General features: G+C 43.0%; 1 protein-coding gene and 1 pseudogene across 2 annotated transcripts; one reads left to right on the top strand and one right to left on the bottom strand.

Annotated features, from left to right (window-relative positions):
* Nucleotides 1-3076: 3076 nt before the first annotated feature.
* On the bottom strand, nt 3077-18967 carry LOC139551684 (uncharacterized; annotated as a pseudogene).
* Nucleotides 18968-33075: 14108 nt separating this feature from the next.
* On the top strand, nt 33076-89555 carry LOC139552063 (noelin-like). Of its 2 annotated transcripts, none has more exons than XM_071363436.1 (6): nt 33076-33553; nt 67008-67157; nt 70828-70983; nt 72883-73102; nt 78951-79057; nt 87185-89555. In XM_071363436.1, the coding sequence occupies exons 1-6, from the start codon at nt 33488-33490 to the stop codon at nt 87857-87859; spliced, it is 1374 nt and encodes a 457-aa protein (XP_071219537.1). In that variant the 5' UTR covers nt 33076-33487; the 3' UTR covers nt 87860-89555. The 2 variants fall into 2 exon arrangements, with proteins under 2 accessions (XP_071219537.1, XP_071219535.1); XM_071363434.1 differs by lacking the exon at nt 33076-33553 and adding an exon at nt 61392-61966.
* The last annotated feature ends 32341 nt before the right edge of the window (nt 89556-121896 follow it).

Genomic DNA, 121896 nt, shown 5'->3' with positions numbered 1-121896 from the left:
TGTGTGTGTGTGTGTGTGTGTGTGTGTGTGTGTGTGTGTGTGTGTGTGTGTGTGTGTGTGTGTGTGTGTGTGTGTGTGTGTGTGTGTGTGTGTGTGTGTGTGTGTGTGTGTGTGTGCGCGTGTGTGTGTGCCTGAATCTATCATACCATTTAAGAAACAGAGCCCGAAACTGAGAGGCCCCATCATCATTAAGGCAACAGTCAAGTAATGAATTAAAACTGTGCTCCTTCATTTCTCTACCCCTCTCTCCTCTTCTCCTTTCATTTCCTTCCTGTCCCTCGTCCCTGGTAATAAAACATAGGCAGTTGCATCTGTGTGTCTGTGTGTCGCTGGGGCTCTCCTCTCTCCCTGTGTCACCGTCTCCTCCTGTCACTCAGAGCACAGCCTCGCTTTTTCTCCTTCATTATCTCTGCACACAGTCACTCTTTCTCCCTTTCTGCCTGTCCCCGCTTTTCTCTCCCACACACCCGTCCCTCCCTCCCACTCAACCTGTCCTTCTCTCCACCTCTCAATCTTCCACTCTCCAGCTGTCCGTCTCTCATCAATACCACTCTCTGCCCCCTTCTCTCCCACTGTCCCTGTCCCTCTTTGCCCTCTCTCCTCCTATCTCCCTGTCCCTCTCCTCTACCTCCTCTGTTCTCCCTGTCCTTCACCTGTCTGCCCCATATCTACTCTCTGCTCATCCACCACACCACACTTTTTCCCCCTGCTCCATCTCTTATTCTGCCTGTCTTTCATTTACATCTTTCATCTTTTTTTCTTCCTCAGTCAGTAAGGCTTGAATAATTGTTCCTGCAGTGTTTCTCTGTTCTCTGCTCCCCTGACATCATGGGTAAATAAGCTGACAGAGTTCTTCCAGCTACGTCTCTATAAACAGAGCACAGACCCGCCAGTCATTCTGCTAATGATGTTATAATGAGACCATGGCCTATGGGGTGAGAGGAGAGAGGAGGGGGGAGACGGAGCGAGACAGACAGGAAGGGAGAGACAGTGTCAGGGGGTGAAGGGGGGAGACAGAGTGAGAGGAGGGGAAAGACAGGGAGACAGGGAGGGAGGGAGACAGGGATACAGGGAGAGACAGAGGGTCAGGGGGTGAGGAAAACAAAAAGAGAGAGTTTCAGGGAGAGAAAGAAGGTGAGATGAGGGGTAGAGGGGAGGGACAGTGAGGTATTACACTCAAAAACACGCACAGCCTAATTAGCTTGACTAGGGGCGAGAGGTGGGGGTAGACAGTGCACCGTAGTAGACAGACACACACATTCACCCCTATATTCACCTTATTTAAGAGCACGGAAACAAAACAATGTCCGAACGTTCTGTTTTGTGTAGTTTTTTTCCATTTTGCAAACGTTAGCTAGCTAGCTCAAAATGTTGTGGGATCATACCAAGAAAACCTTTCAAAGTCGAATGGCAAGTCTGTGCCACATCCGCGGATTTATTCAAGAGTGGGAGGACGATATGAAAAATATGGCCACATATCACCTACGAAGGCCATCTTAAATCATTTCGTCTCGTCTCTGGGGGGATGGGTCAGAGATGAGGCGCTACAAAAGCCCAGAGGCATATCAAAACCTCCACAGTGACAAAGTTGGGCGAGTGCTGATTCACTTGTTCCTCAAAGCAGATGTGCAGCCCAGTCAGAGCAAAACACACCATCATTCTGCCTGGATTCTTGTATTATCTGTCGGCACGGTAGAGACTGCGGGGTGTTCTTGTGTTGCAGGGCAGGGGAAATCTGGCAGTCATGCAGATGCAATACTATGAAAGGAAGCTAGTTCGCTGGCTTTTTGTGTATCATAACTTGCCCTTTCTGTGACTGATACGTTTGATCTAAGCTAGTTCCTTAACTAGCTAGCTACTTGTGATGCTACCTGCGGTTTTAGTCTGGAGAGTAACTGTTAGCGGCACGGTAGTGAGTGTCAAGGAGCTGTGGCTTTCTGCAAGCCCAGATGGAGTGTTAAACTCTCAAGAACTTCTAGAACTAAAAATGTCCTGTTCTGAGTAAGACGTGTGAGTCTCTGACTGTTTTCTGGCAAACTCACCGATGTGAATGGATGGTGTTCCTCAGCCCGTGGGTACTACATGCAGGTGCAAATGGGCATGTTCTCCACAGGACTGGAGAGATGCTAACTGCTTGTCTGGACTCCATCCGAGCAGGTTATTGATGTGCCTTTTGATGTGAACTTCTGTGCTGATGTTATCCCTAAACTGTAGGCATTCTATTTCACACATATGCTGCCAAGGATAGTAGATGAGTTCTAGTCAGGCAGACTAACTCTGTGCTCCAAATATGTTCAACTATGTGGCATCTAAGGGCCTAACACTTCTGTGTTTTTAAATAGTTTTTCTATTTTTCATCTCGTAAAAGCTCTGTCATCTCTACCTTATTATCTAAGCATAACTCTTGATTGGTGTTTTTTGTTGTTGTTGTCCTGCACGGTTCTCTTCATATGCGCATTTACCTGATTATGTTTGCACAATTATTGGTGTTTTTTTACATCTTGCCTCATACATGCTTATCTAATACTTAAGGATAACTCCTTATGATTTATGAATATTTGTATGGCTCTTTCTTTTTTCATATGGCACTTCATGAACTTATCTCAGCATACTGTAAATCATCTTGCACTTGGCAAATTATGGTGTTAATAAAAAAACACTATGAAATTGAACTTTGTTGACATTTTCTTTGATACTTAACATTTTGGAAGGTTGCAGGCATGTCTAAGGCTGTCAAATGTGTTCTCAGTTTGATTCTGGGTTTGGTTTTCCAGGGGCACAAACTAAGAAAACAGTGTGGCACTTGATAAACTGTCGTCTTCCCTCTTGGTCTGTTAGAGACATTTTGGTTTTTGAAGAAAATGCATTTTTAATAGATTTAAGAAGGCATGATAACAGCACCTAGTGGATGCCTGTAATGATCAGGAACAGGCAAAGTGACAGTACATTTCTAATGTAGGAAGATAAAAATTTATTCCGATGAAATAGGAAACTATATATACACGTAGTATCTCATGTGGATGAAATGATAGTGTATAAAGTTACATTTCAGATGTATGAACATTCTCATTGCTCACTAGGCATCCTTATGGAGGATCTCACCCTGCATGTTAACAAGTGCTGCACATATTCTGAGGACTTTGTCCATTTTGTGCATCAGGTTGATGGGAACAGTCTGGGCGATGATTTTGAACACCTTGAGTCGTCTGATAACTCTCTCAACGTGTATACGCACATTAGCTAGCCTTCTCGTGCTTGTGACATCCTCATCAGACAGCTGGTCTCCTTTCTGAGTGAAGGCCGGTATGGCAAAGTTGACCTTCCTCTCATACAGGAGATCTCGGATGGTGAGGCCCCTGTCTGCCATAACTTCATCGAACAGGCCTAAGGTATTCCAGGAAGCCAGAGTTTTGGGTGATGAACTTGTCACTGCATCTGCCTCCATATGCAGGAGAAATGAACATAACGAGTCCACATGGAGCAATGGCAACCAAATACTTGAGAGTATTGTTGGAATAATAGTCGCTGTATGACTTCCCTCTGGAATGGAGATTGTGTGCTTTCTGAAGAGTGGTTTCAGAGCAGTCGATGACGCAAGTGGTGTTGGGGAACATCTCTTTAAAGCACCGAGACTGTGTTCTGGGTTGTCTCCCTCGGCAGCCATGGAATGTAGATGCTCAGGTGCTCCTCCATTGTGTCAATCCAGCAGGAAAGGATTCTGCTCACTACTCCCTGGGACACAGCAACGCGTGTAGCAAGTTCACCCTGGAGTAGATTCAGCTTCAGCTTCATCAGTATTTCATCAGTGATATGCATTTTGAAGTTAGCCGTGTAGAATTTCTGCAGAAACGCTACATGGTCAGAGTAAACACTAAGAGGAAGGCCAGTATACAACATTAGACAGCATCACACAATTGAATTTTGCTCTAGGCCTACTCTAATACAAATAATACATTGTATTTGTAGAGCGCAGTTCATTTACAGACAGAAATCACAAAGCTCTAGTCTATACCCAGACACAGATGACATGGATGTTGTGTTATGGGAGCTGATGTTGAGTGAGTTGTCATGGCAGACCAAGTGTCTGTGTGTGTGTGTGTGTGTGTGTGTGTGTGTGTGTGTGTGTGTGTGTGTGTGTGTGTGTGTGTGTGTGTGTGTGTGTGTGCGTGTGTGTGTGTATGACTGCATGTGTGTGTGCTACACTGTCAGAGGTGTCGGTCTGAGATGAGACTTTGATGAGACATTCACAGATGAAATTACACCTTTGGAGAGAAAAATGTTACTGATTGGGGTGAAAAACGTCATTGTGACTCCTCCTTTCTATGACTACCACCATGTTATTTTGGGTGAGAGATTGTTATCTTTCCTTTCTCTGCAAAAGAAGACACTTGCAGACAGCCTGGCTAGGTCAAAAGATCCAAAAGACGGCTAACGTTGGTCAATGTCATGTAAATGAGTTATTCACTGCTGAAGCAACTCTTACTCTGCTATACCTGGTAGAAATTCGCACGCTAATGATATTTGGATTGAATTCTCTAACTGGCATTAGAACTCCAATTAATTTGCAAATACTAGATTATCTTCTTTTCAAAGACCCTTCGCCACTAAATCAAACAATCAAACAAAAATGATGCCCATTGAAGCCCTGAAATCGCATGAGACATTCCATCGCTAAATGAGCAGCCAAGCTACGACGGTCGCCTCAGACCACCTCAGTTGCCATCACGCTGGCAATTTACCTCCTCCGCCAATTTGGAGGAGCTGCGAGCAGAGACCACCGTGACAGCTTCAGTCAGAGGGCCATTGTCAGAGAGGATTTGAATAATTTGACAGCGAGTAGGCATCATGCTGCAGTTTCTCTGGTGCATTTGCATATGAAATGTTCAGAATCACATTGACTTGTTACTGGATTCAGTTTCCGCTGAAAAAAGCATGGTCTTTAATAAAAATTGCCTAGCCACCTAGTTAGAATTTGTAACATATAATGTGTTCTGAATTATTTTAACGTATGTTTTGCAGATTCGTAACTTAATTGGGATAGGTGGGGCGCTAGTGTCCCACCTCAACAACATCCGGTGAAATTGCAGAGCGCGAAATTCAAAATACAAAAATCGTCATATTAAACATTCATGAACATACAAGTGTCTTACATCGTTTAAAAGCATAACTTCTTGTTAATCCAACCGCGTTGTCAGATTTCAAAAAGGCTTTACGGCGAAAGCATACAATGCGATTATCTGAGGACAGCGCCCACACACAAAGTATTAAAAACATTTTCCAACCCAGCAGAGGCGTCACAAAAGTCAGAAACGACAAATTCTAGCTCATTTTTCAAAAAACAAGCCTGAAACCCTTTCTAAAGACTGTTGACATCTAGTGTAAGCCATATGAACTGCAATCTGGGAGGATTTAAATGGTGGTCACCTCAACAAACAAAAAAATCTGGATGGATTCTCCTCGGGTTTTTGCCTGCCATATCAGTTCTGTTATACTCACAGACATTATTTTACCAGTTTCAGAAGCCTCTGAGTGTTTTCTATCCAATAATACAACTTATATGCATATCCTAGCTTCTGGGCCTGAGTAACAAGCGGTTTACTTTGGGCATGTCAGTCATCTGAACTTCCGAATACTGCCCCCTATCCCTAAGAAGTTAAAATAAAGTGGTGATATATATATTTTTTTATTTAACCTTTATTTAACTAGGCAAGTAAATTAAATTAACCCTAACTCCCCTAACTCGGACAACGTGTGGCCAATTGTGTGCCATCCTATGGGACTCCCAATCACAGCCAGTTGTGATACAGCCCAGGATTGAACCACGGTCTGTAGTGACATCTCTAGCACTGAGATGCAGTGCCTTGGACCGCTGCGCCATTCGGGAGCCATTTTGATGTACTCAAAGGACCACTATTATTATGTTTAAACCACTCCTATAAAAATTGTAAACTATCAGGGAGGCCTCTTCACTTCAATGTTGTGATGCAAAAATCCTAGCAAATGGCATAGCGCATAGAATTAAATAGGTATTTTCAGATATTATTCATCGTGATCAGACAGGTTTTTTACTTGGATGATGCATTGGAGATAATATAAGACAAGTACTTGAAACATTAGAACACTATGAAAAATCTAGAAAATCAGATGAGGTATTTATAGAAGATTTTGAAACGGCTATTGATAAAGTACAGCTAGAATTTATATATAAATGCCTGGACTTATTTTCAGAGAATCACTTATACAATGGGTTAAAGTTATATATAGTAACCCTAGGTGTAAAATAATAAATTCTCAGAAATTATTAAACTGTCAAGAGGAGGAAAACAAGGTTGTCCACTGTCGGCATATCTATTTATTATAGCCATCGAAATGTTAGCTATTCAAATCAGACCCAACATTAATATAGAGGGGCTAGAAATGCAGGGCTTAAAAACAATGGTGTCATTGTACGCTGATGACAAATTTTTGTACGCTGAAGTTTCCTCTTAAATCCGCTATCAGGATCCCTGCATAGAGGATCTAGATAATTTTTTGAACGTCTCTGGATTACAACCGAAATGAAGATGTACCATGTTACGTATTGGTTCACAAAAAAATACAAGTTTTACATTACCATGTACTTTACCCAAAAAAATTCCTGGTGAAGTGGACACACTCCGTATTCATATCCCTACAGAAATAAAGAAACTTACTACACAGAGATTCAACAGAAAGTTAGCAAAAATAGATAAGGTCTTGCTGCCATGGAAAGGTAAAATCACACTAATAAAGTATTTAGTCATATCCCAGTTTACCCATTTACTTATGGCCCTGCCTGCGCTGAACAACTTGTCTTTTAAATTATTTGAGCAAAAAATATTTCACTTCATTTGAAACGGCAAGCTAGACAAAATGCAACGTGCATATTTCTATAATTAATGTGACTTTGGGGGGCTAAAATTATTTAATATTAAAGCATTAAACCTCTCACTAAAAGCATCAATCATACAAAAGCTATACTTAAACCCACACTGGTTCTCCAGTAGATTAGTAAGAATGGTTCACCCCTTGTTTAAAAATGACCCTTCTCCCTTTATCCAGATTACAACCCTTCACTTTCAGTTAATTGAAAATGGAACCATTTTTTAAATATCGCCCTTTCTAAAACAAAACATTGAAAAAGGAAATATCTTTGTTAATAATATTATGAATAGGAAAGGTGGAGTTACGTCACAGGACTTCAACAGAAGGCTTCTTCACCTGTGAGATCGTCTGAGACCAGCAACCCGGACAGCTGATGAAACTGATCGTTTGCACAACTGAAGAATTTCTGCACAAACTGTCAGAAACCGTCTCAGGGAAGCTCATCTGCGTGCTCATCGTCCTCACCGATTTCAGCGGCAAGATGCTCGACACTGGCACCCTGCTGGAGTTAAGTGCTCTTCACGAATGAATCCTGGTTTCAACTCTACCGGGCAGATGGCAGACAGCATGTGGGCGAGAGGTTTGATGATGTCAACATTGTGAACAGAGTGCCCCATGGTGGCGGTGGAGTTATAGTATGGGCAGGCATAAGCTATGGACAATGAACACAATTGCATTTTATCGATGGCAATTTGAATGCACAGAGATACAGTGAGATCCTGAGGCCCATTGTCATGCCATTCATCCGCCGCCATCACCTGATGTTTCAGCATGATGAACATGGCCCCATGTCACAAGGATCTGTACGCAATTCCTGAAAGCTGAAAAGGTCCCAGTTCTTCCATGGCCAGCATACTCACCAGACATGTCCTCTATTTAGCATGTTTGGGATGCTCTGGGTCGACAGCGTGTTCCAGATCGCACCAAAATCCAGCAACTTCACACAGCCATTGAAGAGGAGTGGGACAATATTCCACAGGCCACAATCAACAGCTTGATCAACTCTATGCATAGGAGATGTGTCGCAAATGGTGGTCACACCAGATTTGGACTGGTTTTCTGATCCACTCCCCTACCTGTGACCAACAGATGCACATTTGTATTCCCAGTCATGTGAAATCGAGAGATTAGGGCCTGGTGAATTCATTTAAATTGACTGATTTCATTATATGAACTGCAACTCAGTAAAATATTTTGAAATTGTTGCATGTTGCATTAAATGTTTTGTTCAGTGTACATGTGAAAAAATATATATGTTTCCTGATCTTTCTTATATGTCTCAGATACAGAACAGGCACTTCAGGACGAACTTCCAAAATATTTGTTGGGGGGGGGACTATCTGTTTTTCCATGTAGTGAATCTGTTATTCAATGCATTTGGATGTGCTAATAGCAATAAGGCCCAACACAATTTTTTACACTTCAAAAATCTTACAATTCAAAATCAAATAGCAAAATAATACTTTGTATGACCTTCTTAAAACAATTCCATATAACTTAGTATAACCCCCCTCCCTCTCTTGGTATGAACTTCGAAAAATAATTTAGCTTAGTTTAGTAGAACCCCCCCGGCTTAGACCAGGCTCATACTCTTATGGGTTAAAGACATCTGTCTGTGTCCAATGGCCACCTGCACATCAACTGTCACGCCCTGACCTGTTTCACCTGTCCTTGTGATTGTCTCCACCCCCTCCAGGTGTCGCTTGTTTTCCCCAGTGTATTTATCCCTGTGTTTCCTGTCTCTTTGTGCCAGTTTGTCTTGTATGTTCCAAGTCAACCAGCGGTTTTTCCGTACTCCTGCCTTTGCTATTCTCATTTTTCTAGTCCTCCCGGTTTTGATCCTTGCCTGTTTCTGGACTTTGTACCCGCCTGCCTGACCATTCTGCCTGCCTTGACCTCGAGCCTGTCCGCCACTCTGTACCTCCTGGACTCTGAACTGGTTTGACCTTTTGCCTGTCCACGACCATTCTCTTATTAAACATCTTCAACTCCAACCATCTGCCTCCTGTGTCTGCATCTGGCTCTCGCCTTGTGTCATGATATAAACAAGTCCTTATATTTTGAGGTTTCTCTGTGACTGTCAACACAAAGCTGTCACACACCAATGCTCTTTTCCCAGACACTGATATAATATATGTCGACTATACCCACAATTTCCTCCCTCCTCAAAATTAATATAATAGATATTGACAGGTGAAAATGTGCGGTGTGACAGACTGTGATGTAGTTTGTGCAGCCAGCTGAAATAACATCAACTTATGGAGCAGAGGATGATATGGCACTGTGCCATGCGTACATAGCAGTTGATCTTTCGGTGTAACATTTCTAGTGTTGATTCAGGAGTTAAATTCACACTACTAGAGTGAAATTTACATTCAGTAGTGTAAATAACACCAGTGTTGGTCTTAAAACCTAATCTCAGGCTAGGGTCCTTTTCTCTCAATTTCCGCCTGACTGACATGCCCAAAGTAAACTGCCTGTTACTCAGGCCCTGAAGCCAGGATATGCATATAATTGGTACCATTGGAAAGAAAACACGTTGAAGTTTGTAGAAATGTAGGAGACTATAACACAATAGATATGGTAGGAGAAAATCCAAAGAAAAACCAACCAGAATTTCTTTTCTTTTGAGAGCCTTACAATGGAAAGTATAGGGTAATAATGAAATCTAGCTCCCAGTGTGCAATTCCTATGGCATCCACATGGTGTCAGCACTCTATGTTTAAGGTTTCAGGCTTGTTTCTTCCAATACGAGTAAGAAATAGTAGTTTTAGTATTGGGATTCACTATTGGAAATTCGCGTTTGTGCGCTCGATGAAGACAAGACACACCTGCTAATTTTGGTTTCCTATTGAACATACTTCTTTCTGTATGAAATATTATAGTTTGATTACATTTTAGGGTATCTGAGGAGTCAATAGAAACGTATTTTGACTTGTTTTAACAAAGTTTAGCGGTAGATTTTTGGATTCCTTTCACTGCATGTTGAACGAGTGGATTACTCAAATCGATGGCGCCAACTAAACAGACCTTTTGGAATATAAAGAAGGATTTTATCTAACAAAACGAGATTACATGTTATAGCTGGGACACTTTGGATGACAAATCAAAGGAAGATTTTCAAAAAGTAAGTGAATATTTAATCGCTATTTGTGAATTGCACAAAGATAAATAGCATTAATTTTTAACTAATCCAATCAGTTAGTTGGACCCGTTACTGAAATGGTTGTTCCAGTTTACCTTATCAGAGTTCCTAACCCTTGTAGTTATTCTGAATGCATGTTGCGGGTGAATAAAATGATGTCTGGATTTCGAAAATAATTACACATCACTTCACCAGCCAGTATAATGTGACTTGAAGGCCTGATGTGTAACACCACTGTATTACTGACTCAGCCATGCCTCCTTTCCCATCCACCATTTCCTCATCTCCCACCCCTTCTAATGTGACTATCCCTGATGCTTCTCTTTCTTTTTCCCCCTGCCCCGCTACAAAGTTTCTACCTGCAGGAAGTCACCGAGTCCGAGGTGCTAGAGGAGCTCCTGAAACTTGACCCCCAAAAAACATCTGGGTCAGATGGTTTAGACCCTTTCTTCTTTAAGGTTGCTGCCCCTATCATCGCCGAGCCTATCTCCGACCTTTTTAACCCGTCTCTCCTTTCTGGGGAGGTTCCCATTGCTTGGAAGGCAGCCACGGTTTGTCCTTTATTTAAAGGGGAGATCAAGCTGATCCTAACTGTTATAGGCCTATTTCTATTTTGCCCTGTTTATCAAAAGTGTTGGAAAAACTTGTCAATAATCAACTGACTGGCTTTCTTGATGTCTATAGTATTCTCTCGGGTATGCAGTCTGGTTTCCGCTCAGGTTATTTATCAGATCATCAAGAATTTCAAGGAGAGCGGTTCAATTGTTGTGAAGAAGGCTTCAGGGTGCCCAAAGAAAGTCCAGCAAGCACCAGGACCGTCTCCTAAGTTGATTCAGCTGCGGGATCGGGGCACCACCAGTACAGAGCTTGCTCAGGAATGGCAGCAAGCAGGTGTGAGTGCATCTGCACACACAGTGAGGCGAAGGCTTTTGGAGGATGGCCTGGTGTCAAGAAGGGCAGCAAAGAAGCCACTTCTCTCCAGGAAAAACATCAGGGACAGACAGATATTCTGAAAAAGATACAGGGATTGGACTGCTGAGGACTGGGGTAAAGTCATTTTCTCTGATGAATCCCCTTTCCGATTGTTTGGGGCATCCGGAAAAAAGCTTGTCTGGAGAAGACAAAGTGAGCGCTACCATCAGTCCTGTGTCATGCCAACAGTAAAGCATCCTGAGACCATTCATGTGTGTGTGGGGTTGCTTCTTAGCCAAGGGAGTGGGCTCACTCACAATTTTGCCAAAGAACACAGCCATGAGTAAAGAATGGTACCAACACATCCTCCAAGAGCAACTTCTCCCAACCATCCAGGAACAGTTTGGTGACGAACAATGCCTTTTCCAGCATGATGGAGCACCTTGCCATAAGGCAAAAGTGATAACTAAGTGGCTTGGGGAACAAAACATTGATATTTTGGGTCCATGGCCAGGAAACTCCCCAGACCTTAATCCCATTGAGAACTTTTGGTCAATCCTCAAGAGGCGGGTGGACAAACAAAAACCCACACATTCTGACAAACTCCAAGCATTGATTATGCAAGAATGGGCTGCCATCAGTCAGGATGTGGCCCAGAAGTTAATTAACAGCACGCCAGGGCTGATTGCAGAGGTCTTGAAAAAGAAGGGTCAACACTGCAAATATTCATGTAATTGTCAATAAAAGCCTTTGACACTTATGAAATGCTTGTAATTATACTTCAGTATTCCATAGGAACATCTGACAAAAATATCTAAAGACACTGAAGCAGCAAACTTTGTGGAAATTATTATTTGTGTCATTCTCAAAACTTTTGGCCACGACTGTATGTCAGCTTGTGTATCTGTGTTTTCGCCAGGGTGTGTGTATGTGCGTGCATCCCTGCCTATCTAGTATGGGTATGCTTCACGGTATATATGTGTGTGTATGCACATGCCTGCCTGTCTGTAGGCTACATGTTATATGTGTGTGTCAGTGAGATGGATGCTTGGTGCTCCAGAGGTATAATTGGATTCTGTAGGTGCCTCTGGGTTGGTCATTGATCTCTCCCCTGCAGCAGACAGTCCTCTGTACTGTGGGGCTATGGGGAGGAGGCTGAGAGCTGAGTGACTTTATTGATTTTACCCGTGGCCCATCAGGAGAGGATGGACACGTGATCAACACTAATCCCTGTGGTCGGCTAAAGCTGGGTGCTGGACTATAAAGGCCGACCATCTACTCTTCTCTATTTCACCCACGTCATGTGTAGGTAAGAAGTATAGTGTCGCAGCTGCCTCACAATCCGACCAAGGTCGATGTGTAACGGAGGGGATATAGACAACCCAACCTCCAGCTCAAAACGAATCCAGGGCATATTTTTACAGCTGAGAGATAAAGTCCTGTCTGCGTCTGCGATGAACAACCTTGCACTTGAATACTTGTGTTATCTCCCCAAGCGTATGCATGGGCTTCAGTTCAGTGGGCTAACAAAGTCTTGTAGCGCCGGAGTCCTGTGTTCAAGCCATAGTCAGCCACATATGAGAGCCAAACTGGATATTTTTATTCAGTTAACCATGGAGAGCAATGGAAGTTCAATGTCATTTTATTCTTTGTCAGACAAAAACTCATAGGCCTATTGGATATTGCAACTTTCATTCTCCTTCTTCACCGAATATGCGTTCTCTACAGAGTGAAATACTGAACAGCGACTGTCTTAGCTGCCGCATACATCTAATGGTAAGATAAGTAAAAAAGGAAGCAAAAAGGCTGAGGTGTGAATGAAATAGAAGATAAATCAACAATCTTTAGGGTATAGAAAATGTACAGGAGCCACTGTGCTATAAAATAACAAACAACCAAACTGCAAGGTCATTGTTCAGACTTCAAAGGGGAAAGTTCATTGGAGGAATACATTGTTTCGCCACCCAATAGCAGAGGTGGGACCATGTCACTATTATTCGAGTCACGAGCAAGTCTCAAGTCACAAGGTTCGAGTCTCAAGTCGAGCACCAAGTAGAATGGGTCAAGACTAGAGTCAAGTCCAAGTGGTGCGTTCTAAGAGCAAGTCACGAGTTTTGTAAAAAATAAAAAAAAATCTGTACATGCAAATCTTTGCCTATTTATCGAGGCTAAGAAATTGTTGGCTATAAAATGAAAATGTATCGTAGGCCGATCAAACATGAAACAGAAATGTCTATGTGTTGCAATAAATGGTACGGGATGGAAGGATGAAACGCTCGCAATTGTTGTAGTATTATATGGAATATAGATTTACCACATAGGGCCTATGCATTTAAATGTGTGACAATAACAGCAAATATTTCAACAAGAGAAAAAGAGCACTCTCCACTGGCGGGAGTTTGGAGAGTGCAAGTGAACAGCCACAGTACTATTTGTTTTTAACAACAAATTCTAAATGAATGCCAGCGTCATAAGTAAATTATAAATATCAAGCAATTGTTACATACCAAAAATACCAGTAGACCTATGCTAGTAATTGTTACCCCAATGCTGGTTAGCTTGCAAAGTAAACAGTTAATATTCTTGATCATCAAACAATTTTTGGAACTACATAATACTTTATTGTGCCAATCCTCTCTCCCTACAATTTGATGTTTACACTGCACCCGATCATATAACTGTACAGCAAAATCAGAAATCTGTTCGCTAGCTCACTCAACCTGTGTTGATTGACAGTTTGCTGGTCCAATCAGAGTGTTGAGTGTGCGTTTCACTTGCCAATCTGTTGCAGATTTCTTTTGCAAGGGCGATGCTGCGGCTACTGTCTGGCTGTGTGTAAATGAATCCACGTAGACTCTGGTCCACAAAATGAGTGACGTAACATTACAAAACCTGGCCAGATCATTTCAAGTCATCAGTCTCAAGTCAAAGTCAAGTCCCAAGGCATCAAATTTTTATATTTTTGTTTCAAGCCTAGCCCAAAAATATAAAAAACGACTTTCCAAAAACAGATGCTTACACCCATCCCCATCCAGAACACCCTAGCAAAACGTAAACCTACTTAAAGGTAAAAGCTCTCAATGTTGCCCTTAGAGGCCAGTTTCCACGTCATTGCCCGACGTCCTCAGACATCGATGGACGTCGAATGCTAAATTGTATCGTGGTTGACCCTTGGGCTTGTGCAGTGGAGGAGATCTTCATGGGCTATACTCAGCCTTGTCTCAGGGTAGTAAGTTGGTGGTCTGCTGATATCCCTCTAGTTGAGTGGGGGTTGTGCTTTGGTAAAGTGGGTGGGGATATATCCTGCCTGGTTGGCCCTGTCCGGGGGTATCCTCCCCCTGTCTCAGCCTCCAGTATCTATGCTGCAAATGTCTATGTGCTGGGAGGCTAGGGTCAGTCTGTCCTATCTTGTGAAATTCTCCTGTCTTATCTGGTGTCCTGTGTGAACTTAACTATGCTCCCATCTCTCCCTCTCTCTCCCTCTCTACCGCACCTGCTGTCTTGACCTCTGAATGATCAGCTATGAAAAGCCAACTGACATTTACTACTGAGGTGCTGACCTGTTGCACCCTCTACAACCCCTGTGATTATTATTTGACCCTGGTCATCTATAAACATTTGAACATCTTGCGGAACGATCTGGCCTTAATGGACATGTACTCTTATAATCTCCACCTGGCACAGCCAGAAGAGGACTGGCCATCCCTCAGAGCCTGGTTCCTCTCTAGGTTTCTTCCTAGGTTTCTGCCATTCTAGGGAGTTTTTCTTAGCCACCGTGCTCCTACATCTGCATTGGTTGCTGTTTGGGGTTTTAGACTGGGTTTCTGTATAAGCACTTTGTGACATCTGCTGATGTAAAAAGGGCATCATAAATACATTTGATTTGATTTGACTAACAGAGCTAGCACCAATCCAAGGACGGGACTGCCCTGCCTGGGGCATCCACAAAACACACACAGATTTCAAAAGGCATTGTTATCATCCTCTGGTGCAAGGAAAGAATTATGTCATTTATTATGTGTTATGTGGGGGTGTAGAGGGTGTGGCACAAGAAAGATGGGCCACAACAATGCATGAGGATTTTCATTTTGTTTTGGTTCAGAGATTTGTGTGAGTGCATGTCTGTGTTTCTTTGTGCCTTGTGTGGTTGTCTTGAGCACGTGTGTGTGCGTGATGTGTGTGTGTGTATATGTGCGTGGCCCTCTAAAGATGCATGATATTCCTGTGGAAATTTCATTTGGATTTGGTCCATGTGTGTTTGTATGTTTGTTTCTCAGTCAAAAGGAAGAGCATGAGACTGAAGATCATTTCTTGAGGATACGCTGTAGATTTGTCTCAAGTTTAATATCGTCACCTGCACAAGTACAGTGAAATTTCTTTCTTGCAACCTCTTTCCCAACAATGCAGTACTCAGTATCAGTAGTATGTCACATGAAGTAAAGTAGAACAGAAACATACAAGAAATAGAATAAGAAGAACACGAGAAAGTAAGAAGCTCTATACAGGGTCAGTGCCTATATCATATTTCCAATGTGCAGGGATACTAGAATGGTAGGGGTAGATATGTATAGAAGTAAGGTGACTAAGCATCAGGATATAGGATAAATAGAGTAGCAGCAGCGAATATGATGATTTTATGTGAGTGTGTCTGTGTGTGTGAGTATGTGTGTGTTGGATTGTCAGTGTGCGTGTGCGTGAGTGTGCATAGTCAGTGCAAAAATACAATAGAAGGGTCAATGTAGATGGTCCGTGTAGCCATTTTTTGGCTATTAAAAAAATAAAAAAATAATAATTTCACCTTTATTTAACCAGGTAGGCTAGTTGAGAACAAGTTCTCATTTGCAACTGCGACCTGGCCAAGATAAAGCATAGCAATTCGACACATACAACAACACAGAGTTACACATGGAATAAACAAAACATACAGTCAATAATACAGTAGAAAAATAAGTATATATACAATGTGAGCAAATGAGGTGAGATAAGGGAGGTAGCAATAAATAGGCCATGGTGGCGAAGTAAATACAATATAGCAATTAAAAACACTGGAATGGTAGATTTGCAGTGGAAGAATGTGCAAAGTAGAAATAGAAATAATGGGGTGCAAAGGAGCAAAATAAATAAATAAATACAGTAGGGGAAGAGGTAGTTGTTTGGGCTAAATTATAGATAGGCTATGTACAGGTGCAGTAATCTGTGAGCTGCTCTGACAGCTGGTGCTTAAAGCTAGTGAGGGAGATAAGTGTTTCCAACTTCAGAGATTTTTGCAGTTCGTTCCAGTCATTAGCAGCAGAGAACTGGAAGGAAAGACGACCAAAGGAGGAATTGGCTTTGGGGGTGACCAGTGAGATATACCTGCTGGAGCGCATGCTACGAGTGGGTGCTGCTATGGTGACCAATGAGCTGAGATAAGGCGGGGCTTTACCTAGCAGATACTTGTAGATAACCTGTAGCCAGTGGGTTTGGCGACGAGTATGAAGCGAGGGCCAACCAACGAGAGCGTACAGGTCGCAATGGTGTGTAGTGTATGGGGCTTTGGTGACAAAACGGATGGCACTGTGATAGACTGCATCCAGTTTGTTGAGTAGAGTGTTGGAGGATATTTTATAGATGACATCACCGAAGTCGAGGATCGGTAGGATGGTCAGTTTTACGAGGGTATGTTTGGCAGCATGAGTGAAGGATGCTTTGTTGCGATATAGGAAGCCGATTCTAGATTTAATTTTGGATTGGAGATGCTTAATGTGAGTCTGGAAGGAGAGTTTACAGTCTAACCAGACACCTAGGTATTTGTAGTTGTCCACGTATTCTAAGTCAGAGCTGTCCAGAGTAGAGATGCTGGACGGGCGAGCAGGTGCGGGCAGTGATCGGTTGAATAGCATGCATTTAGATTTACTTGCGTTTAAGAGCAGTTGGAGGCCACGGAAGGAGAGTTGTATGGCATTGAAGCTCGTCTGGAGGTTAGTTAACACAGTGTCCAAAGAGCGGCCAGAAGTATACAGAATGGTGTCGTCTACGTAGAGGTGTATCAGATAATCACCAGCAGCAAGAGCAACATCATTGATGTATACAGAGAAGAGAGTCGGCCCGAGGATTGAACCCTGTGGCACCCCCATAGAGACTGCCAGAGGTCCGGACAACAAGCCCTCCGATTTGACACAACGAACTTTATCAGAGAAGTAGTTGGTAAACCAGGCGAGGCAATCATTTGAGAAACCAAGGCTGTCGATTCTGCCAATAAGAATGTGGTGATTGACAGAGTCGAAAGCCTTGGCCAGGTCGATGAATACGGCTGCGCAGTAATGTCTCTAATCGATGGCGGTTATGATGTCGTTTAGGACCTTGAGCGTGGCTGAGGTGCACCCATGACCAGCTCTGAAACCAGATTGCATAGCGGAGAAGGTACGGTGGGAATCGAAATGGTCGGTAATCTGTTTGTTAACTTGGCTTTCGAAGACCTTAGAAAGACAGGGTAGGATAGATATAGGTCTGTAGCAGTTTGGGTCTAGAGTGTCACCCCCTTTGAAGAGGGGGATGACCGCGGCAGCTTTCCAATCTTTGGGAATCTCAGACGATACGAAAGAGAGGTTGAACAGGCTAGTAATAGGGGTTGCAACAATTTCGGCAGATCATTTTAGAAAGAGAGGGTCCAGATTGTCTAGCCCGGCTGGTTTGTAGGGGTCCAGGTTTTGCAGCTCTTTTAGAACATCAGCTATCTGGATTTGGGTGAAGGAGAAATGGTGGGGGCTTTGGCGGGTTGCTGTGGAGGGTGCCGGGCTGTTGACCGGGGTAGGGGTAGCCAGGTGGAAAGCATGGCCAGCCGTAGGGAAATGCTTATTGAAATTCTCAATTATAGTGGATTTATCGGTGGTGACAGTGTTTCCTAGCCTCAGAGCAGTGGGCAGCTGGGAGGAGGTGCTCTTATTCTCCATGGACTTTACAGTGTCCCAGAACTTTTTTGAGTTAGTACTACAGGATGCAAATATCTGTTTGAAAAAACTAGCTTTTGCTTTCCTAACTGCCTGTGTATATTTGTTCCTAACTTCCCTGAAAAGTTGCATATCACGGGGGGTATTCGATGCTAATGCAGAACGCCACAGGATGTTTTTGTGCTGGTCAAGGGCAGACAGGTCTGGAGTGAACCAAGGACTATATCTATCCCTAGTTCTAAATTTTGTGAATGGGGCATGCTTATTTAAGATGGTGAGGAAGGCACTTTTAAAGAATAGCCAGGCATCATCTACTGACGGGATGAGGTCAATGTCATTCCAGGATACCCCGGCCAGGTCGATTAGAAAGGCCTGCTCACAGAAGTGTTTTAGGGAGCGTTTGACAGTGATGAGGGGTGGTCGTTTGGTCGCAGACCCATTACGGATGCAGGCAATGAGGCAGTGATCTCTGAGATCTTGATTGAAAACAGCAGAGGTGTATTTGGAGGGCGAGCTAGGAGTGCTATCATCTAGCTAGGAGTGTTATGGATTGGGGATAGAAGCTGTTCAAGAGCCTGTTGGTTTCAGAATTGTTGCTCCGTTATTGAAAATGTGAAAGTTTCCCCCCCCCATTTACTGTAGTCCAAGATCAACTCTTTGGTCTTACTGACGTTGAGGTTGTTGTCATGGCACCACACTGCCAGGGCACTGACCTCCTCACTGTAGGCTGTCTCATCATCGCCGGTGATCAGGCCTACCACCGTTGTGTCGTCAGAAAACTTGATGATGATGTTTGAGTTGGAGCACACACCTCTATGGGGCCCCCGTGTTGAGGGTCAGCATGACAGAGGGGATGATGCCTACCCTCATCATCTGGGTTCGACGTACTCATGGCGGCCTCGGCGAGCGAGATCACCCAGTACTCTGGGTCGGCGGGGGCCCTCATGCACAGATAGATGTTGTTTTTGTCGAAGCATGCATAAAATGCATTGAGTTCCTCTGGTAGAGAGGTGTCATTGGGCAGATCACTGCTGTGTCTTGGTTTGTAATCCGTAATGGACTGTAGCCCCTGCCACATGCGGCGGTGTATGTATGCAGGTGTGTGTGTGCTCTTAGGATGGAAAACATGGAGCAATTTAATATTGTTCTACTTGTATGTGTGCGTGATTTTGTGTGGTGCTTGCAAAAGGCTCCGTTAGTAAATCACATTAGATTCGCTTTAGCTATAGATTCTGATGTGTGTGTGTGCCTGTATGGGTGTGCTTGTGTGGGTTTGTGTGTGTGTGTGCACAATTTTACTCACATAATTTGAGACGCATCTCTTTGGCTTGGGTGGTCACACATTTTGAACAGCCGGCTCTTACCTTGGAGTTCCTACAGGTTCTGTTCTGATTTCCTGCTTTTCAATTATGCTCTTTTGACCGACTGCACAAGTTGCCTATGGCAAATGCAGCGGAAATATTTTAATCATAATGAATATAGAAAAAAAGCAATACAGAGGTTTTAACAAGGTCTTCTACACGCTGTATTAGTGTGATTAATTCTTCCATCTGGCTAGCCTCCAGACACAGCACTGTGAAACAGGCTGAGAGAGAGAGAGAGAGAGAGAGAGAGAGAGAGAGAGAGAGAGAGAGAGAGAGAGAGAGAGAGAGAGAGAGAGAGAGAGAGAGAGAGAGAGAGAAAGAGAGAGAGAGGGAGACCGACAGAGAGGGAGAGAGAGAGATGAGTGTGAGGTAGAGAGAGAGATGAGTGTGAGGTAGACAGAGATGATGTGTGAGGTAGGGGAGACAAAGCTGGAGTCATGGTAATATAATCATACAGTAAATAGACAGGCACTCGTGGCTTATGGAGAATGTACTTGTTCTGAGAAGAGGATGTCTATTTACCTAGAATTCACTTTTAATGAACTCGTCTTTGTACATGACTCTGGTGTTTAAATTAATTGGATTAAAGTTAGACTGTGCCCAAACCAAAATGCGGAACTACAAATAATAATTTGCACTAGGCTTTGTTTCAATTTGTCAGTTTCAAAATTGTTTTCTAACAAGTTTTATTTTCTATTTGCCGTTTTAATTGAGGTGTGTTCCGCCTCCTCATTAATTCACACAAGAAGTAGCCCACTTCACTGTTGCGGATAATTTATTTTTGAGCCGGACTAACTTCTCTCTTCAACGGGAGCTGAAGCACTTCCTCAGTGTTTCCCCAGATCAAGTATGCAGACATTTTCTTATCTCTTGTCAGAACAGGCCTTGCACAAACGTTTTACCCCTGGCACTTTTTCTGGCTGGCGCCCTTCATTATTCTTTTCCTTACAAATAATAACTGTGGACATGTGTGTGTGTTCCTTTCAAAGTAACTGCCTCATTTTCTGTATATCGTATTGTCGTTTCTACTGTAGCATAGCTGCTGTTAGCTTAGCTGACACGCTTCTCTTTTCTAAATAAAATTACATTTCTACCTTGTGCTCACCAGAGATATGGTACATTGTAAACAAGTCTAGCTGTTAGGCCGCTAACTTATGTTTAGTTTTTTTGTCAGCGCAACCTGTTATTTACACTGGTTTATGGATTGAGTTTGGCTCTGGAGGTGTTCCGTTTGATGCTTGGATGATGAAATTAGCATTTATCTTTTACAATAAAGGTGACATTGAGGAATAGAGTTGTGAAACCTTTATTTCCCATCAGTACAATACATTTTTAGTTGCTTTTCAGACAACAATGCGCTTTAGACACGCTTGTTGCATCATACGTTCTGTTGCTACTGTTCCAATCACATATTTGCGATGGTACGCTTCAGGGACCACTCAACAATGATCACAAATATGTGATCGTACACGTCAAAGGGCTAGAAAATACTCTATAACTGTTTTATACTTTGATATGTTGTGCTGCAGGAAGAGCCTGTCAAACTGATTTGGATCTTTGGTCTAGGTATAATTCCTTCCGTGTCTTCAGACAGCAACACAGAATGTGTCCCAAATAGCACCATATTCATGGGGCACTACATTTGACCAGAGCCCTATGGGCCCTGGCCCAAAAGTCGTTCACTACATGGGTCATAGGATGCCATTTGGGAAGGAGCCACAGTAAAGCGATAAATTAATCAGAAATAAACTGAGCTCTCACTTTGATGTACTGTATAACTGAACTCCAGAGCGCCGCTGTAATGTGCTGCGCTGGAAATCATGGGCTGCATTCAAATCACCACCTAACTGAACAGAGGAGGCAATTTTAACTGGCATAAACAACGCAGGCCCATTTTACCTGATAAATCATCAGAAGAGGTGTATGCGTGCGTGTGCGTGCGCGTGTGTGCGTGCGCGCTCTGGACCAACTTTCAACACCAACCAAGATGGAGGTGTTACCATCCTAACAAGCCTTTATATCCCCATGCACCACGCAAGCTACGATTTAGTAACGGTGTGATGTGCTGTATAGACTACTGATAATGCAACAGCCTAACAAGACCAATTCCATCCCCACCCACCGCTGATCACAACTGATTGAGGGAATGATTTGTTTGTCATGAGAAGTAGTGATTTATCTGATGTGTGGAAGTGGCAGCCTGGTATTGTGTACAGGCAAGAAGGGGGAGTATAAGGCAACCCATAAAATAGAAGACACAGAGGATCTTGCTAATGAGTTTGGCAACCCATCAGAAGTAGCACATTATCGCTGTCTGATGAAAACCTCTTATCTTTAAAAAAAAAAAAAAAAAAAAGGAAATTGAAAATATATTCCCATTAACGAACATACAATTATGAAACTTCAGTATGACATTTTGAATACATTTTCTTGGTCCTAGAGTCATGAAATGGTCAGAACACACTGAGTTACTGCTTTAAATAAATGTTTTTTTTTTAAATACGTTTTTCTTTAGACAGTGAAGACGTACTCAAATAGCGCGACGGACAGCAAACAAGACTTCACCAACCAAGTCTGCAAGTAATTCCTAACCCATTCATACCCATGGAGAGCACCCCATACTACACCAACACATTAACTGGAACACAGTTAGTTCTATCATGAGAGTGACGTCTGTGTCCTGTGCTATACTAGAAGTAATTAAGAGATCTGAGAATCTGGCAACCCAATGGGTTGAGGAGGAAATGCAGGCAGAGGGGAAGAGCTCGGAGCTTATGGGTCATAATTAGGAAATGTGCAAATCTGGCAACTCAGCAGGGAAAGGCGATTTGCATAGAAAGAGCAGCTCTAGCCTCTAACTGATAATGAGTTCTCACAACCACAGACATAGATAAAGTGCATTCGGATAGTATTCAAGCCCCTTCACTTATTCCACATTTTGTTACGTTACAGCCTTATTCTAAAATTGATAACATTTAAAAAAAATCCTATTCAATCTACACACAATACCCCATAATGACAAAGCGAAAACAGGTTTTAAGACATTTTTGCAAAAGTATTAAAAAAAAAAAATTATATAATTATTCAGATCCTTTGCTATGAGACTCAAAATTGAGCTCAGGTCAAATCAAATCAAAGTTTATTTGTCACGTGCGCCGAATGAAACAGGTGTAGACCTTACAGTGAAATGCTTACTTGCAGGCTCTAACCAATAGTGCATCCTGTTTCCAATGATCATCCTTGAGAAGTTTCTACAACTTGATTGGAGTCCACCTGTGGTATATTCAATTGATTGGACATGAGATTGGAAAGGCACACACCTGTCTGTATAGGGTCCCACAGTTGACAGTGCACGTCAGAGCAAAAACCAAGTCATGAGGTCGAAGGAATTGGCCGTAGAGTTCCGAGATAGAATTGTGTCGAGGCACAGATCTGGGGAAGGTTATCAAGAAATTGCGGGATTGTAGGTCCCCAAGAACACAGTGGCACAAGTTTGGAACCACCAAGACTCTTCCTAGAGCTGGTCGCCAGGCCAAGCTGAGCAATCGGGGAAGAAGGGCCTTAGTCAGGGATGTGAACAAGTACCCGATGGTCACTCTGACAGAGCTCCAGAGTTTCTCTGTGGAGATGGTAGAACCTTCCAGAAGGACAACCATCTCTGCAGCATTCCACCAATCAGGCCTTTATGGTAGAGTGGCCAGACGGAAGCCACTCCTCAGTAAAAGGCACATTAATGCCCGCTTGGAGTTTTCCAAAAAAACAAGATTCTCTGGTCTGATGAAACCAAGATTGAACTCTGGCCTGAATGCCAAGCGTCACATCTGTAGGAAATCTGGCACCATCCCTACGGTGAGGCATAGCGATGGCAGCATCATGCTGTGGGGATGTTTTTCAGTGGCAGGGTCTGGGAACCTAGTCATGATCGAGGGAAAGATTAATGGAGCAAAGTACAGAGAGATACTTGATGAAAACCTGCTCCAGAGCTCTCAGGACCTCAGACTGGTGTGAAGGTTCACCTTCCAACAGGACAATGACCCTAAGCACACAGCCAAGACAACCCAGGAGTGGCTTCGGGACAAGTCTCTGAATGTCCTTAGAGTGGCCCAACCAGAGCCCGGACTTGAACCAGATCGAACATCTCTGTAGAGACCTGAACATAGCTGTGCAGTGACACTCCCCATCCAACCTGACATAGCTTAAGACGATCTGCAGAGAAACTTCCCAAATACAGGTGTTCAAGTTTAGTCATACGCAAGAAGAATCAAGGCTGTAATCGTTGCCAAAGGTGCTTCAACAAAGTACTGAGTAAAGGGTCTGAATACTTATGTAAGTGTGATATTTCAGTTTTGTATATTTTATAGATTTGCAAATATGTCTAAACCTGTTTTTCCTTCATCATTATGCAGCATTGTAGGTAAAAACAGTTTTATAATTAGGGTGTAATGTAACAAAATGTGACTCACCACCTGGATTCGGTCTTACGTAGCAAAATTTGAATTTCTGTTTTTTTAAATTGGATAAAAGTAGAGATACAGAACTACAACATGGTATATCATACACTGCATTTGAGGAAGCAATGGGAAAGTAATTCTGCTTTGAAAATTGATCAACCTGTAAACTCACATTTGAGAAAACCCTCTTTCAATGTTTTGGCACCATCTTTGGAGAGCCCTTTGTCTACACCCATTCAACATTGTTCACACCCTCTTGAGCCTTAGCCCCACCCATCTCTTTAAGGGTTGATCCGAGCGTTCTGTACTAACTTGCCAGCTACTTCTAGACATCTAAGAGAGAGAGAAAAGCTCACTGAACATTAGTCGCCCTAGCAGAGCTGGTTAGGCTGTTATGTTATCCAGAGCGTGGCGGCTGCAACTGTGCTGTCAGATTTTTCGTTTGTAAATTCAGACCTCCGTCCCAGTCTCAAATCTCTTGAAGACTGAAACAAGTTTCCCTAAAGAATTTCCCTGTGTGTAGCGCTATCCATCATTCCTTCAATTCTGACCACTTTCCCAGTCCCTGCAGATGAAAAAACATCCCCACAGCATGATGCTGCCATGCTGGGATGATGTTCTCGGGTGATGAGAGGTGTTGGGTTTGCACCAGACATACCATTTTCCTTGATGGCCAAAAAGCTACATTTTAGTCTCATCTGACCAGAGTACCTTCTTCTATATGTTTGGGGAGTCTCCCACATGCCTTTTGGCGAACACCAAACGTACTTCCTTATTTTTTTCTTTAAGCAATGGCTCTTTCTAGCCTACTCTTTCGTAAAGCCCAGCTCTGTGGAGTGTACGGCTTAAAGTGATCCTATGGACAGATACTCCAATCTCTGCTGTGGAGCTTTGCAGCTCCTTCAGGGTTATCTTTGGTCTCTTTGTTGCCTCTCTGATTAATGCCCTCAATGCCTGGTCTGTGAGTTTTGGTGGGCAGCTGTCTCTTGTCAGGTTTTGTTGTGGTGACATATCCTTTACATTTTTTAATAATGGATTTAATGGTGCTCCTTGGGATGTTCAAAGTTTCTGATATTTTTTTATAACCCAAACCTGATCCACAACTCTGTCCCTGATCTGTTTGGAGAGCTCCTTGGTCTTCATGGAGCCGCTTGCTTGGTGGTGCCCATTGCTTAGTGGTGTTGCAGACTCTGGGACCTTTTGGAACAGGTGTGTATATGCTGAGATCAGGTGACAGATCATGTGACACTTGCACACAGGTGGACTTTATTTAACTAATTATGTGACTTCTGAAGGTAACTGGTTGCACCAGATGTTATTTAGGCGCTTCATAGCAAAGGGGGTGAATACCTACTCCACTTTTCCGGTTTTTATTTTTTGTGATTTTTAAATTTCACTTCACCAATTTGGACTATTTTGTGTATGTCCATTACTTAAAATAAAAATAAAAATCATTTTAAATTACAGGTTGTAATGCAACAAAATAGGAAAAATGCCAAGGGGGATGAATTATTTTGCAAGGCACTGTAACTGTGCTGCTGGCAACAATTGAATTACGCTTTGTTGCCAACGTTTACTGACTATGGACATATTCAACGGTTTTGAGCGTTCAAAAATGAATCAGTTATTCTGCACTCTGGCACACTAAGATGAGTATTTTGTTAATAAATGTAGCTAGATATCTAGCTAGGTAAACAATGAATCCCAACGCATGACAAAATGTTAGTTAGCGAGCCAGCCAGCTAACGTTAGCTAGCTAGCTAACAGTACACTTTAACTTCTTAGGGCTGCAATACCGGGATCGATATGACAACAGCCAGTGAAAGTGCAGGGCGTAACTCGAAATGAAAATACTTTGTGAAAATTAGAAAAGCGTAATATCTGATATTGTAGCTAGCTAGACTATCTTACCCATGGTCTGAAATCGGAGTAGAAAGCCAGAGCAAATTTATGAGCTAGTACGTCTATCAACAGTTGCAGTGACATTCTATTGAAATGGATACTTGCATAGTGGGGTCTTTTGTTAAGACATGTAGCTAACTAGCTAAACAATGGCCCATAATCACAACTCATGACGTTACTACACTGCATGAATCTGCATATAGCTAACCATATAGGTTATATGGCTATAACTAGTCAAGCAAATGTGTCTGAGATACAAAGAATAAGATCATACACATAACGTTAGCTAGCGACCCAGCCAGCTAACGTTAGCTAGCTAACAGTACACTTGAAATGAAACCACTTTCTGTCAAAATTACAAACGTGTATTATCTGAAAATGTAGCTAGCTAGACTATCTTACCCATATACATCATGCTTGGATGTGTCTCCTGTCTGATGCCATGCATGGTTGACCTTGGTTTGAAGATGCAATCCAGACTGGTGTTTTCCCCATCTCCTTAGCTATTATACTCGAATTCCACTGATTTCAAAACTTCAGAAAGTGGAGAGCATGCACATAATGTTAGCTAGCGAGCCAACCAGCTAACGTTAGCTGGCTAACAGTACACTTTAATTTGACATTAGGTTCATGCAGTGTTACTACGTGATAAAAAAAAATGTAAAAGCTGCTTTCAACACAATTACCTAAACACACTGACCAGCTCCAATAGACAGACCACGGCTATATGGCAGACCAATCCAAACTCATCTCTTGGCATGTCCAGCCCACTCATTATCTCAGCCAATCATGGCTAGCGGGAAGGTTGCTCCCTTCCTCTGGGGCTAAACCAACTAGGCTCGTAATTTAACCATTTTATTCGTATTTACAGATGGCATACAAGTTTGATATTAAGGCACATGAAAGTTTACATGTTCGAGAAGGCATTTCTGGCCCAAAAACGCATTTTAATCAAACGGCTCTCCTGTGAAGTCGTGACTTGCCACATACACCTAGTTTCCTGAATCGGGTCACAAATGTGTTAAAAGTGAAGGGGTCTGAGTACTTTTTGAATGCAATCGTCTATGACACGAGAGTGAGAGTGAGAGAGAGAGATCAAACGGATTGCACCGCAACGACGCTCATGATCCAACATGGCCTCCCTAAACCTTTCTCTCACTCTCTCCCACCTTACTTTCCCCTACTCTCTTTCCTCAGTCTATTCCTCTCTTTCTCTCTATCAGTAGGCGATCACTCTCTTTTTTGTTTCCTGCATCATACTATTCTGACCAAAATAAACCCAGTTTATACAATATTGCATATATCTGGATGTGAGGGACGTCCACTAGCTACCCACTGCAGCCTGCATGTGCACTCATACACACACACACACACACACACACACACACACACACACACACACACACACACACACACACACACACACACACACACACACACACACACACACACACACACACACACACACGAGAGAGAGAGGGAGGGAGAAATGCACAAATACTATGCATATACACACATAACAAACACAGACACATATCCCCATTCATTAACACAAGCCCGGAAGCAAATTCATACATGCACAGTACGTCTCACCCATACAAAAACACACACAAATCGACCCTTCAAACACAGAGAGAGGAGTATAAAAAATGGCCAAGGAAGTAGAGAGAGAGAGAGAGAGAGAGAGCGAGAGAGCGAGAGAGCGAGAGAGAGAGAGAGCGAGAGAGAGAGAGAGCGAGAGAGCGAGAGAGAGCGAGAGAGAGCGAGAGAGAGCGAGAGAGAGAGAGAGAGAGAGAGAGAGAGAGAGAGAGAGAGAGAGAGAGAGAGAGAGAGAGAGAGAGAGAGAGAGAGAGAGAGAGAGAGAGAGAGAGAGAGAGAGAGAGAGAGAGAGAGAGAGAGAGAGAGAGAGAGAGAGAGAGAGAGAGAGAGAGAGAGAGACCAAATTAACAACCCAGCGCTGGATCACTTAGTTGGGTAATTGAGTTATGATCCACCGGGTCAGAGCCGGTGAGAGTATATTTCATTCCGGTTCATCTGTTGTGCTGAGTTGTCGACACATGCTAGGGTTCAGCATTGACACATTTGTAGCCCATTGAGACTTACGCAAGTTGACCACGGCAAGTTCCTATGTGTATGTTGGGGTAGTTACAACTGTGTTATGATATTTAAATATTGATTGTACATATAAATATGCAATGTGCAAAAATACTGAGGGGAAGTGGACAGGAATGACATAGAGCCATGACTACATGGAACTTTATTTCACACCAAGTAACTCATGCCAGCAGTAAAATTAGAATTAAAAAACAGACAAAAAACACCTTATGGAACAGCGGGGACTGTGAAGCAACACAAACATTGGCACAGACACATGCATACAGACACACACACACAATTACATACACATGGATTTAGTACTGTAGATATGTGGTGGAGTAGGGGTCTGAGGGCACAGTGTGTTGTGAAATCTGTGAATGTATTGTAATGTTTTTAAAATGGTATAAACTGCCTTAATTTTGCTGGACCCCAGGAAGAGTAGCTGCTGCGTTGGCAGCAGCTAATGGGGATCCATAATAAATACAAATTACATTTATTCGAATGGTTGGCCAAGGAGACCCATCGGCAATCCACGGCCACAATTGGCCATGCTTCCTGAAAATAACCTATGGATTACATTAACAAAAGACCCATCTGCCGGGTCAACCCAGCATGAAGGTAAATAGAAACCCAACTGATGATAATTAGTGACGTTACATTTGATACCAAGGAATTTGTTAATAAAGTGTACTTCGAAGCAGTATGCCGATGCCTGTATCACTTTATCAAAAGCACGTGATCGTCGATGTCCAACGTTTCGTTTTGTCGAACTACGTTTGGTATTAGTTTGGTAGCAGACAAAAAAGGCTACGCTGTGCACGCGCTACGGGGTTTGGGACGTTATCTATAATCATTTTACCAGGTGGTGCCATTACTGTGCACTGTGTTGATCAAAGCCTTGTGTAATGAACCTATTTTACGACACAATTGGCTGGAAAACCTCAATACTTCAGAAAGCTTTGTTTCCCCATCAGTGCTATATACAACTTTTTTGAATGGCTCTTCATGGAACCTTGGGTAACTTGTCTTTATAGCACCATACAGGTTCCCTATAGAACCTTATGAGCATGGTTCCATATAGCACCAAAAAAGACTTCCGCTATGGTTACAAACCAAAGAACCCTTATTTGGCACAACATAGAACCATTTCCTTTTAGAGTGCACACAGAGTAACCCCCAAAAAAACAGTATTGCTTTCAGTGTCGATGCCTGCTAGGTGTGTGTGTGTGTGTGTGTGTGTGTGTGAGAGAGAGAATGCTTCTGTCTGAGAGTAAATGCCTTTGTTTCATTTTGAGTGTGACCACAACCCTAACAGCCCATAAAAAATCCCCATAAACATCCCCTATAATTAACAGCTTTATCGTCTGCCTGAGTGGCTTCGCGATGCTATCATTCCCCCCCAATGTCCTGTATGTGTGAAAATTAAACCATCAAAGTAGACAGAAAAATAGAGACAAGCCAAAAACAAAGACATAACCCTGTAATTTCCCCTTTCCCTTCCCTTCTTCCTTCTTTACTTCTTCCTCTCTCGCAGGAGAGTCTGGAGCCCAACTGAAATGAGAATAATTAGCGGACTCGTTAGTACTTAGTCATATGATGCTGCCTGCCCCACTCTTCCCCTCTGGGCCTTCCGTCCGGTCCCGCTGTTCAATCAGACTTTTATGGAGCTCTCTCTCTCGCTCTCCCTTTGTCTCTGTCTGTCACACACATTCTCTGTCTCTCTTTCCCCCCTCCTCTCTCTCTCTCTCTCTCTCTCTCTGCCAGGCCCGGATTGATCGTGACCCAAAGCAATGGGCTGCATCAGTGGCTGCACAGCAGCCAATTTGAATGAATGGGACATCTCAGAGGCATAAAAGGGATGAGAATCATATTTTTTTTTATATCTGCCGCTGTGTCTCCATGGAGGGGGCTGATAAGCACTGAGAGGTGGTGATGATGGCTGGGGAGTGTAATGGCCGACTGCCTGGAGAAAGGGACGTGAATTCTATTTGGACAGAAATGTCACAGACTAAAACTCTCCCTCTGTCTTTCTCTCTTAATCGTCTCGCTCTCTCGCCGTGACTCCAGCTCTGTCTCCAAAGTTAATACAGAATGTAATGTATCTATCCTTCTGTCTCTCCTCCTCTATCTCTCCCGCTCACCCTTTATTCACACTCTTCTCTTCTCTTCTCTTTCTCATTCTCTCTCTCACGCTCTCTCTTTCTCACTCTTTATTAGCTCAATAGGAAAGGATAAGAGGAGTGACAGAGAAAATTATATGCATTCATTAAAGGCCCAGTGCAGTCAAAAAGGGAGAATTTCATGGCCTACACTGTAGGCCACAACATGGTGATATATAATTCAAGTCCCATGATAATGGAGGCTCCATAAAATGTGTTTAGACTGTAGGCATATTGTATTACTGTTTTCAAGACTGAGAGTAGAGCAGCTCAACCACTCTAAACAGACAGTGCGTTCATCCCAAATGGCACCCTATTCACTATATAGAGCATTACTTTTGACAACAGCGATATTGGCCCAGGTCAAAAGTAGTGCACTATATAGGAAATAGGGTGCCATTTGGGACTTAGGCGGTAATGCTCTGCTGGTTCTGAACAACAATAGCTTTTAGGCTACATGCAGTCAAGCTTTTCCCCATTAACCTCTCAGCTAATTTGAGAGCACCTACTGTAGCTAGCTTTTCCTTTCAAAAGCCCACCTGTATAAAACACTATTTTGTGCACAAAGCAATAGAGGGTAAAAGTGTAATAGGATGTTTACCCGACTTCACTATCTTAAGGAAAAATAGTTAGTAAAACTAACAACTAGTAGTCTATGCAGCATGTTACGCAGCATGTTCTCCACATTACATTACCCCACAGTATCTCTCTGGATTCATCCCGTGGCACCCTATTCCCTATTTTAGTGCACTACTTCTGACCAGAGCCGTAGGCAGGCTCTGGTCAGAAGTAGTGCACTATAAAAGGGAATAGGGTGCCATTCGGGACATACACTATGTACATACGCTCAGTCCTTTGGTAGCCAGAGTAGATGTAAGTGAACACATTTAGCCAGCTACAGCTAGCTGGGTCCCTCTGTAAGCTGTTTAACAAATTAAGGCGTGTGTGTCTGATGCTACATGCCTTTAAGCTGTTAGTGTATGATACAATTCCACCGAGACGCAGGCAGCCTGGCGGCCATGGAATCGCATCAAAGACTTCTGGGGCAAGCAATTGACAGAGGAATTACTTTTGGTTTGCATCTGAGAGAAAAGAGGCCATTACTGAGGCACACAATGAAATGAGCTCAGCACAGAGGGAGAATGCTAAATAGACCACTAAAGTGACAAAGCACATAGGCTTACACACAGCGGGCCAGCACTGTGGGCTACTGCCTACACAAACAAGACCCCCTGTGCACTAATATACCCAATCCAAATAGTTAGATTCTCTCCATGCATAATATTGTAGCATAGAAAGTCAGTCACACACACTTACCTGTGGCTCGCCCCCCCCCCCCCCCCCCCCCACACACATACACACACCCCCACACACACGTACCCCCTCTAGACACACACATACACACAGACACACACACCACCAACATTTTGTCACTTTAGTTTGAGGGAGGACATGAGCCAGCTTCCAGTGACAGTCTATAAAAGTCTATAAAACCCTCGTCAAGCTGACACACAGCACGTTGTACATCCCATGTGGCTACGAGAGGAAGGCATTCGGATGAAAAGTGTTGAACTGCACTTTCAATTCCATGAACTGCGATATCCCCAGCGTGCAGCTGGGTAAAGCATATCAAGAACAGGCTGTAGTTGCAGCCGACCACACAGTATGAACACGGTTAAAATGAAGTGCTTCGTAACACCAAAACAAGTGGCAACTGAGCTATAACCAATGCGAAGGAGCCCGAAACCTTAACTTTGCTGGAGTATTGAAACACATTATCCTGAGATGTTTTGAAACATTACTTGGTGTGTTTTAACACCACTTAGTCAAGTGTTCTGCAACACCTATTTTGGTGTTTCGAGTTCGGTTAGATACTGCCTCTTTTGGTGTTGTTTCCTCTCCCTGAAACTCCTAAACATTATTATGGTGTTTCAAATCCTGTCTAGTACATAATTAGATCACTTCTTTTGGAGTATTTTAATGTTTAACATTGATTTATGTATCTGATCATTTGCCCGTTTAACCCATTTTGGCAGGCACAGTTGAGCACAGTTCTCGATCCCCCCCCAGTAGTAACTGCAGGTTTTCCAGAAACATTGCAGGATACAGTATTAGCCTCCAATATTACAAGCTAGAAATGTGGGAATGGGTCGTCTCATCGCTGAACTTCATTTTGCCTGACTGTTTTCAAATCTGTTCATCATGAGCAATTACGCCTCATGGCACAACAAGCTGCTTAATACTAATATAGAGGTATATTTTTCTGTCTTCAAACATGCATACAACATTGTGTAAAATAATAATGAAGTCTGAACATTTTTAATTACCTACAGTCCTCTAAAAACAGAACCACAGGGCAAGATAGGAAGTGCAAGGAGATTAAAAACAGACTTCCAATGAGTTCAATAACTTAATTTTCTCTATTTTTGGTTATCCTCATAAAATATAGTTAGAATTAGAATTCCACAACAAACATTTCTTCATAGACCCTTATCATTAATCAATATTTAAGGTAGAAACCGTTTGCATTTCTCAGTCTCACAGTCTGCTAAAATATATTTATGTTTGTTTTGATGCTGCATTTTACATACACTGAAACTCAAAGTGCTTTCAAACCCTCTCTTAAAAACACTACTATTCAGATTGAAGAACCACTTTGGGTGTTTCAGAATAATGCTATTCCATTTTTAAAAACACTTTCTGTGCATCGTAACACTTACATTGGGTTTACATTCAAACACCTTCCAAAAACGAGATCTCAGCACTACTTTTCATGGTTCCATGCAACACAAACAACATTACACAATCCCAGAGTCTTTCTATTTTTACAGTGAAGCCACTGTTGCCGCCAGTGTTGCTTGATCAATTTCTCAATTTAGAAACCAACACATGATTTCAGCCTTACAGACTATGATCATGTATTATTTCAATATCAATGAACAGAGGTGTATGTGAAATGAATACCATTATTTTGGAATATGAGCCAAATCAAAGAAGAAACTCCCAATGGATTAAATAGACTATCTAGAACACAGACAGGACAGCTTTAGTTTAATAAACCTGTGACAAATAAATGAAATACTAGAATTGAGGGACATGTTTTCTTAATAATAAAAATCATCAAATATTAGGCCTCCTTCCATATCTCTCGTGCGCTCCCTGTTTGAATTTCCCACGCTCTGGCATGTCACTTCCTGGTTCAACACCGTGGACAGCTCCGCCGTCTCTCACATTTTTTCACCAATCGCTCTTCTGAGGCTCGAGGCAGGGGAGCAAAGTTTTGGCAAATTCTGAGTAACCAGTGCAGCTTTCCGTAAACCAACGTCTTCCTTCGCAAATGTTTATCAGAACCCGTAGTGGCGATTAGAGGACGAAAGGGAGAACGAAAGAGGGAAAGCAGAAACACGGAGACCGAGAGGAGCCGAGATTTTTTTTTTTTTAATATGCAAAGAGACTGTGATTCCACACAGATTTATCGCTTTCTACTATTTGATTGCTGAGTGATAAACAGACGGCGAGCGACCTCAGAGCTAGGAGGGAGCGGAGAGGACTGCCGTGCGGGGGACGCAAAGGAACCGATCTGCATGTGAGAGCATTGGTACGTTCCACACACCAGAGGCAAGAGATGCAGCCCTCGAGCAAGATCCTGAGTCTTATCGTCCTCGTCTTGATGGGCACAGAACTCACCCAAGTAGGTTTGAACACACGCCATTTTCCCCTCTGTATTAGAGCTACAACGTGGCGGGCGGTTAATTGGTCCGATAAAAGATTAAGATTCTACCCAGTGCCTGCTCGCTAGACAAAGCTCCGGTAAATCAGACAGTTTCCGCACTTAAACAGATTAACGGGTGGGATTACATGGCGATGATGTGGATACATTGTGCTACACGGGCGCAGATAGCGCCAGAAGCGCCCAATGAATGTCACACAGCCTGACCCTACCGGGGCTCTCTGTCTAACGCGCAGGGATACAGAGATATACAAAATGCTAAACGCACAAATGTGTGTTAATATACAAATATATTACACACGTATAAATAATGAGCAAATGTAATAAATGAATGACAAATATACCTATCCAAATAATCAATCTGCGGGTTAGGGTTATTTCAGAATGTTTTTAATTTCAAATCGAATCGTTGTGCTTTGTCTGCTATAGATGTATCGTTATTCTGGATGTGTCGTTTTTTTTGAATAACAAACAGTCTAAGATGATTGCATATCAAGTAGCACAGCACAGCTGGTCTTTTGAAGATGCCCAAACGAGCAGTAAGAATGCGACTGCTGAGAGGAATAGGGAGGTCTTCATTCTAACCAACGTACATTTTATTTGTGTGGTATAAACCATTATACAACATTTTGATCCAATCACCAACGATGTATCCAAGGCTGTAATGCAGGAGTTGACAATGTGATTGAAGAATGTTGTCAAGTGTTGTTCTCTGCCTGAACCACCCACACAGCACTTCTGGGAGATGCTTATGGTGGTGCTGTCCATGGTGCTGATGGTTGGTTTATTGTTGTGAGGAAGTTGCCTTTAACTCACATTGTGCACATTTTACTCTATAGTTAAAAGTAAATTCCCTAATTTTTAGCACACATGTTTACATAAAGGGTTACACAGATATTCTAGCAATTATTTATGTTCCCCAAAACTACACGTGTGTCTGTTCATTCCCAGAGACCTACAGACAAAAAAAGTATGGTTCTAAATAGTACCAGATTGTTTTTTTTGGGCTTGTAAGCATAGTGGAACCCTTTTTGGTGCTATATAGAACACTTTTTTCAAGGTTCTATAAAGAACCATGCTCATGAGGTTCTAAATGGAACCCGTATGACGCTATAAAACACCCTTTCCCAAGGTTCTATAAAGAACCATTAAAAAGGTTCTTTATAGAACCAAAAAAGGGCTCCGCTATGGTTACAATCCTTTTTGGGGGATATATATAACACTTTTTTATGGTTATTTCTAGAACCTTTATGAATAACTGTTTATTTTATGGAGAAGGGTTCTATAAATAACCTATATCAATCTGAAAGGTTCTGTGTAGATCCTTTTGAAGAACCACACTTTTCTTGTCTTTCTGGCAAGCCCTATTATATTGCTTTAAATCCATAGGTGTTAGAAGATGAGTTGAATCAACTTAGCTACCTCTGGAACAGCTGGGGGTCCACGAGGAGAGATTTGAGGAACTCTGACTGATTTAGTCAACCATTTTCAATTGACGCAAGGCCATGCAAAATCTTTCACAAGATATGCCACTGCCCATAATCATATAGAGGAGTATAACACAACACATTAGATGAACTAGAATGACACTCTCACTCACGGTTGCACAAAAAGAGCCCCAAAATATCTTAATGAGCCACCTCCCCTACATTTTAAGTATCACTAAAAGAGCAAAGAACCCTTATGTGAACTGTAAAGAACCATTGAAGAGCTCAAAGGGTTCTTCAGTCATTATGGTTCCACATAGAACCAGCACCCTTCCCAAAGAACTCTTGAGGAACCCTCATATTTGTTTTGTCTGTACACCGTCCTATCTCCCTAGGCATGAACAAGTTGACAACTGGTTAACAAGCAGAATGGACATTATTTCAACATAATAATCCTGTCAACATGAGTACATTATGTGGACATCTATTTGGCAATATACAAACATAGACCACACAATATTCTAACAAATTTGAACCTTATTTTAATTAAAATTCAACCACAGGCCTCAACATTTAATTCATTTCAGATTGGATTAATGTTAGGGGCAGATCGGAATTTACTAGGGAGGGACTGGTCTACCTCAAGGTGTCATAAAAAAAAATGCACCCCCCCTCCCCAAAGTAAAACATATTTTCACTTGACCCTCCCCTTGTACTATAAAATATATTGAACACCCTCCACCCTCATAGAATTAACTCAAAATAATGTGTTTACGACCACAAATAACAATAACTGTAGGGATCCTGTGTTTATAAACGGGGATATCGACTTTGCCACTTCAGCATTCTTTTGTGGTACAGTCGATTCCACGGAGGGCTATGGGCCAGAAGGTTGGAGGGTTCGCAGACCGCCACAGACGAGTTAACTCTCCCTGCCTGAGTGATTACACTACGGTCAGAGTTGGCTGCAGACACGATCAGCTAGGGGGAAGTCACATTTTCAACATTTTGATGTAATATTTATAATTATATAAAATGTATGCAACATATTTTCCACCAACAGGTTTCTGTGCTAATGCACCACACAACGAATAATCAAAGCATGCCGACATTGGGCAATTCAATATCATGGTTTGCATTTTCAACACCACAATAAATAGATTATGTCAATCTCGACAAACAGAAACTACTTCCCTACCTTCTAGGCTTACCCACTATCAAAGCCTTGGCTTGACAATGTCCGAATGTCATTCAACTTTTCGGTTTTCTGTAATAGATGTCTCTTTCCATTCATCAACCAGCTGCTGCACAGTTTGGATTGATTGATTTTATTTGTCAGTTAAAATAACACATACACAGTTGAAGTCGGAAGTTTACATACACTTAGGTTGGAGTCATTAAAACTTGTTTTTCAACCACTCCACAAATTTCTTGTTAACAAACTATAGTTTTGACAAGTCGGTTAGGACATCTACTTTGTGCATGACACAAGTAATTTTCCCAACAATTGTTTACAGACAGATTATTTCACTTATAATTCACTGTATCACAATTCCAGTGGGTCAGAAGTTAATATACACTAAGTTGACTGTGCCTATAAACAGCTTGGAAAATTCAAAAAAATGATGTCATGGCTTTAGAAGCGTCTGATAGGCTAATTGGCATCATTTGAGTCAGTTGGAGGTGTACCTGTGGATGTATTTCAAGGCCTACCTTCAAACTCAGTGCCTCTTTGCTTGACATCATGGGAAAATCAAAAGAAATCAGCCAAGACCTCAGAAAAAAAAATTGTAGACCTCCACAAGTTTGGTTCATCCTTGGGAGCAATTTCCAAACGCCTGAAGGTACCACGTTCATCTGTACAAACAATAGTACGCAAGTATTAACACCATGGGACCACGCAGCTGTCATACCGCTCAGGAAGGAGACGTGTTCTGTCTCCTAGAGATGAATGTACTTTGGTGCGAAAAGTGCAAATCAATCCCAGAACAACAGCAAAGGACCTTGTGAAGATGCTGGAGGAAACAGGTACAAAAGTATCTATATCCACACTAAAACGAGTCCTATATCGACATAACCTGAAAGGCAGCTCAGCAAGAAAGAAGCCACTGCTCCAAAAACTGCCATAAAAAAGCCCGACTACGGTTTGTAACTGCACATGTGGACAAAGATCGTACTTTTTGGAGAAATGTCCTCTGGTCTGATGAAACAAAAATAGAATTGTTTGGCCATAATGACCATTGTTATGTTTTGAGGAAAAAAGGGGAAGGCTTGCAAGATGAAGAACATCATCATGGCTGATTTCTTCTGATTTTTGACATGATTATTATGTTGAAATAATGTCCATTCTGCTTGTTAACCAGTTGTCAACTTGTTCATGCCTAGGGAGATAGGATGGTGTACAGACAAAACAAATATGAGGGTTCCTCAAGAGTTCTTTGGGAAGGGTGCTGGTTCTATGTGGAACCATAATGACTCAAGAACCCTTTGAGCTCTTCAATGGTTCTTTACAGTTCACATAAGGGTTCTTTGCTCTTTTAGTGATAATTGAAATGTAGGGGAGGTGGCTCATTAAGATATTTTGTTGTGTGGGATGCGCACAGCTCTTTTTGCACAACTGTGAGTTAGGTCATTACAGTTCATCCAATGTGTTGTGTTATGCCATTGCATATTACGTCTATGGTTAGTGCTAGGGTTGTGCGAAACACTCATGTATGGGCTTCTGTCAATTGAGAATGGTTGTCTTAAATGTATTTCTTTACTCTCTCCTCGGGGACCCCCAGCTGTTCCGGAGCTAGCTGTCTTGATTCAGCTTGTCAATTAACACAATAACACCTATGGAATTTTAACAATATGACATGGCTGACCAGAATGAAAAAAACCATGTATGGTTCTTCAAAAGGATCTACAGAGAACTTTTCAGCTTGAGAAATGTCAATAAGTACCACCTTGTAACCTACATCAGAGAAGGCGTGTTTGGAGAAGGGCATGGTTTATATAGCTAGGAGCTACTCTACTGGTGCCCACATTTGACTGTAGTGTCTCTGCAAATAGTGCATAATTAAAAGTTGACCAAGTTCATCTATGGAAAAGATGCGTATAGGTTTCCCCTTTCATCTGTGTCTGGTGTTCGCTAGTTACTGGCTAGCTAGGTCTTCAGCTAGCATGGAACAAAAGTGGGGAGGGTTGTTCAAAACTGACGCAGTTGTCAAGTCAACACATCAATCAGTGTTGCTGTGATAACATCACAAGAGACATGCCCAAATGGGAAATGCAGTGCCTTTGAGAAGTATTCAGAACCCTTGACTTTTTTCCCCAATTATGTTATATTACAGCCTTATTCTGAAATTGATTGAATCTCAACTTAATATCCAATATTGACAAAGCAAAAACAGGTTTAGACATTGTTGCTAATTTATAAAAAATACAAGACTGAAATATCACATTTACATAAGTATTCAGACTTTTTACTCAGTACTTTGTTGAGGCACCTTTGGCAGTGATTACAGCATCAGGTCTTCTTGGGTATGACACTACAAGCTTGGCACACCTGTATTTGGGGAGTTTCTCCAATTCTCTGCAGGCACTGTCAGGTCGGTTGGGGAGCGTTCCTGCCCAGGTTTTTTCAGGTCTCTCCAGAGATGTTTGATCGGGTTCAAGTCCGGGCTCTGGCTGGGCCACTCAAGGACATTCAGAGACTTGTCTGGAAGTCAGTCCTGCGTTGTCTTGGCTGTGTGCTTAGGGTGATTGTCCTGTTGGAAGGTGAACCTTCGCCCCCAGTCTGAGGTCCTGAGCAGGTTTTCATCATGGATCTCTCTGTACTTTGTTCCGTTAATCTTTTCCTCGATCCTGACTAGTCACCCAGTCCCTGCTGCTGAAAAACATCCCCACATAATGATGCTTTCACCACTGTGCTTCACCGTAGGGATGGTGCCAGGTTTCCTCCATACGTAACGCTTGTCATTCATTGGTTTCATCAGACCAGAGAATCTTGTTTCTCATGGTCTGAGAGTCTTTAGGTGCCTTTTGGCAACCTCCAAGCGGGATGTAATGTGCCTTTCACTGAGGAGTGGCTTCCATCTGGTTACTGTACCATAAAGGCCTGATTGGTGGAGTGCTGCAGAGATGCTTGTCTTTCTGGAAGGTTCTCCCATCTCCACAGAGGAATTCTAGAGCTCTGTCAGAGTGACCGTCAGGTTCTTGGTCTCCTCCCTGACCAAGGCCCTTCTCCCCCCGATTTCTCAGTTTGGTCTGGCGGCCAGCTCTAGGAAGAGTCTCGGTGGTTCCGAACATCTTCCATTTAAGAATGATGGAAGCCACTGTGTTCTTGGGGACATTCAATGCTGCAGAAATGTTTTGGTACCCTTCCCCAGATCTGTGCCTCAATGCAATCCTGTGTAGGAGCTCTCCGGACAATTCCTTCAACCTCATGGCTTGGTTTTTGCTCTGACATGCACTGTCAACTGTGGGACCTTATATAGACAGGTGTGTGCCTTTCCAAATCATGTCCAATCAATTTAATTTACCGCAGGTGGACTCCAATAACTGGACTCCAATCTCAAGGATGATCAATGGAAACTGGAAGCACCTGAGCTCAATTTCGAGTCTCATAGCATAGGGTCTGAATACTTATGTAAATAAGGTATTTTTGTTTTTTATTTTTAATACATTTGCTAACATTTCTAAAAACCTGTTTTCATTTTGTCATTATGGAGTATTCTGTGTAGATTGGTGAAGAATTTGGAACGTAGTAAAATGTGGAAGAAGTCAAGGGGTCTGAATACTTTCCGAAGTTACTGTGTATATAAAAACACATAGATCTTTTTTTTAACCTTAACCTTTCTTTGTGTATCACCAAATTTGCTTGAGATGATTTTACTGCAACACTGTTTACTGCATCCAAGTTTCTTGACATAGGCGTTTCAAAGAGCTGTCAGTCAAGGCAAGCTCATAAATATAAGCTCCCCGGCCCACTCAGCCTGTCTTTTCAAACTTCCTGGTAATTAGCAATGAGATAAAAATCACCTTTTCTCTAATTTTGAGCATTTCTATCCAAAACAAATATTATGTTTTTTTTATTTTTTATTCACTCTAAAGGCTATTTTATGTGGGAATCAGTCCTCAACTGGCAGCTTCATTAAATAGTACCCGCAAAACACCAGTCTCAACGTCAACAGTGAAGAGGTGACTCCGCGATGCTGGCCTTCTCGGCAAAGTTGCAAAGAAAAAGCCATATCTCAGACTGACCAATAAAAAGAAAAGATAGGCAAAATAACACAGACACGGGATAGAGGAACTCTGCCTCGAAGGCCAGCATCTCGGAGTCGCCTCTTCACTGTTGACGCTGAGACTGGTGTTTTGCGGGTACTATTTAATGAAGCTGCCAGTTGAGGACTTGTGAGGCGTCTGTTTCTCAAACTAGACACTCTAATGTACTTGTCCTCTTGCTCAGTTGTGCACCGGGGCCTCCCACCCCCGTTTCTATTCTGGTTAGAGCCAGTTTGCGTTGTTCTGTAAAGGGAGTAGTACACAGCGTTGTACGAGATCTTCAGTTTCTTGGCAATTTTTCACATGGAATAGCCTTAATTTCTCAGAACAAGAATAGACTGATGAGTTTCAGAAGAGAGTTCTTTGTTTCTAGTCATTTTGAGCCTGTAATTGAACCCACAAATGCTGATGCTCCAGATACTCATCTAGTCTAAAGAAGGCCAGTTTTATTGCTTCTTTTAATTAGAACAACAGTTTTCAGCTGTGCTAACATAATTGCAAAAGTGTTTTCTAATGATCAATTAGCCTTTTAAAATGATAAACTTGGATTAGCTAACACAACGTGCCATTGGAACACAGTAGTGATGGTTGCTGATAATGGACCTCTGTACGCATATGTAGATATTCCATAAAAAATCTGCCATTTCCAGCTACAATAGTCATTTACAACATTAACAATGTCTACGCTGTATTTCTGATCAATTTGATGTTATTTTAAATAGGTCAAAAAACGGTGCTTTTGAACATTAGTGTAGCTGTTGCCAGAGAATTGACTGTCCATTTCTTTACCATAAGCCACCTCAATTTTTGAGAATTTGGCAGTACATGCAATCGGCCACAACTAATTGTTTTAATCATTATTTTCTCTCTAGCAAAAAGCTTCCTTCGGCCAAATGTAGTTGCGTACTCCTCCCCTAGAGCACTACATATCCCATAGTTCCTTAATGAAGATGAACTCAGAGCATAGCTAGTATGTGGGCAGTATGCATTCCAGAATTCCTTAATTAACATGTTTTTAGAATAGATAGCGAGGGCAGTATTTGTTGTTGTTGGTTCAGGTTTTCAGTCATGCATTGAAAGGCCAGCTGTTCACCTGGCAGTTCCCTCAAGGCTTTAGGCCCACTACATCTCCCTGCATGGCAGTTTTAGACCCCTCTCCCTGCCTGCCCTCTCAGAGAGACCTGAAAAGCAGCTGCTGCTGTTACAGTAATATAACAACCCTCTGTAACCCTCAAGGATTCAGGACTACCTCTCCCTCCAGCTTTATGAAGTGATATACAAAGTAACACAGCGAGCATGGGCCCATGGGTTCTTCTGCAAAAATATGGAATTAGAGTTGGATAAATGTAGTTAAACTAGATTTTATTTGTAAGGACTTATACAGGATACTAACCTCAACATCAAAACCTTTTTGTATTTATTACGGATCCCCATTAGCTGCTGGCAGCAGTAACTCTTCATGGGGTCCAGCGAAATTAAGGCAGTTTATACAATTTTAAAAAACATTACAATACATTCACAGATTTTACAACACACTGTGTGCCCTTAGGCCCCTATTCCACCACATCTACAGTTCTAAATCCATGTGTATGTGTGTATGTTATCTTGTGTGTGTATGCATGTGTCTGTGCCTATGTTTGTGTTGCTTCACAGTCCCCGCTGTTCCGTAATGTGTTTTTGATCTGTTTTTTAAAATATAATTTTACTGTTTGCATCAGTTACTTGATGTGGAATAGAGTTCCATGTAGTCATGGCTCTATGTAGTACTGTGCGCCTCCCATAGTCTGCGCTGGACTTGGGTACTGTGAAGAGACCTCTCGTGGCATGTCTTGTGGGGTATGCATGGGTGTCCGAGCTGTGTGCCAGTAGTTCAAACAGACAGCTCGGTGCATTCAACATGTCTGTCATGTGTGCTCCCACTCCGGCCTTTAGGTCACCAGGCTGCTCATTATGGCGCACACCTGTCACCAGCGTTACGCATAATGACACACACCTGGTCTCCATCACCTCCTTGATTACCTGCCCTTTATATGTCACTCCCTATGGTTTCTTCCCCAGTCGTCATTATTCCTGTTTCATGTCGGTGCGCTGTTTGTGTCTCTTGTTTTGTTCATTTATTAATTAATTCAATGTATTCACTCCCTGAGCTTGCTTCCCGACTCTCAGCCTACATCGTTACAATGTCAATACCACTCATAAATACAAGTAGTGATGAAGTCAATCTCTCCTCCACTTTGAGCCAGGTGAGATTGACATGCATCCTATTAATGTTAGCTCTCTGTGTACATCCAAGGGCCAGCCGTGCTTTCCTGTTCTGAGCCAATTGCAATTTTCCTAAGTCCTTTTTTTGTAGCACCTGACCACACGACTGAACAGTAGTCAAGGTGGGACAAAACTAGGGCCTGTAGGACCTGCCTTGTTGATAGTGTTGTTAAAATGGCAGTGTGGCATATTTATTATGGACAGATCTCTCCCCATCTTAGCTACTGTTGTATCAATACGCTTTGACCATGACAGTTTACAATCCAGGGTTACTCCAAGCAGTTTAGTCATCTCAACTTGCTCAATTTCCACATTATTTATTACAAGATTTAGTTGAGGTTCAGGGTTTAGTGAATGATTTGTCCCAAATACAATGCTTTTAGTTTTAGAAATATTTAGGGCTAACAAATTCCTTGCCACCCACTCTGAAACTAACTGCAGCTCTTTGTTGAGTGTTGCAGTCATTTCAGTCGCTGAAGTTGCTGACGTGGGTAGTGTTGAGTCATCCGCATACATAGACACTCTGGCTTTACTCAAAGTCAGTGGCATGTCATTAGTAAAGATTGAAAAAAGCAAGAGGCCTAAACAGCTACCCTGGGGAATTCCTGATTCGACTTGCATTATGTTTGAGAGGCTTCCATTAAAGAACACCCTCTGTGTTCTGTTAGACAAGTAACTCTTTATCCACATTATAGCAGGGGGTGTGAAGCCATTACACATATGTTTTTCCAGCAGCTGACTATGATCGATAATGTCAAAATCTGCACTGAAGTCTAACAAGACAGCCCCCACAATAATTTTATCACCAATTTTTGTTGTGTAATTGCTGTGCTTGTTGAGTGTCCTTCCCTATAAGCGTGCTGAAAGTCGTCAATTTGTGTACTGTAAAATAGCATTTTATCTGAGCAAACACCATTTTTTACAGAAGTTTACTATGGGTTGGTAACAGGCTGATTGGCCAGCTATTTGAGCCAGTAAAGGGGGCTTTACTATTTTTGGGTAGCGGAATGACTTTAGTTTCCCTCCAGGTCTGAGGGCACACACTTTCTAGTAGGCTTAAATTGAAGATGTGGCAAACAGGAGTGGCAATATCGTCTGCTATTGTCCTCAGTAAATTTTCATCCAGATTGCCAGATCCCGGTGGCTTGTCATTGTTGATAGACAGCAATAGTATTTTCCTCTTCCCCACTGACTTTACGGAATTCAAAATTACAACGCTTGTCTTTCATAATTTGGTCCGATATACTTGGATAACTTGGATTAGTGTCAGCGTTTGTTGCAATTCACAATTCCATACCTAAAACCTTGATTTTGGACAAAATTACCTGAATGGACTATTTACTACTGAGTACTATCAAGGAAAAATACTCCTAACAATCCAACACAACGGAACCTGGAAATACCATCCAACACAAAATTGTGTGAGTAATGTTCAGACTGAACCTACTTTCTGAAGCCAAAAAGTAAAAGACAATCTCGAGGTAATTTTGTTATATGAAGCTTAATAAATATGCCTACTAATCTGCTAGGAAATAATCTGACTGAAATTAGCACTGAAGTGTGGAGTGAGAGGTGTGAAAACTCAAAAAATGCAGGAGAGTTTCACAGCCTCTCCCTCTCCATCTGTGCACAGAATCCCCAAAATACAGAATCCCCAAAATACAACAGCCACAGGACAACTTTGTTTGGACGTCGTAAAGGACCATTCGCCAATACTGACAAGATAAAGCTAGCTAACGACCTCGTTTTCCACGTGGAAAAGATGGACAGAGACATACTAGCTACGTTAGCTGGGATTTTCTACAAGGAATTTGCCTCCCAAAAATAGCTTCTCCCAAGTGGGTCTGACACCTACTCCCATTGCCTGCTGCACTGCTGCTTGGATTCCACCTGGCGATCTGTTCACCATTTGCCCTGGCCTGTCTCCCCCTATCTGGTATAGGTACCCCCGCCACACTCCCCCCTCGAGCTTTCTCTTGCCTCCAGCAGACATGCACTGTTGAGGCAAGTGACTCTAAACTTACAACGGCTAGCCCAAAGTTATATTTTTCGCTTGTGCTTTATGCTATTTGCCTCATGACGCCTGCATGTTTTGTTGACTATGAACTTGCTTGTTTACCCAACCGTGGGAAAGTCTGTTTTTTTCCACACACGGGACTCTGACTCTCTACTGGTTACACGGACTCTTGGCCTCCCATCCTATTCTAACCACTTCTTGCTGGCTTTGTATTCATGTTACCTGATGAAATTACTGTACAACATGATCTTGTTGCCATCTAATGCACATTCAAATGTTATAAATCAGCACTGCAGAGCTCTCCCTGTCCTTTGCCGTTCCCTGATTGTATTACTGTTGATGATATCTGGAAATGTGCAAGTACACACTGGCCCATCTACTGTTGCTAGTCCCAATTCTGATTTGTGCTCTGATATCTGCTTCACTGATTTCTGCTCACGTAAAAGCCTGGGATTTCTGCACGTTAACACCAGAAGCTTACTACCCAAAATGTATCAATTGAAAGTGTGGGTTCACAACTCCATTCGAGATGTGTTGGTCATTACTGAGACGTGGTTAAGAAAGAGTGCTTTGAACACTGATGTTAACCTTTTTCGGCAAGACAGATCTTCCAAAGGTGGTGGAGTGGCAATCTTTACCAAGGAACACTTTCAGTGCTCGGTTGTCTCCACCAAGTCTGTTCCCAAACAATTTGATCTGCTGGATTTACACATTAAACTTTCAAATATCTCTTTGTTGACTGTTGCTGGGTGTTATCGTCCTCCATCAGCACCGGCCTGTACTCTACCTGCCCTAAGCTCTCTCCTGACCCCTTACACTAAGTCTGAATTTGTCCTGCTAGGTGACCTAAACTGGGACATGCTTAAACCACCTGACCAAGTCCTAAAGCAATGGGGCTCTCTAAATCTTCCTCAGATTATAACCAATCCCACACAGTATGACTCCAAACACCCAGAAAAGGCTACTCTCCTTGATCTTATCCTTACAAATAATCCTGATAGGTATCAGTCTGGTGTTTTCTGTAATGACCTTAGTGATCACTGTTTTACAGCCTGTGTTCGTAATGGCTGCTTAGTGTAACGACCTGTACTAACTTGTCATAGACGCTTGCTAAAAAAATGTAATGAGCAAGCCTTCCTTCATGATCTGGCCTCTGTAAATTGGTATAGAATCAGCTTGATCCCCTCTGTTGAAGACACTTGGCCCTTCTTTTTAAATGAGAATTAAAAACAGGTTCAGCCCCTGGTTTGACCGTGATCTGGCAGAGTTACTCCACCTCAAGAATTTCATTTGGCAAATCGCTCGGCACACGGCATTCAGGCTGACTTGCTCTCATTCAGGCAAATTAGAAATAAGTACACTCAGGCTATCCGGAAGGCCAAAGTTAGTTACTTTAAGGAGCAGCTCTCTCTCTCTGGGTCTAACCCCAAGAAGTTCTAGAAAACGGTTACAGACCTGGAGACTAAACCCTCCTTATCACAGCTGCCCATGTCCCTTAACCTCTCTAGGGGGTGTGGGACGCTACCTGGACAACATCCAGTGAAATTGCAGAGCGCGAAATTCAAAAACAGAAATACTCATTATAAAAATTCATAAAACATAAGTGTTATACATCGGTTTAAAGATTAACTTCTTGTTAATCCAACCACGGTGTCAGATTTCAAAAAGGCTTTACGGCGAAAGTATACCATGCGATTATCTGAGAACAGCGTCCAGCAGACAAATCATTACAAACAGTTACCAGCCAAGTAGAGGAGTTACACAAGTCAGAAATAGTGATATAATTAATCACTTACCTTTGATCTTCATATGGTTGCACTCACAAGACTCCCATTTACTCAATAAATGTTTGTTTTGTTCGATAAAGTCCCTCTTTATATCCAAAACCTCCGTTTTGTTTCCGCGTTTTGTTCAGTAATCCACAGGCTCAAAGGCAGTCACAACAGACAGACGAAAAATCCGAAAAGTATCAGTAAAGTTCGTAGACATATGTCGAAAGATGTTTATAATCAATCCTCAGGTTGTTTTTAGTCATAATAATCAATAACATTTCAACTGGACAATAGCTTCGTCAATATAAAAGGAAAACAAGAAAGGCGTGCTCTCGGTAGTGCGCATGAAAAACCTCTGGGACACTGCAGTGTCCACTCATTCAAAGTGGTCTTACTCCCTCATTTTTCAGGATACAAGCCTGAAACAATTTCTAAAGACTGTTGATATCCAGTGGAAGCCATAGGAAGTGCAATTTGAGTCCTAAGTCAATGGATACTGTAATGGCATTCAATAGAAAACTACTAACATAAAATAAAAACAACTTGGGTTTTTGCCTGCCATATCAGTTCTGTTATACTCACAGACATTATTCTAACAGTTTTGGAAACTTTAGAGTGTTTTCTATCCAAATCTACCAAATATATGCATATAGTAGCTTCTGGGCCTGAGTAGCAGGCAGTTTACTTTGGGCACGCTTTTCATCCGGAGGTGAAAATAGTGCCCCCTACCCTAGTGAGGTTAACGTTGATGATGTGGTTGCTGCTGACAAGGAGCACATGGCTGAGCTCTTTAATCACCACTCCAATAAGTCAGGATTATACAGTCGATATGCCGATATGCAGGTTATACAGTCTTATACTCAGCTGGCACCTCCCCAGATGTTGTGTTGTACACAATAGAACAATGTTTTCTTAGTGTCCAACAAGTTTTCTCTACCCTTAACCTTGTCTTGAACACCTCCAAAACAAGGGTCATGTAGTTTGGTAAGAAGAATGCCACTTTCCCCACCGGTGTGATTACTACCTCTGAAGTTTTAGAGCTTGAGGTAGTCACCTCATACAAGTACTTGGGAGTATGGCTAGACGGTACACTGTCCTTCTCTCAGCACATATCAAAGCTGCAGGAAAAGACTAAATCTAGACTTGGTTTCCTCTATCGTAATTGCTCCTCTTTCACCATAGCGACTGGAACGAGCTGCAAAAAACACTCAAACTGGACCGTTTTGTCTCCATCTCTTCATTCAAAGACTCAAATCATGGACACTCTTACTGACAGTTGTGGCTGCTTCGCGTGATGTATTGTTGTCTCTACCTTCTTGCCCTTTGTGCTGTTGTCTGTGTCCAATAATGTTTGTACCATGTTTTGTGTTGCTACCAATGTGTTTTCATGTGTTTCTGCCATGCTATGTTGTTGTCTTACGTCTCTCTTTATGTAGTGTTTTGGTGTCTCTCTTGTCGTGATGTGTGTTATGTCCCATATATATATATTTTTTTTTAAATCACAGCCCCTGTCCCCGCAGGAGGCCTTTTGCATTCTGGTAGGCCATCATTGTAAATAACAATTTGTTCTTAACTGACTTGCCTAGTTAAATAATGTTTAAATAAAAATAAATGTACATTCTTACAGAGGCCTGCTGTTCTGACTTGGGTTCAAATGTTATTTGAAATCTTTCAAAAACTTACAGCGCTTGGAGTGTCAGATGGGCGCAGTTTGCACGTTTGAGATTTTTCTGTTGATTCCACTGCACCTGAATGCTCAGTCAAGCCCAGTATTTGAAATTATTTTGAATAGTATTTGAATCCAGGTATGCTGCTGTAACAGTAATATAACAGCCCTCTGTAACTTTCAATGTTTCAGGTCCACTCTACCTCCACCTCTTTCTTCCTGCATTCTTACAAAGGCCTGATGTTCAGACCTAGGTTCAAATACAATTTGAAATGATTTCTAAATACTATTTGAAATAATTTAAAATACTTTATCTGTGCTTGATTGAACTTGTCTGGCTTAATTGACCGATATAGTAGTCCCAAAACTGTAAACCCACATTTGGCACTCTATGCAGGCTAGATCAAAGTATATTTTTCATGTTTTAAATTATTATTTGAACCCAGGTATGCTGCTGTTACAGTAATATACCAGCCCTCTCCTCTATAAACCTTAAGGTTTCAGGCCTACATTTCCATGCTACATATCACACACCTACAATCTGCAGCAAAGTGCAAACCTCTACATATTGTCACACGCCTACAAACAAATACAAACCCACACACAGTTACAGGCTAACTCAGAGCGATATGTAACATACTCCCACTAATGTAAACACATGCGGACTCCCTCATAGATCAAATTAAATTTATTTATGAAGCCCTTTTTACATCAGCAGATGTCACAAAGTGTTATACAGAAACCCAGTCTAAAAACCCAAACAGCAAGCAATGCAGATGTAGAAGAACGGTGGCTAGGAAAAACTCCCTAGAAAGGCAGGAACCTAGGAAGAAACCTAGAGAGTGTTGGGGTAGGTTCCTTGTTCCTTGTCAATCATTGGCTTATTGGTAAACTCAGCAATCAGACAATATCTTCTTTAAGTAAATCAATCAAACCTTTATTAATGCAATTGCAGACAGAAGTTGACAATGGAAACACAGCATGTATGTTTCAGAGTAAGTTCTGCAACCCACCTAAGGGCGCAGCTGATTTTATACATGTGATCACTCCCTGATGGTATGATCACCTACGTCAATGTATGTATACGGCAATATGCTGAGGTTACCTTATAAGGTAACCTAGTACAGTAGCTTCTCTGAATTCATTAGCATTGTCCACTGTCACACAAGATCAAAATGTCAAAACCAGACAGTGGTTACTTTTCTTTATCTAGTTTCAGTCTGACTCAGACCTAGCCTGCAAGCACACTCTTGCAACAGCTAGGGTATAACCACAAAGACTAAAATAGATGGCTTGTGAAACATATAGTGGTAGAGTTTTTAGGCACATAGCAACCGTATCTATTATAAGGCCTGCAGAAAAACATATGAATCTTAAGGTCACCTTATTAATCAATAATGTGAAGGGTCTTTGGGACCCTAACCCCTTCAAGAGGAACCAGGCTCTGGGGAGGGGGGGGGGGGGTGTAGTCCTCTTCTGGCTGTTCCGGGTGGAGACTATAAGAGTACGTGGCCATTAAGGCCAGATTGTTCTTCAATATGTTCAAATATTCAACATCACAACCAGGTGGACTGGGGACAGACAGGACTCATCAGGCCAGGTTGTCCTAAGGCATGGTCCTAGGGCTCAGGTCCTCTGGAGGGGAGGGAGAGAAAGAGAATTAGAGGGAGCATACTACAATTCTCACAGGACACCAGACATAACAGACTGCTCCTAGCCCCCCGACACAGACTATTGCAGCATAGATACTGAAGGCTGAGATGGGGGAGTCGGGGGACATTATGGACGATACCCCCGGACAGGGCCAACTAGGCAGGATATAACCCCACCCACTTTGCCAAAGCATAGCCCTTACACCACTAGAGGAATATCAACAAACCACAAACTTACTACCCTGAGACAAGGCTGAGTATAGCCCATGAAGATCTCATCCAAAGCTGAGCCCAAGGGGACGCAAACCGGACAGAAAGATTACGTCAGTGACGCAACCCACTTAAGTGATGCACCCCTCCTAGGGAGTGCATGGGAGAGCACTAGTAAGCCAGTGACTCAGCCCCCGTAATACGGTCAGAGGCAGAGAATCCCAGTGGAGAGAGGGGAGCTGGCCAGGCAGAGACAGCAAGGGCGTTTAGTTGCCCCACTGCCTTGCTGTTCTCCGTCGCATCCCTGGGACAGACTACACTCAATCATAGGATCTACTGAAGAGATGAGTCTTAAGTAAAGAGTTAAAGGTCGAGGCAGAGTTTGCATCTCTCACATGGATAGGCAGACCATTCCATAAAATGTAGGAAAAGCCCTGCCTCCAGCTGTTTGCTTCAAAATTCTACGGACAGTAAGGAGGCCTGCATCTTGTGATCATAGCATACGTGTAGGTACAGTTCAAGTCGGAAGTTTACATACACTTAGGTTGGAGTCATTAAAACTCGTTTTTCAACCACTCCACAAATGTCTTGTTAACAAGCTATAGTTTTGGCAAGTCGGTTAGGACATCTACTTTGTGCATGACACAAGTAATTTTTCCAACAATTGTTTACAGACAGATTATTTCACTTATAATTCACTGCATCACAATTCCAGTGGGTCAGAAGTTTACATACGCTAAGTTGACTGTGCCTTTAAACAGCTTGATGTCATGGCTTTAGAAGCTTCTGATAGGCTAATTGACATAATTTGAGTCAATTGGAGGTGTACCTGTGGATGTATTTCAAGGCCTACCTTCAAACTCAGTGCCTCTTTGCTTGACATCATGGGAAAATCAGAAGAAATCAGCCAAGACCTCAGAAAAACGATTGTAGACCTCCACAAGTCTGGCTCATCCTTGGGAGCAATTTCCAAACACCTGAAGGTACCACGTTCATCTGTACAAACAATAGTACGCAAGTATTAACACCATGGGACCACGCAGCCGTCATACCGCTCAGGAAGGAGACGCCTTCTGTCTCCTGGAGATTAACGTACTTTGGTGCGAAAAGTGCAAATCAATCCCAGAACAACAGCAAAGGACCTTGTAAAGATGCTGGAGGAAACAGGTACAAAAGTATCTATATCCACAGTAAAACGAGTCCTGTATCGACATAACCTGAAAGGCCGCTCAGCAAGGAAGAAGCCACTGCTCCAAAACTGCCATAAAAAAGCCCGACTACGGTTTGCAACTGCACATGCGGACAAAGATCGTACCTTTTTGAGAAATGTCCTCTGGTCTGGTAAAACAAATGTTTGAAGGAAAAAGGGGGAGGCTTGCAAGCCGAAGAACACCATCCCAACCGTGAAGCACGGGGGTGGCAGCATCATGTTATGGGGGTGCTTTGCTGCAGGCAAATTAATGTTTTCCAACAGTCTTGATGGAGTTCCCACATATGCTGAGCACTTGTTGGCTGCTTTTCCTTCACTCTGCGGTCCAACTCATCCCAAACGATCTCAATTGGGTTAAGGTCGGGTGATTGTGGAGGCCAGGTCATCTGATTCAGCACTCCATCGCTCTTCATCTTGGTCAAATCGCCCTTACACACCCAGGAGGTGTGTTTTGGGTCATTGTCCTATTGAAAAACAAATACTAGTACCACTAAGCGCAAACCATATGGGATGGCGTATTGCTGCAGAATGCTATTGTAGCCATGCTGGTTAAGTGTGCCTTGAATTCTAAATAAATCGCTAACAGTGTCACTAGCAAAGCACCCACACACCATCACACTTTCTCCTCCATGCTTCATGGTGGGAACCACACATGCGGAGATCATCCTTTCACCTACTCTGCATCTCACAAAAACACGGTTGGAACCAAAAATCTCAAATTTGGACTTGGATATTTCCACCGGTCTAATGTCCATTGCTCGTGTTTCTTGGCCCAAGTTAGTCTCTTCTTCTTATTGTTGTCCTTTAGTAGTATTTCTTTGCAGCAATTCAACCATGAAGGCCTGATTCACGCAGTCTCCTCTGAACAGCTGATGTTGAGATGTGTCTGTTACTTGAACTCTGTGAATCATTTATTTGGACTGCAATCTGAGGTGCAGTTAACGTTAATGAACTTATCCTCTGCAGCAGAGTTAACTCTGGGTCATCCTTTCCTGTGTCGGTCCTCATGAGAACCAGTTACATCATAGCGCTTGATGGTTTTGCGACTGCACTTGAATAAACTTTAAAAGTTCTTCAAATTTTCCAGATTGATAGACCTTCATGTCTTAAAGTAGTGATGGACTGTTGTTTCTCTTTGCTTATTTGAGCTGTTCTTGCCATACTATGGACTTGGTCTTTTAACAAATAGGGCTATCTTCTATATACTATCCCTACCTTGTCACAACACAACTGATTGTATCAAACACATTAAGAAGGAAAGAAATTCCACAAATTAACTTTTAACAAGTCACACCTGTTAATTGAAATGCATTCCAGGTAACTATCTCATGAAGCTGGTTGAGAGAATGCGAAGCGTGTGTAAAGCTGTCATCAAGGCAAAGGGTTGCTGCTTTGAAGAATCTCAAATATAAAATATTTTTTGATTTGTTAAACACTTTTTTGGTTACTACATGATTCCATATGTGTTATTTCCTAGTTTTGATGTCTTCACTATTATTGTACAATGTACAAAATAGTAAAAATTAAGGAAAACCCTTGAATGAGTAGGTGTGTCCAAACTTAGGTCTGATAGGAATGCAAGATACTCAGCGAGGAACGCTGTATATGGCCCACGAAGCCTGTAAACAGTTGCTATGAAAAGTGTTTGAGTAGGCTGCATAGATTCCATGACAAGAAGCTCAAAAGATGAAAAGTCTTTTTTTTTTTTGGTACATTAAAATTTGCTGTCCTAAATGTTAGGAACACCTCCATCTTTGCGGGATGCACGGGGGATATGGTCACAAGTGTAACCAGAAGGAGAGGCCTCATTTAACAGAGTAAATTCATCAGGCTTGAGCCATGTTTCAGTCAGGCCAATCACATCAAGGTTATGATCAGTGATTAGTTCATTGACTATGCCTGCCTTGGAAATGAGGGATCTAACATTAAGTAGTCCTATTTTGAGATGTGAGATATCACAATCTCTTTCAATAATGACAGGAATGGAGGAGGTCTTTATTTCAGTGAGATTACTAAGGCAAACACCGCCATGTTTAGTTTTGCCCAACCTAGATCGAGGCACAGACATGGTCTCAATGTGGATAGCTGAGACTCCACTAAGCTGGCAGGCTGGCTAACAGCCTGCTGCCTGGCCTGCACCGTATCTCATTGTTTAGCTAGAGGAGTTATAGCCCTGTCTATGTTGATAGATAAGATGAGAGCACCCCTCCAGCTAGGAAGGAGTCCGTCACACCTCAGCAGGCCAGGCGTGGTCCTGTTTGAGGGTGAGTCCCAGAAAGAGGGCCTATTGTCTACAAATTCTATATTTTGGGAGGGGCAGAAAACAGTTTTCAACCAGTGATTGAGTTGTGAGTGTCAGGTTCTCCCTAGGAGAGGTGGGTGTGAAGAAAAGGGATCGGTGGCAGCTAGTAGACCGGCGACGACGACCGCCGAGCGCCGCCCGAACAGGGAGAGGAGCCACCTTCGGTGGAAGTCGTGACAGTACCCCCCCCTTGACGCGTGGCTCCCGCAGCACGCCGACGCCGTCCTCGAGGACGACCCGGAGGGCGAGGCGCAGGGCGATCCGGATGGAGGCGGGGAACTCACCCAGCACAGATGGGTCCAAGATGTCCCCCACCGGCACCCAGCACCTCTCCTCCGGACCTTACCCCTGCCAATCCACGAGGTACTGCAGGCCCCTCACCCGACGCCTAGAGTCCAGGATGGAACCTACAGTGTACGCCGGGCCCCCCTCGATGTCCAGGGGGGGCGGAGGGACCTCCCGCACCTCACCGTCCTGCAATGGACCAGCTACCACCGGCCTGAGGAGAGAGACATGAAACGAGGGGTTAATACGATAGTAAGGGGGAGCTGTAACCTATAACACACCTTGTTTATTCTCCTCAGGACTTTAAATGGCCACACAAACCGCGGGCCCAGCTTCCGGCAGGGCAGGCGGAGGGACAGGTTTCGGGTCGAGAGCCAGACCCGGTCCCCCGGTGCGAACACGGGGGCCTCACTGCGGTGGCGGTCAGCGCTTTCCTTCTGCCGCCCACCGGCCCGTTTCAGGGATTCCTGGACGGCTCTCCAGGTCTCTTTTGAGCACTGCACCCTTTCCTCCACCACAGGAGCCTCGGTCTGGCTCTGATGCCACGGTACCAGGACCGGCTGATAGCCCAACACGCACTGAAACGGCGACAGGTCCGTGGAGGAGTGGCAGAGTGAATTTTGAGCCATCTCGGCCTATGGGACGAACCTCGCCCACTCTCCTGGCCGGTCCTGGAAATACGACCGCAGAAACCTGCCCACATCCTGGTTCACTCTCTCCACCTGCCCATTACTCTCGGGGTGAAAACCCGAGGTGAGGCTGACCGAGACCCCCAGACGTTCCATGAACGCTCTCCAGACCCTGGACGTGAACTGAGGACCCCGATCAGAAACTATGTCCTCAGGCACCTCGTAGTGCCGGAAGACGTGTGTAAACAGGGCCTCCGCAGTCTGTAGGGCCGTAGGGAGACCGGGCAAAGGGAGGAGACGGCAGGACTTAGAAAACCGATCCACAACAACCAGGATTGTGGTGTTCCCATGACAGAGGAAGATCGGTGAGGAAGTCCACCGACAGGTGTGACCAAGGCCACTGTGGAACGGGAAGGGGCTGTAACTTCCCTCTAGGCAGGTGTCTAGGAGCCTTACACTGGGCGCACACCGAACAGGAGGAAACATAAACCCTCACGTCCTTGGTCAAGGTGGGCCACCAGTACTTCCCCATAATACCCCGCACCGCCCTATCGATCCCCGGATGACCAGAGGAGGGTAGCATGTGAGCCCAGCTGATCAATCTATTGCGAACACCAAGTGGGACGTACCTCCGAGCAGCTGGACACTGTGGTGGAGTGGGTTCTAACCGTGACGCCCGCTCGATGTCCGCGTCCATCTCCCATACCACCGGTGCCACCAGACAAGAGGCCGGAAGTATGGGGGTGGGATCGATGGACCGCTCCTCGGTATCGTAGAGATGGGACAGTGCGTCGGCCTTAGCGTTACGGGAACCTGGTCTATAAGAGATGGTGAAACGAAATCTGGTGAAAAACATTGCCTACCTTGCCTGACGAGGATTCAGTCTCCTCGCCGCCCGGATGTACTCCAGATTACGGTGGTCAGTCCAGATGAGAAAAGAGTGTTGCGCCCCCTCAAGTCAATGTCGCCACACCTTCAGAGCTTTTACCACAGCCAGCAACTCCCGGTCCCCCACATCATAGTTTCGCTCCGCCGGTCTGAGCTTCCTCGAAAAGAAAGCGCAGGGGCGAAGCTTCAGGGGCGTACCCGAGCGCTGTGATAGCACGGCTCCAACACCAGCCTCGGACGCATCCACCTCCACTATGAATGCCAAAGAGGGGTCCGGATGCGCCAATACGGGAGCATCGGTAAACAACGCCTTCAGACGACCAAAAGCCCTGTCCGCTTCCGCCGACCACCGCAAATGCACTGCCCCCCCCCCCGGTAATGGGAGCAGCCACCTGCCCAAAACCCCGGATAAACCTCCGGTAGTAATTGGCAAACCCTAAAACCCGCTGCACCTCCTTTACCGTGGTCGGGGTCGGCCAATTACGCACGGCCGCAATGCGGTCACACTCCATCACCACAGGCTCCTCCTCCGGTCGCCCTAGCTGCAGCCCCTCCTAACTCCATGGGTGTCGGAGCGGGAGGGCTGGGAGGTGGAACGAACAGAACCCTATCTGGACGCCCGCGAGCAGCCAGCAAGTTGTCCAGCCTGATGGACATGTCGATCAGTTGGTCCAGAGTGAGGGTGGTGTCTCGACAAGCTAGCTCCCTGCGGACGTCCTCTCGCAGGCTACACCTATAGTGGTCCATCAGGGCCCTGTCATTCCACTGGCCGGCGGCCAGGGTCCGGAACTCCAGCGCGCTCCTCGTCTCCTGCCTCAGATGAAACAGCCGTTCACCCGCCGCTCTGCCCTCCGGTGGGGGATCGAACACACCCCGGAAGCGGCGGGTGAACTCTGGGTAATGGTCCCTCGCCGAATCTGGACCCTCCCAGACCGCGTTGGCCCACTCCAGGGCTTTGCCCGAAAGGCAGGAGACGAGGACATTGAGACTCTCCTCTCCCGAGGGAGTCGGGTGAACGGTCGCCAGGTAAAGCTTCAGCTGGAGCAGGAACCCCTTGCACCCGGCAGCCGTCCCATCGTAGTCCCTCGGGAGCGCGAGCCGAATCCCGCTGGGGCCGGACGTCGCCGGAGAAGGTGGTGGTGCAGGCTGGAGAGTGGCTGAAGATGGGGTAGGGAGGCCGCTCCTTTCCCATCTCTCCATTCTCGCCAACACTTGATCCATGGCCGTCCCCAGACGGTGTAGCACGGCTGTTTGCTGGAGGACACGTTCCTCCATGGACGGGGATAGCGCGTCCACTCCTGCTGACTCCATGATTCCGGTGCGGGATTCTGTCAGGTTCTCCCTAGGAGAGGTGGGTGTGGAGTCAGGCGCAGGAGAGAGCAAATTGCAAGGAAGGGCGTTTTATTTACAAGTCCAAAGAACAGGAACAGGACCACAACAGTAGCCACAAAACGACAGGAACGCAGTCCAGGAAAAAAAACACCTGTTCAACAGAACAAACCAAAACGCAACCCAAACAAATGACAGCTACACGAACAATCCCGCACAAACCCAAGAGGGTAGGGCGAGATTAAATACCCCACTAATAACCTAAACTAGAACCAGGTGAGCAGCAAGACAGACAAAACCAAACGAAAAAGAAAAGGGATCGGTGGCAGCTAGTAGACCGGCGACGACGACCGCCGAGCGCCGCCCGAACAGGGAGAGGAGCCACCTTCGGTGGAAGTCGTGACAGTGAGACTCTGTTGTAGAGCTCATCACTCCCCCTAACTGGGAGGGGGCCAGAGACAATTGCATGATGTTGACACATCTTTCTTACACGCTAAAGCACATTCAAATGCATTCACTAAACACATACATAAATCCTCAGCAAATGTACACATATCCACAAACACACTCATGCAGACAAGACATTCATTTATAGAGACAAAATTCCAAACACTTATGTCCCGTGTGCTGTTCAGCTTCAGCTACATCTCTCTCCCAGCTAGAAATGTAGGGATCCAAGAGATAGAGAGCGAGAGTGAGAGAGAGCGAGAGTGGGGGGGTTTACACTATAATCAATTCAGTTCTTGGGAGAGTGAGAAATATGGAGAGAAAGATGGAGTCTCTCTGCAGCTGCATTGCATTATGTGATTGACATCTTGGATATGATTCAGTGTGAGTGAAAGAAGTTGTCAATTTTAATTGGCACAGCTCCATCTGACTCAATGGGAGAGATCATTGATGATCATATGTCATACTGTACATTCACAGTTGTGTATGTAGTAGTAGCAGCAGTAGCTATACATGCCATATGGTCATAGTAATCATATAACATGGGAGAATATAGCCATTTTAAATGACATATTCTAGTATGACTAAATGAGCGACATAATTGGGGATGTGTGAACCTCAGGCTTTCTGCATGATACTTACTGTGATGTTCCTTTTACTCCTTACTTTCCTCTCTGCCACTCTCTGTGAATCGGTCAGTCAAGCCAGCCTAGCGTGACAAGCCCGAGCTAGTCCTCCACTGACTGATCTGTTCCAGTGGTTTATCCCGTATTTGCTGATCTGTCCAGGGCATAGTCATAGGGACGGTTTCCCATACACAGATTAAGCCTAGTCATGGACTAAAAACCATGCTCAAGGACTAGGTTGAATTTGTGTTGGGGAAACCGACCCAGTTAAAGCAGATTATTAATGCTTAGTACTGCTATGCAAACTGACTGGCAGAGATGGGATGGGGTGAGCAGAGCTGAGCTGGGCAGGAGAGGACAGGACTTGGATGGGTTGGGCTGGGATGGGCAGGGTAGGAGAGGGCACACACACAGAGGTGAGCTGACCCCCTCTGATACCTCACACTGTCCTGTAGAGTCACAACTGCTGTGTACTGTACACTGAGAAAGGTCAAAGAGAGAGGGCGGGGGGTGGAGAGACAGATACATAGTAGGAGGGGGGAGAGTGGAAAAGGGAAAAGGAAGGAGAGACTGAAGGTGAGAGAGAATGGGAGACTGAGTCTTATTTATATCAGCATACTGCATTACTGAGAGGACATAAATAGCCCATATAACACTGGATATTTTGGCTCTTGATGTAATATCTTGCAGTTACAGCTAAACCTTTAGGTTGAGCACTACCCAGGTAGTGTGATGCTCTGCTCAGTGCTTTGATTCTTTACGTCAGGGTTGGTCCAGTCCTTGGGGTGCTGATTGGTGTCACACTTTGGGAGAGAGGTGATAGGATAAAAGAAGGAGACAGGTATGGGGCCTAAAGTACTGGTGTGTCATCCTGCTGCTGTGGATATGGCTGTGGTTCAGGGGCCGTATGTAGGGCCGGCCCTGGGCATAAGCAACATAAGCGGTTGCTTAGGGCCCCGGCCGATAATCGAAATTTGGTAGTGTATCAGCAGTTTTTCTCATGTAATGTCAGTCACTGACAGTCACTCAATTAGCCCATGTCAGCAAACATTGATAGCCATCTATCTACACCTTGTAGTAATCATGTCCAAATTACTGACCAGGCACACGGGGCATGTGCTTAGGGGCCCTGACCTATAGGGGGCCCTCATTGATTTTGTTAGTCATTCTCACTCAGGTATCATATGAACATGGGATAAGTCATGGTAAAATGTGTAGAATTGTAGGAAATTAGCTATAAAACTGCAAAAATATATCTCCACCGTGTGGCAGAATTTGTAGAATTGCAGGAAATTAGCTTTAAAACAAGAAAATTTTCTGTTCAGCCCCATGGCACAATGAGTAGAATTGCATGAAATGTGTTTTAAAACGGATAGATTTTCTTTCCGCCCTGTGGCAAAATGTTGCAGAAAATGTCCCTTAAAACGGCAACATTTTCTCTATGCCCCATGGCAAAATGTGTAGAATTGCAGGAAATTAACTTTAAAACATAATTTGTTCTCTTCCCCATCAAGAGGGGGACCACTAAAATGCTTTACCCGTAAAGTGGGGGGCTCCCAAACCAAATCTCGCTTCTCAGAGTAGGAGTGCTGATTTAGGATCAAGTCCCCCTTGTAATCTTATTAATTGTGAGCTTGAAGGCAAAACTGATCCTAAGTCAGTACTTCTACTACTCTGACAAGGTTGATACTATATATATATATGGCCTATGGCAGAGTTTCCAAAACCATCACTACAGAGCTGATTCAAATAATGAGAAAGAGAGAGTGTGAGTGAGTGATAATCAATTCACCTGAACCTGTATGTCAGGGGTAGGCAACCCTGGTCCTGTAGTGCTGCAGGCACTTCATGTTTTTTGTTTAAACGACCTGGAAGACCAGGTGTGTTGAATTTAGGCAATCACTGAACTGATCAATTTGCTCTGTTGGTCAGGTGTGGTGCCTAGTTGGAACAAAATCCGGCAGTACCTGCGGCACCCCAGGAACAGGTTTGCCTAACCCTGCTGTGCTTGTTTTTCTGCCTGTAACACCTTCAGAAATCATTTTTGGTGACGCAAATTAGGCACACATTCCAACACGAAATGAGTCGCCAACCGTTGGGTGATTCATTTGCACATTTAAATTGGGTTGTGACATGTATGTGATATTTCACGGCTATTTAATGAAGAACAGTACTGCCTTATGACTACTGTCCCTTTAAAGGACAGTTTGGAGTAACAGCAACACCAAAAGCAGCTACAAGATGGTGCCAGAGTCTTCAACATCATTCGTTTTAGATTATACTGTAAAGGCAGTGTTGATAATGATAGTTGTGGCTTTGGGGATTTTTGAATTAAGCTTGGTTTTGTGTTAAAATCGTCGATGTGTTTTAATGCACTTTTTTTTCATTATTGGATAATAAATGCATGTTATCCTTATTGTGTGCCCTATTAGGCATATGTACAACCCTTATTTGCCTATCTCACCACCTTAATATGCCCACCACAACTTCTGATCAAATTCTGAACTGGTGGAGTATTTAAATCAAATCATAATGGACTTTAATTGCATGAGGTTGTTCATTATATTAAGGTCAACTTGAGTAATTATCGGTACCTTAACATCTCGGGGTCCATGGGGGGGGTGGAAGTGAGAAACGTCACCTGCTGCGGCCCGGGATAATTGCCGCGTTCAAAACAACTGGGAACTCAGAAACAAATTATCCCTGACTGAGAAAAATCGATTTGAACGGTCATCCAACTCGGAATTCAAACTCGGGAATTTGGGCCTCTTTCTAGAGCTTCAACTTTCCGACTTGAAGATCACTTACTTCCTGATTTGACCTCGTATTTTTTAGAGATCACTTTTTTATTTTATTTTTTTACTTGGTAATAGAAGCGTTCAGCATCTTGCGAGCGGACAAGTGGGGCAATTTTACCGGGAACTGCTCTTTCCCCTATTTCCTCTGTGGGCGCGATTGAGGACAATAACGGCGCGCAATCCGAGATTACACCAACCAAACAGACACCGAAATAATGTGGTTTCCTCAAGGGTACTTTGGGAAAGGTGATGGTTCTATGTGGAACCACAATGATTTAAAGAGCTCTTCAATGGTTCTTTACGGTTCACAAAAGGGGTCTTTGCTCTTTTAGGGAAAATTAAAACATAGTGAAACGGCTCATCAGAATATGTCGGGTCATGGTATGCGCATAGTTATTTTTGTGCAACCGTGAGTGAGAGTGTCATTCCAGTTTATGTTCTGGCATTATATGTAACTAGGGCCGGCAACGGTGTTTTTTGTATTAATTGAGAACGGTTGTCCGTTGGTCGCAATTGTTCTCAGGGATCCGCAGTTGTTCCAGAGGTAGTTCACTTCATATCCACCTTGTCAATTAACACAATAATAACACCTAAGGAATGTTAGCAATATGATATGGCTGACAAGAATAAAAAATAAAAACGTCGGTTCTTCAAAATGATCTAGAAAGAATCGTTCAGTCTGAGAAAGATTCTTTATGGAACCATTATCCACAAAGTTAAATAAATAACCGTAATAAAGGGTGCTATATAGCCCCGAAAAGAGTTGGAACCATAGTGGAACCCTTTTTTGGTGCTATTTAGAAAACATTTCAATGGGTCTTCATAGCACCGTACATGTTCCAATTAGAATCTTGAAAAAAAATTGTTTTATATTGCACCAAAAGATTTCCGCTACGGTTACAAGCCAAATAACCCCTATCTGGCAGTGTACAGATCCATTGTTTTGTGTGTATATATCTGCAGGCACCCCCTTCTCCTTTTGGAACAGCCTGTGTGTAGTCACTCGCACTTATATTCAGGAGGCGGACTGAGGGCGTGAACGAAAGAGGAAGGGAGAACGGGAAAGCCACCAGAGCGCGGGACAGCACAGAGAGAGAAAGCCCTTTGCCTGGAATTGAAAGAGATAGGCCTGTCCATCCAGATTTCTCCATCTCTAACCCACTCCTCAATCTCACGACTTTCGGGTCTGTCCGATTGGTTATCGAGGGTTTATTCTCATTAACGTGATCCATACCTGCTCCTCCGAGCTTTTTCCAGCTCCGAACCATTCCGCCATTCACCAGTGATGTCCAAGAAACGACCGACCGAAACGGGGCTACGGGTGTTACACCAGCAGGCTGTGGCTTCACCGGGCAACATGGATTGCCTTGCTCGTTTCTCACCGGATTGTGCTGAAATAGAATACAGCTAATTTGGGTTAAACACAGCGTGAAGAGATGTCAGTACCGTTGCTGAAGATCGGTGTGGTGCTGAGCACCATGGCGATGATCACTAACTGGATGTCGCAGACGCTGCCGTCGCTGGTGGGGCTCAACACCACCAAGATCACCGCGGAGAGGGCAGGCTACCCGGACAGGAGCACCGGAGTAAGTGTCAACACAACTTTTCGTTTCTCGCGGCTTAATTTCGGCTGCATATCATTTCCCCAACTATTACTTATTTTGTTTTATTCGCTCTCTTTGGTTCATTAATTATTAAACGTATAAAAGCCCTTCGCTTTAAGCTCTTTTTTTGTTGTTGCTTGACATGGTTACTAGTGTATTTTTATGCTGTGCTGTCTGATTCCAGCGTTTGGTTGGCTCTCAGATCTTAGAGCAAATGGAATTGCAGAGGCATGGTTGATATCGCCTTTTTCAGTTTGATATCACTCGAGAGAGAGAGACTAGTTGTAGGTTACTGTATTTTCGAGGTGAGGCGGGGGAGCGCGCTGAGAGGTGGAGGAGAACAAGGGCGCGCACTGAGAGCGGTAATGGACTTGGATGCTGTCATTGATAAAACGCTGCAAGGTGAAAATTGAGTGAAAATGAAATTTCGCGGCCAGACCTTTACACTGAAAGCAGCTGGGTTCATATTTATCCCCCGATTTCAGGCACCCTCTGTGGGGTCTCTGATTCTCTGATCATCGAATGAAAAGCGCACCAGATGAATAATTGGGTCCTGTTATTACTCGGGGCAGAAGGCTTCTCCTCTTTGTATTTTTGTCAAGCACGATCTGACCTTTTGGTTAATCGAAGAAAATGTAATTATTATTAAACATAAATAGGCTAATACTTTGTGAAATAAATGTTGAAACCTATAGAAGAAAAAAAATCGATGTGATTTTACGCAATGAGGTTGAGTAAGAAATAATTAAATAAAACGCACTCCTTAATGGTTTACATTTTTGGCAAAAAGCTGTTTGATTAGAACATAAACCATTTAAATAATTAAACCATAAAACAATACTATCTGGTCCGATATAAAGGCTGCACTGTAATGAAGGGCCGACATATTACATAGTAATTTTCGCTTATTACATGATGATCTGATTGACATGTTGTGTTATTACATAGTAATAACCAGAGCCATGTGTTTAGATAAGACATGGCTCTGGTAATAACATCCATGAGTGTTAGCGCTCTGACTTTCAGCTGTTCTCTTGTGGGATTATTGATGTAAAAAACTTCCTCTTAACCATGCACAAAAAAAAATCTAGGGGGGCACAAAGTACATGAGAACGGCTGGGGGTGACGTTGGAGAATTTGACATTTTTCAAACACCTGAAATAGCTTTTTCTTGTAGTCTAGAGGCATAATCATAATGCTTAATTATATGTAAAAAAAATAAAAAGGTATATAATGACTAAAATAACCCTTTGAGCTCTTCAACGGTTCCTTACAGTTCGCAAAAGGGTTCTTTACTCATTTAGTGACAATTAAAATTTAGGGGACGCGGCGCTCTTCAACGGTTCCTTACAGTTCGCAAAAGGGTTCTTTACTCATTTAGTGACAATTAAAATTTAGGGGACGCGGCTCATTAGAATATTGTTGTGTAACCGGGAGTCAGAGTGTCATTCCAGTTTGTCTGATGTGTTGCGTTAGGCCAGTATCTGACTTTAGCCGGTGGCAGTGTTTTGTGAAAGACTCGTGTATGGCCTTGTTAATTGAGAACGATTGATGAAATCAGTCAGTTCTCAATTTTTTCTTCCGGGACCCCCATCTGTTCCAGCGGTAGCTCACTTGATTCAACTTGTCGATTAACACAGTAATAACACCTATGGAATTTTAACAATATAATATGGCTGACCGGAATTTTAAAAAACTGTATTGTTTTTCGAAAGGATCTACAAATGACCTTTCATGTTGAGAAATGTTCTTTATATCACCGTACAGGTTCCATTTAGAACCTTATTAGCATGGTTCTTTATTGAACCTTCAAAAAAGGGTTCCCGCTATGGTATATAACCCCTATCTGATATTATTTAGAACCGTTCTTTTCTTGTGTGTAGTGAAGCATCTTTTCATTATATTCAGTCAATGCCTCTGTGAAGTGAATATGGAAAGGTTGCCAGGTTGGCTTTAAACATTCAGATTGATTTACCACACTAAGTTAATTGTTGGTGACCTTTTTGGTTCCCTTTAGGGCTCTGCATCCATGCACTATCCAATTCACTCTCAGCAGTACTCCGGCCACCGGACATTTGACTCAGATTAATATTCACTATTGGAATAAGGCTTCTCTTGCACCCTGGTCATGATGTACAGTCAAACGATGGATTGTGGAATGAGTGTGTGGATTCAGGATCAGGACGCTGTTGGCTTTTATGTGACAGTAGTAATGAAAGTGCTACGATTTCAGATTAGTCCTGAAGATATGTAATGGCCCAGGTAGAGAGACTGAATGGAAGTGCAACGGTTTCAGATGACCAATGCAGATATGTATTGGCTATTTCCTATGTTCGTGCCACCAGAACTGTAGATATATTTACATATGGAGCATGAGTCTTTGGCTGAAAGGTTTTGTGATTACTCATTTCTATGCTATCTGCACTCTAAATAATTCTGTGTTAAAACAACCCAATTTATGTAAATATTGGACAGAACACACATTGGGTTATTTTGACCCAGCCACTTGAGTCACAAACAACCAATTATTTTCTTTAAATTGGGTTGTTGAGCTATGATCCACCAAGGTCAGATAAGAAGACTGGAGGCGTGGCTATCCGGTAGTTATTTCTGGCCAACCGTGAGAGTGAATGTTATTCCAGTTAATAAATTCTGTTGTATTGTCAAGGAATTATAAGGGTTGAGTCAGTCAGTAAAATACTTGGTGGAGAGTGTGGTGAATCGGTGGCGATGACGTTGTCTGTCCTGCAAAGTTTTGATATGTCTAACCCTGACAAGGTCAAGTTAGGATGTTTATCCTGTGAGAGCTTTTGTTCTGAAAACACTGCAGTGTATTATGACCCAAGCTTATGGTCATGTTGCAGCAGTGTGTATGAGGGAGATTCCTACATGTAACAAGTGTGCAGGAGGGCATGAGACGAAGGAATGTGTAGTATCGGTGGAGAAAGTTGTGTGTTAGCTGTGGCGGTCCCCATGGGGCTGGAGATCGGGCCTCCAGTGAGACAAAGGCAGGTTGAGGTTGCCAGGGTCAGAGTAGTACAGAAAGTGTTGTATGCTGAAGCAGTGAAGAGAGTGGGTACAGCGTGAGGGATCCTGAGAGGATTTCTGTGAGTAGGAAGAGACCATTAGAGAGGGATGGGAATAATATGCGCTTCAGTAAGGTGGGTTTCTTAGCATTCATAGACGTGGTTGTCAACTGAACCGCAGAAATGCAACGTGAGTCACAGAAAATTGCAGGTTGTGGTGGCAGCTGCAGAGAAGTCCTTGGGATTGTGAGGTTTTACTGAAAAAAGATTTGCAGGGGGTGTTGAGTGGTAGTTTTTTTCCTCCCAGACCTTTGGCCTGGAGAATGATTAGATAGGGTTAAATAATGGAATAGGGTAGTGTTTTTTTTAGTGAGGGGCTAGTAATTGGCAGGGTCATTTTCCTTTCCCCTAATTTTGTATTACCGGATGTTAGTAGTAGGTGGCGGTGTATGCAACTAGAAGTTGGACGCGAACTACCAACCCAATCCCAAAGTAGAAGAAGAGTCAGTGAAAGTAAGTTGAAGTGGACTCGTGATGATTTTTTTGCGTTTCTTCCATCCAGAGGACACAGGCGCTCACAACCACGCACATTGGGACAATAACTACGACTTGCTTTGCTCTTTGGAGCAGGGTGCCATTAAAAGGAGTGACGGTGTTAAGTGTTGAGGAGGATCAACTGAAATGGAAGATTACAGGTGGTATGTGACGCCCGCCATTTGGTGCGACGCAGACCCCGTGGAGAGCGTGGTGAAACAGAGAAGACACTGTCTGTCCTGCCGAGTTTTTACCTGACAGCCATGGTTATCAACTGCACAGCAGACATGGAACGCGAGTCACAGAAAATACACGTTGTGGTTGCAGCTGCAGAGAAGTACTTGGCATTACACGATTCTTTCTGCAGAAGAGTTACAGGGGATGTTGATTTGGTAGTGTTCTGTCAGCCTACAAAAGTGTCCGTGCTCAACCTTAACATGTGTTGACTATACAACAGAACAGATGAACTGGAATGACATTTACTCGAGAAAAAAAAAAGTACTATCCGTAAGTCGTGCCCCGACTAATCCATGGCTCTAGTCTTCGATTATATTTTTGTTCATTATTGCGCGGTGGATCATAGCTCAGTAACCCAACTAAGTGAGTCAACAGGCTGGGTCAAAAGTAACCCAACGTGTTGTCTGTCCACTATTTACCCAACACTGGGTTGTTTTTAACCCAGCATTTGTTTGAGTGTGGGCCTCAGCTTGTCAATCACTCAGGGACAAGGATAGAGACATGTCAATCAACACCGTTGTCAGATCCCGATCAGATTGTGGTCAATTGGTTGTGAGATCAGCATCAGCACCACATTCAGTATTCATTGATGACCTCTCAAGCTTCGTAGGATTCTGCATACCCAGCTTTGCCCTGTCTCAATGCGAACATGATTGGACTGTGTTCATTGTTTAATCTTGACAATCTCACACCGCATCCTTGTATTGTTAAATAGTTGGACACCAATAACGTTGATAAGGTACACGTACATGAGTATTTCAACGTCTCGGCCAGTTCGATTGGCTGCTGTTCCCCTCTGTTTGCATTTGATGATTGGATGGAGCGGGGTTTAACAGTTCTCGTCATGGCCATATGTCCCCGTGCTTAATCCTTTGTTCGTGTGCATCCCACAGAGAGACATTATGTAAGTGCCACGGTGGAGAGAAAATAAACACGAAGTACTGAGGGTTTAACACAGCTCCACCACTTCAAATGGTGCTATATGTGACCACAAGCCTACAGTGTAGGTTTGAAATGTGCGGCCAAGCTAAGCCAACGCAGTCAGAGAGCAGGCGAGGATGGAAGGGGTAGAATAAGTTATTTGTTCAACAAATCCCTGACAATTGGATTATAGGATGGATGCTTTTGTTATTCTCTCACCAGTTTTTTCCCCCGAACACCCACCCACCCACCCTCCCTCCCACTCTCTTTCTGTCTCTCTATCTCTCGCTTTCTCTTTCTTCCAGGTGTTGCCAGCGAACCCAGAGGAGTCGTGGCAGGTGTACAGTTCAGCCCAGGACAGTGAGGGGAGGTGTGTGTGCACCGTGGTGGCACCGCAGCAGTCCATGTGTTCACGAGATGCCCGCACCAAACAGTTGAGGCAACTGCTAGAGAAGGTAACTACACTGAACAAAATATAAACGCAACATGCAACACTTTCAAAGATTTTACCGAGTTACAGTTCATATAAGGAAATCAGTCAATTGAAGTAAAAAAATGAGGCCATAATCTATGGATTTCACATGACTGGGAATACAGATATGCCTGTGTTGGGCACAGATTCCTTAAAAAATGAAGGTAGTGGCGTGGATCAGAAAACCAGTCAGTATCTGCTGTGACCACCATTTTCCTCATGCAGTGTGACGCATCTCCTTCGCATAAAGTTGTTCAGGATGTTGATCGTGGTCTATGGAATTTTGTCTCACTTTGTCTCACTTCAATGGCTGTGCAAAAATCGCTTGATATTGGCTGGAACTGGAACACGCTGTCGTACATGTCGATCCAGAGCATCCCAAAGCGGCTCAATGGGTGACATGTCTGGTGAGTATGCAAGCCATTGAAAAACTGGGACATTTCTGGGACAGCTTCCAGGAATTGTGTCCAGATCCTTGCGACATGGGGCTGTGCATTATCATGCTGAAATGAATGGCACGACAATAGGCCTCAGGATCTTGTCAGCGCTTCCCTGTGCATTCAAATTGAGTTCGTTGTCTGTAGTTTATGCCTGCCCATACCATAAACTCACTGCACCATTGGGGACTCTGTTCACAACGTTGACAAACCGCTCACACACACAGCGCCATACACACTGTCTACCATCTGCCTGGTACAGTTGAAACCGGGATTCATCACTTCTCCAGTGGCCGTCGAAGGTGAGCATTTGCCCACTAAAGTCGATTACGACGCCGAACTGCAATCAAATCAACACCCCTGTGAGGACGCCGATCACGCAGATGAGCTTCCCTGAGACGGTTTCTGTCAGTTTGTGCAGAAATTCTTGGGTTGTGCAAACCCACAGTTTCATCAGCTGTCTGGGTGGCTGGTCTCAGACCATCCCGCTGGTGAAGATGCCGGATGTGGGGGTCCTGGGCTGGCGTGGTTACACGTGGTCGGTGGTTGTGAGGCCGGTTGGACGTACTGCCAAATTCTCTAAAATGGCTTTGGAGGTGGCTTATGGTAGAGAGATGAACATGACATTTTCTGGCAACAGTTCTGGTGGACATTCCTGCAGTCAGCATGCCAATTGTGTGCTCCCTCAAAACTTGTGGCATTGTGTTGTGTGACAAAACTGCAGATTTTTGAGTGCAGCTGTGTAATGATCATGCTGTTTAATCAGCTTCTTGATATGCTATACCTGTTAGGTGGAAGGATTATGCTCACTAACAGGGATGTAAACAAATTTGTTCACAAAATTTGAGAGATATGCTTTTTGTGCGTTTAGAAAATGTCTGTGATCGTTTATTTCAGCTCATGAAACATGGGACCAACACTTTACATGTTGCGATTATATTTTTGTTCATTATATTATTACTTCATGTCCAAAGCAACACCAACCAATGACCTGTCAAGTCTTACCTCACAGACTTCAAAGGAATTATTCAACTACCCCACCACCACACATACCAGCAGCAGTCCAAGACAACATACTACTTCAGCACCCTGATAACACATTGGTTATTTAACATTGTTTTCTTGAACATGCATTGACAATAAAACACAACAGATGAACCGGAATGACATTTACTCTCACGGGTGGCCAAAAATAACAACATGAAAGCCACGCCTATACTAAGACACGCCTTCAGTCTTCTGATCTGACCCGGTGGATCATAGCTCAATAACCCAGCATCAACAACCCAACTTAAAGAAAACAATGGGTTGTTTGTGACCCAACTGACTGGTTCAAAATAACCCAACATTTGTCTGTCAAATATTTACCCACAATGGGTTGTTTTTAACCCAGCATTTTTTGAGTGTAGCTACACTGTAAAACCATGCAACATGTGAACACTTTCATAACTTAAACATCGGTGTTTAAAACTTCAACATTAGGCATTTAGATTAGTCAATAAGTGTTCTAATCTTAAACACAGCTGTTTAAAATGCAAGATTAAACATGATAGTCGGCTTTTTCCTGTCAGTTTCCAATCAGGAGAACACCTACTGTATATCTCCTAAGTGATCAGATTTGATAAACTAGTGTTTACTTTCCCATCGTCCTGTTTAGAGTGCATTTAGTGATTGGAAATTGATGGAACTTTCCATTCCTTTTATTCAGATCAGTGTTAGGAATGTCTGTCACCTTTCCGACATTTCAGCACAAGTGAATAGGACATTTGATTCAAGACATCTTTTCAATCGCATGGTGTCGTTGTTACTCGACTGTGTTGAATTAATGTCCGTTAACTCTCTCGGAGTGAATAAGACGTGGGAAGGCTGTCATGATCATATATCTCCCAGCGTGATTTGTTGCGGGTTGATTTTTTAGAGTAGTTTGTCTTAATATCTATTGATCTTATACTATACAAAGACAAATAACTAAACATCTTCTAAACTAATCCAATCGCTAAGGGTTTTGATTTATTGCACCCCTTGCTGAGATGGTTGTTCCAGTTGAGATGGTTTAGGTACTGTAATCGTCTTCGTTATGTCCGCCGTCATAGCAGTCATTCTGAGTGCAGGTTGTGGGTGATAAAATAATCAGGTTGTTGGATGTTCTCCCACTGGTTTGATTCTGATAGTAAATACTTACTGCTTCACTGACTTGTTGGTTTTATGTAGCCTGTGAGTCAGGATTTTCAGATGCGAATGGCCAGGATTGTTGATTGCCTTATGAAATGTATTAAATATGGTCATAAAGGTTTTACATTCAATTGAAATACTTTCACTTAGGCAGTCAGGTGAAGGCTTCGGGGGTAGAAGGTTCTGAATGTAACAACCACGTGTCTCTCAGTAACAAACACGGTCATACTGTAGGTGGGTATTTCTTACATTCATTCGAAAGGCATGCAGGGAAATATGCAAATAGAGCTTTACACCCTACCTACAGTGTTAAAATAACATCCCCAGTGTTAAGTGTTTAAAATCTAAACACCTTGTGCCGAATAAACATGTTCTAGTGTTTAAAAAGTGTTACAGCGAATTAACACGTTCTGGTATGGACAATCTAAACACTGTGATGCATTTTCATTGAAATTCGAAATGCCTTGACGTGTTTAAAAAAAAAAAAGTTGGCCAGAAAAGTGTTCAGTTGCGTTTAGATGGTTGTCACCCACACCCACCTGCGGCCCCATCCTCATCCACCCTGTTGTTCATAAGACAAGAATGGGAACCGGGAGCCAGTCAGCCACTAATGAGTTCCATGGAAACCTCAGGCAAGAAGCAGGCATTATGGGAGTCACTATTACATCACCGCACACTAGCCAAACAACACTACAGATGATGCAAGCCAGCTCAATGCACATACAGTACAGTAGGGATTTACAAACTCGGTCCTGGGGGCCCCCCGGGTGCACGTTTTGGTTTTTGCCCTAGCACTACACAGCTGATTCAAATAACCAACTCATCAGCTAGCTTTGATTATTTGAATCAGTTGTGTAGTGCCAGGGTAAAAAACAAAACGTGGAGATGTGTTCTGCAGAAATCAGACTCTGAGCCCAGACCATAGAAATAGAATTGCTAGAATGGGCATCCTATTCAAGTCAATGTTCTGTGATGGAAGAATCGGTGGCCGTATTGAGTGTAGGCATACTCATCTCCATGTCTTCCCTGTTCTCCCCTATGTAGGTCCAGAACATGACCCAGTCCATCCAGGTGCTGGACCAGCGGACACAGAGAGACCTGCAGTACGTGGAGAAAATGGAGGTGCAGCTGAGAGGTCTGGAGACCAAGTTCAGACAGGTGGAGGAGAACCACAAGCAGAACATCGCCAAGCAATACAAGGTACAGCAGCAGACCAGTACACCTTAACCCACCCTGCTGGGGATATAGGGGCTATCATCATCACCATCACCATCACCACTCATCTGATAAAAACCACCTCCATCCACCATGGATTGGTTTATGTGTGTGCCCACTGCCCACTCTGGATATGGTCCAGCATCAGATGATAAACAGCGACATTCGCAATCAAAAAGCCGTGGATGTGCTGGATCCTCACAGATAATCAAATGGAGATTACTCCCAAAAATGTCATTCCAATACTTATGTATCACCCGTGTTTGACGAACGAGTATTGATAGTGAACCATTGGAGCGCTGCATATTTCCTTCTTCTATAGTTCGTATGGAGTTCTTTTCACATTCGCTAGGAAAAGCTCTCAGAATTGAATGCATCAGTATGTATCAAAAGGAACCGTGTTGGGATTTAAGACTTTTGAATAGGAACATTTGGGATTCTCTCTTACTGAGAAACGGTCTTCTTCCTCCACAACAATAACCATTATCACAACAACAACTACCACTGCCACAAATACTAGTAACGATAATGAATTATAGTGTATGAGCTGGTACTGGGGGGATTCTAGAACATTCAGTGGGCACATGCAAAAACTATCATCAACCAGATATTAATTCATTGCTTAGCTCTCCTTCCTTCCTTCCTTCCCTCTGCTTCCTTTTAAATGACGATCAACAATGCAAGTTTAGCACCACGCATTTTTTTTATTGATTGATTTGACTAATCAATGACAGTAGATCCACCAGTAAGGTCATAGCTAACCAACTACACCTTTTTAAACCCCATAATCATAAGCTACACCTGCACACTGACGTTACTTTCCTGGCACTCAGAAAAACATATTTTGTACATATTGTACACCTCAACATAAACAGCGGTGTCGATGACAATTTGCGGAACAACATTTTCCAACCCCTGCATTCCTTTCGGGGTGTGTGTGCATTTCCAACGCATGCTCCCCCACCTTCATATCACGAATGCAAAATAATCAAAGCCTGTTTAACATGCTCTCTAATCCAGTGTGTGCCATTACTGTGTGTTGTTCTGTGTCTGTTAGATAGGTTAGTGAGCTAGATGTCAACAGTATGTTATTTTCTTGCTTGCAGGGCTAACTTTAGGACATGTAAAGAGAGAAGAGGCAGGTCAATCCCATGTTCCACCTGAACTGGGCTACCACAGTACTGAGCATCAAATAGTTTAATCATTTACCTTTAGCACCATTAGTACTACTACCAAGAAACCCCACCTACCGCCTTTCCCAACCAGCCAGTCTACCTACCTATCTACCTACCACTGATCACTTCCTGCATGTTACTGTTACAATGTTTTCCATCCAAAAGCTCTCAAAAGTAAACATTTAGTTATTCACAATTATTGATATTGTTATTTTTATGATTATTGCTATTTTACTTTCGTTTTTTGTCTATGTATATTTACTAAAGACTACAACGTACTTATAAACATTAGTGATAATAAAACCCAAAACACTTTGTTGTGTGTGACATGTAAAAGCATGTAACCTTTTAAAGATGTTGCATTTTAAACGATGATGACCAATAAAGCGCTTTCCCAATTGTTTCCTGGTGTACCGAGAGCTTGTGTTTAACGCAACGGCTCGTCTCCATTAGGACGGAGCCTCTGCTATCTCGCCCATACGGTGGAACACACACTGGGTTTGTTCCCACACACACAGGTACAAACACTGTACACCCACACACACTAACAAACAGGGTGCTGTTACAGAGTTGTGTATTGTCAGAGAGTAAAGATAGGCAAGGCTAGAGTAGTCAGGGTCAGATAGGTGTTTTTTGTTGCTCTTTTGGAGTCTCTTCTTTTTTTGTCGCCAAGCATGACACTGAACCCAGCTTATTTTAATCCTTTCAGGCCATAAAAGCGAAAATGGAGGAGCTTAGGCCGTTGATACCAGTGTTGGAGGAGTACAAGGCCGATGCCAAATTGGTATTGCAGTTTAAGGAAGAGGTCCAGAATCTGACGTCAGTTCTAAGCGAGCTCCAGGAGGAGATGGGAGCCTATGACTACGAGGAACTCCACACCAGAGTGTCAAATCTTGAGGAGAGGCTCCGAGCATGCATGCAAAAATTAGGTAGGCGGAGAAAGTTTCTGACACACACTCACACGCTATGGCTGCGTTTACACAGGCAGACCAATTCAGATCTTTTGCCAATAATGGGTCTTTTGACCAATCAGATCAGCTCTTTTGCCGATAATTGGGCGAAATATCAGAATTGGGCTGTCTGTATAAAACAGCCTTTGCACACTTCCATTGTTCATGGACAAGTTCTTTACAGTTTTAGACTAAAGTGAGAGCGTCAGGCACATATAGTACACACCTCAGAAACGTTCAACATCAAGGCGCACTATGTACGCAATGGATACACCTGAAAAGAAACACATAATCCTTTTTTTTAAACACATTGGAGCACACCTTAGCTTCTTTGGAGATCTCATGAGCAGACAAACTAGTACATACATTTTATCTGTGCATTATATCGATCTTCCACACAGGAGTTTCAAAACACCTGTTTCTCAACATTCTATAGGCCCACCTTTGTTTAATCTCATTTTACACTGAGAAATAAAACATGATCCCATATGTTTGCCTCAATCTAGCCAATGTGGTATAGGTGCATTTGATCGACAACATAGGTGAGTTGTATGCACAACCTACACCCAATTTAAAGTGTGATTCACTTATTCATAAAGATATTCTGTCACACATGTGCTAAACACACACACATTACTCTCTGCAACATACACACTCTCACTCTCCCTCATTTTCTATTTCATGTTCCCTATCTCCCCCCCCTTTATTTGACAGTGATGGCCCCCTGCTTACAGCCAGCACATGATTATTCGAGCACCGGTCGTGGTGTCTTCACTCACAGTTTGTGTCCTCAAAGGGCTCCCTTTTTCCTGTAACACCTATAGTGCGCTACTTTCGACCAGAGCTCTAAGGGCTCTCTGGTCAAAGTAGTGCACTATATTGGGAATAGTGTGCTATTTGGGATACACTCACATATTGGGAATAGTGTGCTATTTGGGACACACACACCGAGATCAATCCACATGCAAAGCCTCTTATCTATGTAGAGTTCTGTGAGGACGACGAGACACAACCGCAGGAGACAGTCCACCAAGTATACAGTAGTTACGAAAAAAATTTATCAAATGATTTTACCGTTTTTAAAAGGAAATTGCTAAAACATTCAATTGCTAAAACATTGTAAAATATTCCACTATCTCTGTCAGGTCCACATTGGGTAGACATCAATAGAAAGATAGGATCTATATTACTTCGTTTTTTATTTGATGACGGTTATTTTTCATTCCTTAAAAGTCAATAGTCTGATCTCTGCTCAGGCAGTAGCAGACAAACAGCCAGACAATGTTCTCTCTGCTCCCAGGCCTACTGTCTTTAGTCATCTTATTTAGCTAGGCTAGCCTGCCTAAGTACGCTAGGCTAGCCTGCCTAAGTATGCTGCAGAGCTGTCTGCCGAAATCATTTGACTAGTTCTTCAAAGTAGATCAGGCATACTTTCCACAAACTGTCTCCGTCACGCTCTCTCTTCATGGTGTTGTGTACTTTCCTCTCTCACGCGGTCTGTGTGTATCCAACGTAACGTAGCAGGCGTAAAAGTGTATCCTAGTGATGGGTTGTTCGGTCGCGAATGGCTCTTTTTGAACGGATCTTTTTGGTGAACGTCGGGAACCGAATCCCTTCTGTGAAAGAGCCGATCATTTGGCTACCTGATTTCCATACTTACTACTGCTTTTTGAACTGAGAACAATGTTTTTCTTCAGATAAGTTACAAAATAATTCAATAAAGAGGGTGAATCCTCACTGCAGAAACAATAAATAGTAGGGAGAGCGCATCAATCTGGTCCACGCCGATTTTGTCAGTGCCTAAAAACAAGCTGTCTAATAATTTGGCCAGGTAAAAAGAAGTTTACTTGCATTTCATGATCTGACATAATGGTAGCCTACCTTTTGGGCTTTACAATGGAGATTTGCATTTTTTTGATTGTTCTAGATCGTTTTTTATTTTTTACAAAGAGCCTAATGAGCTGTCTCTTTTATGTGAACGGTGCCAAATGAGCCGGCTCACCGAAAAGACTCGGAATGTACATCACTAGTGTAAAAAAAAACAGGCGCAATGGATTATGGTCAATGTAGTTAATTGTCATGTTTCTGCGCTGAACTAGGCTGAATATTTGCTTAATGACCAGACCAGTGTCCCGCTCTCTCGTGAATGATTCGATTTCTCTCTAGAGAAACAGCGCGTTCAGCTCAGAAAAAAACATAACTAAATGGAATTTAAGTAATTGAACCGAAGTTGGTCAATTAGTTGTTTAATGACCTCCCCCAACAAAAAAATATATATATGTTGGTTAATCGCTCAACACTTATGACAGGTCAGTCAGCATGGGACTGATACAGTAGTATACAGAGTGGTTATCACTTTCATCATCACATAAGCACAAGCACTTTTACACACACACACACACACACACACACACACACACACACACACACACACACACACACACACACACACACACACACACACACACACACACACACACACACACACAGAGGAATGAATGCGTGCAAGAACACATGCACACACACACACACACACACACACACACACACACACACACACACACACACACACACACACACACACACACACACACACACACACACACACACACACACACACAGGCACTGAACGCATTTTGCAGCCACTCCCAGGAAACACAGGACACTCATACTCATTGGGACTGACCCTGAGCAGGGTAAACAAAAGAGAGAGAGGGGAGAGAATAAGAGATAAATAAAAATACTAAATAATAGAGCGACTGACAAAGAGAGAGAGCAACTCCGGAAAGAAGAGACATGAGGGAGTGATGGAGAGGGGCATAGGGAATGAGTGAGCATGGAGAAATAGTGAAGGAGAGTGGTAAAGGGAGAGAGAGAGAGCTAGAGAGAGAGGGGGAAGGTGAGTTAGAGCTAGATAGAGTGCGATAGAGAGAGAGACAGAGGGAGAGAGAGAGAGTGAGATAAAGAGAATGGATCGCTGAAGGCCTTTCCTTCAGGCTGTTTTGTGGCAGATAGAGTAACAGTACTGTGACGTTGGCGACACAATGGCCATCCATCACGGGGACATGGCATCTCACAGGGATATAATCAAATAAATAAATCATCCTGTAGTGCTCTGGGCTCCTGGCTCTGGTTGGGCCGGTGAGGTCCCTTGTTCTGCAGGACAGGGCGAACGTGCAGTAGCTCTTGTCAGACCTGGGTTTAAATACTAGTTGATATAATTTCAAATTCTTTAGCTGGGCTTGATTGAGCTAGAGTAGTTGCCAAAGTGCAAACCGCGCCCATCTGGCACTCCAGGCAGGCTAAAGCAAACACTATTTTTGGGTGAAAGATTTTAAATAGTATCTGAACCCAGGTCTGACTCCCGTGTGTGACATCACAGGGAGTGGAACGACACCATCACATAGTGATGGATAGAGCAGAAAGGCAATCTCACCTAGGTCCCCAGGCACCGACAGCTCTCTCTCTCTCATTCACTGCTACACCTAGCCCGGATATACCTACATCTCGCCCCCTATCACTGCTTCACATAGCCCCCAGACACTTACATCTTTCTCTATCACGCTCCTTCTCCCTCCCTCTCTCTCTCACACTCTCTTTTCTATTGTCTCTATATTTACACTCTTAGAAAAAAAAGGTGCTATCTACAACCTAAAAGGGTCCTTCGTCTGTCCCCATAGGAGAACACTTTGAAGAACCCTATTTGGTTCCAGGTAGAACTCTTTCCACAGAAGGTTCTACATGCAACCCAAAAGGGTTCAACCTGGAACCAAAAATGGGTTCTACCTGGAATCGAAAAGGATTATCCTATGGGGACAGCCGAATATCCATTTGGTACCCTTTTTTCTAAGTGTAAACATTACATCATTGCTATATCTTCCTCTTTATCACTGCTGTCCTTTCTCTTTCTCGCCTTCTGTTATTTCTCTCTGTCTCAGTAGACAATCCTCCTACTCTCTCCTATAGTCCTTCTTTCTGACCCCAGCTCACTATATAAAACCTAAAGGTGATAAAACCAGTCTTCTCTCTCTCTCTCTGAAATATCTCTGTTCCCTTCACACTAGGATCAGGCTGTTCCCTCTTTTATGTGTCCACGTTCATTCACTGATTCGATAATCCTCAAATCATCATTCCATTCCACAATGACTGAGTGATGGTGTTTGGGTTATTTCAATGTTATAGTCTAGTAGTGATTTCCATTAGATTTCCCCTAGTCTAGCTCTGGTTGGCTGGAGCCATATTCAGGCCAAGAGGGGATTAGATTTGACCTGATGTGCATATTTCTCCCAGAGGTCCAGACCAAAAGGTCATCTAAAGATAGGAACGATTAGAGGAAATGAATAAAGAAATAAAGGTCCAGATTATTACTATAGTCTGGTACTCCCACTGAAGTGTTATGTAAGGGGCTGATGGTAGTGGTGCTTGTTTGCTCATGTTATGCCGCGTTTATCTCGCTGCTGCAGATGCTGAGGTGTCATAGTCACAGCAGTCATACACGTGAGGGCATGAACAAATAATACATATATACAGGAGCACACACACACACACACACACACACACACACACACACACACACACACACACACACACACACACACACACACACACACACACACACACACACACACACACACACACACACACACACACACACGCAGGGAACACACAGGAATGTGCACGTTGTACGCCAACCTCTCTACTTGATATGTGAAATGTTTTGTTTTATGTAACCAATGTGCTAAAACACACAAAGGATCCAGTTTTCACATCAAAAACATTCGAAGTGTGACTGTGAAAAAAAGGAACAGAGTTGTCGCAGAAATTGTGAGAGATGACGATGGTCACGGGAGGGTGAAAGTAAAAGGAAAAGGAGGAGCAGACATCTGATCTGGATCCTATGACTCCGTCCTATAATTGCATTTCACAACCACTTTATTGCCAGAGAGAGAATGGGAAAAGGAGGGAGAGAGAGGGATAAAGGTATAGAAGGCAAGAGAAGGAGAGAGAGAGAAAGAGAGTGTATAGTTGGGGACGGGACCCGATAGCAAAAATAAAGATATATAGAGAAAATGAGACCTTTTAAATGTATAGATTTTTTTTGTTACCCATTAGCATACAAAACAAGTTCAGTGATATAAATAAACTCGTTTAAAAAGAAGATCGAATTCACCTTTGCCTCGTCGAAGCAAAGTGTTAAGTCAATTTAACAAAATATTGCCTTTCAAATTAAGAAACAATAATGTCAGTGTGTTTGAGCTGTTTGCTCGTTAGCTGACATTAAGATCTAACCACAGAATCGAGGTTGTTCCCCATCTGTTTCAAAACAACAGCCCATTAGTCCAACTACCTGGCTGTCATCAGGGAGGGAGGCACAGCCGAAGCGTTCAGAGCTAGATATGTCAACTTCACATTAATTAACACCTCAATCAAGCCTAATTAACAATATGCTCAGCTCACACAGCTTAGAACAAATAGAAGCAGGAGCAACAGCACACTCCTACACGACTTGAATAACAATGAAATCTCTCTCTCTCCATCCCTCAGACACAAACACAAACAGAAGCACAGAATACCAAAGACCATTACAGTACCTTTATTCTCTCAGGATGGCAGGCAGATGGAGGGAACCAACATAGACACACACACAGCAATAAAATACACACATTCCATTCTCCTTTTGTGAATGAAGGCTACAGGTGCATGTTTTGTAAAGGATGTTATAATGTAGACAATAGAAATCATACAGATGTGCCCGTGAATGCTGAATCTATGAGAAGTAGATGTTGTATCTATGAGAGGTATTTCTATGTCCGCTATTCCTTCACAGCATGTGGGAAGTTGACGGGCATCAGCGATCCTGTCACCATCAAGACGTCTGGATCCAGGTTCGGATCCTGGATGACCGACCCTGCAGCACCGGAGGGAGATACACGGGTAAGACACAGACAATCAATCAAATTTATTTAGAAAGCCGGTAGGGTAGGAAACACATTTCAATATATGATATCTACCAGTAAATGCTAACTAAGGCAACAATGGATATGCAACCAGGTATTGAAAAAGTTTAGTCCGAAGTGTTGATTAGTAGGCTATTTGTGATGCGCAATTGTCCTGATGCACTGTTTGCATCAGGGGTGTAGACATGGATGGGCCTGGGTGGATAGAGGCCCACCAACTGGGGAGCCAGGCCTTTACAGCCCCACCCAATCAGATTGATGTGGTTTAAGCATTGTTGTGGACTTAGACCGTCAAGCTATAGAAAGACAAACAAAATACCATAGGAAAACATAGGATCTTTCACACGGGGTGCCTTTCCATTGCTGGGCGGGCCGTTTGGGAATTTTCTGGCAAAATTAGAGTATACCCACTTCTCCAGACACCACTACACCACTGCATAGGGCCGATGGAAAGACAGTCACACACAGCATGATGTTAAAGGATAAGCAGTCCATAAACCTCGACATAATAAGCCAGTAGGTCGCAATCATAAGAATACAAAAACACAACCATTAAGTATTTCCCAATCTAAATGTACAACTATTACTTACCATTGCAAAAAACACATTTCACTTTTAGCACACAAAGTAACCAGTGAACTAAAGTTTAAAGTGGACGGCCTCCTGAGTAGCGCAGCAGTGCTAGAGGCGCCACCACAGATCCGGGTTCGATCCCAGGTTGTGTCGCAGCCGGCCGCGACCGGGAGACCCATGAGGCAGCGCACAATTGGCTGTGTGTCGTCTGGGTTAGGGGAGGGTTTGGCCGGCTGGGATGTCCTTATCCCATCATGTTCTAGCGGCTCCTGTGGCGGGCCTGGCCGCCAGTTGGATGGTGTTTCCTCCGACACGTTGTTGCGTCTGGCTTCCGGGTTAAGCGAGCAGTGAGTCAAGAAACAGTGCGGCTTGGCATACTGACTGTTACTTTTGATTTTGACCCCCCCCTTTGTTCAGGGACACATTACTCCATTTCTGTTAGTCACATGTCTGTGGAACTTGTTCAGTTTATGTCTCAGTTGTTGAGTCTTGTTATGTTCATGCAAATATTTACACATGTTGAGTTTGCTGAAAATAAACACAGTTGACAGTGAGAGGACGTTTTTTTTTTGCTGAGTTTATGTAGCAAACTAAAAACACGGAGCTTAATGTTAGCTACTGTAGATAGCTAGCTAGCTGCTAGGAGGAATTCATGCCATTGGAGGAGTGGGTGAGTGACTGACTTCCCCCCCCCTTGTTTTTTGGTGGCTATACACAGCTAGAGATGCAGGTGTCATTTTGTTAGCTAGCAAGAACTTGAACGACTGTTATCCAGTTAGCATATCTCTTGCGTTCGCAAATTCACTGTGGCTATCTACTCCGATTTCAGAGCACTCTCGTCTGAGTGTGCCAGAGCGCAGAACAACTGGTTAATTTTCGAACGCGCAACATCCACTGAGTATGACCGGTGTCAATAAACATCGGCAATTTTTTTAAATTTTAGTCAAGAACGCTCCAGATAACATGTAAACAGCCTAACCAGCTCTGCTAAGATGAGTAAAATAGTCAGTAAGGTGTCTGGAAGTAGCTAGCTAGCAAGCTAGACAACTTTAGCCAGTTAGCTTGGGTGCTTGGTTGGGGACAAGAAGGCATCGGCAGGCAAGCTGCAGAAGGACGAGGAGGCTACAATTTCCCATTGTTTATCATTGGAATTTTGACGGTCAGCTAGCTGAAAAAGTTTGAGAGGGTTTATCTAATGTTCCTTCGTTAGATTTCGCTCATCTTGCTCTGGCTAGCATTAGTTATTGATCTTGTTGTTGTTGATGATGTGCATAACAGAGAGAGAGAGAGAGAGAGAGAGAGACTACCTTTTCATGGTTGTTTGATCAATAGGACTGTAAAATTCCCAGATGTTAGAGGAATCCTGTGGTGTTTACATACAGTATTTGCAGAAATCCATTCACGTGTATTTTGTGGCTTTTAGTGAATGCGTTCTATTGATCTAAAGTCACACTGTTGTAACTGCCTGTAAACACACAGTCCAGTTCAAAGTGAATGATGGCAGATGTGACAAATGGCTTTTTTATATAAAGGCCTACTGTAGCTCTGATTGGATATTGCGCACCTGCCTGTGTAAACTCTGGTCCTGGACAAGACAGATGTTTTTATTTTGTTTTATTTACTGCAGTGTCTATTAATTGTCCAAACGCAAGGCCGCTTTCCCACTCTATGATACTATAGAATTTTCACAAATGCCTTAATTCTATGAATTTATGAAATCGTGAAAATGACCATATTTAAGTGATCGCTTATCAGAAAATGTTTTTAAAGTGTCATATTCTTCCTGGGAGTGTACTATATATGAACATTTTAAAAAGATTTAATGTTGCTAAACTGCTTTCAGTTTCACTTAAAATGCAACAATGTTTCACAAACATAGCTTCTGATGGACTAGCCAATGGTTGACTTAGCTAGCTAGATTTATCTCCCCAGAGACCAGCAGTGTTAACCCTTTCCTTTCCAGCAGAAACTGAAGAGATTAAATCAGAGCGTTATTGAAAATATTATTATAATTATTGATTATTATTATAATCATTAATTTATAAATCCTTAGCCCTTCTCTGAATGCGCAGAAGGCCCATTGTTCCCCACTGTGTTTGGGTTAGTAATGATTTGTAGAGTGGCTCTATTTCCCCCAGAATGCATTTGTTCACTATTCTGAATGTCTAAAGAATCCATATGTTGTTCTGAAATATGAACACAGAAATACTGGACTTTTTTAACTCTTATTATGTGTTGATTTGACAAAATAACAATCATGGTCTTGAATTGGACTCGCATTTTCCTGGTCTCGGTCTTGACTCGGTCTCGCTTTAGGTGGTCTCGACACAATACTGGCTGAGACACACACACAAACACATACAGACACACACACACAGACACAGGCACAAACATATAGTATATATACACACACACACACACACACACAAACACACACACACTTCAGCCATCCATCTACATGGAAAGTCCAGCTCCATTAAGGTAATGAGTTCATGACCTTGGTACTGTGTTTCACTCCTGTTGCTACTGGAAGATCAGACTAAGTGCTTGACAACATTGCATTACCCTCACTCAGATCATGCACACACACACACACACACACATTTGTTTTACTATCCTTGTGGGGACCAAACAATTGATTCCTATTCAAAAGCCTATTTTCCCTAAACCTAACACGAAACAAAAACCGGCTGCACGCGTGCGCCATCGTGCATCAATTTATTTTGTCCCCCACACCAAGCGGGATCACAACACGCAGGTTAAAATATCAAAACAAACTCAAACAATTACATTAATTTGGGGAGAGGTCGAAAAGCATGAAACATTTATGGCAATTTAGCTAGCTAGCTTGCACTTGCTAGCTAATTTGTCCTATTTAGCTAGATTGCTGTTGCTAGCTAATTTGTCCTTGGATATAAACATTGAGTTGTTATTTTACCTGAAATGCACAAGGTCCTCTACTCCGACAATTAATCCACATAAAACGGTCAACCGAATCGTTTCTAGTCATCTCTCCTCCTTCTAGGCTTTTTCTTCTCTGGACTTTATATTGCGATTGGCAACTTTCATAAATTAGGTGCATTACCGCCACCGACCTCGTTCGTCTTTCAGTCACCCATGTGGGTATAACCAATGAGGACATGGCACGTGGGTACCTGCTTCTATAAACCAATGAGGAGATGGGAGAGGCAGGACTTGCAGCGCAATCTGCGTCACAAATAGAACTGACTTTCTATTTTAGCGCTTGGTAACGCAGACGCTCGTTGGCGCGCGCGAGCAGTGTGGGTGCAATAATTGAATAATGTAGATTTCTAAATGTATTTTGCAATCCTAATCCTAATCCTGATTCTTAACCTAACCTTAACGCCAAACTCCTAACCATAACTATAACCCTAAACCTAACCCGAACCCTAACTCCCAAGCCAAAAATGTTCCTTTTGGGGACAGGCAAAATGTCCCCACTTGTCCAGATTTTCCTTGTTTTACTATCCTTGTGAGGACTTCTGATCCCCACAAGGATAGTAAAACCAAAAACACACACACACTTCATTACCCTCACTCAGATGACATCATTAATGTCGCTGAGTTGAGGTGGCCAGGCTGTTGAAAGCCCTGACACACCCACACACCTGTCTGTCTGTCTGTCTGTCTGTCTGTCAGTCAGTCGGTCTGTTGTTCTTCTACTAAGCTCTCCTGGGCTGGTCATCTGTTGAAAAAATAAAAAGGCGAGACATTCATTACTGAAACACATTCAAATTCAAATGCAGAGGATACATCTGTGTGGTCACCTTAGCCCAGACGGCTAGGTCACTAATGAAGGGAGGGTGTCAGCGAAGATGTTTATACAGTATTTCAGCCAAAATGTTTTCTTTAAAACATACACATGATTCTTTCATAGTCTTACTCATGTGTACATCAATGTGATTTGCACATTTCATTATTAAGTCATATGTGGGTATCCTTGCAATTGCTCTTTACCCATGGTTTTTCTGTGTATTGTTTAGGGTTGGGCAGTAACAGATTACATGTAATCCGTCACATGTAACTGATTACAAAAATTCAAAAGATAATCCATTACGTTACCAGCAAAAATATTGTAATCAGATTACAGATACTTTTGAAAAACGATATGATTGCTTCTAGATTTACTTTTAAATTCAGAAACGATGTTTGCGAAAACCAAATATTTTGACACCTTTTTGTTTTCTCAATGACATTCAAATCAGCATTGGTAAAAATGGCCGAGTTTAAATTTGTTCCACCTGAGCGAGTCTGACCACAAATCAGAGACCACTATGATGACAAACCAAATGTGTTTTGATGGATCACAGGAAAAGAGCAGGAATCGGCTTTTGTAGGCTACAGTCCAAGCTACAGTATGTTTTCAAATGATGTGACTGCTGTCAGCGTTCAAAGATTATACATCCAACTTGAATAAACGCTTGAAGATATGGACTAGAGCAGTGGTGTAGCGTACTGGCAATACGGATGGCTTATTATTGATATTTACATGAATCACACCGCTTCTCTCTCATCTGCGATTTACGGATTTTGGTTGTTGTGGATGGCTGTTCACAAATGTGTGTATTATGTGTATTAAATGTACGGAGTTTAAACTGCAACCAGTGGACCGGCAGTGAGAAATGTGATCTTGCAGATCCCAGCCTGTGGAATAAAAGTTCCTCCCCTCTAAACTCCTCTGTGATATTGTAGTCCAGCGCAATGAATGCAGGAGCTATGGATTCAAGGACTGACCATCCATGATACAACATTTTATATTTAATTATGTTTTGAGGCTATAAAGTGGTTGTTTACATTTACAAGCTTATATTTGGGGTTCTGATGGGGTACAACAGTTGAACTAAGCTAATGGGGCATTTATAAGTTATATTCTTCAGGAATCAATGGGTACATATCATTAATATTTAAGTGAAAAAATGTATGTAGCAACTAAATATTGCCACTTTAAGGGGAAAGTAATCTGATTACTTTACTGAGTTTGGGTAATGCAAAGGTTACGTTACTGATTACAATTTTGAACAGGTAACTGTAACGGATTACATTTAGAAAGTTACCTACCCAACCCTGGTAACGTCGGACCATGCACTATAAAACCGGATAAGTTTTGGCTTCTCAAACATTTTGAGGATACCAAATATCTTGTGGTGGAGGAATCATAATTAGCTCAGTAATATAGATAATTAAGATGTCTTATCTGCATAATATGCTTATATAATTGAACTGTTGAACTCTTGTGATTAGAATGTATCCCTTCGGACTCTGGTGTTGGCAGTTGCACTTCCTCCCTCATATGGGCCTCAGTCACCTGGGGTCCAGCGAGGGTAGGAGTCAGGCTTGTCTATCACATGTCCCTGGTGCTATGCAGAATATCGGAAAGATAAGAAGACAGGAGGGAACATTGTCTTCATGTGTGAATGTCTTTACCTATTTTAAACCATGTGAAGGGATGGCTTGATTCATGGGGAACCAATTACTTGTCTCCGCGATGTCTGTGCGCCAGTCACTTCCTCCTTTGGCCTTAGGGGAGATAAGGTCTGAGACAAGATGTATGGGGTAGTGTCTGGAACCATTGTACGTCATCTCTGATGTTGCACCTATCCTGGGATAGTGTATGACCCAGAGGCTCACTCACCTCAGGACATTACAATTGATTTATTCCATAGAATGAGTTGGTGTTTCTGGACTGTGAAGTACCAGGGACGAGATCTTAGGGGCCGAACTCTGTACAATTGTCACGTCCTGACCATAGTGCTTATGTGTTTTGGTTGTTTTAGTGTTGGTCAGGACGTGAGCTGGGTGGACATTCTATGTTGTGTGTCTAGTTTGTCTGTTTCTGTGTTCAGCCTAATATGGTTCTCAATCAGAGGCAGCTGTCAATCGTTGTCCCTGATTGAGAATCATATATAGGTGGCTTGTTTTGTGTTGGGATTTTGTGGGTGGTTGTTTTCTGTGTCAGTGTTTGTGCCACACGGGACTGTGACGGTTAGTTTGTTTTGTTATTTTGTATTGTATATAGTTTTCATGTTATTAAATCATGGAAACTTACCACGCTGTACATTGGTCCTCCGATCCTTCTCGCCTCTCCTTGTCCGATGAGGAGGACGAAATAGACTGCCGTTACAACAATAAAAATAGTCTTCATAACAAATGCTATCTGGCTGGGGGGGTACTCCTTTCTCACCTTGTGACCCATTCCATACATCTGTCTGTCATGTAGACTAAGAGGGTGTATCTGCTAGAAAACATATTTTGCATACTTTGTATGTCAGAGCTACTCTCCACAACACTCAAGGGCGTTGAGTCGACCAGCCTCATTATTGTAGAAGCAATTACTCTATGCTCCCTTATTAATAAGGTTTGAATAAAGTAATATCCTCATTGCATTTACATTTACATTTAAGTCATTTAGCAGACGCTAATTGGTGATTGACCTTGTCTCTCCTCATTATTGATTAGAATTTCCATGACAACCAAACAAAAATAAGTTAAGAAACTTAAATAGCTGAAGTGAGTAGTACTACTTCCATATGAGTAAAGCAAATGCAGTTTTTTGAGTAAGGTATACTTAAATGTAACGCCCCCACTAAGCCACACCTCCAATAATTTCCCAGTGTGCCTTGCCTTTTCTATTGAATTGTAGAGATACAACCCATGAATGCATTTGTTAGTGACAGTAACATGGTTGTTGAATTCGAAAATGTTCAATCCTGTGGCCTTCACTAAGTGAGTTTGTAGGCTAATGGTATCATTATTATTGAATCATTACATGTATCATAAGGCTCTATACAGTGGCCAGAAACTCATAGTCTATAGGCTGTATCAGGCCTGCAAGTAGGGTTGGAAAATTCCACAAACATTCCAGTAATTTTACAATGTGCTGCTTGTGAGTGGCAAGGTGGTGTGAGAGTGTATGAGACAGTAAGGCAAGATAAAGTAGCTAAGTGGGACCGGAAAATATGTGCTATGTATCGTTTACATCTGTGAGACCACGTGTAATGTGTTCTAATAGTACCAGGAAGACAGATTAGATGTGATTGATCACAACAGAGAGGTCCTTTCTTTCTTTTTCTTTCTTTTGTTCTTTCTTTTGTTCTTTCTTTCTCTCTCTCTTCTCCAAGAGCCATAGGGAGAATGCAGCTGAGATGAGCATTTTATCCGGAATGATCCGCATTATTCCCAAGAGGCTCATTCCCGATCCCGGCCTGACGCCGCCTGCAGCTGCCTGTCATTCCTGACTGTTTGTATTCACAATCTCGTCTTGGTCTGCTCCGTCAGGAGGCAGGAACACTGCTTCCCGCTCCGCTCGGAACTGAGGCTCCGATTTAATGAGGCTTTCTGTGAGCCACACGTTTATATGGCTCCCATCTACATAATGGTGCACTGAGGAGTTTGATATGAGGGTTTTAAAAGGACTGCAGGGTGTGTTTTATCTTGTTTGTATTATAAGGTTGCTTCTGACTCTGCGTTAATGTTTCCCCTGTTCTTCCTTCTCATCTGTTCTGTCTGTTAGGTGTGGTACATGGATGGTTACCACAACAACCGCTTTGTGCGGGAGTACAAGTCCATGGCGGACTTCATGACGACGGACAACTTCACGTCTCACCGCCTCCCCCACCCGTGGTCCGGTACAGGTCAGGTGGTCTACAACGGCTCCATCTACTTCAACAAGTTCCAGAGCCACGTCATCATCAAGTTCGACTTCAAAACCTCCACCATCAGCAAGTCCCGGCAGCTGGACAATGCCGGCTACAACAACATGTATCACTACGCCTGGGGCGGCCACTCCGACATCGACCTCATGGTGGACGAGGGCGGGCTGTGGGCCGTCTACGCCACCAATCAGAACGCGGGGAACATCGTGATCAGCAAGCTGAATCCCAGCACGCTGCAGATCATCAAGAGCTGGACCACCAACCACCCCAAGAGGAGCGCCGGCGAAGCCTTCATGATCTGCGGTACTCTCTATGTCACCAACGGCTACTCTGGAGGGACCAAGGTGTACTACGCCTACAGCACTAACTCCTCCACGTACGAGTACATAGACATCGCCTTCCAGAACAAGTACTCCCATATCTCCATGCTTGACTACAACCCTCGGGACCGTGCGCTCTACGCCTGGAACAACGGACACCAGGTTCTGTACAACGTCACACTGTTCCACGTCATCAGCTCACAGGAACTGTAACCACAGAGGCAGGACTATATACAACATAATATATCCACACAATAGAAAGAGAGAGATCATCCTATATATGAACATATATCTATGAGAGACTTTATGGAAAGAGTATCATATATAGTATATCGTAAGACTGTACTACGAGAGATTTGATTAAACGTGACTGGAACTGCAACGTAGATGAATGTGCTATAGTCTATTGGAATTAAAAAGATAACTGTTTGCTAAAAAGGAAAGGAACATGATACATCTAGAGTTCAAAATGATATATTGGACTGGAAAGAACAGATGCCAAATAAACATCACGCCTTTTTTAATAATGAATAGTAACTATCGTAGAAGATTGTCTTTGTGGCTCTGTGTCTGTCTCTGGATGTACTGTACCTCCTTCCTCCTTCCTGGACTTATCTCAGGGTCAGGGAGGTCCAAGCAATGGACTATGGGATTGGTTATTAACTGTTTGCCAACCAGGACCCCCTGGCCCCTCAGACAGAGAGGGAGAACCTCGCCCCTCGAACAGATAAGGGGAAAACAGAGGAGAACCTGGTCAAATGTTTAGAACTAGGACATTTTTTGGAGAACTGTGGGAAGAACCAGGATATTATGTCCAGAAGACCACTGAGCCTATGACCACAGTCTGTCACACACACTTGTATCCATTCAGTAGCAAATAAAGAAGTCTGTAAACAAGTAAACAACAACAACATCAACATCCATGAGAAGACCTGGGCCTGTATTCACCAAGAGTCTCAGAGTAGGAGTGCTGATCTAGGATCAGGTCCCCTCTCTTATGCGTTATGTTTGAAGGGCAAATCTGATCCGAAATCAGCACTCACTTTTTGAATACAGTCCCTGACTGCTGGGGCGAACTGTTGTATTGTACAAGAAGAAGGCCGGGATTCAATCGGAGCCGTGTAGTAACGCACTTGACATTTAAAGGTAAATTGATTGAGCCAACATCTGCAGCGTTTACGTAGACGCAACCGCCGCGAACTTTGCCTTTAAACGCCGAATTGTCGACTGCGCTAAGACGCGCCTATTGGATTGAATCCCGTTTGAAGACTCTCCTGTGTTTGTGACTCCGTGTGAAACAGCCTTGATTTGCATGCGTGTTTTTTTTACCATTCGGGTCTGCTACCTTCTGAATGTCGTTTTGCTGTATTATGCTATACCTATAGAAGGATTTGGGATTTCAGGGGAGGGGAGTTACAAAGCTGTTTGCTTTTTCACTTGTTTGTTTTTAGAATGTTTTTTTTCTTCCAATCAGAGAATTTTTTCCGGGGGGGGGGTAATGTTGTTGTATCACCCCCTAACTGTTGGCACCGGCTTTGCTTCTCTGTCTGTGTTTAGTTGGAACATGCGTGGGAGAACCCTAGCTCATATCCAGTTTATATATTTCAGAAGATTAGAAAATAATAGAATGTATCACGTAATATATCCAGGAGACCTGTGCTCAGTCCTATGGCTTCAACTTAATCATCATCAGCCTATTGTTTGAAGTATCCCTCTTAGTCGAGGGTAATGATGTTAAATGTATATCTCCCCTCCCACCCACCTAGCAAAGAATAATGCTGTTTAAATGTAAATCACATCGCAGAGGACAATGGCTTTTCACTCTTTTTGCGCTTTTGCTGGACGTGTGTTGTACCTGAGATGAGATAGTTAATGATTTGTGTCAATAAACAGAGAATCTTTGTTCCGAGCTGATGCCTCACACAGTTTGAATGACAAATTATTGATCGCCATGGAGCCACAAAGGGGGAATTGAAGAGCCACACAGAACCACAGGTTGCAGACCCCAGGTTATGGCTGCTGTTTCTGTGCAGGTGACTGACTGCAAGACCACCTCATGGGTCTTACTCTAAAGTCATGTTTTTTTGAGTGTATTCTGCTTCAGATAAAAGTTAAAGAAAGATTATTCCCTAAATGTAGATCATTTACAGTATATAATTTCCTGTATGTGGACAGTTTTTCAGAATCAGTGGTGGGGAGTAGTGAACCACATGTAGTTCAACTAGTAATTTAACTACATTTTGCAGTAGCTTGGTGGTAGTTGAAGTACATTCAAATCTTGTTAGTGTTTTCAGTAGTTGACTACTTTTCTGCCATGTTAGCGGTGTACTTAACTACTGGAACTACAAAGTACTTTTTTTGCAGAAAGAAAAGAAAGTCAGAACTGCCTTATACTCACTTGAAACATTGTTTTTGTGTTTAATAGACTACATTACCCATTCTGTAACCATCTGACTCCAGAGTGAACTGTTCTTGCAATTTGTGGTCTGACATTTTTTTATAAACATTTCGTTGCATCACAAAGTGGAATTGAAATAGATTAGCGATTTCTTTTAATTTGATCTACCCAAAAAAGACAATTCTACACATTTTTACAAATGAATAAAAATTATACAACTAAATATAGGTGTTGCATAAGTATTCACCCCCCTTGTTTAGGTAAGCCTAAATAAATTCACGAGTAAAATTTGGGCTCTGTGAAATAATAGGGGTTGACATGATTTTTGAATGACTAACCCTTCCTCTGTCCCCCATGCATACAACATCTTTAAGGTACCTCGGTCAATCATTGCATTTCAAGCACAGATTTGACTACAAAGACCAGTAAGCTTTCGAAAGGCTCATAATGAAGGGCAGTGATTGGTAGATGGGTAACAATAACAAATCAGACATTGACCATCTGTTTAAGCAGAGGTCAAGTTAATAATTATGCTTTCGATTATGTATTAAACCACCCGGACACATCAAAGATACAGTCGTCTTTCTGAACTGAGCTGCAGGACAGGAAGGAAACAGCTCAAGGATGTCACCATGATTTTAAAACCGCTACGGAGTTCAATGGGTGTGATGGGATAAAACTGAGGATGCATCCACAACATTGTAGTGACATCTCAAACATGACCTAAATGACAGAGTGAAAAGAAGAATACAAATATACAGAATAAAAAATACTCAAATAAATGCATCCTGTATGCAATAAGGCACTAAAACAACTCTGGGAAAGGAATACTGGGAAAGGAATACACTTTTTGGCCTAAATACAAAGCCTTATGTTTCTTGCAAATCCAACACAATACATCAGTGACTAACTGCCTCCTTATTTTCAAGGTGGTAGATGCATCATGGTATGGGTATACTTTATATTGGCAAAGACAGGAGTTTTTCAGGATAAAAAGTCATGGGGTGGAGCTAAGCACAGGCAAAATCCAAAAGTGAAACTTGCTTCAATCTGCTTTCCACCAGACACTGGGATAAGGATAATAACCTACAACACAATGCCAAATCTACATTGGCGTTGCTAACCAAGAAGACAGTGAATGTTCCTGAGTGGCCAAGTTACAGTTTTGACTTAAATCTGGTTGAAAATAGCTGTCTACACATGATCCCGAACACCTTGACAGAGCTTGAAGAATTTAGAAAAGAATAATGGGCAAATATTGAACAATCCCGGTCTGCAAAGCTCTTAGAGACTTACCCAAGAATTACACACAGCTGTAATTGCTTCCAAAGGTAATTCTAACATATATTTACTCAGGGGGTTGAATAATTATGTAATCCAAGTATATTTGTGTTTTATGTTTAATCCATCTTTTGTTTAAATTATTTTTTCTTCCACTTTCACATTACAGAGTATTTTGTGTTGATCATTGACAAAAAAAATGAGAATGACCTCCATTTTAATCAAATTAAATGTAAAGAAATCCAAGGGGGGTGAATACATTGATGCCCACTGAAGATATGAACATTTTTCACAAAGTAGCTTTGATGTACTGAACTACTTTTTCAAAGAACTTTAGTTAAATTAAGTAAACTATATTTTTCATAAGGGTGTATCTCGACGTCTTCCCGTTTGAAGTAATTGGTAGCTTGGTAAACTATATTTTCAGAGTAGCTTCCCCAGCACGGGTTCAGAATGGCGGATTAGACTTCCTGTGCACTATCTGCTTGCCTGTAGGTCACAATCACAACACTGTGGGAGAACACTAGTCCCTTAAAATGCTAATCTCCCAAACATCATTACCGTTAAGTGTCATAATTAAGTTATCAGACGTCTAACATCAAACATCACAAAGCACAATGTAACCCATTAAAAATAGTATTTATTTTAAGCATCTTTTTTTATTTCACAGTCGGCTCCCAGCCATTCCCTTTCATAGTAGCTTACCATTTTTAAATTTTTTAATTTGTAATAAGAAATTATTCGTTTACACATTGTTGGAATAATAAATGAGAGTGATTCTTGCTAGGAGATCAAACGTTCACAGGGACTGGTAAGGATTGTTCATGTTTCCTTCCTCAGCATAAGTATTTCTCAACAATCTGTTGAGTCTCCTTAAAATGGGTCAAATCAAATCTCTTGTGGAGATAAAATACTTTGGTGTAAAGTGACTTTGGTGTAAAGTTATCCAAGTCTACCATTCTCACTCTCTGCCTCTATTGCTCTCTTTCCCTCTCTCTATCAAACTCCTCTCACTCTCCCGATCTTGTTTGATTTCTCTGCCCGTCTCCATATAGCTCCTCTTTCTCTACCTCCTTCTGTATTTTGCCTCCAACCCTTTCTCTCCCCTCTCCCTGTTTAACCCTCTTTCTCTCTCCCCTTCCTCTTCCTGTCCACTCTCTCCCCTCTCCATCCTTCAGCCATTCTCTCTCCCCTCCCTCTTCCTGTCCACTCTTTCCCCTCTCCATCCTTAAGCCATTCTCTCTCCCCTCCCTCTTCCTGTCCACTCTTTCCCCTCTCCATCCTTCAGCCATTCTCTCTCTCTCAATTCAATTTCAATTTAAGGGGCTTTATTGGCATGTATGTTTACATTGCCAAAGCAAGTGAAATAGATAATAAACAAAAGTGAAATATCCAATAAAATATCAAGTAATTTCAAATGTTATGTTATGTCTATATTACAGTTGTGGCCAAAAGTTTTGAGAATGACACAAATATTAATTTTCACAGTCTGCTGCCTCAGTTTGTATGATGGCAATTTGCATATACTCCAGAATGTTATGAAGAGTGATCAGATGAATTGCAATTAATTGCAAAGACCCTCTTTGCCACGCAAATGAACTGAATCCCCCAAAAACATTTCCACTGCATTTCAGCCCTGCCACAAAGGACCAACTGACTTCATGTCAGTGATTCTCTTGTTAACACAGGTGTGAGTGTTGACGAGGACAAGGCTGGAGATCACTCTGTCATGCTGATTGAGTTTGAATAACAGACTGGAAGCTTCAAAAGGAGGGTGGTGCTTGGAATCATTGTTCTTCCTCTGTCAACCATGGTTACCTGCAAGGAAACACGTGCCGTCATCATTGCTTTGCACCAAAAGGGCAGGCAAGGATATTGCTGCCAGTAAGATTGCACCTAAATCAACCATTTATCGGATCATCAAGAACTTCAAGGAGAGTGATTCATTTGTTGTGAAGAAGGCTTCAGGGCACCCAAGAAAGTCCAGCAAGGACCAGAACCGTCTCCTAAAGTTGATTTAGCTGCGGGATCGGGGCACCACCAGTACAGAGCTTGCTCAGGAATGGCAGCAGGCAGGTGTGAGTGCATCTGCACGCACAGTGAGGCGAAGACTTTTGGAGGATGGCCTGGTGTCAAGAAGGGCAGCAAAGAAGCCACTTCTCTCCAGGAAAAACATCAGGGACAGACAGATATTCTGCAAAAGGTACAGGGATTGGACTGCTGAGGACTGGGGTAAAGTCATTTTCTATGATGAATCCCCTTTCCGATTGTTTGGGGCATCCGGAAGAAAGCTTGTCCGGAGAAGACAAGTGAGCGCTACCATCAGTCCTGTGTCATGCCAACAGTAAAGCATCCTGAGACCATTCATGTGTGGGGTTGCTTCTCAGCCAAGGGAGTGGGCTCACTCACAATTTTTCCTAAGAACACAGCCATGAATAAAGAATGGTACCAACACATCCTCCGAGAGCAACTTCTCCCAACCATCCAGGAACAGTTTGGTGACGAACAATGCCTTTTCCAGCATGATGGAGCACCTTGCCATAAGGCAAAAGTGATAACTAAGTGGCTCGGGGAACAAAACATTGATATTTTGGGTCCATGGCCAGGAAACTCCCCAGACCTTAATCCCATTGAGAACTTGTAGTCAATCCTCAAGAGGCGGGTGGACAAACAAAAACCCACAAATTCTGACAAACTCCAAGCATTGATTATGCAAGAATGGGCTGCCATCAGTCAGGATGTGGCCCAGAAGTTAATTGACAGCATGCCAGGGTGGATTGCAGAGGTCTTGAAAAAGAAGCGTCAACACTGCAAATATTGACTCTTCATCAACTTCATGTAATTGTCAATAAAAGCCTTTGACACTTATGAAATGCTTGTAATTATACTTCAGTATTCAATAGTAACATCTGACAAAAATATCTAAAGACACTGAGGCAGCAGACTTTGTGAAAATGTATATTTGTGACATTCTCAAAACTTTTGGCCACGACTGTACTGTACAGTGTTGTAATTATGTGCAAATAATTAAAGTACAAAAGGGAAAATAAGTAAACATAAATATGGGTTGTATTTACAATTGTGTATGTTCTTCACTGGTTGCCCTTTTCTTGTGGCAACAGGTCACAAATCTTGCTGCTGTGATTGCACACTGTGCAGCTCAGTTTCCACCTCATTTTGTGGGCAGTGTGCACATAGCCTGTCTTCTCTTGAGAGTCAGGTCTGACTTCAGCGGCCTTTCTCAATAGCAAGGCTATGCTCACTGAGTCTGTACATAGTAATTTCCTTCAGTTTGGGTCAGTCAAAGAGGTCAGGTATTCTGCCACTGTGTACTCTCGGTTTAGGGCAAAATAGCATTCTAGTTTGCTGTGTTTTTTTGTAAATTCTTTTCCAATGTGTCAAGTAATTATCTTTTTGTTTTCTCATGATTTTGTTGGGTCTAATTGTGTTTCTGTCCTGGGGCTCAGTGGGGTGTGTTTGTGTTTGTGAACAGAGCCCCAGGACCAGCTTGCTTAGGGAGCTCTTCTCCAGGTTCATTTCTCTGTAGGTGATGGCTTTGTTATGGAAGGTTTGGGATTCGCTTCCTTTTAGGTGGTTGTAGAATTTAACGGCTCTTTTCTGGATTTTGATAATTTGCTGGTATCGGACTAATTCTGCTCTGCATGCATTATTTGGTGTTTTACATTGTACACATGTCACGTTCGTCGTCCTCCTCATCTGAGGAGGAGTAGTAAGAAGGATCGGAGGACCAAAATGCAGCGTGATGATTATCCATTTTAATTAGAAAACTTGAAAACAAAGAACAAAACAATAAACGGACAAACGAACGAAAACGCAACAGTCCCGTATGGTGACATACAAAAAGACACAGAAACAGGAACAATCACCCACAACCCACAATACAAAACAGGCTACCTAAATATGGTTCCCAATCAGAGACAACGACAAACACCTGCCTCTGATTGAGAACCGTATCAGGCCAAACACATAGAAATAGACAAACTAGACATACAACATAGAATGCACACTCAGATCACACCCTGACCAAACAAAACATAGAAACATACAAAGCAAACTATGGTCAGGGCGTGACAACACAAAGGATATCTTTACAGAATTGCGCATGCAGAGTCTCAATTTGGTGTGTGTCCCATTTTGTGAATTCTTGGATGGTGAGCGGAACCCAGACCTCAAAACCATAAACTGCAATGGGTTCTATAACTGATTTTAACCGCACACTTGTTGTTTGTGTACATGGATTTTATAATGTATATTTTTTCCCCATACCACTTTCCATCAATTTGTATAGCAGGCCCTCATGCCAAATTGAGTCGAAAACTTTTTGGAAATCAACAAAGCATGAGAAGACTTTGTTTGTTTGTCAATTAGGGTGTGCAGGGTGAATACATGGTCTGTCGTAAGGTAATTTGGTAAAAAGCCAATTTGACATTTGCTCAGTACATTGTTTTCTCTGACGAAGTGTACGAGTCTGCTGTTAATGATAATGCAGAGGATTTTCCTAAGGTTGCTGTTGACGCATATCCCACGGTAGTTATTGGGGTCAAATTTGTCTCCACTTTTGTGGATTGGGGTGATCAGTCCTTGGTTCCAAATATTGAGGAAGATGCCAGAGCTGAGGATGATGTTAAATAATTTAAATAAAGCCAATTGGAATTTGTGGTCTGTATATTTTATAATTTCATTTAGGATACCATCAGCTCCACAGGCCTTTTTTGGGTTTGAGGGTTTGTATTTTGTCATGTAGTTAATTTAATTTAATTGGAGAATCCAGTGTGTTCTGGTAGTCTTTAATAGTTCTAAGATTTGTATTTGTTTGTTCTTTGTTATAGAGCCAAAAAGATTGGAAAAGTGGTTTATCCATACATCTCTCAGTTTTCTAATTTTCCCAGAAGTGGTTATATTCTATGGATTATTCAATTACATTGAGTTGATTTCTGACACACTATTCCTTCTTTTTCCGTAGTGTATTTCTGTATTGTTTTAGTGATTCACCACAGTGAAGGCATAGGCTCAGGTTTTCTTGCTCTCTATGTTTTTGGTTGGATAGGTTTCTCAATTTCTTTCTTAGGTTTTTGAATTCTTCATCAAACCATTTGTCATTGTTGTTAATTTTCTTAGGTAGCCTGCTTGATATTTTTAGATTTGATAAGGAAGCCAAGGGATACACTGTTTAGTTTTTTTTTTTTCTACTGCCAAGTGTACACCTTCACTATTACAGTGGAACATTTTGTCCAGGAAATTGTCTAGAAGGCATTGAATTTGTTGTTGCCTAATTGTTTTTTGTTAGATTTCCACACTACTTTCCTTCCATCTACAGCATGTCTTAATATTTTTCAGTTCCTTTGGCTTTGATGCCTCATGATTGAGCAAAGCTCTGTTCAAGTAGTGTGATTTTGCTGTGATCTGATAGTGTTCACAGTCAGTCCACGGACACCCTTAAGAGACTCTGGGTTGAGGTCAGTGATAAAGTAGTCTACAGTACTACTGCCATGAGATGAGCTATAGGTGTGCCTTCCATAGGAGTCCCCTCGAAGCCTACCATTGACTATGTACATGCCCAGTGTCCGACAGAGCCACAGGAGTTGTGACACGTTTTTGTTGGTTATGTTGTCGTAGTTGTGTCTAGGTGGGTATGCTGTCACCTCCAGGTAGCAGGGAATGCTGTCAACTCCAGGTATGTGTTTGTCCCCCTGTGTGCTGAGGGTGTCAGGTTCTTTTCCAGTTCTGGCAGTTAGGTCACCACAGACTAGTACTGGAAATGGTTGATTTCCCCCTCTAGGATGGAGAAGCTGTCACCGTTAAAGTACGGGGATTCTACTAAGGGGGATGGATATAGGTTGCACACATAAGAACGTTTTTCTTTGTTGAGATCATGTCCATATTGATTTCTAGCCAGATGTAAAATGTTCCTGTTTAGACTAATTTAATAGAGTGGGTTAGGTCTGCTCTATATCAAATTAGCTTACCCCCTGAGTCTCTTCCCTGTTTCACACCTGGTAGTTTGCTGGATGGGACTATCAGCTCTCTGTAACCTAGAGAGCAACCAGTGGGCCTGTCTCTTTTATACCATGTTTCTTGTAGGATGACAATGTCTGTATTTCCAATTTCTTTGATGAAGTCTGTGTTCCTGCTCTTTAGGCCAGACAGACATCTCTCTCTCTCTCTCTCTCTCTCTCTCTCTCTCTCTCTCTCTCTCTCTCTCTCTCTCTCTCTCTCTCTCTCTCTCTCTCTCTCTCTCTCTCTCTCTCTCTCTCTCTCTCTCTCTCTCTCTCTCTCTCTCTCTCTCTCTCTCGCTCTCTCTCTCGTCCTCTGATGTTTCAATCAATGAATAAATGATTGCTTCTATTTTTAGTGAGAGTGCTTGGCCAGCACATGCGTCCTTGTTCTCCACAAGGAAAGTTGTTGCGATTGAGAAAAAGAGAAAGAAAGAGAAACAAAAATAATAAGAAGTAAGATAAAACATGTTCTGAACGAGGTCTCTGACTGTGTGTTGCAATGCACCGAATACATTACCATGTTTAAGAACGTGATTGGCAGGCACACTGAGACGCACAACACCCCTACAACTACCCCCAACATCCTCTACTCCCCATTTCTCACACACACATACACGCACACACACACTGCTGCAACTATCTCCCGCCACCACACACAACATACCCCCTGACAGTTGCATTTAATTTCATCATGCTGCATAATGTTTGTTTCCTGTGTCTATTGTCTTGTGCATTCCAGATTCCTCTAGCTATGCCGCTGGCTAATTATTTAGCAACAGCAATAATGAAGCCTGCCACAAATGAGAAGCATCAGGTGTCCGTTGTGACTTTACCAGGAGTGCAATCACACAAAGCAGATCAGAGTGGAAGCAGAGGCGAGGTGAAGGACACAATGACTGTGGCCTGTATGCCCTTGTTTGGGTCAACAGCAAGGTAGATCACCCCCAAGGACAGAGACACTTGTGTGTGTGTGTGTGTTTGTGCGTGCGTGCGTGCGTGCGTGCGTGCGTGCGTGCGTGCGTGCGTGTGCTTCTACAGGGCTGTCCATGGTGCTGAAAATGAGAAGGACATTGGTGCCTTGTCAGAGGTCGCTGTCCAGGGTGTTGAATGGAGAGCTCCCGCATCACGGTTCAGGCATGCCCTCTCATGATGCCCTACACTTTAAAAAAACAGCCAGTTGGGTCACAAACAACTGCAATGTTTTCTTTAAGTTGGGTTGTTGATGCTGGGTTCTTGAGCTATTATCCACCGGGTCAGATCAGAAGACTCGATGCATGGCTTTGTAGGGGCATGGCTTTCAGATAACATAGCCACCCATGAGAGTAAATGTAGTTCTAGTTAATCTGTTCTGTTGTATTGTCAACTCATGCTAAGGTTGACCACTGACACTTTTTCAGCTTGAATAACGCCATGCCCAAACCGGACGCACGATTTTGTTCCCCCCACACCAAACGCCATCACGACACGCAAGTTCAAATATCAATACAAACTCTGAATCAATTTTATTAATTTGGGAACAGGTTGAAAAGCATTAAACATTTATGGCAATTTAGCTAGCTAGCTTGCACTTGCTAGCTAATTTGTCCTATTTAGCTAGCTTGCTGTTGCTAGCTAATTTGTCCTTGGATATAAACGTTGAGTTGTCATTTTACCTGAAATGCACAAGGTCCTCTACTCCGACAATTCATCCACACATAAAACGGTTGACCGAATCATTTCTAGTCATCTCTCCTCCTTCCAGGCTTTTTTTCCTTTGGACTATATATGGCGATTGGCGTCTAACGTTCATAGGTGTATTACCACGACCGACCGACCTCAGTTCATCTTTCAATCACCCACGTGGGTATAACTAATGAGGACATGGCAGTTGGATATCTGCTTCTATAAACCAATGAGGAGTTTGGAGAGGCAGGACTTGCACTGCGTTCAGCGTCACAAATAGAACTGACTTCTATTTTAACTCTTGGCAATGCAGACACCAGAATGACATTTGCTCTCACGGGTGGTAAAAAATAACAATCCGAAAGTCACACCCCTACTAAGCCACACCTCCGTCTTCTGACCTGATCCGGTGGATCATCGCTCAATAACCCAACTGAGTGACCCAACTAGCAAGATAAAAAATAACCCAAAGTGTCTTCGGGCCACTATATAGCCAGCGCATAAAAAAAAAATCTCTATTGAATCTATATCGCTGAAGCGTTACAGATTTAGCAATAGAAATGTTAAGGTAATTTCCAATTGAGCCGACATACACTATAACAAAGTATGTGGACACCTCTTCAAATTAGTGGTTTTGGCTATTTCAGCCACACTGGTTGCTGACAGGAATGTAAAATCGAGCACACAGCCGTGCAATCTCCATCTTAAATAAGCCCCATTCAAAAAATGTAGAACCAGGAACAGATATAGCCCATGGTTTCACTCCAGACCTGACTGCCCTTGATGTCACGTCCTGACCATAGAAAGCCTGTATTTTCTATGGTAGAGTAGGTCAGGGCTAGGGGTGACTAGGGGTGTTTAGTCTAGTTTATTATTTCTATGTGGGGTTCTAGGTTTATTTTACTATGTTGGTGTTTGTGTGATTCCCAATTAGAGGCAGCTGGTAATCGTGTCACCAGCCCGGTACAACCAGTGCCGGCCCCACGCACCAGGCTGCCTGCGACGAGCCCCAGTCCAGAGCTTCCGGCGACGTATCACAGTCCGGCACCTCCAACGACGGTCCACGGTCCGGAACCTCCAACGACGGTCCACGGTCCGGAACCTCCAACGGCGGCCCACGGTCCGGAACCTCCAGAGATGATCCACGGTCCGGAACCTCCTGAGACGGTCCACGGTCCGGAACCTCCTGCGACGGTCAACGGTTCGAAACCTCCAGCTCCATGGCCGGAGCCTTCCCCTGCGCCGATGCCCAGTCTAAGCACGGCGTCCAGTCCAGCTCCAAGCCAGAGTCTTCTTCTGCGTTGGTGCCCAGTCCAGGCACAGCGTCCAGTCCCGCTCCAAGGCGGGAGCATTCCCCTGCGCGGATGCCCAGTCCAGACAAAGTGTTCAGCCTGGGTCCATGGCTGGATCCGCAGGATGAGCAGGTACTTTGCCCTGCACCAGAGCCGCCACCGACACACCCCCTAACCCTCCCTTTTTGTTTCAGGTTTTGCGGTCGGAGTCCGCACCTTTGGGGGGGGGGTACTGTCACGTCCTGACCATAGAAAGCCTGTGTTTTCTATGGTAGAGTAGGTCAGGGCGTGACTAGGGGTGTTTAGTCTAGTTTATTATTACTATGTGGGGTTCTAGGTTTATTTTTCTATGTTGGTGTTTGTGTATGATTCCCAATTAGAGGCAGCTGGTAATCATTGTCTCTAATTGGGGATCATACTTAAGTAGCATTTTGTCCACCTGTGGGTTATGGGATATTGTTTCTGTTTAGTTGCCTGTTAGCACTACATTGTCATCACGGTTCGTTTATTCTTTATTTTGTTTTGTATTAGCTTAAGTTTCACTTTCATTAAAATATGTGGAACTCGAAGTACGCTGAACGTGACACTTGACCAGCACAAAAACATCCTGTGGCGTACAGCATTAGCATCAAATAGCCCCCGCGATATTCAACTTTTCAGGAAAGTTAGGAACCAATATACACAGGCAGTTAGGAAAGCAAAAGCTAGCTTTTTCAAACAGAAATTTGCATCCTGCAGCACAAACTCCAAAAAGTTCTGGGACACTGTAAAGTCCATGGAGAATAAGAGCAACTCCTCCCAGCTGCCCACTGCACTGTCACCACCGACAAATCCACAATAATTGAGAATTTCAATAAGCATTTTTCTATGGCTGGCCATGCTTTCCACCTGGCCACCCCTACCCTGGTCAACAGCCCTGCACCCCCCCACAGCAACTTGCCCAAGCCTCCCCCATTTCTCCTTCATCCAAGAAAGCTGATGTTCTGAAAGAGCTGCAAAATCTGGACCCCTACAAATCAGCAGGGCTAGACAATCTGGACCCTCTCTTTCTAAAATGATCAGTCGAAATTGTTGCAACCCCTATTACTATCCTGTTCAACCTCTCTTTCGTATCGTCTAGGATCCCCAAAGATTGGAAAGCTGCCGCGGTCATCCCCCTCTTCAAAGGGGGAGACACTCTAGACCCAAATTGCTACAGACCTATATCTATCCTACCCTGCCTTTCTAAGGTCTTCGAAAGCCAAGTTAACAAACAGATCACCGACCATTTTGAATTCCATCGTACCTTCTCCGCTGTGCAATCTGGTCATGGGTACACCTCAGCCACGCTCAAGGTTCTAAACCATATCATAACCACCATCGATAAGAGACAATACTGTGCAGCTGTATTCATCGACCTGGCCAAGGCTTTCGACTCTGTCAATCACTACATTCTTATCGGCAGACTCAACAGCCTTGGTTTCTCAAATGACTGCCTCGCCTGGTTCACCAACTACTTCTCAGACAGTTCAGTGTGTCAAATCGGAGGGCCTGTTGTCCGGACCTCTGGCAGTCTCTATGGGGGTGCCACAGGGTTCAATTCTCGGGCCGACTCTTTTGTCTGTATACTTCAATGATGTTGTTCTTGCTGCTGGTGATTCTCTGATCCACCTCTACGCAGACAACACCATTCTGTATACCTCTGGCCCTTCTTTGGACACTGTGTTAACTTCTTTGATATAGGGGGCAGCATTTTCACTTTTGGATGAATTGCGTGCCCATAGTGAACTGCCTCCTACTCTGTCCCAGATGCTAATATATGCATATTATTATTACTATTGGATAGAAAACACTCTGAAGTTTCAAAAACTGTTTCTATGTTTGGCCTAATATGGTTCTCAATCAGAGGCAGGTGTTTTGTGATGTCTCTGATTGGGAATCATATTTAGGTTGCTTGTTTTGTGTTGGGGTTTGTGGGTGGTTGTCTTCTGTCTTTGTGTTCTGCACCAGATAGGACTGTCTCGGTTTTCACGTTTGTTATTTTGTATTTTGTATAGTGTTCATGTTATCGTCTCTTTGTTTATTAAACATGTTGAACACTAGCCGCGCTGCATTTTGGTCCTCTCCTTCACCAACGGAAGAAAACCGTTACATTTGTACCCAAGATTGAGCTACAACTGGCTAGGCAGTTGGTAGCCTAAATCCTGCTTGATGTTACCGCTATTCCAACAACCATTGACATACGTTAGCCTACATTAGCCTACGAGACAGAGAGAGAGAGAGAGAGAGAGAGAGAGAGAGAGAGAGAGAGAGAGAGAATAGTTTGGGCGATATAAAATGGTATTAAATGGTATTACATTTGGTGAAGAGAACATTATGACTTGTTCAGGAATCGAAACTCAAAGTTTAGGACTTGAGATGTTGTCGGTCTTGACTCGGACTTTCCTGTCTTGACCTGGGACTTGAGTGCTAAGACTTGAGACTTACTTGTGACTTGTAAAACAATTAATTGGTAATAACTGCTTACTGTACCTCTTCCACTGATCTCCACAGTTACCTGCTCAAAGGGTTCCAGGACTCTGCACACCTCCTCCACCACCTCCCATTCCTCTTGGGTCAGAGCATCAGCAGGTGCATTGACAATGGCCAGGGTAAAGATGATGGCATCCTTCGCCTCAAGAAACAGCTTCAAAATGTTGAATTCCACCTTGTGGTGTCCGTCTTGTTTAGGCCTCAGCTCAGGCATCCCCATCTGGCGTTGTGTAGACTTTAGTTTTTCAGCACCTACTGTGCTCCTGTGGAAGTATTCCACAGCTGCTTTCACTTTGTCCACAGTGGCCTTCATCACTATCAGAGCATCTTTTACAATCAGGTTGATTGTGTGGGCAAGACATAGATGATGGGTTCATTTAAAAAATGTCATAGCTTTGGTTATGTTAGCTGCATTGTCGCTAACACAACAGACCACTTTTTCATCTACTTGCCATTCTCTGGCCACTCTCAACAGTTCCTCGGCCAACTTCTCTAAGGTGTGTCTGTCGCTGAACTCAAAGCACTCCAGAAGACAGCTAGACATCGAAAACTCTTCAATGAAGTGACATGTAACCGACATTTAAGAAGTGGTTACCCTTGATGTCCAGCAGTCAGTGGTAAGGCAAACTGTGGCCTGTGTGCTCTCGTACAGTTGTGGAATAAATTATTTTGAAAGGGTTTTCCTGCTTGGAATTGTGTACATTTAGACTATTGATATCATTTCTAAAAACCTCTGTCCTCCACGATCGAAAATGGCTGGAAATTGGTGGCAATCATTTTAGCTAATATAATATCAATTTGGCCTTGTTTTGCTACAGACATAGACTTTGGCATAAACTGGTCCATAGAGGACTGCGTTGCTGTGGGTCGCGGAGTAGGTCTACTTGACTGAGTGGATACATCTCCACGTGTGGAGGTGCTGGATCCACCACTATCACTAGCAGGCCCGCTAGTTTCTCGAAGCTCTGCTACAGCTAGCTTCACAGTTGGGTGCACAGTTCGCAAATGCCAGTGTATGTTGTGCGTTGAACCGGCTTTATATGAGATTTTGTTTTGGCAAATTCTACACTGTGCTTTAACATTGTCTACATTATTAAAATGCATCCAAATGCTACTGTGCTCCCGACTCATTTTCCAGCTGTTGTTTTCACAGATGTCCTTCCTCTCTCTCCTCGGCTGCTAAGTGTGTGACTGTGAGTGAGTTGGCTCGGCCCTCCCTCACGCATCTTTGGTTCATTGGTTGACATTGCGTGTCTGATTGACAGGAACAACAGGCGAGGCTGTTAGTCTGAGTAGACAGTGTTATAGAATTTTGTAATCAATGTTCATAAATTTAAATGATCTTAATCGGTCTGCAACCCAGAGGTTGTAAAGTTCTGGTTTTAAATGAAACAGACAGAATTCCCAGCTCACAATTGATCAAATCCAAGTTTATTTACGAGAGCTCTCCTGTGCATATACAAAGACGTTCCTTTTATAACCTTCTCTTAACATACGCACATACATATACACTAACATTAGGAGAGCTTTTTTGGTCTCTACAATTCTCACCACAGTTGATCACTACCCAGCTGACAGTTCCATTCCCCCCCAGATAAGGGAAACCTGGAGGGGTTCTCCCTGTCCTATCTTATCTCCCCAGAGTTATAGCCGGGTCGGTTCAAACATAGGTTAATGATCCTCTTTGTTTTCTTTCGGCACACACGTACATTCCTCTCTTCCCCAGTCCAACCTATTTGGACATATGTTTATCAGCTTTAATTACTCCTTGTCTATGCTACATAACCTCTAATCCCTAATGGTTAAGTTTCCGGGTAGAATTATTTAATCATTTATCTTCAACCTTGATAAAATCTTTTAACAACAGTCAGAACGAATGTGTGTGCGCTTGAGCTTTTAGGCCTATATTACTTTATACATTTTTTCATTCTTTGAATTAGTTAATTCTATTCATTTAAATCTTATGATTATTCATATCTTAATTTCTATAAATAGATTTGGCTCTTCTGATATGCGAGCCGTCTCCCAATGTTCACCTACAAGAGCTCTTAGAGCCGACTCGTTCGCGAACGACCCATCACTAGTGTTTGAATGTTTGGTGTTTTTAATATCTGCAGCCAGGCAAGACTTACAACTTCATTATAGATATACAAGGTTGATGATCCTAACACTGTAAAGAGAACCATGTGAACACATGATCTTGTGTGATCTCGTGATCGCGTGATTTAATGTACAGTTAATGTGAAGCAAGACGTGGCAACCTGAAGCAACATGTGAAGCAACATGTGATATCATGATCTCATGTGAAATTGTGAAAGAAATATGACAACATGGGGATGCAACATTTCAACACGTGACAACATGTGAGTGTGTGTAAATCCAGGTGTCAAATGTCATTTTGAATATTCTACTTTAAAAAGCATATTTAACTTTAGTTCAATTTAAACAGTTATGGTCGCGTGCAGGTTCTGTCTTGTTCCCGGTTTGTTCCAGCGATGTCCCGAAGGACATTTTTAGTCATGGTCACCTGGAGGATTTTGTCTAATTTCTGTGAAAATACGGTAAATCTACAACTACAGTAGTGTTAATATTAAAGGACAGTATGTTGATTACTTACACCTCAATTGGCATTTGAACTCACAACCTTTTGGTTGTTAGCAACATTAAGCCATTGATGCACCACTAGGTCTGTGGCCACAATTGCAATTCCTAAAGGTGTAATAAAAATAAAGTAAATATATAAAACAACTTGAATGTGTTATTTCTATAAACATGATGCAGCTGTATTCTGATTTCAATTAGTGTAAAAAAAAACGTGGGACTCAGACTTAAATTGGATTAGAACTCATAATCTCTTGGTTGCTAGCAACCTGATATGTCCTGCTACAGTGCAGCTACAGCACTAGATCTGTGAGTGTGAAAGAGATATGGCCACAGACTTACTGGCAAGAATGCATTTCTGAGTCAAGTAAATAATTGTCCAATTATTACCAGCAATATAAAACTTGAATTGTTCCTTCATACTACACATAGAGTATGAATCAATTATTTGAGTGTTTGATCTTGCAACCTCTTGGTTGGGTGTGCATCAATGTTTCTGCAGTGCCACCAAGTTCATAATTATTCATACTATATTCTCAACAAATTGGGGTATGGTTAGGTTACGGTGTTGTTACCTGGGGTTGAAAAAGGTCAAAGGTACACTTCACAGCCAATGTTTTTATATAAGGTATGATCATCACTGCGCTTTCTTAGGTGGGGGTAATGTACTGGTCGGGGTCAATAGCATATTTGGGCGTGCGTATATATATATATATATATATATATATATGTGTGTATTAATATATGCCTAAGTCTTTTAACAGTCGAAGTGTTTGATAGCTATGCCAATGCCACTAGTATACCTCTTTTGACACTGACTGTTCTACAAATGTGGTAACATAATTTGCTAGCGCTGTACTGTGAAGAGGTTAAAGCCATGAGTGGGAAAAGGCCCACTTACTTGGCAACCATGTCCACCCACAGAGGAGCCAGGCCAGGCCCAGTACAGCCCAACTTTGTGTGTGTATGGAACATTTCCGTTTTTTTTCCGCTCATAAAAAATGGGACCAACACTTTACATGTTGCGTTTATATTTTTTTCCAGTGTAGTTGACAGGAAGTTATTGAAAATGTAACATTAACTTTCTGATGAACCAGCTGCCATTATCCTATTGGAAAATGCAAAGTAACCTCTTAACAGTGCAGTTCTTGATTGCCAGAAGTTCTTACAAAGATTGAAAAACTGACAATGGCAAAAGAGGTTCTCGACCTTCATCGCCATAACAGTAAAACTAGTGATGTTACTTTTGATGCTGGATGTACAGTGGCAAGAAAAAGTATGTGAACCCTTTGGAATTACCTGGATTTCTGCATAAATTGGTCATGAAATTTGATCTGCTCTTCATCTAAGTCACAAAAATAGACAAACACAGTGTGCTTATACTAATAACACACAAACAATTATACGTTTTCATGTCTTTATTGAACACACCACGAAAATATTCACAGTGCAGGGTGGGAAAAGTATGTGAAGCCTTGGATTTAATAACTGGTTGACCCTTTAGCAGAAATAACCTCAACCAAACATTTTTTGTAGTTGCGGATCAGACCTGCACAACGGTCAGAAGGAATTTTGGACCATTCCTCTTTACAAAACTGTTTCTGTCAATGATAGCAAGCTGTCCAGGCCCTGAAGCAGCAAATCAGCCCCAAACCATGATAATCCCTCCACCATACTTTACATTTACATTTACATTTAAGTCATTTAGCAGACACTCTTATCCAGAGCAACTTACAAATTGGAAAGTTCATACATATTCATCCTGGTCCCCCCGTGGGGAATGAACCCACAACCCTGGCGTTGCAAGCGCCATGCTCTACCAACTGAGCCACACGGGACCACAGTTGGGATGAGGTTTTAATGTTGGTGTGCAGTGCCTTTTTTTCTCCACACATAATGTTGTGTGTTCCTTCCTAACAACTCAACTTTAGTTTAATCTGCCCACAGATTATTTTGCCAGTAGCGCTGTGGAACATCCATGTGCTCTTTTGCGAACATCAGATGTGCAGCAATGTTTTTTTTGACAGAAGTCTGTAGTGTCCTCCCATGAACACCATTCTTGTTTACTGTTTTACGTATCGTAGACTCGTCAACAGCGATGTTAGCATGTTCCATAGATTTCTGTAAGTCTTTAGCTGACACTCCAGGATTCTTCTTAACCTCATTGAGCATTCTGCTCTGTGCTCTTGCAGTCATCTTTGCAGGATGGCCACTCCTAGGGAGAGTAGCAACAGTGATGAACTTTCTCCATTTATAGATAATTTGTCTTACCGTGGACTGATGATCATCAAGGCTTTTAGACATACTTTTGTAACCCTTTCCAGCTTTATGCAAGTCAACAATTCTTAGGTCTTCTGCGATCTCTTTTGTTCAAGGTATGGTTCACATCAGGCACTGCTTCTTGTGAATAGCACACTCAAATTTTGCGAGTGTTTTTTAAAGGGCAGGGCAACTTCAAACCAACATCTCCAATCTCGTCTCATTGATTGGACTCCAGGTTAGCAGACTCCTGACTCCAATTAGCTTTTGGAGAAGTCATTAGTCAAGGGGTTCACATGCTTTTTCCAACCTACATTGTGAATGTTTAAATGATTTATTCAATATAGACAAGAAAAATACAATAATTTGTGTGTTATGAGTTTACGCACACTGTTTGTCTATTGCTGCGACTTAGATGAAGATCAGATCACATTTAATGACCAATTTATGCAGAAAACCATGTCCTTCCAAAGGGTTAACCTACTTTTTCTTGTCACTGTATAAACAGTCTGAATAGGTCAGGAGCCAGACAGGGAGCCTAAGGAACGAAAATTAATTATTTAGGCTGTATTATTTCAATTATTTCAAGGCTATAACCTCGAAAAAAATATATTGCGACGCATTTGCGAATGCGACACAATAGGCTAGAAGGGACATAAACTACATAACAGCATTTAACAGCATTTAAACACCATAACAGCATTTAAACACCATTTTGTTGTATTAAATCATTATAGTCTACAAATTGCCCATATAGGCTGTGACTTATTTAGAAGTGAAATGGACGACAAAAACAACTGGATTCGTTATCCCTTTCATGCCTTGCTTCCAGTCCACTTACCGATATCTGAACAAGAGAGCCTCATCAAAATTGCAACAACATTTTATTTAATCAGAAGCCACTGCCAGATTTCTGGATAGGGCTGTGCTCAGAGTTTGTTGCCTTGGCAAATTGCGCTGTTAAGACACTGATGCCCTTTGCAACCACGTACCTATGTGAGAGTGGATTCTTGGCACTCACTAGCATGAGAACTAAATACAGGAACAGACTATGTGGGAAATTATTTTAAGACTTAGACTCCCTCGCTCCGCTCGAGCTTCGCTCCTCTCACATACTCTGGTGAAGATGCCTGTATCACTTTATCAGAAGCATGTGATCAATGACATCCGAAGTTTAGTTTCATCGAACAACCACCTGATTTGGTTTGGTATAACACAAAAAGGCTATGCTGAGCACGTGCTACGGGGCGTCATATATAATTATTTTGACCAGGAGGTGCCACTAGTGTACACTGTGTTGGTAAAAGCCTTGAGAAATGAACCTATTTTCAACACAATTAGCTGGAGAACCTCAATGCTTCAGGAAGGTTTGTTTCCCCATCACTAGACTACTGAAACTGGTACAATATTTTTACTGATGGTTGACACAAATACAACAGATTTTAAACCCCCAAATATGCTAATGAGCCCCACCAGCACATTGCCTCCACCTACATTTCAAAGTGCAGTAATGATTGTACCTAAAACTGTGTTCGTAACCAAGTGGGAATTTACCACATAAGACTGGGAAAAATCCACGGCCCTACAACAGATAATTACTCGTGGTAATTACTCATCCCTGAGCTACAACTTCTCCCACATGCTGACCTCTGACGTCACCTACTAAGGAAATGACCTCAACAACAGCATTTTCAGCAGATAAATGTAACAACAAAACATTATTCATTAAAAGCAATCTATTAATATGGTTTTTGAACTCTAGAATATGTTTAAAAGCATGATAGCTGTACTTTTAGTTTATGGTTGACGTAGCTTGTTGGCCATTAGCCAATTGACGTTTTCCAACTTGAATTTCCAACTTCACAACTAGTAAATTCCCACCTTCCACATGGTTATGAACGCAGCTTTATATGTCATATATTTTTGGGGAAAATGTACCATTATACTAGATTATCTGCACATGTACCCAAAAAATAAATCATAAGGAATAAGGTTTTGAAGTGCCTGGTCTATAGCTGAGATATATATACAGTACCAGTCAAAATCATCCGACCTCAACCCAATTGAGATGGTTTGGGATGCGTTGGACTGCAGAGTGAATGAAAAGCAGCCAACAAGTGCTCAGCATATGTGGGAACTCCTTCAAGACTGTTGGAAAAGCATTCCAGGTGAAGCTGGTTGAGAGAATGCCAAGAGTCTGCAAAGCTGTCAAGGCAAAGGGTGGCTACTTTTTTGGTTACTCCATGATTCCATATGTGTTATTTCATAGACTGATGTCTTCACAATTATTCTACTATGTAGAAAAAAATAGTAAAAATAAAGAAAAACCCTTGAATGAGTAGGTTTGTCCAAACTTTGGACTAGTAGTGTATAGATATAAATATAAAATACACATTTTTGGTCATGTCATTAGGGGGACTATTTAACCCTTATGCACATTGTGACACTTTTATAGACCGGTACTGGTTTACTTTCAGGCGACTCCCCTGAAGCTTGTGTGTGTCGCTATACAGAGCAAAATAACAATCACTTTCGTATTCTTGAGTCTCCCATTTCGATATTGGTGAGATATTAATTTGTAGCTCCAACTGTTTGGTCTGGACAGTATTTTTTGTTGCTGTAGAAGACATCTTTGAAATTAGGACGTCTGCGACACAGTTCAGATGACTGCCGTAAAGCTTGTGGATGTCGTAGAGAAAAACTGACACTGTCGTATTCGTGAGAATCTCATCTTTCGATGGTGGTGACTTATTCATTTGTAGCTGTCACGAATATCACCGAAGGTGGCTCCCCTTCCTGTTCGGGTGGCGCTCGGCAGTCGTCGTCGCCGGTCTACTAGCTGCCACCGATCCCTTTTTCTTTTGTTTTTGTACCTGTTCCTGTTATCTGTGGACATTAAAACGTTTTTTCCCGTTAACTTCTGCTCTCTCCACACCCATCATTCTCCTGACGTTACAGAAGCCCGCACCTTCTTTATGGAGTCAGCAGGAGCGGCGACCACACCTCTCCCCACGATGGAAGAGAGAGTCCTTCATCACACGTCCATTCTCCATCGCATCGGATCAGCAATGGATCAAATGATGGAGAGGATGGATCGTTGGGAGAGGAGTGGTCTCCCTACTACCCCACCTACCCTCCCACCAGCAACTCTACCATCTCCTCCAGTGGAATCCGGTGCCAGCGCTCTGCGTATTACGCCTCCGAGGGAGTACGATGGAGCGGCGGCGGGGTGCCATGGATTCCTGCTACAACTAGAGCTCTACCTGGCCACCGTTCGGCCGGCTCCCTGGGACGAGGAGAGCGTGAGTGTCCTCGTCTCTTGCCGGATGGGTAGAGCCCTAGAGTGGGCCAATGCTGTCTGGAACGGGCCCAACTCAGCGAGGGGCCACTACCTGGAGTTCACCCGCCGTTTCCGGGCCGTGTTCGATCACCCTCCGGAGGGCCGAGCGGCGGGTGACAGGTTGTTCCATCTCCGGCAGGAGAAGAGGAGCGTGCAGGACTTCGCGCTGGAATTCCGGACCTTGGCCGCTGGAGCAGGGTGGAACGACAGGGCCCTGATAGACCATTACAGGTGTAGCCTGAGAGAGGACGTCCGCAGGGAGCTGGCTTGTCGGGACACTACGCTCAGCCTGGATGAGCTAATAGACATGTCGATCCGGCTAGACCATCTGCTAGCTGCTCGCGGACGTTCTGAAAGGGTCCTGTCAGTTCCATCTCCTGGCCCTCCCGCTCCCATCCCGATGGAGCTAGGGGGGGCTGCATCTAGGGAGACCGGAGGAGGAGGCTCCTCCTGTACTAGTTGTGGCCGGAGAGGGCACACTTCCGGTCGGTGCTGGAGGAGTCCATCTGGGAGTCGAGAGGGCAGGCAGAACACTCCTCGGTCACCCCAGGTGAGTCAGCACCACACTCTCCCAGAGCTTCCTGTTGGTCACATGTTTTTATTAATTTGTTTCCTTAAATTTTGTCCCTCTCTCCAGCATAAGGCGCTAATCGATTCATGCGCAGCGATGAACTTTATAGATCGCGGACTTGCCCAGAGTAAGGCTCTTAGGCACTTGCCAAGAGGGAAGTTACAACCCCTCCCCGTTCCACAACGGCCGTGGTCCCATCTATCTGTGGATTTTCTCACTGATCTTCCCCTGTCTCAGGGGAACACGATGATCCTGGTCGTTATGGATCGGATCTCGAAGTCCTGCCGTCTTATCCCGTTGCCCGGTCTCCCTACGGCCCTACAGACTGCGGAGGCGCTGTTCACCCATGTCTTCCGGCACTACGGTGTGCCCGAGGACATCGTTTCTGATCGGGGTCCCCAGTTTACGTCCCGAGTGTGGAGGGCGTTTATGGAGCGTCTGGGGGTCTCGGTCAGCCTGACCTCGGGGTATCACCCGGAGAGTAATGGGCAGGTGGAGAGAGTGAACCAGGAAGTGGGTAGGTTTCTGAGGTCGTATTGCCAGGACCGGCCAGGGGAGTGGGCAATATACATCCCCTGGGCTGAAATGGCCCAGAATTCACTAAGCCACTCCTCTACCAACATGTCAACGTTTGAGTGTGTGTTGGGGTACCAGCTGGTTCTGGCACCATGGCATCAGAGCCAGACCGAGGCTCCTGCGGTGGAGGAGTGTGTGCAGCGCTCTAAGGAGACCAGGAGTCATTGCGTCAGGCGAGTGGATGGCAGAAGAGGAGCGCTGACCGTCACCGCAGTGAGGCCCCCGTGTTTGCACCGGGGGACAGGGTCTGGCTCTTGACCCGAAACCTGCCCCTCCGCCTGCCCTGCCGGAAGCTGGGTCCGCAGTGTGTGGGGCCATTTAAAGTCCTGAGGAGAATAAACGAGGTGTGTTATCGATTGTTACTTCCTTCGTATTATCGTATTAACCCCTCGTTTCATGTGTCTCTCCTCAGGCCGGTGGTAGCTGGTCCTATGCAGGAAGTTGAGGTGCCGGAGGTCCCTCCACCCCCTCTGGACATCGAGGGGTCCCCGGCGTACACGATACGGGCCATTCTGGACTCGAGACGCCGGGTGAGGGGCATGAAGTACCTCGTGGACTGGGAGGGGTACGGGCCGGAGGAGAGGTGCTGGGTCCCGGTGGGGGATATATTGGATCCAGCTATGCTAAACGAGTTCCATTGCCTCCATCCGGATCGCCCTGCGCCTCGCCCCCCGGGTCGTCCCCGAGGCCGGTGTCGCTGCGGGAGCCGCGCGTCAGGGGGGGTACTGTCACGAATATCACCGAAGGTGGCTCCCCTTCCTGTTCGGGTGGCGCTCGGCGGTCGTCGCCGCCGGTCTACTAGCTGCCACCGATCCCTTTTTCCTTTTCGTTTGTTTTTGTCTAATTGGTTTCACCTGTTCCTTGTTTGGGTTTTGGGGTGGGTACTATTTAAGTTTGTTTATTCCGCTTGTGTTTGTGCGGGCTTGTTGTTATTTGTACGTAGGTGGTGTATTATTGATTTTGGGTTTTCGCTGTCCGGTTTTTGTAACAGTGGTCTTTGGGTTGTGTTTGCGCCTGTGTTTTGGCTTCACCCATTGGATCCACCCATCACCCTGTTCCTGTTATCTGTGGACATTAAAGCGTTTTTTCCCGTTAACTTCTGCTCTCTGCGCTTGACTCCACACCCATCATTCTCCTGACGTTACAGTAGCTCAAGCCGTTTGGGTTTTACATACTATTTCCTGATGATTTTCTTGTCCTGATCCTCTCATGTGTAGAAAAAGACTGTCTTTACAAGCCTCATGTTATGGAATAGGCACAAGCTTTATATTGGCGGAAAGAGGGGGATTGAGCTGCAGCCTATACAAAAAATGTTAAGTCTCTAGCCTAAACACACAAGGAGCTATTCAACATTCCAAAGGATGTCACTGTGTGTCGCTAGGGAGCGTCAATCGACTTTAGGGGGTTAAGTTCCCGTCATTTCAGAAAGTAAACCAAATTGCTAATCCAAATTTTCCGCTATTGAAAATACTGTAAAATAATTCAAATGTACATTTTTGTGTACTTCCTGTACACAGTTCATTGCGGTATATTTACTGACAAAATACAGTTCAGCTGTAGAAATACACAAGTTGTTTCCACTATTTTCACCGCAACTCAGTGCCCGGTAATTTACTATAAAATTAAAGGATTTTAAAAATATATACATTTTTTACCATAAGCGCATGTAAGTATCCTATAGGTTTAAATGCAATTGCAAGTGAGGCATTCCAAGTTCATTTGCAGGATGAGCCAAAAAGTACCCAAGTGCATTGTGATATTACAGTAAATATATAGCAAAACACTAATACAGTATCATATTACTGTGGAAATGTTCTGTATAAAGACTGTACAATTTATCACAAAATGAACAGCAATGGCTAACAGTGTAGTTTCTTGTTGACACGTGATATTTTGGAACCCTTCACATGACATTTCACACGCGAAAACATGTGTTTTTGGAACACTTCATATGTGATTAAATGTGCAATTCCTTGTGTTACCGCTGTTGAGCTAAACTATAACCACAGCTGGAGTTTTTACTCACAACCTCTGTATTTGAGGTACGCTGATCTTTCTGCTGCACCACAGTCTGTAGCATTCCCCTAAACATTCATGACTGTCACACCCTGGCCTTAGTATTCTTTGTTTTCTTTATTATTTTAGTTAGGTCAGGGTGTGACATGGGGAATGTATGTGTTTTTTTGTAGTGTCTATGGTGGTTGTAAGGTTTAGGGGGTTATATTAGAGTAGTTGGGTTTATGTTTAGTATAGAAGTCTAGCTGTGTCTATGGTTGCCTGAATGGTTCACAATCAGAGACAGATGTCATTAATTGTCTCTGATTGGGAGCCATATTTTGGGCAGCCATAGGCACTAGGTTTTTGTGGGTAATTGTCTGTGTCTATGTTGAACGTTTGTTGTTTTTTTGTGTGCACTAACGTTTATAGCTTCACGGTCGTTTGTTGTTTTGTTTTGTTAGTTTGTAAAGTGTTTTGCTTCGTTTTTCCTTCTTCAAATAAAAAAGAAGATGTCTTATTTTTCACATGCTGCGTTTTGGTCCGTCTCTCCTCCACACGATCGTGACAATGACCTTAAATACATCTCTGCAGTTAGCAACAGATTGCCATCTGCACTGCTATCAGTTTTTCAGACTATTTTCTGATCATTGATTTAATTTACTTATTTTATCAATTTTAGTGTTTTCTAATCTAATGTTGGTGGGGTATATTATTCTGTTATAATGATACTCCTGAATCACTATGATAAATATTATTGTTTTTCTTGAGTTTATTATTAAGAAAGCTGAGATTTACTTTGAAGACCAAAGTGTAGGAAAGTGTAGGTGAAACCAGTTACTGGCACAGCAGGAAGATCAGAATGCCGTGAACTATTTTTGTTTGCGTGCCGTGAACTATTTTTGTTTGCGTTACTGGCACAGCAGGAAGATCAGAATGCCGTGAACTATTTTTGTTTGCGTTACTGGCACAGCAGGAAGATCAGAATGCCGTGAACTATTTTTGTTTGCTATTTTTGTTTGCATGTGATCATGTGAAACTTCATGTGAAATGCCATCACGTGAATTGTTCCAAAAACACATGGTTTCACATGATTTCACATGTACAAAACACATGGAAATGTCACGTGAAAACATGTGATTTTCCACATATGAAATCATGTGGTTTTTCCCGTAACAGGAGTCACTGGTAGTACAGGATGACGCACACATGCTGTGAACCACTTTCTCTGTTTTGTTCTGGTGTCTATGCTAAATTCATCAATTTGAGAGCAGCAGAACGAAGCAAGAATAACAAAAGTTCCACGTCTACATTTGTGCTCAGTGGGGATCTTGCAAAGCTAAAACTATTACCACCCCAGCGTAGATTGGAATACCAGCCTATGATAAATCAGTAGAGCCGAATAGCTAGAAGACTGGGAGGAAAAACAACAGCCATAAAAAGCAATTCATTTTAATTATGCGCAATAGAAAGGAAAAGTCAGGAGAACTTGGGTGTCCCTGTTGGTATTCTATCTGCACTGATTCCATTTAGAATGTGTCCTTGTCAGCACTTCAAACACCTGCTACACCCCCCCCCAAAAAAACGCTACACCAACCAAACAAAATGTCTACCTCCCAATTAACATTTTCCCAGACACAGCAATAGACAGAATATTCTCAGACAAAACAACAACTTGATTGCCATGGAGAGGACACACACGCTCACACACACACATGCAGACATGACCACTAAGGTAAAACATTTTTAGCATAGATCCCATTTCATGTTACTTTCACTTTGTTGACCAATACATTTAGTTTATGCCAAATAAAAAAGAGGATTATATTACTGCATCACCATTTGTATTGCACCACCAGCTCTTTTCACATGGGAACGCTGCATTACCAGCATATACAAACTATTCCATGAATAACAATGATATGCGTTATTTAGAAAGACCATTTCTCATAGTACCCAATGCATCATAAGGGATTTACATTTGCACAAAAAAAGTCTGTTTTATACCCTAAATCCCAGAAAGCCCTGGGGCGATGTCTAGATCTGAGGCAGAAAGCAAATTGTGTTTGTGTGTTTGTGTCTCACCCATTCCTGCATATTCTATTTTGCATATAGATTGTGTGTGTACATGTTTGTGTGTGTATGTTTGCATGTGTGTGCATGAGTGTGTCTGGCGTGTGCGTCTGCGTGGGTGCTTGCGTGTGTTGTGTACATACGGGTGACTGAGTGACCATAGCTGTGCATTTTCATGCATATAGTACACATACTTTCACACTCAAATAGTCACATGTGTAGACAACAGGCTTGTATTAAACCCACGCTCTGCTGTGACAATACAGTTGGCACTCTACCAAGGGTCAAGTTGTGTGTGTGTGTGATCGCACGCACACGTCCACGCTCACAACACAAGCTGTGGTGACAAAATGCATGCCATCTGTGCACACAGGAGATTTGTCCGTGTATAAACCTATGCCAGTATTCCCAGGGGACTGTGACCAATGAGCACATAGTGCCACAGAGCAACCAGTAAAAACCTGTTGTGTATGACACGCACCGTGAAGAACCCTGCAGTGAACAGATTGGTGTAAGTAGATATGGTCAGTGTTTGTGGCACATCCACTCTATGCTGGATACTTGGCAATACTGGGTAAATGCAATGGCATTTGGCTGCTGTGAACTTACGAAAACATGAGTAACGATCTATCACAGTGTGAGTGGCAGTTGGTGATTCATCATGACTCAACATTTTCCTCCATACTTTCTCTCAGATCATATAAGGACGATGGTGGATGGTGCCGTAGATCTAAAAAAATAATAACTCAGCCGATGCTATTCGATTGGAATGAAACTGAAAGTAGAAATCCAACGAGATGTGGTTGGGTTTTAAATGAAAATGAACTAGCGACAAAGCACACTCTCCCTCCACACTCATTTCAAAGTAAACACAGGAAGACCTATCCAGCAGACGTACCTGGGTTCTCTGATATTGAAAATCAGATTAACCCAGACACACGCCTCAACCTGTAGAGATTCATTAAAACAGCATCGTTCTCATCTCTATGTCCGTGTGTGTGTGTCCTTCTCTCTCTCACCCTCACCCCTCTCGCTTTCTTTCCCTCTTTCTCTCTCTCTCTCCATGTCTCTCAGTGTTGAGGCCTGCACTGATAGTGTTAAGTTTAACACTGGTCCACTGTCTATACGGGTCCGCACATTTCAGTATTAAATCAACACACTGCTTAATGTAAAGCATTATTTGCATATTTACTATTTGCATATTTCCCTGAGTGCCTTCCATTTCAAGTGAATTTTAGTGTTACCACCCATTACTTTATTTGTTAGTGACAGAGACATGGTTGTTGCATTCATTTATTTTCTAGCCTAACAATTTACAGGCAACATCAGGCCCCCGGCCTGCAAGTTACATCATGCTGTTTGAAAATCCAGACAAAGTGGAGGTATTTAATATTTTATTAACCTGCATTCAAAATGATTGCTGGGTTGAGAAAACTAAGATATGATATCATCTAAACCATTTAAATTGTAAAAAAAAAAGCATTTTAGTAACAGTGCAAAAAATCCACGTTACAGATTAGATTACTTTAGAAAAATGTTTATTTTTAAATATTTGAGTAGCATAAGATGAATTAATCAACCAATGTACATAGACACGGAAACAAACAATTATAAAAATCAACCTGCTGTAGAGCATGCTGGGAAATACGATAAGGTTGGTCGTGGTTTTGGTTTAACGCTCTTCATTAACACCAACACAGGGGTTATTTTACACCAATGCGTGTTCATTTAATACTTACAGAGTTAATTTAACACCTGAATAAACAATATATCAACAATGTTACACTGAAAAACCAACACTAGGTAACACTGGCCAATTTGCTCCTGTCCTCCCTGTCACTGTATGTTTCTGTCTGTATCTCTCTTTCTCTGATCTACATAGTGCGTATTCATTAGGCAGAAGTCACTGTCACTGTTAAAACACTGAACTACCCTTTCGGAAACTGTTGTTCATATACTATTAAAAATAAGAAACTCCAACACACTGGTCATCTTGATACATCAAATAAATGAATAGATCTTATTTACCAAAAATTCGGTCTGAAGCGACCTCCATCGGGACATTGTTCTCCTATTGAACCATCACTACTAAGCCAGCTACAAAACGGACATTTTACTTACTTTGTAGCTAAATGGTCTAAATAGTATCAGATAGGGATTCTTTATATTTACATTTGAGTCATTTGGCTGCCACTCTCATCCAGAGTGACTTACAGTTAGCGCATTCATCTTAGGATAACTAGGTGGGCCAACCACAAATCACATTTATAGTAAGTACATTTTCCCTTAATTAAGTAGCTATCAGCAAAGTCAGAGTTAGTAACAAGGAAAATAGTCAAGTGTGAGTGTTAGTTCACAAAAAGCTTGAGGTGGTGAGCCGACATCCAAGCTGAGATATCTGCCAGACACACAGAGATGTGTGTTGCCACCTGGGTGTCAGAAGGAGGAAGGAGAAAATTAGTTGAGTGTTATCCGCATAGCAATGATAGGAAATGTGAAGATATGGTGCAGCCGAGTGACTTAGTGTATATAGAGGAGAGGAGAAGGCCTAGAATCGAGGCCCGGGGGATACCAGTACTGAGAGTACGTGGTGCAGACACAGATCCTCACCTAGCAGTAGTCTACCAGGTAGGATGCAATCCAAGAGTGTGCAGAGCCTGAGATGCCCAGCCCTGAGAGGGTGGAGAGGAGGGATCTGATGGTTGACGGTGTCGAAGGCAGCGGATAGATCTAGGAGGATGTGACTTGCAGGCCTGCTGTGGCCTGTAAACCGTGAGTTTCAGACCATTGTATTATACTTTAAGAAAAAAAAGGTTTAGAATTGTTCCCAAAGTGCTACAAACACTTGTCTCTGTAGTGATACGCGGTAAGTTTATCCTTTAAGCTACATGCATGATTGTAGGGTTGCAAAAATCCCGATTGAATGATTATGGATTTCCTGCTTCCATTTCCAGGAAACCTCAAACCAGGATTTTTGGTTTATGCTGATCAACTGGCAGGTGTCTTCACTGACATTTTCAACATGTCCCTGATTGAGTCTGTAATACCTACATGTTTCAAGCAGACCACCATAGTCCCTGTGCCCAAGAACACAAAGGCCACCTGCCTAAATGACTACAGACCCGTAGCACTCACGTCCGTAGCCATGAAGTCCTCTGAAAGGCTGGTAATGGCTCACATCAACACCATTATCCCAGAAACCCTAGACCCACTCCAATTTGCATACCGCCCAAACAGATCCACAGATGATGCAATCTCTATTGCACTCCACACTGCCCTTTCCCACCTGGACAAAAGGAACACTTATGTGAGAATGCTATTCATTGACTACAGCTCAACGTTCAACACCATAGTACCCTCAAAGCTCATCACTAAGCTAAGGATTCTGGCACTAAACACCTCCCTCTGCAAATGGATCCTGGACTTCCTGACGGGCCGCCCCCAGGTGGTGAGAGTAGGTAGCAACACATCTGCCACGCTGATCCTCAACACTGGAGCACCCCAGGGGTGCGTGCTCAGTCCCCTCCTGTACTCCCTGTTCACCCACGACTGCATGGCCAGGCACGACTCCAACACCATCATTAAGTTTACAGACGACACAACAGTGGTAGGCCTGATCACCGACAATGACGAGACAGCCTATAGGGAGGAGGTCAGAGACCTGGCCAGGTGGTGCCAGAATAACAACCTATCCCTCAACGTAACCAAGACTAAGGAGATGATTGTGGACTACAGGAAAAGGAGGACCGAGCACGCCCCCATTCTCATCAACGGGGCTGTAGTGAAGTAGGTTAAGAGGTTCAAGTTCCTTGGTGTCCACATCACCAACAAACTAGAATGGTCCAAAAACACCAAGACAGCCGTGAAGAGGGCACGACAAAGCTTATTCCCCCTCAGGAAACTAAAAGATTTGGCATGGGTCCTGAGATCCTCAAAAGGTTCCACAGCTGCAACATCAAGAGCATCCTGACTGGTTGCATCACTGCCTGGTACGGCAATTGCTCGGCCTCCGACCGCAAGGCACTACAGACGGTAGTGTGTACGGCCCAGTACATCACTGGGGCTAAGCTGCCTGCCATCCAGGACCTCTACACCAGGCGGTGTCAGAGGAAGGCCCTAAAAATTGTCAAAGACCCCAGCCACCCCAGTCATAGACTGTTCTCTTTACTACCACATGGTACCGCAGTGCCAAGTCTGGGACAAAAAGGCTTCTCGACAGTTTTTACCCCCAAGCCATAAGACTCCTGAACAGGTAATCAAATGGCTACCCGGACTATCTGCGACTATTTACATTGTGTGCCCCCCCCCAACCCCTCTTTTACGCTGCTGCTACTCTCGGTTTATCATATATGCATAGTCACTTAGTCCCCTCCTCATGTACATACTACCTCAATTGGCCCGACCAACCAGTGCTCCCGCACATTGGCTAACCTGGCTATCTGCATTGTGTCCCGCCACCCACCACCCGCCAACCCCTCTTTTACGCTACTGCTACTCTCTGTTCATCATATATGCATAGTCACTTTAACCATATCTACATGTACATTTTACCTCAATCAGCCTGACTAACCGGTGTCTGTATGTAGCCTCGCTACTTTTATAGCCTCGCTACTGTATATAGCCTCGCTACTGTTTTTCACTGTCTTTTTACTGTTGCTTTTTTTTCTTCACTTACCTATTGTTCACCGAATACCTTTTTTGCACTATTGGTTAGAGCCTGTAAGTAAGCATTTCACTGTAAGCTCTACACCTGTTGTATTCGGCACACTTGACCAATAAACTTTGATTTGATTTTGCAACCCTACCTACAAGTCACATTACGCTGATTAGCAAAGTAATGTTTCATTCCGATATACATTTTCACAGAGTTAGGATATTCAACAGTTGGAATGTTTAATGACCTGCAACCTTCGTTCAGAATGAGTGTTTAGGTTAGGAACATTGTGAGAATCTAAATAACAGATTGGATTAGTTTAGAAAAATGTTATTTGCCTTAATGCTAAATGGAAATATACTATAAGTGCAATATCATTTAATTCTGTGCTTATCGTTTCCATTCATTTGGGAATGAGGGATATACCTGAACCTACATAACTGATGGCATTGGACAGTTGCATTTTAATGGCGGAATAAGAAAATTGCTTATTTCCACATCGCTGGAAGAACGTTCAGGCCTGACCGTTGCTCAATGAGTGACAAAACATTTGATGTTAATCAAATGCAATCGCTAGCTTACAAGATTAACCATGATCTAAACTCTTAAAGAAACATAGGCTATGACAATGATGTAAAGAATCATATTTTTTAAATGTTTTTATTTTTTTTATTTTTTACATATTGAGACTTGTATATACACACACACAACATAGATATGCACATTAGACCCAAACATATACACATTTAAATACTAAAATACAGTCATGGGAAGCACAAATATAACATCACAAATAACCCAGAAAAACAGTTACATTGCTCAACAAATAAGTCCCCAATCAATATTTTAAATTGCCCTTAACATCAAGATGAAATGCATTTTGAATTTGGTTCCAGCATTACGGTGCATTAAAACTAAAAGCAGATTTATCTTGCTTTGTTGAGATCATAGGAACCTCGAGAGTTAACCAATCACGTGAACGGGTTAGGCAACTCAGGTGTCTATACTTCAACAGCAAAG

Source organism: Salvelinus alpinus, chromosome 24 (genome assembly GCF_045679555.1).
Source record: "Salvelinus alpinus chromosome 24, SLU_Salpinus.1, whole genome shotgun sequence".
NCBI classification, from domain to species: Eukaryota; Metazoa; Chordata; class Actinopteri; order Salmoniformes; family Salmonidae; genus Salvelinus; species Salvelinus alpinus.
Note: the sequence above shows the minus strand (reverse complement) of the source record. Positions and strands in the feature narration are given on the sequence as shown.

Excerpts from the sequence above, each read along its gene's own strand:
- LOC139552063 (XM_071363434.1), top strand. The coding sequence starts at position 61,817 with ATGTCAGTACCGTTGCTGAAGATCGGTGTGGTGCTGAGCACCATGGCG. Across the intron at positions 67,158-70,827 it reads TGAGGCAACTGCTAGAGAAG|GTCCAGAACATGACCCAGTC; the intron begins GTAACTACACTG and ends TCCCCTATGTAG. Across the intron at positions 73,103-78,950 it reads AGCATGCATGCAAAAATTAG|CATGTGGGAAGTTGACGGGC; the intron begins GTAGGCGGAGAA and ends ATTCCTTCACAG.